Source organism: Xenia sp. Carnegie-2017, unplaced genomic scaffold (genome assembly GCF_021976095.1).
Source record: "Xenia sp. Carnegie-2017 unplaced genomic scaffold, XeniaSp_v1 HiC_scaffold_16, whole genome shotgun sequence".
NCBI classification, from domain to species: Eukaryota; Metazoa; Cnidaria; class Anthozoa; order Malacalcyonacea; family Xeniidae; genus Xenia; species Xenia sp. Carnegie-2017.
In genome coordinates this window covers 4,414,772-4,537,367 of record NW_025813469.1, presented here as the reverse complement: position 1 = coordinate 4,537,367, position 122,596 = coordinate 4,414,772, and the positions used below count along the sequence as shown (strand labels likewise).

The 122,596-nt window shown below is 35.5% G+C and overlaps 6 protein-coding genes, 2 long non-coding RNA genes and 7 other non-coding genes across 17 annotated transcripts; 3 read left to right on the top strand and 12 right to left on the bottom strand.

Annotated features, from left to right (window-relative positions):
- Positions 1-2,426: 2,426 nt before the first annotated feature.
- Positions 2,427-3,752, top strand: LOC124437284. Its single transcript, XM_046987277.1, has one exon. The coding sequence runs from the start codon at positions 2,427-2,429 to the stop codon at positions 3,750-3,752; it is 1,326 nt and encodes a 441-aa protein (XP_046843233.1).
- A 109-nt stretch (positions 3,753-3,861) lies between these two features.
- Positions 3,862-4,920, top strand: LOC124437283. Its single transcript, XM_046987276.1, has one exon. It carries the CDS (start codon positions 3,862-3,864, stop codon positions 4,918-4,920), a length of 1,059 nt encoding a protein of 352 aa, XP_046843232.1.
- Positions 4,921-11,103: 6,183 nt separating this feature from the next.
- On the bottom strand, positions 11,104-11,191 carry Trnay-gua. Its single transcript is given in 2 exon segments — positions 11,104-11,139; positions 11,155-11,191. It is a non-coding gene; the product is annotated as a tRNA-Tyr (tRNA).
- Positions 11,192-12,033: 842 nt separating this feature from the next.
- Positions 12,034-12,121, bottom strand: Trnay-gua. The gene is given in 2 exon segments: positions 12,034-12,069; positions 12,085-12,121. It is a non-coding gene; the product is annotated as a tRNA-Tyr (tRNA).
- An 828-nt stretch (positions 12,122-12,949) lies between these two features.
- On the bottom strand, positions 12,950-13,037 carry Trnay-gua. The gene is given in 2 exon segments: positions 12,950-12,985; positions 13,001-13,037. It is a non-coding gene; the product is annotated as a tRNA-Tyr (tRNA).
- Positions 13,038-13,864: 827 nt separating this feature from the next.
- Trnay-gua lies at positions 13,865-13,952 on the bottom strand. Its single transcript is given in 2 exon segments — positions 13,865-13,900; positions 13,916-13,952. It is a non-coding gene; the product is annotated as a tRNA-Tyr (tRNA).
- An 826-nt stretch (positions 13,953-14,778) lies between these two features.
- On the bottom strand, positions 14,779-14,866 carry Trnay-gua. Its single transcript is given in 2 exon segments — positions 14,779-14,814; positions 14,830-14,866. It is a non-coding gene; the product is annotated as a tRNA-Tyr (tRNA).
- Positions 14,867-15,692: 826 nt separating this feature from the next.
- On the bottom strand, positions 15,693-15,780 carry Trnay-gua. Its single transcript is given in 2 exon segments — positions 15,693-15,728; positions 15,744-15,780. It is a non-coding gene; the product is annotated as a tRNA-Tyr (tRNA).
- An 829-nt stretch (positions 15,781-16,609) lies between these two features.
- On the bottom strand, positions 16,610-16,697 carry Trnay-gua. The gene is given in 2 exon segments: positions 16,610-16,645; positions 16,661-16,697. It is a non-coding gene; the product is annotated as a tRNA-Tyr (tRNA).
- Positions 16,698-22,284: 5,587 nt separating this feature from the next.
- On the bottom strand, positions 22,285-25,052 carry LOC124437127. Of its 3 annotated transcripts, none has more exons than XR_006945587.1 (3): positions 24,741-25,052; positions 23,030-23,106; positions 22,285-22,615 (listed from the first exon to the last, which is right to left on the bottom strand). It is a non-coding gene; the product is annotated as an uncharacterized LOC124437127 (long non-coding RNA). The 3 variants fall into 3 exon arrangements; XR_006945588.1 differs by having other exon boundaries at positions 22,285-22,600; XR_006945589.1 differs by lacking the exon at positions 22,285-22,615 and having other exon boundaries at positions 22,993-23,106; positions 24,741-24,898; positions 24,976-25,043.
- Positions 25,053-27,836: 2,784 nt separating this feature from the next.
- On the bottom strand, positions 27,837-30,572 carry LOC124437129. The gene is made up of 2 exons (XR_006945590.1): positions 30,401-30,572; positions 27,837-28,720 (listed from the first exon to the last, which is right to left on the bottom strand). It is a non-coding gene; the product is annotated as an uncharacterized LOC124437129 (long non-coding RNA).
- An 843-nt stretch (positions 30,573-31,415) lies between these two features.
- On the bottom strand, positions 31,416-34,450 carry LOC124437126 (galaxin-2-like). The gene is made up of 2 exons (XM_046987141.1): positions 34,292-34,450; positions 31,416-31,967 (listed from the first exon to the last, which is right to left on the bottom strand). Exons 1-2 carry the CDS (start codon positions 34,335-34,337, stop codon positions 31,615-31,617), a joined length of 399 nt encoding a protein of 132 aa, XP_046843097.1. The 5' UTR covers positions 34,338-34,450; the 3' UTR covers positions 31,416-31,614.
- Positions 34,451-40,175: 5,725 nt separating this feature from the next.
- LOC124437124 (galaxin-like) lies at positions 40,176-43,092 on the bottom strand. The gene is made up of 2 exons (XM_046987139.1): positions 42,980-43,092; positions 40,176-41,337 (listed from the first exon to the last, which is right to left on the bottom strand). Exons 1-2 carry the CDS (start codon positions 43,035-43,037, stop codon positions 40,448-40,450), a joined length of 948 nt encoding a protein of 315 aa, XP_046843095.1. The 5' UTR covers positions 43,038-43,092; the 3' UTR covers positions 40,176-40,447.
- An 818-nt stretch (positions 43,093-43,910) lies between these two features.
- LOC124437125 (galaxin-like) lies at positions 43,911-46,948 on the bottom strand. The gene is made up of 2 exons (XM_046987140.1): positions 46,891-46,948; positions 43,911-44,892 (listed from the first exon to the last, which is right to left on the bottom strand). The coding sequence occupies exons 1-2, from the start codon at positions 46,931-46,933 to the stop codon at positions 44,078-44,080; spliced, it is 858 nt and encodes a 285-aa protein (XP_046843096.1). The 5' UTR covers positions 46,934-46,948; the 3' UTR covers positions 43,911-44,077.
- Positions 46,949-62,246: 15,298 nt separating this feature from the next.
- LOC124436625 (TBC1 domain family member 10B-like) lies at positions 62,247-96,684 on the top strand. Its single transcript, XM_046986590.1, has 21 exons — positions 62,247-62,315; positions 62,828-62,939; positions 64,693-64,792; positions 66,695-66,802; positions 68,204-68,297; positions 69,485-69,589; positions 71,128-71,253; positions 71,981-72,027; positions 72,234-72,310; positions 72,536-72,605; positions 75,031-75,145; positions 75,289-75,339; positions 75,691-75,757; positions 75,920-76,026; positions 76,175-76,243; positions 76,642-76,821; positions 77,756-77,868; positions 78,135-78,172; positions 78,617-78,680; positions 91,626-91,704; positions 96,516-96,684. The coding sequence occupies exons 1-21, from the start codon at positions 62,288-62,290 to the stop codon at positions 96,548-96,550; spliced, it is 1,785 nt and encodes a 594-aa protein (XP_046842546.1). The 5' UTR covers positions 62,247-62,287; the 3' UTR covers positions 96,551-96,684.
- Positions 96,685-122,596: the final 25,912 nt, after the last annotated feature.

Genomic DNA, 122,596 nt, shown 5'->3' with positions numbered 1-122,596 from the left:
CTATATCATTATTTACTAGATCGAATAAAAAATTATTTACTTATAATCTATACGATTCCGACTCACGCATCTATCGGACTGCTAACCTGAGAATCCACAACATTCGATTTCTGAAGAAAAATTAATCGCGTGGAGAACCTGAACCATGAGTAACGAAGACGAGGCACTGAAGACTGCTAAGCTCAAACGCCGAGCAGCCAAGTCTACATTGACAAGACTGGGAAAGGCCTTGAATCATCTGTGTATAAATAAAAGACCAGCAAACGAGGTAAGCGACTATCTCGTCAAAGTAAAACAAGCGTTCGACAACGTGGTAGAGAAACATGAGCTTTATGCAAATTTGATTATGAACGATGAAGCTTTTGAAGCAGAAGAGCATTGGTTAGATGAGTGCCAAAACGAATTTTAAAACTTGATATTGAGGCAAAATATTATATCGAACAATTGGTTTCAGTGAAAACTTCAGAAACTAGCATTAGTCAAAACGAGCAAAATTCGTCTGGAATGATCGGAATGCAAAATGTTGACAGCGCAAGTAATATGAGCCCCACAGTTATTGAGGAAAACCCGACCAGCGTAGGTGATGAAATGAGCAATGTGGCGGAAAGTTCCCACGCGGTAATTTCCGAGGAATCTGTCAACGCTCCCACCGAAATAAGCCCAACAAATGAGGAAAATTTTCCGAATCAAATTACGTTCCAATCTGAAGTAAAAAATGAATCTGAAAATACACGAAGTCCCTGCGGGTTTCAAATGGAAAACCAAAGCTACCGAAATTTTCGGGCGACGTACGTGAATATGCAATATTTCGTACGGATTTCAAGCATGCAATTGAATCGAGATATACAAAACGAGATTCAATAACACTACTGCGAACTTGTTTGAAAGAGAAACCACTTGAATTAATAAAAGGTATTGGTTCTGATTATGATGCAGCGTGGGAATACTTAGATTCCATTTACGGGGACCCTCGGTACGTATCAGACACCATAACGCAGGACATCGTTAAATTTAAAGCCCTAGAAACAGGAGAAGACGCGCGTTTCTGTGATTTAGTTCATTTGGTTAGGCGGTGTTTCAACACGTTGAAAGAGGTAGGGGTTCCGAGTGACATGGATAACAGCCACATGCTATCCATAATTGAACAAAAGATGTGTCCAGATGATCGAAAAGTGTGGTCGAGAGACTTAGAGAGAGAAAAGCCCGCAACCCTTAAAGCGTTGATGAATTGGATGACAATTGAGATGAAGTCGCGCATGCGTGCAACAGCCCCAGTCAGGAGTGGTACGTCTCTCACTCGACGCAAAGTCAATCATGTCAATGGTACAGTCACGGAAGAAAGTAAAAACCGATTCAAGTGTTGGCTCTGCAAGAACTCAAATCATTGGCCGGACCAGTGTCAAAATTGGCAGCGATGTCTGTTGATGAGCGAATAAAAGTTGCGAAAGATAATCACGTGTGTTTCAGCTGTTTGAAGAAAGCGGGTCGGGGTCATCGTCAAGCAAATTGCAACAGGCGAAAGCAATGCACCAAGTATGAAAATGGAGTCCAGTGCACATCCAGTCACCATCCGCTGCTGCACAAGTCAGGTGCAACCGTTGCATCAGTAACTGGTCTAAACGACTCAATCCTACCAGTGATTTCTGCTAACATTTGCGGATCAAATGGTCTCTACAAGTGCGGCAACGTTCTTCTGGATTCTGGAGCTCAGATAAGTCTAATCCGCAGCGAAACGGCGGAGAGTCTCGGTCTGAAAGGGAAAGACATCTCCGTTAACATCATAAAAATAGGTGGAGAGGAAGAGTCAATCTGCACAAAGAGCTACAAAGTTCAAGTAAGCAGAATCGGAGAATCAAAGAAGTATACAGTCACTGCAGTTGGAATACCATATATCAGCGAGGATGTCAAAGGAATCAATACCAGGAATGCAATCGAAAAACTCGGACTACCAAAGGACAAGGTGAAGCGTGGAAAGGGCCAAGTCGACTTACTTGTTGGAATCGATCATGCATACATGCACACGGGTAAAACAAAGCAAGTCGAACATGTGGTCGCGAGAGAATCGCCACTCGGCTGGGTTCTGTTCGGATCATCAACGGGACAGTCAAACAATGCAACAACAACTGTATTACACGTGAGGTACCCAGAAGCAGTTGATTTATCAGAATTTTGGACAACCGAAGCCATGGGAGTAACAGTAAAGCCGTGCACCTGTGAAGCTGAAAAATTGAGCCAATCCGAAAGAGAAGAAAAGCAAGTGATTGAACAGTCTGCAAAAAAGGTTGGAAAGCAGTGGATGATTCCATATCCATGGAAGAAAACCCCAAGACTTACCAGACAACAGAATCCAGGCATTAAAACGACTAGAGTCAACTGAGCGTCGATTATTGAAAATTCCTACGCAAGCAGCAGCGTACAACAACAAGATGACAGAAATGGAAAACATGGGGTTTTCTCGAAAGTTATCTGAGAAGGAAGTTAAGGAACACAAACAACCAGTCCATTACATCTCCCACCATGCAGTTCTAAGACCTGACAGTACAAGCACCCCGGTTCGCATCGTGTTCAACTCGTCCGCTACGTTCCGAGGACATAAGCTGAACGATTATTGGCAAAAGGGGCCTGATCTTCTGAACTCTCTATTCGGAGTTATTCTCCGTTTTAGGGAAAATAAAGTTGCCCTCACTGCTGACATCTCAAAGATGTACCACCGAGTCCTTATCCCTGTCGAAGACCAGCAGGTACACCGATTCCTATGGAGGAATTTAGAGATTGATAGACCTCCAGACACTTTCGTTATGAACGTACTTACGTTCGGTGACAAACCTGCACCAGCGATGGCTCAAGTTGCCTTGCGGAAAACTGCAGATGAAGGAGCATCAGAGAACCCGAGAGCAGCAAAAGTTATAAAGGACAATTCTTACATGGACGATATTCTGGATTCAGTTGCTACAAATGAAGAAGCAATCGGGTTGACTAAAGCAATCGACAGCATCCTTGATAATGGCGGGTTTCATGTGAAGGGATGGCAATCAAACGGAGAGTTGAACAGGAAAGACGAGCAAGAAGATGGTAATGAAGTTGATGTTCCTCATGGAAAACAAGAGTCAAAAGTGCTCGGCCTGGCCTGGAACAAGAAAGAGGATGTGCTTAAGTATAAAGTAAAAGTAGAAATATGCCACACCCAACAGCCAAAGTTCACAAAGAGGAAGATCCTAAGCCAAGTCGCTAGAATATATGACCCAATAGGCTTTGCAGCACCTTACCTTATAAGGGCAAAGATTGGTTTGCAGGAACTGTGGCAGCAAGGACTCGACTGGGACCATGAACTATCGCAAAGTGATCAAACAAAATGGTTGACGTACTTTAAAGAGATGGATCAGTTAAACGAAATATCGTTGGAAAGATGTCTATGTCCCGTTGTAATGATTGAGCCACCGATCTTATGTGCCTTTGCCGACGCATCGCGAGAAGCATTTGGAACATGTGCATATTTGAGAAGTATAGGACCTAATGGAGTGGTGAACGTACGGTTTGTTGCAGCAAAGTCACGAGTCGCCCCATTGAAAGAGCTAACAATACCCAGATTAGAACTACAAGCAGCCGTGTTAGCCAGCCGTTTATGCAAGACCATCCAAAATGAACTCCGTATACCACTAAAAGAGAGTGTCTTGTTTACCGACAGCGCAATTGTTCTTGCGTGGATCCGCAGCCAGGAAGACGACTCAAACCATTTGTTTCAAGTCGAGTAGGGGAAATACAAAGCAACGTCCAACCTGCTCAATGGAGACACATCCCAACGGATCAGAACGTGGCAGATGATGTATCCCGTGGTCTCCGTGTTGTTGAGCTGTCGGATAGATGGAAAACGGTCCTGAATTCCTGTACTTGCCAAAGGAAGAATGGCCGGTCGAAAACGCAAAACCCGATGCAAAAGAAGTTGAAAGGGAATGTAGAAGTTCAAAATTGGTAGGTGCAGTGACAACGTCAGTAAACGTAATTGACAGTGAAAGGTTTTCAAGTTGGAGAAAGCTCGTACGAGTTACTGCTTGGGTTTTGAGAGCTAAGTCAACATTATTAGCAAAGGTACGGTCGACAGCGAAGGACACAGCAAGAGGAGATTGCTTAACACCGGCAGAACTCGAAAGAAGTAGGACATTCTGGATTAAAAGAGCTCAAACAAAGATTCGTGCACAATTGAAATCTAACGAATTAAGATCTCTGAGCCCTTTTACCGATGAAGAAGGCACTGTTAGAGTTGGCGGAAGAATTGATAACTCATTAGTTTCTTACGAAACCAAGCATCCTGCTCTCCTGCCCTATAATCACCGAATCTCCAAATTGATAGTGGAAGAGTTTCACAAAAGAGGTCACCACGGGGTGGCAACTACGGTAGCAAAAATCAGAAGAATGTATTGGATCATTCGAGCACACGATTTAGCAAAGAGCATCAAGGCAAAGTGTGTCACATGTCGAGCAGCAAACCCAAAAACCGAATCACAGATAATGGCCAACTTACCACCACAGCGACTTCAACCCCATTCCCCACCGTTCCACTACACAGCATGCGACTACTTTGGACCACTGACTGTCAAAGTGGGAAGAAACAAGAGAACGAAACATTACGGAGTAATCTTTACGTGCCTAAATACTCGAGCAGTCCACCTAGAAATCGCCACCGACTGTTCAGCGATGGAATTTATCCAGACTCTGCGAAGATTCTTCTCAATTCGGGGATACCCAGCAGAAATCTTGAGTGATAACGGTACGCAGTTTGTTGGTGCATTGACCGATCTGCGCAAAATGATCCAAGGAGCTGACAAAAGGCTACTTCAAGACTACTGCGCGGAAAAGGAGTACAATGGAAGTTTAGCACCCCAGCGGCACCACATCAAAACGGATGTGCAGAGGCGATGGTGAAAAGCTGCAAACGAGCCCTGAAGAGAGCGATTGGAGAACACATACTTACTCCGTTTGAGCTGTATACTTGTTTACTGGAAGTAGCGAACTTAGTAAATCAACGCCCAATTGGACGACCTCCGAATGATCCCGATGACGGCTCATATTTGTGCCCCAATGATATGCTCCTGGGTAGAGCATCTGTTCAAGTACCACAAGGTCCATTTCAAGAAACCAAAAACCCCAGAAGAAGGGTGGAGTTTGTGCAAAAGATCGTGGACTCGTTTTGGAAACGATGGACAAGAGACACATTTCCATTACTTGTCCCCAGGAAAAAATGGAATCAGGAAAAGAGAAATGTGCGAGTTGATGATGTGGTAATAGTGGCTGACGGAAATGCTGTACGAGGAAAGTGGACAGTAGGACGGATAGTAGAAGTGTACCCGAGAGAGGATGGAAAGGTACGAAACGTAAAGGTCAAAACAAGTTCAGGAGAGTACTCGAGACCAATCACCAAGATTGCTGTGATTCAAGTAGCAGAAGAAATAAACTGATAAGTCATGTTTCCTTATCGGGGGGGGGGATGGATTGCTGACAAACTGCACGGATATAATTGTTTAGCACTGGAGTTTAATTTATGCATGTTTTAACTGACGCGTAATTTGACGCGCAATATTCATTGGGATAAAAAGGATTTGAGTCTATAGTGCAGCTGACAGTTACCACATGCTAACCTGGGCGAAAGCTTCATCATTGTATTACTTTATTATATCGGCTAACCTGTATTGAAATTAATGTAGATCGTGAGGACCCGGCAAAGAAGTGAGTTCATGTATTTTCGTTTGGTATACTGTTAAACTGCACATTTGTTAATTATACTATATCATTATTTACTAGATCGAATAAAAAATTATTTACTTATAATCTATACGATTCCGACTCACGCATCTATCGGACTGCTAACCTGAGAATCCATTCAGATTACTCGGATAAAAAAATTAGCATCATGAAGCAACACTATTACAATGCAACAAAGTTCTCGTTCTCAGCCTACGCGCAAACCAGTCGGATGTTTGATTTTGTGAAAGGGCATTAAAAAAACAGGCACTAATGTGACCAGATATTATGAATCCTTTTTGTTAAGATTTAAAAAAAGTCACAGAAATCATCCTGCCTACATTTTACATACCAAAGAATATAAAAGACACTGCAAAAAACACAAATTATAAATGGCACCCACTTGCACTTAGTTAATTAAACAGACCCAAAATTTTGAATAATACAAATTAAAATAACTAAAACAACCTAAATAATAAAATTGGCAAGTATCAATGATCTTTCACAAAAGTGTGATAATGAAATAAGGCCCTGTTAGGCGAATTTAAACAGAAGTCCCATGCTATTCTTCACAAGCAACCGTTCTCTTGACACGACCACGTCGGCAGGTACCAACAATAACCCTGATAAACAATTATTTTGTATTAGACCAACAATGGCTGAATTGCTATTTAAGAATACAAATTCTGCTCTCATAGGAACACAACTGTTGCTTGCAGTGTTGCAAGAGTTCAAATTCAGTGCTTACAAAATAATACAAAAAAAGTTACTTCCAGTGGGAAAGAAAATCAGCGACCAACAAAAAATAACATACTGTATCCCTGTCACACGCTATACCAACTAAGCTATCAAAGAAACTCTGCATGTGCATAAAATTTTACAACAGTTGTTGCCATAATGTAAAAAACTTTCATCCTTCTCGTCGTAGTGTAACCAACGACCAAGGGATACAAGGATCACTTTCAACATCCACTGACGCACACATAACCATCTGAGCTGTAAATGGAGCAATACTTCGACTTGGAAAGTTACTAGAGTTAACATAAAATATTAAAAAGGTAAACAACTTCTTCGAGTCGGAGTTGCACCAACGACCACGGGATGACCATTTACAAAATATCAAAGAAGTAGTGCAACTGCTTGGAAAAATTACTAGAATTAACATGAAATTTTAAGAAATATGTAACAAACGTTATCCTTTAAGTCAGAGTTGAACCAACGACCAAGAATCACTTTCAACATCTACACGAACACGCTCTACCATGTGACCTATCAAAGGAACACGCCTTCATTATGAATTGTTTCATTAGGTTACAGTAAATTTTTTCCAAAATAAAAAACAAGTTCATCATCCTTCGAGTCGGAGTTGAATCAACGACCATGGGATGACCATTTATGATATCTACAATCCCTTTCTCTACCAATTGAGCTATCAAAGGAGCAATACTTCTGCTTAAAAAGTTACTAGAATCAACATGAAATACTTACAAATAAGTAAAAACCTAATCCTTGGAATCAGAGTTAAACAAATAACCAAGAGATCACTTTCAACATTTACAGTCCCCCGCACTAACATATGAGATATCTAGGGGCGGATCTAGAGTATGTCAAATCCGTCGCGCGACTGACGTTTGAAATTCAAAAATTACCTATTCATATTAATTAAAAATTCATTAATTATTTTTTCTTTATTATCGCATTTACTTCGTGATAAAAATCCAGCTTTATTTATTATTGAAAAGTAATGACTAATCCAATGAATATCTCGTTAGTAACCAGATCAGTTGAATTTTAATTGACCTGGAATAACCGACTGATAAGCGGGGTGGCTTGACTGGTTCGACGGATAAAGGAGTCTATGAACGCCAAAAACGCTTATTTTATTTAGATCAGTGGACAGTCTGGAATGGTCTCGACTGATAATAGGGGTGGCCGGACCTATAAGGGAGTCCACTTGCTATCGTGTAATTGGTTCGTTTAAATTTTTGTCTTACTGTGACTGGTTTGACCTATTTCGACTGATAGCCAACTGAACTAACATAGTCAAGCTCACTGTCTGAATTGAATGTTTGATCGTTTCATAATAATTTTCTAAAGCATGATAGAAACTAAACTACAATCAGATGGAATTTATGGAAATCTTTTACAAATTCATATGTTGACATGAATGCTGCTTTACCAAACTGGGAATTTTTTCAAGAGGGCGAAAAATTTATGGATGAATTGTAAATGCTTGGCAAAGACGATCTCGCGAGCGACATTTCAGTCATTGATATTCAAAAGCAAGCCAACATTGTTTTGAGTTTTATCAGCAGAAATTTACATCCAAAATCGTAAGTAAAGGACAAGTGAAGTGTATGCATGAATGTAATATATCAAAGTCAATTTATGCGAGTGTGTGATGCGATTTATGTTAATATGGCGTATGGTAAGCAGATGGATGCTTCTAAAATTGTTGTTGCCGAAGGACTTTTAGCTATGATTTCTTTAGTGCTTAGGGCATCTTGACCGTATATGGCAGCGAAATCCTACATTCCTGCAAATATATTTCAATGGCCAAAAAATCTGTAGCCATATGGCGCCATAAGGTTATTACTTTATCATAAACAAATGTTTGGGACTTTTCAGTTTATGATCATTGATCATTCAATCATTAGACAGTTATACTACATATTGTTTAAGATTTGAGAAAACTAACATTGATTACATGAGAAGCTGTTTACTATAACCTGTGATTTTGATCCATGAAGCTTTTTATTTTGACAATTTGACTGGAATGGTATTAAACCTGAGTATTTCACATACACGAAATGTTGTCCCATGTCATATATTGTCCCCTTTTCGAACTGAACACCACATGTAGAGATGTAAAGGTGTGTTAATCTAGGGCTCATACCAGATTGTCTGCCATAAATTCCAAAGGGCTATTGATGTATGAAAAGCATTTTCTATAAAGTAAAAATGTCTTCCTATGTATGCAGATAAACCTTGAAATTTGGCAAAACAGCAAAGTATTTTTCATGATCACTAGGTAATTTTTCTGATGATCATTATAATTTCTAAACTATATTATTTCAGCTTTACATTTAAACAAGCTTTGATCTTATGAAAAGATATTTATCATAACCAGTAAGCGTGACACATGAACCAATTTTAACATTCATGTAATTACAAAATTAAAGACATGTTGGTTACATTCTGTTTGTATTTGCAAATACAATGCTACTAGTGATTGCTATATAGCACACCTTGCATATACTTCCAGAGGATAATAGTCTAGTGAAATGCCTAATAAACATTTATGGCTTAAGCTTTCCTTAACTGAATATTTTCACTCAGATACTTTTTGCTTATTCTTTAGCAGAAAAAAATTTTGAGTTTTTTCTCAAAAAGTGAATTTGCTGGCACTGATGTGGAGATGGGTGAAGGGTTGCAATAAACTTACATGGTTTGAAATCTGAGCTTTTCTATATCTATGAACTGTCACTTGTAGTACCAAATTTCTAACTTAACTCATTAGAGGGTTTAAATGGGGGTCTCTAGGGGGGTCTATGCCTGACAACTTGGTAGAAATTTTTAAAGACTATATCTGTTTTTGAATAGCATTATTGTAAAATAAATTTTACGTTCCTAGACATGCTAATGAGCTTAAATATTTGGCACACATTCAAGTATTGTTCACTTTTTTTGAAAACACGTAAGCAAAATGTGTTGTTTTTACGCAAAAACGATGACCAGAAAATACATTTTTGTATTGCTCTAAAACTGAAAATGGCATTTTTAAGGCTCTGAAATTCAAAATTTCTCAGGGGAGAATGCCTCAGACACCCCAACACCGGTGCCTCCGACGTTTTATGACTGATGTTTGAAAAATCCTAGATCCGCCCCTGGAGATATCAAAGGCACACCGCTTTAGTAGGAATTAATTTATTAGGTCACAGTAAATGTTTTGCAAAATATAAACAAATTCGTCATCCTTAGAAACGGAGTTGAACCAGGGACCCGCGAAAAAAACTTACGATATTTACAGTCCCATACTCTACCAACTGAACAATCGAAAGAGTAGCGTATCGCGTGGAAAGTTACTACAATCAACTTGAAATACAAAAATGTAAAAACCGTTAAACTTAAAGTCAGTGTTGAACCAATGACCAAGGGATCTATTTCAACATATACAGTCTAACGATTTACCATCTGATCTATCGAAGGAGCAGTGCAATCGCGTGGAAAGTTACTAGACTTAATTTTAAATAATTAAAAAAATGTAAGACACAGCATCCTTCGAGTAGTAGTGGAATCAATGATCAATACATCACTTACCATCTGAGCTAGTTAGGGAACACACCATCAGTAGGTATTAGCTCATGGGGTGGCAGTAAACTTTTCCAAAATACAAAACAATTTCTTCATCCTTCGAGTCGGAGTTGAACCAACGACAACGGAATGACGTTATCCTTTAGAGCCGGAGTTGAGGCCATTTACGCAATCAACAGACCCATGCTCTACCAAATGAGCCATCCAAGGAAAAATACATCTTCTTTAAAAGTTACTAGAATTAACATGAAATATTTTCAAAATTGTAAAAAACTTTATTCATCGAGTTAAAGTCATACCAACCACCAAAGGATCACTTCAAAATACACAGTCCCATGCTTTACTATCTAAGCTATTGAGAGAACACGTCTTCTGTAGGTATTAGTTCATGAGGTGTCAGTAAACGTTTACAAAATATGAAGAATTTCTTCATCCTTCGAGTCAGAGTCGAACCAAAGACCACGGGATGGCCATGTACGTTATCAACAATCCCATGTACTACCAATTGAGCTTTCGAAGGAGTAGCGAATCTGCTGGGAAAATACCAGACTTAACATAAAACTTTGCATTTATGTAAGAAAACGTTATCTTAAGAGCCAGAGTTGAACCAATGACAAAGGATCCATTCTAACATCTACACTCCCACGCTCTACCATGTGATCTATCAAACGCTCATTTCACCTTTAGGAATTAGTTTATTATGTCACAGTAAATGTTTTTAAAAATGTAAACAAGTTCATCCTCATTCTAATCAGATTTTGATTTTGGCACAAGATGGCCATTTACGCTATCAACAGTCCCATGCTCTTTCAAATGAGTTATCAAAGGAAAAATAAATCTGCATTAAAAGTTACAACTATCAAAATGAAATACTAACAAAATTGTAAAAGATTTTATCCTTTGAGTTGGAGTCTTGGCAACGACCAAACGATTACTTGAAAATCAAAAGTCCCATGCTTTACCATCTAAGCTATTAATAAGAGAACACGTCTTCTCTAAATATTAGTTCATGAGGTGGCAGTTAACGTGTCGAAAATATGAAAAATTTCTTCCTCCTTCCAGTCGGAGTTGAACCAACGACCACGGGATGACCATTTGTAATATCTACAGTCCCATGCTCTACCAACTGAGGTATCGAAGGAGCAATACTTCTGATTAAAAAGTTACTACAATTAACAAGAAATACTATCAAACATGTAAAAACCTAATCCTTCGAATTAGAATTGAGACAATGACTAAGGGATCACTTTTAATAATTACAGTCCGACGCTCTACTATAAGAGCTATCAAAGGCACACGCCTCCTGTAGAAATTATTTCATTAGCTCGCAATAAATTGTTTTCAACATATAAACAAATTCATCCTCTATCATGTCAGATTTGAACCATCGACCACAAAAATGGCCTTTTACGCTATCAACAGTCCCACGCTCTACCAAATGAGCTATCCAAGGAAAAGTAAATCTGCTATAAAAGTTACTAGATTTAACAAGAAATACTTATAACAATGTAAAATATATTATCCTTAGAGATGGATACTTACCAACAACCAAAGGATCACTTTAAATTCCACAGTCGTATGCTTTAATATCAAAGCTACTAAGAGAATACGTCTTCTGTAGGGATTAGTTAATAGGGTGGCAGGTAACGTTTCCAAGCTATGAACAATTTCTTTATCCTTCTAGTCGGAAATGAGTCAACGACAACCTGATGGCCATTTTTATTATCTACACTCCCATGCTCTACCAACTGAGCTATCGAAAGTGTAGCGTTTATGCGTGGGAGGTTAACAGAATTAGCAAGAATCGTTTACAAATATGTAAAGAACGTTATTATTTAAGGCGGGATTAAAAAGGAAAAAGGATCACTTTAAGATGTACAACCCCACGTATTACCACCTGAGCTATCCAAGGAACTGAGCTTTAGTAGAAATTGTTTCATTATGTGACAGTAAATGTTTTTAAAAAAATAAACAAAGGCATTATCCTTCGAGTCGGAATTGAACCAACGACCACGGGATGACCATTTGTAATATCTACAGTCCCATGCTCTACCAACTGAGCTATCGAAGGAGCGATATTTCCACCTAAAAAATTACTACAATTAAAAAGAAATACTTTCAAATAAGTAAAAACCTTGAATAGGACCAATGACCAAGGGATCACTTTTAATAAATACAGTCCCACGCTCTACCATAAGAGCTATCGAAAGAACTCCTCCTTAGTAGGAACTGTTTCTTTTGGTGACAGTAAATTTTTTAAAAATATAAACAAAGTCATCCTACTTCGAGTCAGATTAGAACCAACGACCAAAAGATGGCCATTTGCGCTATCAACAGTCCCATGCTCTACCAAATGAGCTATTCAAGGAAAAATAAATCGGCTTTAAAAGTTACTAGATTTAACAAGAAATACTTATAACAATGTGAAAAATATTATCCTTAGAGATAGATACTTACCAACGACCAAAGGATCACTTCAAATTCCACAGTCGTATGCTTTAATATCAAAGCTACTAAGAGAATACGTCTTCTGTAGGGATTAGTTAATAGGGTGGCAGGTAACGTTTCCAAGCTATGAACAATTTCTTTATCCTTCTAGTCGGAAATAAGTCAACGACAACCTGATGGCCATTTTTATTATCTACACTCCCATTCTCTACCAACTGAGCTATTGAAAGTGCAGCGTTTATGCGTGGGAGGTAACAGAATTAGCAAGAATCGTTTACAAATATGTAAAAAACGTTATCCTTTAAGGCAGGATTAAAAAAAGGAAAAAGGATCACTTTAAGATGTACAACCCCACGTATTACCACCTGAGCTATCCAAGGAACTGCGCTTTAGTAGAAATTGTTTCATTAGGTGACAGTAAACGTTTTTAAAAAAATAAACAAAGGCATTATCCTTCGAGTCAGAATTGAACCAACGACCACGGGATGACCATTTGTAATATCTACAGTCCCATGCTCTACCAACTGAGCTATCGAAGGAGCGATATTTCTACCTAAAAATTACTACAATTAAAAAGAAATACTTTCAAATAAGTAAAAACCTTGAATAGGACCAATGACCAAGGGATCACTTTTAATAAATACAGTCCCACGCTCTACCATAAGAGCTATCGAAGGAACTCCTCCTTAGTAGGAACTGTTTCTTTTGGTGACAGTAAATTTTTTAAAAATATAAACAAAGTCATCCTACTTCGAGTCAGATTAGAACCAACGACCAAAAGATGGCCATTTGCGCTATCAACAGTCCCATGCTCTACCAAATGAGCTATTCAAGGAAAAATAAATCGGCTTTAAAAGTTACTAGATTTAACAAGAAATACTTATAACAATGTGAAATATATTATCCTTAGAGATAGATACTTACCAACGACCAAAGGATCACTTCAAATTCCACAGTCGTATGCTTTAATATCTAAGCTATTTAGAGAATACGTCTTCTGTAGGTATTAGTTCATAGGGTGGCAGGTAACGTTTCCAAGCTATGAACAATTTCTGTATCCTTCGAGTCGGAAATGAGTCAACGACAACCTGATGGCCATTTTTATTATCTACACTCCCATTCTCTACCAACTGAGCTATTGAAAGTGCAGCGTTTATGCGTGGGAGGTAACAGAATTAGCAAGAATCGTTTACAAATATGTAAAAAACGTTATCCTTTAAGGCGGGATTAAAAAAAGGAAAAAGGATCACTTTAAGATGTACAACCCCACGTATTACCACCTGAGCTATCCAAGGAACTGAGCTTTAGTAGAAATTGTTTCATTATGTGACAGTAAATGTTTTTAAAAAAATAAACAAAGGCATTATCCTTCGAGTCGGAATTGAACCAACGACCACGGGATGACCATTTGTAATATCTACAGTCCCATGCTCTACCAACTGAGCTATCGAAGGAGCGATATTTCTACTAAAAAATTACTACAATTAAAAAGAAATACTTTCAAATAAGTAAAAACCTTGAATAGGACCAATGACCAAGGGATCACTTTTAATAAATACAGTCCCACGCTCTACCATAAGAGCTATCGAAGGAACTCCGCTTTAGTAGGAATTGTTTCTTTTGGTGACAGTAAATTTTTTAAAATTTAAACAAATTCATCCTCCTTCTAGTCAGATTTGAACCAACGACCAAAAGATGGCCATTCACGCTATCAACAGTCTCATGCTCTACCAAATGAGCTATTCAAGGAAAAATAAATCTGCTTTAAAAGTTACTAGATTTAACAAGAAATACTTATAACAATGTGAAATATATTATCCTTAGAGATAGATACTTACCAACGACCAAAGGATCACTTCAAATTCCACAGTCGTATGCTTTAATATCTAAGCTATTTTGAGAATACGTCTTCTGTAGGTATTAGTTCATAGGTTGGCAGATAACGTTTCCAAGCTATGAACAATTTCTTTATCCTTCGAGTCGGAAATGAGTCAACGACAACCTGATGGCCATTTTTATTATCTACACTCCCATGCTCTACCAACTGAGCTATCGAAAGTGTAGCGTTTATGCGTGGGAGGTTAACAGAATTAACAAGAATCGTTTACAAATATGTGAAAAACGTTATCGTTTAGAGCGGGATTGAAAAAAGGAAAAAGGATCACTTTAAGATATACAACCCCACGTATTACCACTGAGCTATCCAAGGAACTGCGCTTTAGTAGAAATTGTTTCATTAGGTGACAGTAAACGTTTTTAAAAAAATAAACAAAGGCATTATCTTTCGAGTCGGAATTGAACCAACGACGACGGGATGACCATTTGTAATTTCTACAGTCCCATGCTCTACCAACTGAGCTAACGAAGGAGCGATATTTCTACCTAAAAAATTACTACAATTAAAAAGAAATACTTTCAATTAATTAAAAACCTAGAATAGGAGCAATGACCAAGGGATCACTTTTAATAAATACAGTCCCACGCTCTGCCATAAGAGCTATCGAAGGAACTCCGCTTTAGTAGGAATTGTTTCATTTGGTGACAGTAAATTTTAAAAAATAAAAAAATTCATCCTCCTTCTATTCAGATTTGAACCAACGACCAAAAGATGGCCATTCACGCTATCAACAGTCCCATGCTCTACCAAATGAGCTATCCAAGGAAAAATAAATCTGCTTTAAAAGTTACTAGATTTAACAAGAAATACTTATAACAATGTGAAATATATTATCCTTAGAGATGGATACTTACCAACGACCAAAGGATCACTTCAAATTCCACAGTCGTATGCTTTAATATCTAAGCTATTTAGAGAATACGTCTTCTGTAGGTATTAGTTCATAGGGTGGCAGGTAACGTTTCCAAGCTATGAACAATTTCTTTATCCTTCGAGTCGGAAATGAGTCAACGACAACCTGATGGCCATTTTTATTATCAACACTCCCATGCTCTACCAACTGAGCTATCGAAAGTGTAGCGTTTATGCGTGGGAGGTTAAGAGAATTAGCAAGAATCGTTTACAAATAGGTAAAGAACGTTATTCTTTAGAGCGGGATTGAAAAAAGGAAAAAGGATCACTTTAAAGTATACAACCCCACTTAGTACCACCTGAGCTATCCAAGGAACTGCGCTTTAGTAGAAATTGTTTCATTTGGTGACAGTAAATGTTTTTAAAAAAATAAACAAAGGCATTATCCTTCGAGTCGGAATTGAACCAACGACCACGGGATGACCATTTGTAATATCTACAGTCCCATGCTCTACCAACTGAGCTATCGAAGGAGCGATATTTCTACCTAAAAAATTACTACAATTAAAAAGAAATACTTTCAAATAAGTAAAAACCTTGAATAGGACCAATGACCAAGGGATCACTTTTAATAAATACAGTCCCACGCTCTACCATAAGAGCTATCGAAGGAACTCCGCTTTAGTAGGAATTTTTTCTTTTGGTGACAGTAAATTTTTTAAAAATTTAAACAAATTCATCCTCCTTCTAGTCATGTTTGAACCAACGACCAAAAGATGGCCATTTGCGCTATCAACAGTCCCATGCTCTACCAAATGAGCTATTCAAGGAAAAATAAATCTGCATTAAAAGTTACTAGATTTAACAAGAAATACTTATAACAATGTGAAATATATTATCCTTAGAGATAGATACTTACCAACGACCAAAGGATCACTTCAAATTCCACAGTCGTATGCTTTAATATCTAAGCTATTTTGAGAATACGTCTTCTGTAGGTATTAGTTAATAGGTTGGCAGGTAACGTTTCCAAGCTATGAACAATTTCTTTATCCTTCTAGTCGGAAATGAGTCAACGACAACCTGATGGCCATTTTTATTATCTACACTCCCATTCTCTACCAACTGAGCTATTGAAAGTGCAGCGTTTATGCGTGGGAGGTTAACAGAATTAGCAAGAATCGTTTACAAATATGTAAAGAACGTTATTATTTAAGGCGGGATTAAAAAAAGGAAAAAGGATCACTTTAAGATGTACAACCCCACGTATTACCACCTGAGCTATCCAAGGAACTGAGCTTTAGTAGAAATTGTTTCATTAGGTGACAGTAAATGTTTTTAAAAAAATAAACAAAGGCATTATCCTTCGAGTCGGAATTGAACCAACGACCACGGGATGACCATTTGTAATATCTACAGTCCCATGCTCTACCAACTGAGCTATCGAAGGAGCGATGTTTCTACTTAAAAAATTACTACAATTAAAAAAAATACTTTCAAATATGTAAAAACCTAATCTTTTGAATTAGAATAGGACCAATGACCAAGGGATCACTTTAAATTATTACTGTTCCATGCTCTACCATTAGAGCTATCAAAGGCACAAGCCTCCTTTAGAAATTATTTCATTAGCTCACAATAAATGTTTTTCAAAATATAAACAAATTCATCCTGCTTCAAGTCAGATTTGAACCATCGACCACAAGATGGCCATTGACGCTATCAACAGTCTATGCTCTACCAAATGAGCTATCGAAAGAAAAATACATCTGCGTTAAAAGTTACTAGAATTAGCATGATACACTTACAAAATTTTAAAGAATTTTATCCTTCGAGGTGGAATCATACTAACGAACAAAAGATGGTTTGAAAATCAACATTTCCAGGCTTTACCATCCAAGCTATTTAGAGAAAACGTCTTCTCTAGGTATTTGTTCATGAGGTGGCAGTTAACGTTTCGAAAATATGAACAATTTCTTCCTCCTTCCAGTCAGAGTTGAAACAACGAGTACGGGATGATCGTTTGTAATATCTACATTCCCATGCTCTACCATAAGAGCTATTGAAGGAACTCCGCTTTAGTAGGAATTTTTTCATTTGATGACAGTAAATTTTTTAAAAATATAAACAAATTCATCCTCCTTAGAGTCAGATTTGAACCAACGATCAAAAGATGGCCATTTACGCTATCAACAGTCCCATGCTCTACCAAATGAGCTATCCAAGGAAAAATAAATGTGCTTTAAAAGTTACTAGATTGAACAAGAAATACTTATAGCAATGTGAAATATATTATCCTTAGAAATGGATACTTACCAACGACCAAAGGATCACTTCAAATTCCACAGTCATATGCTTTACTATCTAAGGTATTAAGAGAACACGTCTTCTGTAGGTGTTAGTTCATGAAGTGGTAGGTAATGTTTTCAATCTATGAACAATTTCTTTATCCTTCGAGTCGGAAATGAACCAACGACAACCTGATGGCCATTTTTATTATCTACACTCCCATGCTCTACCAACTGAGCTATCGAAAGTGTAGCGTTTATGCATGGGAGGTTAACAGATTTAACAAGAATCGTTTACAAATATGTAAAAAACGTTATCATTTAGAGCCGGCTTGAAGAAAGGACAAAGGATTACTTTAAAATATATAGCCCCACGTATTACCACCTGAGCTATCCAAGGAACGCTCAGGTAGAGATTTTTTCATTAAATGACAGTAAATGTTTTAAAAAATATAAACAAATGCATCATCATTCGAGTCGGAATTGAACCAACGACAACGGGATGACCATTTTTATTATTTACACTCCCATGCTCTACCAACTGAGCCATCGAAAGTTTAGGGTTTTTATGTGGGAGGTTACCAGAATTAACAAGAATCGTTTACAAATATGTAAAAAACGTTATCCTTTAGAGCGAGATTGAAAATAGGAAAAAGGATCACTTTAAAATATACAGCCCCACGTATTACCACCTGAGCTATCCAAGGAACTGCGCTTTAGTAGAAATTATTACAAAGAAGCAGTCAATAGTTGCTAGGGTATTATAGGTATACTAGTTTACTGCATGCATTGGAAGCATATGGGTTATGGCAAAATATTGGTTGATAAATTTTCCTCAAGTGTTGATGTCTGTAAATTTCAACATTGAAGCTTTAATTACCCGTTTATGGAAAAACCAATCCAAATGCTTGCTGAAGAAATTTTTCAGCAAAATAACAATTCCTTTCTCTTGTTGATTAAGGTAACTAACTGTTTAGTCAGTAAATTTATATAATATTATTTGATTATCAGTAGCAAAAAAAAACAAATTAACTTTGGAACTGTGCCACAATAAATTTCTCTTTAACATGAAATTCATTTGGATACTTTTGATAGTGGGATTTCAAAGACAACAAAAGCAAATTTCTTTGTCAATGGAAAATTGTACAAAGCAATGTTGTAAAAGGAAATATCATCAATAAAGTAATCCCGTTGAGAGCAAGGTAATACTATATTTAGAAATATCATCAATAAGGCAATATTCTATAAGGAAATATCATCGATAATGAAATATTATATAAGAAAATATCATCAATCAAATATGGATAATATTGAAATAAAATATCATCAATAAATTATATAAGGAAATATTATCAATAAGGAAATATTATATTACGTAATATCATCAAAAAGGAAATATCATATTTCAAAATATTATCAATAAAGAATTAGGATTGCGAGATGTCCAAATTGTTACAAATAACATTTATAAGCTATTCTAAGCATAGCAATTAAACATTAACTACTCTTATGTCACTATTTCGACAGTGTTTCCAGGGTAACTAGAAAAAACTTACAAGCAGGGGAATGCATTTCATGGCATTGGTCGAATAGACTTAAGGAGCAAGTAACGTCAAAACTGCTGATAAAATACAAAATTGAAACACCATTATTTCAGCATTAACAAATTTTTTCATCATTATTTTTCGCATCAACATTATGTTAAGATTGTTATGCAACCAGTAGCATAAATATAGTGGAAGAGGATAGAACCCTTTCTAGACATTCTTGGTGTAGTGAGCTAGTGTTAACACACGAAATGGTTTGATTAGAGTTTTGAATACTGACCTTTTTTTTAATTGATTCATATTTTAAGTTTTTGTACTTTCTAACATATTTTCAATAAAATATAAAATTTCCAAAATTCTGGGGCTGTGAGTAGTGGCCAAAGAGTGAACCAAACATTCACAGATTCTTTATTCTTGAACTAACCCAACCTAACGAGAGCGGCACTACTGCATGCAACCTGGTCACTACAGACAGGGTTGGTAAATCCCCACTTATTACATTTCATTTTATCTTTCTATGATAATAAAAGAAAAGTTTTTATTTACTACAAAAAGTTTTTTTGTTATTAAATTCTTCAAAATAAAATTTTTGAATATTTGGAAGCAATCACAAAATCAAACAATTTTAACAACTTTTAAACAAGTGAATATAACCCTTAACGCAAGTCTAGTCCATACGGCAATGGAATACCATAAATCTTTTACTATCTTTCGTCCACTTTTACAGAGGATGTCTTTGAACTACCTAAACAACCATAACATACCTTTACTGCATCTTTGAGGGCCGTAGTCTCTTCTCCGTAATTTGCTTGTTTCGCTTGTAATTTTTTTAATTGTTAATAAATAGTTACCAAGTAGCACCACGAAATTCATGGCTATGACATCTCACATGTGGTAATGACTCGTGCGTGGAACGATGAAAGATCTTCGTATCAGTCACGCATGATATGATTTGTGCAATATGCAATTTCTGAGCACAACAATCAACATCCACAACCCACTATCACACAACATGATATTAAAAAATAATTAATAAAAGAACAGTGATAGGGCGTTTATTAGAAAGGGGGCGTTTAACAGAGAATGGTGTCCCATATAAACTCACGGTGAGTGGCATACGTTCATTTTTTGCGTGTTTAATTAAATAATATTTTATTTACTGTGGAGATCTTGGAATACAGTGTGTTTTCCGGTGAAAAGAGTGAATGAAACATGACAAAGATGATTATATGGCAATAAGACTTCACATTGACTGAACGGAGGCTTATTGTATACGCATAAGCTTTAAAATGTAGTTCATTTCGCTACCATCCCAATCCTTCAGACAGCATGTGCAGCTTTGTCTCATTAGCGTAAGAAATATTTTCACATCGATTTCGTTTAGTGATTAGGATTATGACGGTCTTATTTTAACGTTTCATGTATTTAGTCATTCGAGCTCTAAATGAACTCCCTTGGTTTGTAAAAGTTTATAATAATGTAAAACAGTAATATGGTCACCATATCGGCCATCGGTAGGCTTTCATAAAATAGAAACTTCATTTTGATCAAATGAGGCTTTTCATAGTTCAAGCACAATCTTTTCCAACATATGCACTTAATCTCAAAGACAGAATAAACATATGATATTGCAATTTCTTTCTCATTGTGTGCAAATTTGACCACGTGTTAATTTCATCGATATTTGATAAGCTTTTCTGCGCACGTATACCATATGCATGATAAATAGTGTCTTAGCTACACTTCTATTTTGTCAAATTAAGTTCACTTTGTATTGTTTTTATATTTGTCGTTTCATATATGCGTGTTCTATTGACGTTCGAGAAGGGCAAATAGTTTGTTTTTGACGTAAGAGCTTGCACGTCAGGAAGAGCTTAATACGTATGTAAAACTCCATCAAAACAATCTTGTGATCAAAATTTTGTTGTTTGTGCGTGAGAAGATACAAAAACCTTGTGATGGCCCGGGAGGAATGTTTCGTCTCGCCGACTTTACCAGTTCATATGTTGTGTCATTCAACACAATCACTTAATAGCATCTTAACTTGCACTTCAATGTAAATTTAGAACTTTGCTATGATATGAAAATCTATAAATTTTTTTGACAATTTGTCTTTCCAATTCCGTTACTAATATAATTGGTTCATGGCTGAATAAACTTCACCCAAGCTCCTTATAGCAATGTTACATGTTTTGTATTTACCAATAACCTATAGTTCATGCGCTCATATCCTGTTTATCTGGGCGTGTATAAGCAAATCCTAAACAGATGCTTCTGAAGATTTGCATTAATATTGTTCCAGTCAGTAAGCGCTTCAAAAAACTCGCCATAATAATGGGGCTCCTTAAAAAATACAAAATGTCGGCAAAAGAGGCTAAAGAGAAATCCATTTATTTATTGAAATAAGGTGAAGATTAATGGTCAGGACTAAAGTTGTAAATAAAGCTGCAATGACGTAATTTATGAGCACATGTGGTTGCCACCTTGACAACTCGCCAAATAATTAAATTAGATATATATTTACCCGATTCTCATCAAAAATGACATGTTCACATGAAAAGGGTAAGCGGTAAAAGCTCATGTGGGTGAATTGCTTCGAAAAAGTTCGGATGTTTAACATAGCACAAATTTCCGTTAAATCCAATATTTGTAGGAGAGTTTTTTCTACTAATATGGAGGAATATTAGACTTAAGTCTATCACGCTTCTTGCGTCACACTTGTTTTACATGACCGAAAAAAGCAGTTTCTGGAAACAAAAACACAACAAGGCATTTTGATCACATTTTTGCATTTGGAGAGGCCAGTCCTTTTCTTTAGACGCGTTATAGCTACATACATTTCTTGGCTGAAAATATTACGTACAAAACGAAACCAAATGAATTGACATACAATCGCGTTGTTTGTCAATTTATAATTTAAAAAAAAGTAACTAATACAATTTGCTGAAGATAGGCAAAACATTCTAATGAAACAAATATGGCATTCTCATGGGGAATAGGAAATTTAATTATCTCAGTCTTCCTCGAATCGGCTACGCTTACGTCATATTATTGCACATGCCAGATGATTGAAAAAGCTTGTATTGATAACTACGCATTTGCGTCATAATTCTCTTTTTGAATATGATTATTTTTTTCCTTTATTACACGAAAATCCCGACTCAAAACGACCTTTCTTCAGTCTAAAACATCCGAAGCATTCTTTAGCCGATGAACAGTAATAGACAAACAGCCTATAATTGTTTATTCTTTAACCGATTGTTTCGGTTAACTCTATTCATAAGAAATTTATTTAGCAATTCGATGTAATTAATGTGAGCAGATTATTTAGAAAATATCGAACTTGTTGATGTGAATGCATGCTAGAGTCATTGAGCTGTTATGAATTCTATTTTATCTTGAATTATGTCTTTCCTCTAAGCTGATTGGCTGGATGACCCTTCAGTGCTTTCTACATCGTACCAGTCGGCTACGACCGCAGCATTTGTGTTTCATTTTCATTAGCAGTAGGATATTGTCTATTGAAAAATGACCTTGAAGAAATTCAGAATTGAACTGAGACATTTTTTGAGAAAAGTCTTTATTTCCATGGTAATTGTGTGAAAAGAAAGCTTTTTTTAACTCAACATATTCAGCACGTATAATTTTTTATCGATGAGAATTTGACTGATTTTGTACACATATAGTAACTTGGATATAAAAAATTAGAGGAACAATATTAAAAAAGTTTTCTGGTAAAACGCTCTGAAAAATATACATTTCTTCAATGTCTATCAACCAAGGTTATAATTCACAAGCGAATTTTATACATTTTCGGGAAACGTCCTCTTTGTCCGCAGTAATTATATTATATTATGTTATGCAAATATCCTACCAAGCTAAAACACAATAACAATTGTCCACGCAACAATAACGAGAAATGAAATTTATTTGACGCAATCGCTTACGTTAGCTATGTCAGTCATCTTTTTGTTAATTACTTCGTCTCTCACACTTCTCGGATGTTTGCGTCTGGCCAATTTTCCTAGGTAAATGAAAGTTTTAAATGCTTGAAAACAACTTAACAAGTTTGATATGATTTCAATTTGATGTCGTGTCACACAAGACCAGTGTGCTGAACACTTGTCTCAGTAACTGTCTTTTCTTTTAATGTTCTCGCCTAAACTGTAAACACGATATTGCAGCAGCAACATAGCACATATCTACATTACATTAAGGCGGAAGTCAATTATACATCACAATCAACTTAGGATACTTGGGAAAAGAACGGTGGAAAAGAACATTTACGCATATACATGGTGTTCATTTTAAAGTCCGAGGAGTTGCGTAAAAACTAAAGTCATTAGTATTGTCTTTGTATAAATACGTATTTCCATAGCGTTACTTCACGGTGTTCAATGGGCGCTAAACATGGCACCACAACAACTGAAATTGTCAGCAGTGGCGTAGCAGTCTCGATAATCGAGAGGGGGGCAAGCTTTGCCGTATTAAAATTTCTTTGAAATCAAAAAACGTTTTTAATGGGATTATAACATAGCCCACCCAAAAGGAAAATTATCCAGCTGGCTACCCCACTGATTGCAAATATTCTTATTCAAGGACTACTTTCCGGAGAGAAATCGCTCCAAATGTTTTGTAAAGAATTTAAGAAGTTTAAAGAAAATGTCTGAACCTTACAAAAAGCCATAAGAACCGTTATTGCAATTCAATCTCTCGACGGAAGAGTCAATTATGATAGTGATATGTCAAGCTCAGCAGGACATTCGTCGACTGCATAGAAAAACGTTTACAATATCATAGCAGTTGTTGAGTTTTAAGTGTTGATTGTATGGCTTTTAATTACTGTGCAGTCGCCACATAATTTAAAGCAAGCGTAAACAGGCTGTTGTTTACAGTTGATAAATTTAATTTGCGCTTTTATTTTGAATCACTTTAATGATAATGTCTGTCATCTAGGAGTTTTGAAGCTTTCTGCGTTTGTTCTTTCACGAAAAGCTCTTTGTATGATGCGATTAGTCAATGCAACCAATCAGAAGCAAGTTTGAAAATCAGTAATGAATTATTTGAGCATTGCGAGAGTTAATGTTAAACAATCATTTGAATATAACATGTTTTTAAGTGATCAGGAGCACAGCTATAATAACAAGTGGGCCTTTCTCGCTATCAAAACAAGATTGACAGGCAGTCGTGGACCGTGAGCAAAGCACTGCTGTAGCGGGTGACAGGGTTAAAAAGGGTTAAGATATGTTTTGACCTGTTTATTTATCTGAAATGAAAAACCTCTGCACGTGTCTCGACTCTCAAAGCAACAATACCATTAATTATCCTTTGTGTCTTCGGCCAGCGTTTATTTATTGTATTTACTTCGCAGTCTTTGAACTTTGAAGGTGTTCATTTAAATTTGAATGGCGCTTTGAACACCTGATATATGCATACAACCGCGATTACAGAACGTCAATATTTTTAGCAGAGGAACATTTCGCATCGCTCCCAGGCAGAGTCGTTTAAATTGCCTTTCTGGTGCATCAATGAATGAACATAAAGGATTTTACTGATAGGTATTGTGGCATATAAATCATTGACGTTTGTAAAAAAAACCCGCAAATAACATTCACTTATCACATATAAAAACTGGCGACATTAGTTGTAATGTCTTACTTCTAATGTCATAGCTGCCTTGTTGTCATGCCTACGGGTATGTCGTCGTCTCGAGCAATTCAAGTGTAACTGCATTGTTCTGGTCACGTCCTGAGAAGACGAACTACGTCTTTGCAGCTGTGAACGCGATCTACTTCACAACGAACAGTTGTTTATGTCTATATAAGCAAAATTATGAGAAACAGCAGATTTGATCAATATTATTTAAACAGAAAGCGATATATTGCACACACACCACATTTATAGTCTTGTATATTTCCTTATAAATCAACTACATGGAATATTATAAAGAAACGTAGTGGAGGAACTTTCATTTACATTTTCACAATAATCCATGATTCTTTAAAACATTTTTGAAAATGATGCATATCTTCGATGCATCATAAACGTGCGTAATAGCTTTTGTCTATGACGCACGACGGGTGCTTAAGTCTATAAATGCTGCCACACGGATAATGACAAGAAATGCGTCAATGCATACTTGCCAAGACATTGACGTCAAGCGTTCATCCGGCGGGAGCCCTTGAGACAGTTAAAAGTTCAGTTGACATCACTTACGAAGCTTTTGGCTTAGCAGAGACGAATCCAATGGGAAAGAAATTTTGTCTCTATGTATTATTATTATGATTCGATAGCTCAGCTGGATTTGATCGTATTTTGAATTGACTAACAAGAATATTTCGTACAGTTTGGTGAAGAAAAACTTTATTCTGTAATATAATCTAGTGAAAAACTTACTTGTTTCGACTGAACATTTTGGCAATGGATATGGTAATTTATCCAACGTTTGCGCTGCTTTTTGGTGTTTTAGCGATTGTTACTAATGGCTTGTCGTGTTTTGTACTCTATCGTAACATGGCGTTGACATTTGGCAGCCCAATAATATACTATTTCATCACGCTGAATTCAGTGTACTTCTTCAAAGGAATCGTGGCCGTTTGCTGGAGTTTATCGGCGTTGACTCGTTCCCATGATGAAGAACACTTGTACAAAATTGGCCGCAACGCATTCTGGACGACAGCGTTGTCACTATTCCTCTTGCTGCTTGGAATGGCAGCGGAAAGATATATCAATACATGCTGTCTGAAACGACTACAATGGCTGCAAGCGAGAAAAAAGGTTTATACGTATTTCTGTCTAGCTATTGTCGTTTTCTCGCTTATTTGTGGTCTTCTCGTAGCGTTAGAGAACACCGGTTACTATGTGGAGTTTCTCATATGCGTTATAGCCGAGATTGTTTACATTTCAACATTGTTGATCACAAGCCGTGTCTGGCTGAAACAGAGAGCACAGCGGGAAGATACGACAAACCAGGAAGCCATAACACATATCACTGGAAATTTGAAAACGCAGAAGGACTGTCATCGACGGTTGAACTCGATCCTCTATTGCTACGTCATCGCCACACTCATTACAGTTTTACCATTCTTTGTTGCGTTTCAAACAAAGTTAGTTCGTCATTTGTTTAATAAAGACTCTGAAGGCGACAATCACCTGTCTAAGCTATTGGAAGTTTATCCGATGCTTACTTGCCTAAGTTACGGCTTATCACCCATGGTTTACGTCATCGTTTTACCGAAATTTAGGAAAAATGTGAAGTTGCTACTGACATGTCGATTCTACAGCAGTGAAGCGGGAGCTGACGTACCGCTACATGATTCCGAAGAGACAACGTCTTCTGGAGATTTTGTCTAATTTGAAAAAGATATTGAACAGGGAATGAAACGGGACAAAGGGCAAGTACTGGGATCCACAAGAACAACTGCTGTTAGGTACTTCATAACTAAAGCTGGAACTATTGATGAGGATAACTTATGAAATATCTTTAATCTAGAGACCTCAAATATACTCTACAACATAACTGTCTTACACTCAGGTTTATCGCATCACATGCAAGTAATCGCATTTTGGTTTGCCCTAATCTGACCAACAAGTGTTTAATTTACATGACATCCGTTTATGTGGAAAACGGTATTTTTGAAAACAGGATTTTGAACATGATTAATTTTGCATGTGATATTCTACTTTTTCATGTTTTCTATAGCCTTTCAATGAGTTTAGTTTGGCATTTCAAAAGTCCACCGTCGTGCAAAAACTAACACCAACATTGTGTTTATAGCGTTTGATACAATAACACGAATCATATTTTCTTTTGAGTTAGGACATGAAAAACATTTTCATTACAATGAACCAATGCTGTGCCCCCAACAAATCACACGTGGTTTTATATATACCCTATATCATGGAATCATGCCGGCTCGCAATTCTGTAAAATTGAGCAATATTAACATAAAGTAGTAAAATGTATTTATAGTTGGTATAAATTAAGGAAGGTGGCAAACATGAGTTTGGAAGAATTCTGGACATAAACGGAAGCACATGATGGACCCACGTATTTCTCCAAAATAGTGTTGTAAAGTAGGAATTGAAATTATTTATTTTGTAAATATCAGAGACACTTGAAGTGTGTGACTTTGCTATTGTGCGATAAATTATGTCAATAATAAAATAGAATAAATGATCACATGATAATATTGATTGTTTCGTGCAGCAATGCAACAGTGGCATGTAGTATGATTAGTCTCGAAAGATCCTTCGATGATATTAACGAGATAATGACATTAAAGGGCGCAAATGCTACGGTCGAGTTCATGTAATCGTTTTTTCCTCACTTTTTGAGAAAACCTTATCGTCGTTTTCATTTGAGACAGCCATAGTAGTACCGTTCTGTATACAAATTAGCAACAACTAAGAAGATAGTAAAGCGCCATATTGTTTTTATTGTTGTGAAATTAAAAATTGTCGTCGAATAGCATTCGTGAACTCGATGACTTGTCTGAGTTGGCACTTCATATAATGTTAAAAGGCTTTTGCAAGCTCCCAAGCCTAAATAAGAGCTGCAATGTTTTCAGACCATGGAGAGCTTGAAAAATTGAATTTTAAGCATGGTGTAAAAGAATAAACCTCGTTCATTGTGAGAGCAACCCTCGTATGGTCAAACATGATTGATTGTCACGTCGACGTCATAGTCTTGTATAGCTACAATTATATCAATAGAATATTACAGTATCACAAAATGAAACTTTGGCTACATCATGGTATGCAAATGATTTTATTCGTGTCTGTTTCGCTTCAGTCGACAAGTGTAGTTTCAAAAGTCTTGCTAATCATGCTAGAGCCCCAGGAAGTTTATTAACCAAGAAGTTTTCATAACTTTACGGCCATATGAAGGTATGAAAGAAACTTTTTCGCTTAAATTTATGTTATCTTTCTAAATCTTTCGAGTTCCACCAGCAGTTTTTCACTGCATAGTTTAATGAATTATTGACCACTGTATTAATATAGCTACGTTTGAATTAAAGCTGTTACAGTAGCGTATGCTTGTATATTATATCTCGCTGGAATGTAAAGTCTTCAATCAGCAGAAGAATAACTTTTCTATAATAAAAATCATTGCATTATTTCTTATCACTATTATTTTTTTCGTCATATTCACTTTCGATGTAAAGGGAAATTTTCTTTTTATATAACTTACGAAGTCAATCTTAAGATGTAAATAAGCGTGTTGTATTGGCCCCTTTTAATGTGAGACTTCTCTAGGCGTTTTAATTCCCGATTGACAAAGAATATTCCAAATCAACCATATGTGTAAGAGCAGTGCAAAACTTTTTATTATACAATTGTTTATGTCAATTATAAAAAATGACATACTAGCACAGCCATGTGTATTCATGCGGTGCATGCGTTTGGCGTTTACTGACAGCAGACAGAAAATATTTCTTACTAAGGAGATCACCCTATGATTCTTAAACACACATTACACTTGTCTTGAATTTTCTCTAATAAAATTTGCAGCTGTGAATACTGAATATCATTTGGCAGCAAAACATGATGAACGTCATGAGTCATTTATTGCCAATTGTTTCCAGTCTTTGACGTGCAGAGGAAATTGAAAATCCATAATCCACGTTGACTTATAACTGCAAAAGAAAATCGTAATGACCCTTCAAACGTTAACTGCTTATGCCACTTTTCGCTAAACAAGTAAACGGCAGCAGGCAGGGTTTGATATTTTCTTTTTTTGAAGACTGAAGCTGATCAAGCAAAATCTTTTGGCCACAAAGGAAAAAAATTTACTCCCAATGAATATGTAGTAGAAACAGTCATTTAGTTCGAAAATACTTCAGTGAATCGCTGATTGTGTTGGATTTCCCTACATAGTGCATAAACCCTATTAAAAATCTTTTGTAATTGAGCTCGCCGTGTCTCTCAGTAGTTTATCCCCCTCACAAAGAAACCTTTACTCTGTACATGCAATAAATTTTGTTCGTTTTCATTTGTCCACCCCCCGGAAAGTTTGCTGACGTACATTAGTGATGATTGCTGCTAAGTCCTTATTGATCACCTTAAATTCAAAATGTCTTCTCTAAAATAAACGCTGTCTGACGTATTTGTATAATTTTTGAAACAAGGCTTAACCTTTCTGTCTGACACATTTCAAAAGTTAGGTCATCGGGCTAATGCATAGTGGAACAGCTTTCCTCACAGGGTATTAAATGTAATTCAGAAAGATCTCGACAAAGAAATTCACCACATTGCAAATCGCTGCTCAAACGAGTTTGAGCTCTGATACAAGCTAAAAGAAGTAGAACATAATCGCCATAACTTCACCGAGAAATCTTCTCTTAGTTACCTAAATCTGATCTCTATAAGTCTTGAGTTTTTGGTGTTAAAAATTAGAGATTAATAGGATTGAGACATGTGATAGTGTACAAATATATTATTTAAAATGAGTGGATGACCTTGGCAATGAGACGTACTGTTAGGTTAGCATGTGTTTTTCTAATACGTATAATGCTGTTTGTGTTATCTTTTATCTCACCACAATCTTGTTTTATTCACTTAAGCCAAAAATCATGTTTTATCCAACTAAGCAATAAATATCAACAACGTCAAGAAATGTTGTGAATCTCGTTAACCAAATGGGTAACAAAACATCACTTTCATATTTCACACCATGGCAAAATGAATATAATGACACGTCATATAATACACAAAAAAGCGTTTAATGTTTTTTCAACTGAACTTTACCAAGTGAGATATTTGTAATTTATTTGTGTGGATTTTGTCTTTGTACTTTGTAGACGAAAAGGGAACCAGGTGTCATTGTTTGACTCATTACGATTAATGCTAGGAGTCATCAAGAGTAAACAATCAACCCGGCTATTAAGCTCATAAAGAAAATATGCAGTTCGGTAGTTTGTTTAATCCCCAGTGCCATCATACATGCATCATGCATGAGAGTTTTAAAAGGTTATCAAAACCACTTCTGATTCTTCAAGATTATTGCTGGGATTAATTTTGATTTCTATGAGATAAGTACAAATATTAATAGTAGTTCAAAACACATTTTTTTATTTTGGTAAGGATGTTCAGGACTCCAAAGTATTTTTAACTGAAAAAGGTGTGAGGACTGTTTGGACCATTGTTAAAAATTTGACACCCAAGTCTGTCGTTTTCTGTTTACTCTCTTTAGATATTAAATGTTGGGACCAAAGTGTCAATAGCGTGGCGCAAATTTATTTCCTAAAATACCTTTATACTGAACAATAAATCTTTTAAATGAATCAAATTTCCAAGCAAGACAAAAACATCCTTACCTAGCAATTGTAAGATTGTATACCAGTTTGACATTTTGGCAGATCTGCCACCCCGTACTCTGATACTTTTGTCGCCGTCAGTTCTCAGCTTGCCCTTTTGCTGGTTTACAATGCGCCCATCGTTGCTGATCGATGAATCATTATTATAAACCATAGGAACAAATACGAGAATTTGTACATGCGACCTTCTTTTATGCAAAGACGAAATAATTTAATTGAGTCGCATAGGAATCGATATATGTCCTTATATTCTCAATTGACTTGTGTTTCCGAAAGATAAAAAAAAGAATTAAACTTGCGAAGAAATTAGCGCTTACTTTTGATCGAAGTAATTCATGTTCACTTCACTTAATATAAGCTTCACTGGACCAGAAGTCGGCCATTTTAAAATAAACAACCAAATAATTTGATTCGTTGTTTGATATTATTTTACTTGTTTATTCTTTGCTTCTTGTTTATTCTTGCTTCACTGGACCGGAAGTCAGCCATCTTGAAGTAAAAAACCGAATAATTATATTCGTTGTTTGACATTGTTTTACTTGTTTATTCTTTATTGTAACCTATTCCCACAAACTGTTTTTTCTATAAATCGAATAGTGCTGCTACGAATTGTGGAGAAAGAAATTGCACTCTAGAAGCCATATACCTTAAGTTAAATGAAGTAAGAGAGATCTTACGTTTACAGTGAATAAGTCAGCCGTAGTCATTTGTCGTTGTATTCATTCCGAATGTTTGATCAGGGCGAAAGAGTAGCTTTTAATTTTTCTTGCTTGTGGGCCTCTGTCAAAACTTGTATTTAATTCTTCTATTTAATTTCAAACAAAAGGAGCATCAAAGTGGGAGTGGGGGGACTTTAGAAATTATGAGAACTAATCATTGGTTTCTTAAGGGGGAGAGGAGGGAGCACTCTTAAAGAAAAGTGGAAGGAGCTTAGCCCTCTCTTCTCCCCCCCGCCCCTCCGACGCCCCAGACCCAATTAACAATAAGGCCTGAATTTATTAAGGTCTAAGACTCATTAAAAGAAGCATATACATCACTTTAATTTGCGTAAATTATACAACATACCATTAACTAACTTTCATGCACGGGTTTTTGTTCACGTATAATCCTATACAATTAACACCAATTATATAATTTTATTTGCCATGTAACAGAAAATTTTAAAAGATACTAAAAGATACTCAATTCGAAACAAGGAACAGATCACAGTCAAATCAACCTATATAACCAAAGTTCGTGTTCATTGGGATGATCATTCCTTGTTCGCATTTTTGATGGAGGTTATTGTAATTCTTTTTTCCACAGCAAAACATTCCATCACGTATATGGTTGAGAGTTTTAGCACAGCAAACAAAATGTTGATTATCGTAGGCAACTGGTCCACAGCAAGAATTGCGAACAGATCCAGACACCTTTGGTAAAATGTTTCCATCACAACAGAGTTGATGATCCTCACTGTAGAGTTTGTCTACACAGCATAAGGAACCGACGTCATACGGCTTTCCTCCACATAAAGATCGACGATGTCTTACTCTTGCCGCATCATTTCCTTCAGCTATAATACACACTAAAACAAAAAACAGTTTTGTATAGTTTGTAGCTCTAAAATCAAACCAAGAGAATAAGTACTGAAATGTATGTGTTTAATACTTTACCAGTTCATGTACGAAAACATACAAAAATGGTCTGGACTCTGGATAGTGTTTTCTTACAAAAAAAAACACGCTGTGACTTATGCGGTTGCAGTGCTGTCTTTGTGTTTTGACCGTTGTGGTATTAACGAGTGGTTTTGACCATTGTGTTTTGACATTTGGCTCTAACCGTTATGTTTCGGCCCTTATGTTTTCACAGTTGGTTTCAACCGTTATGTTTTGACAGAAGTCTTAACCCATGTGTTACTTTAACCCTGACGTCATTCTGTCGATCATGCAATACGTGAGGTATAATGCATTCATGTGTAAATGGAGAATGTAGCTTAGTGGCTCGGATATAAAGGCAACCGCGCTTTTCATTTTCAGGATATATTTATATAGTGCATCAGTTTGCATTATGTAAATATATGGTCACCGCTCGGAGTCGAGCTTGGATTCAGCCTTGGACTTAAAGTAAATAGGGACCCATTGCGTGCATGCGGGTAGCCTTTCAAGTGTGTGGTCATTGCACAAAATCAACCAGATTCATCATAGTAATATTGCACCATTTCAACATTACCAGTATAAAACATGAAAAAATATTAGGAGATTTTAAAATGTACTTTGTGCTCATTGTACTCGCTGTCAGTGATTGTCCAACCATTTTTGCACTTGCCGAACGCCCTTGCTAAAATTTCTAGTAACACGACTCTTCTCGAAATATTTAATGTAAGCCCTTTAGATTTCTCACAGGCTTTAACAACAAATCATCATCGTTTTTACAACAAACCATTTTTAGATTATAAGTACTTGATTCTCTCAACTTGATTGTCTTTCAAAAGCGTTTCTGACGTATATGAGAATAGCAAAAAGTCGTTTTGTTTAATCGACCGATGAATTAACAAACAAATACGACTTGAATTGACTTACATAAAATACAGCAGAGTGGTTTGTTGTTTCTTTTGCAATGAAACTTTTAAATGAGAAGCTGGAACTGGTATAATATTTTGACATTTTTAGTTTAGACAACATTTACAAATTTTCAGAGAAGCTATGTAAAGAGAACGGAATTGTTCGCCCAACCGATCAATCGAGCACATGCTATTTCCGTATATTAACATGATAGCAGACATTGGCAATATCATACAAGTGTATGTTTGGGCTGTATTGTTTTGTAGCTCATATTTTTTAAATTCTTGATAAAACATATTCGTAAGATTGAGCTTCAACGATTATGTGTCGAAGGAAGGCAATTCCTCATCATGCAAGTGTTTCATTGTCTTTCCTTATTGCGCAGAGCAATTTTCTATGCAGTAAACTTTCGATCGCAATTAATAATGCTCTAATATGGAAGTTGATTCAGTTCAAGTCCGAGTTAGAGTCCGAAATCAACTCCAAGCTTAAGCCGAACTCGAGTCCTTCGCTCGGTATTTACGTAGTCTCAGATTTTCCCATTAACGGATTTGCATTGCGAGAAGTGGTATTGTGTCTTAACTCGAGAAATAACGCTGAACAGAGAAATCAAAAGTGTGTGTTACATTGACAGCTGTTTGTCCTTACAACCGATAACGTTCATGGTTGCGAGTGAAACAGGTCATTTTTCACGGCGCTTAAAGCATGGCAGTTAAAATTGCTTATAGCAGAAACTATGAAGCAACACGAGAAATATTCGCCAGGAATGTTAGCTGCCGCGAGCAGTAACTATGAGAGTAACGCAGTAACTCTCACAGAGTATGAACGGGGTTCTAATCACGTTTGATTACAGATCTTCTCCATAAAAGGCACTTATGACCAAATGCGGAACACAAAGCTTCCCTTCTGACATTGCATGCATGGATGTTTTTCTCATTTCATCGAACAACTTTGGCAAAAACAGCTCATTGCTAACAACGGAGCAATATTCTTTGTTGAAGCTAGGATAATCACCGTTTGTCGATAATTTTTACAATTTTCTCATTCGAAACATGAGATTATACTTACAGTGCTTTAAACTTGACCGTTTACTCATGACATTGTGTGCAGTCACTGATATTCTATCAACTCGACTGCAGGGTCACGTGACTATGTGAAACGTTCTATTGCCTTTATTGTTATATTTAGAGATGGTAGAAAGTTCATGGTAAAAACATACGACACGACACTGTTTTATCAAGAAAATTAACCTAAACACGTTCTTCAGAAACGAATTTCTTTTGTCATTATGTATTAGGAATCTGTTTTATCTTGTTTTAGCATTTACTAAGAACTACAACTATCTTACCGAATATTGCAATTATGCCAAGTGCGTTCAGCAACAACATCTTCATATTGCTCTCTGTGGAATAGTGCGTCTATTTATTTGAGCTTGATCGTTCTTCTCTGGTACCTTACTTCTTACTGATCAGGACCATCACATTCGTCAGTTTATATTGCAGTTGAATTCCTGCCAAACTCCCAATGCGTCTGGGATAGGTCCAAAAGGTCAAGTGAGGACGCTTGGATTGGATTACTTCGATGATCAATATCACAATGATGATGTGTGACATGAATATTACATTCATTAATATGTGAAAATACCATAGCATCGCTTGGTGTTATTTTACTGCCCTGCCCTCATGTGTCAGCAAAACCATTGACATATCTTCAAATGAGTTGCAGGATATTTTCTTGCTCTTTTTACAATGAATGCTACAAATGAGATTTCTTGTATTCTGCTGATGCTTTTGGAATAAATTTCTACATATGTTGTGTTTGGTATACGAATGTCATTGAGCAATGAACGGTTGAAGCTGATTTTTTCCTCAAACTAATCGTATTTTCTCTTAAACTTTTGGAAGCATTCCAAGTATCAAATGCCACGTTAGATAAACGAAATTTAAAATAGCCATAACATTGCTATCACACGAGGACATGACGCAAATGACGGTTGATTATGACGTTTTATAGTACACAAGTATCTTAATGATTTGCTTTCTTTAGCCATCGGTGCATTAATGAAAACATTGACTGTTTAACTTGTTTGAATTTTACGAGAAAGCTGTTTATGATTGAAACCTATCACATTGTCATTGCGTTACAGCAACATCTCTGTGAATTAAACAGTTAAATCCCAGATGCAATGCAGGCAAAGCAATAATTTGCAATTGCGACATCCTCAGCAACAGACAATCAGTATCGCAATACCTAGAAGCCGAGAAGATAATGCTTACCGTGATTTTCTATCCTGTTTCATGTTTTACCAGCGTTTTCATGCTTGGATATCTTCGACATGCACGATTTGTTTCAAAATGTCATTAGAATAAATAAGTTATATTATTAGAACTTATCGCATTGTTGTCATCTTTCAGCAAAATCACAAACATATATCTTCGAAAATTGTAGCAGGAAATTTTACTGCTCATTTATCATGTGTATGCATGTTTAAATCTCCAATACTTTTTTCTGTAATGAACAATGTTGTTGAAGGCTGAATTGACGTTGACTTCTGTCTTAACCAACTAGCCAAGCGTACTCACTTGAGTGATTTAATATTGAAACAATACCAATATAACAAGATTTAGTTTATATTTTATAATCATTTTCATATTTTGCTTTCTTCTAGCACGAGTCCATATCGCATGATTTGCTTGAATTGCGCTTGTAATTTTTGAATGTTATGTCGCAATAATGTCGTTGAACGTTGAATTTGAGTTGAACTTTGTTCGTAAGATAGTTCAACCAAGCGTGCTCAATAACTCAACCGTGGTCACTTGAACTTTAGGAAGTATCACAAGTGCAGTGTGAGGTGAGACTGTAAGCTATGCGAAAATCATAACCGCACATCCTTCCTCAATCAACTGAGAGATACACTAGCTATCACAAGAAGAGATGATGCTTGGTTATCATGTCTTTTAAAAACATTTCTGACGTTAAAACCGCACATCCTACCCAATCCTCGGTCGTCAGTGTATCTCATGAGGAGAAAACGCAAACAGTCAACTGTTGATTATCATGGCTCATATTTCAAAAGTATTTCCTTTTTACTTTCATTTTGTAAGATTTTTCTGAACTGTACGAGTATACTTATTTTGTGCATGTTATATTATGAACAGTGTCGTTGAACGTTGAATTAGTGTTCATCTTTGTTTGTAAAATAATGCAACCAAGCGAACTCAACCGTGCTCACTTAAACTTTCGGAAGTATCCCAAATGTACTGGTGAAGCTGCTGTGAGCAATGGCCATACGAAAATTAAAACCGCGCATCATTCCCAATTCTCAGTATCAGGCTATTAGCACACTACCAATGTATCATACGAGAAGATGACGCAAACAGTTAACTGTTCATTGTTATGCATCGCCCATATTTTAAAATGAACAGTGTCGTTGAACGTTGAATTAGTGTTCATCTTTGTTTGTAAAATAATGCAACCAAGCGAACTCAACCGTGCTCACTTAAACTTTCGGAAGTATCCCAAATGTACTGGTGAAGCTGCTGTGAGCAATGGCCATACGAAAATTAAAACCGCGCATCATTCCCAATACTCAGTATCAGGCTATTAGCACACTACCAATGTATCATACGAGAAGATGACGCAAACAGTTAACTGTTCATTATTATGCATCGCCCATATTTTAAAAGTATTTTCCTTTTTCACTTTCTTCGACCATCACTTAATTTTATAAGATTTGCTTGAATCGCACGAGTATAATTATTTTGTGCATGTTGTATTATGAATAATGTCGTTGAACGTTGAATCAGAGTTGATCTTTTCTGGTAAAATAATGCCACCAAGCGTGCTTAATCATTCAACCGTGCTCACTTAAACTTTTGTCATCCCAAGTATCCCAAATGCACTGCGAGGCTGTGAGTAATAGCCACGCAAAAATGAAAACTGCGCATCATTATCAATCCTCAGCATTAGGCAATCAGCACAGTATCAGAGTGTACAGTGTATCATAAGAGAAAATGAGGCGAGCAATTAACAATCGATTATCATGCATAGTTAATATTTCAAAAGTATTGAGCTCTTTCACTTTCTTCGTCTGTCAAAATTATCATTTGCATCTGCAAGATTTGTTTGAAGTGCACGAGTATAATTATTTCGCGCAAGTTGAAAGACTGAAAGATTTGCTGTCTACCTGTTTACAAATGATTTAAGGCGAAAACAAAAAGCTCGAAATATACTAGTAATGCAACAATGGAATATTTCGACAGATTATACTTAGTGTTGCAGTTAAAATTTAGAAAATTAAATCTACAAGAGGATACTTGACAAATATATATTAGTGATATCGATATAATTGGATTTCTATGATGCTATTTCGTCTTTGAGTTTTCAACCCATCGTTTATAAGCGAGAGTACAAGCGAGCAATACGCTTGAGTTTGGCTGTTTGTGATATCGTGAAATGCCTCACTTCTGGTAGCCTCTTCATAAATTAATATAAGCAGTCTGTAAGAACTTGTTGATTAGGACAGGCTTAGATTTTCCATATACTATCATAAACGATGCGAAAAAGCTTTGAGAAAATGCGTTGAATTCAATTCCCTTCGGAATTTGGATAAATATCAACAGGCCTAAATATCATTTCCTACCACGCCATTTCATTTAGATATCTATTCGTGCGGGAAATTTGCCAGACGAAAAGCGAATATTACAAGTGAATGTGACAGCCAAAATTAAATTTTTAATATAACATTACCAAAGATGTGGTATAAGTGTTTTTCTGCACAACCGACGAAACGTCTCCTTGGATGATTCGAAACTAGCATGCACCATATATCGCTTAGCCTAATTGATATTTTAATATGTCAGTGCGTACGTCTTCGACTCGACTCGAGGCACCGAAGATCGAGTCACCCGAGGTGTCGTTTGTTATGTCATTTATAAATACCTTGTTATTAATACCTAGACAACTTGCTTGTTGAAGCCATTAATGTAACTAATATAAGAATCTCATTAGTAAAGACTATAGACGTCATTAATAAAAAAAATACTCCGCAATTCGTTGCAATGGCTCTCAATACAAATTTTATGTTTGGACTGTCGCTTATATATGTAAAAATTTTCATTGCTTTGTGAGTCAGTTATCTTCAGCTAATTCAATTGAGGAAGTATTCAGTAAGTTTAGAGTAACTTTTGTCTAATGTGAGCAAAACATCTGTTTGAAGTCAGCTTACATTTGAATAATAAATTTTTGTTTGGGCTTGTGCAGCGGTAATAAGGGTGATTGGGGAAGGGGTTGTGCTGTTATTTATTTTGAGGAGAACGATGAACGCCTTGTAAGGAGAACTAGAGTGAATATATACGAGAATGCTCATTTGCTGCGTATTCATAGTGCAGATTAATAATACATTTGAAAGAGTAAGGTCCACAGTCAAATTAATTAAAGTATCAGATTTTGAGTACACATTGCTGAAGACAGTGTTGTGTTTGTTAATCAGCAAAAACCTTCAATGTAAATGTTTCTGTATTGTTGGAAATACTGACATGTACCTTAAAATTTGTTTGAATGATTTGTAGTTCTACATATAATACATATAAATAATATTATTATTAGGGTTTGCAAAGCAAAGTGTTTATTGTTGTCCGTTGTCGAGTCTTAGTATAAGTGCTTGCGTGCGACAACAGAAAGCGCCCGGAAATAAATGCGATCACGCGCGACACCATATGTCTTCGCTGACAGATAAAAACATTGTAATATTGACAAATATAACAAATATACGTATGAACCAACTGCTTGGCACCAAAAAGCGTTAACAAAATGCAGCATTATTACAAAAGGTTCTGCCAATGAAGTTTCCCCCGCTGATTAGCATTGTCTATTTTAAAGTGCTAAGAATCATAACAAAGCATTGAAACACCTCTTTAATCGAGAAATATGTTTAAAAATTTCACCTTACATTTATAATACAGCACTTCCTGATTTTGAATATTAATATAAAAGTGTAGTTTGCTCAATTCATGCGTTTACGTTTCAAGACATTCGGTAAAGAAATGATTCTGGTTAAATGCTACTGGGAAGGCAGCAGACTGCCCCTCCCCCATTACTTACATGCCTGTGCCTGTTAAAAACAACATCAATGAGCAAGCAAATGGTCTTCTATTAATATTAGTGACTAGTGACAAGTGAGTAAAACCTTTTCTAGAATAACCTAATCAAGTCACACATGATTTTGTTCAGACATCATTCAGCGCGGCCAGATCAAGAGTTGGTAATTTTTTTTTACCAGATCCGCTATGGTGCGCTTAAGCAGCTCCACCAGCTTTACATAAGTCCACCATTTAAAACAGGGGGGAGCAATCAGCGCAGATCAACGCATTTTTGATAATAAATTACTCATATATGCTCACACAGGCAACGTCGTATTTAATACACAAGCAAGCAAAGTAACTGAAATAAAGGTTCATCATTGGGCGGTCCAGATGCATGTTTGTCATATATTTTAACTTTTGCTGTAAACTAATGATAATGAAATCAGGCTACTCGCTGATAAAAGTTTCAATTAAATTTTGAAAATGATTTTAAAGCTAATATAAGGGAGTTTCTTTCAAACTGATAGATACGCAAGACAACGATAATTGAACTTGATGCTTCCACCTCTACTCGTTTTTTTCATTTCGTGATATGTCTATCAAATTTCACTAAGTAACAAAGTGGAAAAGACATTTTCGATTCTGTGCCCTACTGTTTGTTTTTCTCACTACTATTTTGAAAAAGCATAAATTCTGATAATTTTTGTCTTCAAATGCAAATCCTTACGCCCTATATTCTCCCATGATAGCCACTCGGGCTCAATCTTCGAGGAGGAGATCAAGAGATAGTCTGTGTTCTAGCTAACACATTACATCAATTATATCAAGCAAGTAGAATAACCAACTTATTTGGTTAAAAATAACTATTTCTATTGAGAATAGTCATATAACTAAATATAACAAGGCACTTACGTAAGAGAGAAAGAGGAGCGGACCTGTCTCTTATCAGGGTAAGGACGTGAAGACTGCTGCACTAAAAATACTGTTGTCACAAAAATGACGTAAAATCTTTCCTAGTGTCTAATTGAGAAATTTGTAAGTTAATTGACTTGGAAAAATAGCGTAAAGTTTTCCTATAAAAATAAAGGGGCAGCTTGCGAACGAAAGAGCACGTACGATAAACTAATTTACGTCCATTAATCAAGACTGTCACGTGTACGAGTGTTTTTATTGAATGAACGCTTATTTGCAGATATTAAGATTTCTATCATTGATATCAAATCTCATAAATAAATTTTAATTTAAAGCTTTTGTAATTTTTTTTTCACTATAAAAGTCAAAAATTCATTTCATAAATTCAAACGAAAACCATTTATTCTTATACATTGTCATTAACGAATCAATGCTTGTTTTTTTTTCATGAAAATAATAACATCTGTAATGAGTGTAATACATCGGAAGATAAAGTCATTCAAATTAGCTTAACCCCACCAAGGAGCTTTTTTGGGCACGATATTTCCGTTTCTGCAGGTATGGGTTCGCAAGTTGTAGTTTTGTTTTCCACAGCAAAATGTGCCATTTTTTGAGTCAAGGATATTACCAGCGCAGCAGACGTGTGTCAGTTGGTAATTTTTTTTCCCACAGCAGGACCAACCATAATTTATGTCATTGAGATTATTTTCACAACAAACGCTATCAAAAAAATTATATGCACGAGTTCCACAGCATCGATGGAGAAATGAAAACCCGGATGGACGAGTTACAACTTTTCTATTACAGCACATATGTGTGTTATGATTATAAGTTGATGGTCCACAACATCGAGAGTTGGCAGAACGGACTGAAATTACTTCATCACAGCAAATGTGAGTTTTATCGTTGTAATTAAGGCGCCCACAACAAGAAGAGTCTTTAGTACGGCTCAAAATTACTCCATCACAGCAAATATGGGTATTTTTGTTGTAAGTCAAACGTCCACAACAAGAAAAAGCGGCTGTTTGATTTGCCGTCAGGCTATAAATGTTTTCATCACAACAAACTTGAGTTTCGTACTCGTAGACACGACTTCCACAGCAACGCGTGCTAGTCTGATTAGGATGAAGCATTCTGTTACAGCAAACATCTGTAGTTGAATTATAGTTACGATTTCCACAGCAAGAAAGCCCATACTTCCTGTCATTAATGCTTCCAGCGCAGCAAACACTGATGCTAGAGTCATAGTTACGATTTCCACAGCAGGCAGTTCCATCTTCCTTACAATTAATGTTACTATCACAGCAGATTTGGGTACTGGAGTCATATGATCTTCCTCCACATAAAGACCGATGATTTCTTACTTTTCCCACTTCTGTCAATTCAGCTTTGGTACTTACTGAGAACAAAAAATACATAAAAAAAATTCAAAACCGACTGAACCTTGTTTCAGTTAGAAAAAACAAAATAAATTTCTTGTAATGTTAAAGGTTTTCTCACACTTTGAATACTAGTATCTGCTATAAAGTCTCCAAATTTTAGCCATTTTAATTTAAAACAGTCCAACCTTCTCATATTTCTATATGCCCACAATCCATAAAGTCGGGAGCACTCCTTCTCCTAACCTCGACTTAATTTTTCTTTTTTAAAAGTGCATTACAACGTCAGCTATTTTGAAGCATTTATTTTTCATGTCTTGCCAATGGGAATTGGAAATGTGTAGTGCGTAAAAAACGCTTGGTCAAAAGATTTTCTAGAATAAGTTTCCAGCAGAAAATGTAAATAAGGTTTCCGACAAAAAAGACGAATTTATCTCTGTCCGTGTGGAAAGAATTAGCAAATCTTCACATAAGGAATGAGGAATAGTGTGATTGATGACGAAAAGTTTAATTTGAATTTTTAGCTCATTCTAAAATCAATCTCATTGATTGTTCCTGTCGCAAAAATTAGTGTGCTTAATTTCGAAAGAATAACAAAAGATGATCAATCACAACGGTCTATAGATTCGAAGACTTGTGAAGCTGCCAAATTGTTTACAAACTTACAAATTCCTCTGAGAAGAAATAACGTAACATCAAAACTTTATCAACGAATTAACAGTCTTCGCAAAACTATTTGCATTAACTTCATTTTGGATAATATTTGTTGGGAACACTATAGAAGCTAAGTTGATGGCTCGTCCCAGTTCTCTACATTATTACATTATATATTATGCTCCTTGACTGGTAAAATGATTTGTGCCACGAGCTTTGAAATAGTTTTTAAAATTTGAAAAGGTTAATGACGAGTAATGACTCTTTTCAATGTTAGTTTTTTTCGGTTTTTCTTGAACCAAACCAAAGGGCCACAACTTGTATTTATAAGAGGAATGGAGATATTCCTATTATAGATACGGTTAATTCTAAATGGTTGAAACGTACACATACGTATTCATATAATAAGCTATAGCTACAATGTAGCTAACTCTAGGTAGAGCATCCATCTGTTCTCATGATAGGGCCACTTAGCCTAAACCTTGGCAACTTGCACAGTTTTGCTGAAATCGTTGTTGTTTTTAACCGCCGCTGATTGACTGATTAACTGTTTTCATACATATATAGCTACTCTCTTCTGTTTTAGCCATTCACTCTACTTCTGTGTTAAACTATAGACGATTTTCTTCACATACTAGTTTTGTTATTGTGAATGGCTAAAACAGAACAGTTGGTAATATCGCTCTCACGTGAAACTTGAAAATGATACTCACTGTTTTTCACATGACAATTTACATATCTCGGTTTACATTGCCGTCCAGTTTACGTTAAAAGAAATACTTAATAATGTACCCTCTAGTGGAATATTTACGCAAATATTTTGGTCGGACTTACGTGTAAAACATGCAGTTGTGCTTTTCTATGATCAAGCCATTACGTACATCGTTCAATTGGATTTTTACGCAAGTTTCACTTTCGAAATGTGGTAATGACAGTGATGAGTTTCGCCCGAGACATGTAGGATTGAACAACTTAGTACTACAGAATACATTTATGAACAAAACTTACCAAATGCAATAGCATAGACTGAGCACATCAACACCAGTTTCATCTTAAGTTCATGCATGATTTTTATTGCTTCTCAAGCTCAAGTCGATGCAATCACTCACCGCAGTGTTCCTGTAAACGTCAATGGCTGTATATGCATGACTATTTATACCATGAACGGAGGAAATGACGTTAAATTCAACACCACTTTCATACCATTATCATGTTTCAAAAAGAATACGTACAAAACTAGATAGTACATGAGAGGAATATAGGAGACAGCTTAAACTGCTTTGGCAAATGAGAAGTCAACGTTTCATTATTTACAATTAAACATAGGGAGCAAAACGTTAATTTTCACACTACACGGTTTAAACCTGTAGGCTAACATACACAAATTAACGCAGAACGTAAAAGTTATTCCATGAATACAAACTTGGTCTGGTCTGGTCTGGTCTGCCAAACGTAAGCATCGCTGTAGTGGAAGTGCGCAAATAGCAATGTTTGAGGGACTATACTTGTATAAGTATGAGAGGTATCTTATCTGAAGAAATATTGGTATTAAAAACGCAGTGTGACCACTATCTTCCCAATTTATTATCAAAAATGCTTTGATCCGCGCAGAATATCCTCCCCCTCCCCATTGCAAATGTTGCGAATATTTAATCAGGTGGGGCTGTCTAAGCTCTCCAGAGCGGATCTGGTAATAAAAATTAGCAAGTCTGGTCACACTGGATGGATGACAAAACAAACATTGATTCCATAGCAAATGATTCATAAATCTACGAGGAGTCTTAAAACCATGAAGATATTTCAGACTTTCAAAGAGCCACGCCAAATAACCACACACATTTTTTAAAACACGGTGAGTATTAGCATTCTTGAGTGTAAGCCTGGTTGCATGAAGAAACCGCTAGTTATTGTGTCATTGAAATAAACTCTCACTCGATGGTAATTTTCAAAGCTTTTGTAATTTCACTACTAAAATATAACATTTCTTTGTAAACTTGAAGCAAACGTTTTTATTGAAAAAGTGTTTCATGATCGAAGAGATCGATGCTTTTGTCAGTTTTATGAAAATGGCAATGGCCAACTAAAACGAAAGTCGTAGAAATTAGCTTAACCACTCCAAAAATCTCGGGGGGTCACGACACCATTCTTACACTCATGGGTATGAATGTCGAAGTTTATCTTTCCACAACAAGACAAGCCATTATTTATATCAAGTATATTACCAGCGCAGCAGACGTGCTTGCTGAAATGGTAATTCTTTTTTCCACAGCATAAAATCGGACCATTTCTGTCATTTACACTTTTTCCGCAACAAGAACTCAGGAAGAAATTGTATGCACGAGTTCCACAGCATTGATGGTGATACGGCGATCCGCTAGGGCGAGTTGCTATTTTTCCATCACAGCACATATGGGTGACATGGTTAAAGGTGGATGATCCACAACAACGAGAGTCAACAGAACGGATTAAAATATTTCCATCACAGCACATATGGGTTTTATCGTTGTATGTTGAACGCCCGCAACAAGAGGCGCCGGCTGTTTCGTTTGCTGTCAGACCATAAATGTTTCCATCACAACAAACTTCATCTTGGTAATCATACACGCGAGTTCCACAGCAACGCATTTCAGTCTTGTTAGGATGCAGGATACCGTTACAACAAACATGTGTGATTGAGTTATAGTTGCGATTTCCACAGCAATAAAGCCCATGCTTTCTGTCATTAATGCTTCCAGCGCAGCAAACACTGGTGCTAAAATTGTAATTACGATTTCCGCAGCAGGCAGTCCCATCTTCTCTGCAATTGATGTTCCCATCACAGCAAACTTGGCTACTGGAGTCGTATAGCTCTCCTCCACATAAAGACCGACGATTTCTCAATTTTCCCAAAGGCCCAGGAAGCAATTGAGCTTTGGCGCTTGCTAAGAAAAAATGTTCGCAAATAAAAATTCCAAGCAAAATGTTAGACAAAGCAGTTGTAAACTTGAATTCTATTAGTTCATGAAATCATTTAAAACAATATGTTAGTAGTAATATTTAGTCCCGGGCACCTGTTTCTTCTGCAGAACATCCCACCATAAAATATATCTTACTCGATTGCATTCAACTTGGCAATCAAATTACATACTAAATGTGTCATCGCCCCAAAATTTTAGCACTCACACGTCTGCTCATAACTTCACTGAAAGTAACACATACACAACATTCACGTACACCATTATCATCTAATCTAATCTAATCTAATCCAATCTAATCTAATCTAACCTATTGCGTAGAGTAGAATTTTTTAATTTTTCTAAAAGCTAATGAAAATAACAACTAATCACAGGAGTCTACGACGGTAATTTGATAGTTATTTCTGAAATAAAGATTTTTTATATCTTGATTGTGAGAAAGTGTTGCATTAGTCACAAGATTTCCTTGGATATGTTGATTGACATGTTAATATTTTAAACACATTCTGACACATTGCCAAGTAAAATCGTACATGGCCTGCCATACGAAGAAATGGGTTGATTTGAAAAGTCCAATCTAGGATCATAATTCTTTAACTCCTTTTATAATAGAAATAATCAATTAATAAATTTAATTCTTAATATGAGACTAATTCTGATATTTTAGTGGTTGTGGTCTACGAGATGTCATATTTAGGGGCTGATTAGATGAGCCCGGGTAGCCGAGATTCAGCCGAGCGTTAAATGATTTTGGCAAATGAAACGATTCAATACTTATGATCAGATAAATTTTCTTGAGCAATTTTACATTATTCTGGTTTAATAATTATACGCCAAACATTTAAAATAAAAACCAATTCGGCCTAATTTGAGAATTACAACGGGAATGACTTGTGGCGTTTAACAAACATTTTAAGCTTGAAGTTTTTCCCCCTTTTAATGCCTCGAAATCATTTCGCGCTTCATTGAATTTCAGTAAGCCTAAATCGTGTAAACAGCCCCTTAGAAGGTACAGAGCTAGCACCCATTAAAATGTCTAAACGTGCGTAAGTGCATGTCAAAGACATTAGGTACTGCATCATCTGCCAATTCAGAAGATTGGATTGTGTCCAGAATGGTAAACTTAAACTAAGCCTTGACTCATACGTTGTATAAATATGATTTATTACTGTTGATAAAGACGACTGACGATTGGGTCATTTCTCGTTATTCCATAATATTTTTCTCTTACTATGAATCGTCAATCATTATTTTATAGTTGAAAACTCAACGATTTTCTTTTTGTCTAATGAGACGCTAATCCGCATTTAGCGAAATCGTTTCATGTTGCTACAACTACAAACCGACAATCATACCACCCATACTATGATTTAGCAACGGTTTAGTTGCTTTTCAATTTCGTTGGGAAAAATACTTGATAATCAATCTTCATCCAGAAAATTTACGTTTTTTTATCATCTGAATAAAGAGAAAAACATACAACTCCATCGAGTTTTCTTCGATCAAGCAAAAAACCTCTAGCAATCGGATTTTCGGTCTGTTCTACTTTATGAAGAACTTGTGATGACAGACAGCAACAGTTTATAAAGCAAAAATGTAAGTCTTCGAATCAGATAGTTGCACAAATTTTTGAGCCCCTAAAAGGAATGTCGACATGCAATTGATAAGTTCGTCTTTGAACACATGGTTGAACATTACAAACCTGCATTTCGGTTTCAAATGAGTTGGCGTCAATCAACCGTTATTTTGGAGGAGGGGCATATTAATATAATTTTACTTTCAAAAGAAATCAATCTGGCATAGCACAAAATATGAATATAGCCCCTTTGTTTAACATTCCATTGACAACCGTGTTCAAATGATAGTGAAGTGGAAAAGTTGGCCCCAGACGTACGATATGTAAACTAATGAACAACCTAAGCAAAAATACAAGAAGTACAGCATACATACATAAACAAATCTTACCGAATGCAGTGACAAGGACGGCGCACATAAGGATCAGTTTCATCTTCAGTGAATGATATTGCTATCTATTGTCTCTTGAGCTCACGCCGAATCCAACGCTCTTGGTCTGCAGTTTTGCAGCGAATGTCAACGACCTGTACAGGCAAAGTTTTTGAGCAATTATAGCCGGATATAACGTCAAATTCAATATCAGTTACATACAACAGTCTTCTTTTAAAATTCCTACCAATTAACCAGGGAGGGCACGCATGGATTACAAGGACATATCGCACTCGTACACAAGCAGAACCGTCAATGCTTCATGCTTCATAATGTACAAATTACACGATGAACAATGCTAATGAAAATTTGCATTCTACTTGCGCCTACAGGTTGTTTATTGATAAAGACTAATGAACGCAGAACTTGCGGCTAAACGCATTTTTTTAATTTGCAAACTTTGAGGCTAAACGCATTTTTTTAATTTGCAAACTTTGAGGCTAAACGCATTTATAGTTTGCTTATGACGTAAATACAGCACGCATCTTTTTATATCAACTGCGCAACTACCGACGTGCTTTCGACTATCTTTGAAGATATGAAGATATGCAGGTATTAGTAAAATGTTTGCTTGCTCAGTATTGCCCTGCGATTTTTATAAATGTTGGGATGTATACCAGTATAGTTGTTGGTTTGGCATGCGTAGTCTTGTTCAGGGGCGGATCCAACTTCGTATATGAACTTAGGCACAATGTCGCACCGTTAGCGGGACTTTTCTAGGGGGGTCCAGGAGCATGTTCCCCCCGGTAAAATTTTAAAATTGGATTGCAGAAAACGCTATTTCCTGCGTTTTTGCAGTTGATTTTCTAAAATATTTATAACTGGAATGAGCTACAATTCTTGCTCATAAATCATCGATTTTTGACTGTTTCGCTCAATATCAGAGCTCATCAGCATGCCTAGGAAACTCGCAGAAAAATATGCTTTGAGGGCTTCTGACATGGACGGCCTGGTTCATTACAAACTTAGCCTAAACAAATTTTTTTACGCTTCATCAACTTTTATAAGGAATTTCATTTTATAATGGTCTAGTCATACCTATATGCTGATTATTATGCAAACGATTTTATGTCAACTTATAAAATGAAGTTTTTAACAAAAAAAGCAAAAAATGTTTACAGATGTCGATCGTCCAGGTAAGTAAAGTCCTGAGAACGATTGTTTGTGTTTATATTGACTGAGGTTAGCAGCAGTCATCTTTACAGTCAAGAGTTTAAAAAGGCATCAAAAACTTTCACTCCTTACTAGAAAGCTAGTTCAATTTTTCTTTTGTCTTTTGCAAAAAGATCTATAATCTTTTCTATATCTGGATTAATGTCCTGATGAATATACAATAAAGCAAGACCATTTAACCTGTCAGCAGCCATAGTACTTCTTGTATAGTTCTTTAATCTTCGCAAAGCAGAGAACAATCTCTCACACTCACAAGAAGTGACTGGAATAGTACTTAAGATCTTTAACAATACTTTTATGCTCTCAAAACCTGGGAAATTTACCTGTGAGATATACTATATGGATGAGCCTTAGTTGTCATGGTTGTCTTAGTAGGACCAGAAGGTGTAAACCTCAACTTTGTTTGTATACTGGGCTTTTTAGCTTGTGACAAGTGACTACTTCCCTTTCTTTTAGTTCCCTTCCCACCAAGTATCAAAGGCACATAATGATTTTGTTTGAATGCAGTTGCTTGAGGAGCTAAACCTTCAAAGCAAAACAAAACTCGCAAATAATTACTAGTGGAAGCACAAGCCCTAGATAGAATTCGAGGTTCAATTCTTTGGTTAAATAATAAATTCCCTTTACAAGCACAAGAGTATATGTCAGGATAATAAGAAAAAATGCTACAGGATGTAACTGAAGAGAGTGCCAACGAACAAACAAACACAGTCCATGACATATCTTTTGCATTTAACACAGCTTCTGCCCTGACCAGTTTAGCAACAGAGCAACCACTTCCAGCACTATCAATAGCTTCAGAAGAGACTGACATGGCCACCATGCTTGAGATAGAATCAAAGGATTTGTTATGCTGAGTTTCAAAAAGATTTGAAAAACATGGATGTTTTGCATAATAATCAGCAAATAAAAATAATTCTATAGAGGTCATCAGCTTCAAAATAGTCACCACAAAGTTGTCACCAACAAGCAGAATTGACAATGAACTATAGAGGCAGTTGCCATTTGTAGCAGATCTGAAATAATGTTATGTAAATTTCAAATATCATGCTTCAGTTTATTTTTGTATATCTTATCTTAAGTACACTATTGAACACATCAAGAAATAAATCAATAGAAACGTTTTAAGTATTATCGAAATTCGAAAATTTGTTTTGTCTTGAATCACATAAATAAACCACAAATGACAAATCCATCGGGCATCACATCAAGTCAATTTATATTTGCTTATATAGTCTTGTGTAAGCATGCATGCATAACATGTCATAAGTTTTCTAACCTTAAGGCAGCCAATTTGTGTTCTTTGTCTTGGCACTCTGCGGTATGTAAAATTCGACATTGATATTTCGGAAAATATCAACACCGAGATGATCCAACAAATTATCGTTGGTAACAATGCTGTTGACTTTCAGGCAATCCAACATCTCTCCGTAGAGTTGAGCCATAAAAGTCTCATCTTTCCTCGTAAAGGCATCTTCAACTCGATCAGTGAAAGATGCCATGCTTCTCATTAATATTGTTGGTTTTGAAGCTCAAAGATATGACCTCGGCTATCAGACGAATCAGCTATTACATCAACAGGGACAGTCGGGGACAGTCGGGGACAGTCTTAATCCGATGCTTAATCCAAGTCTTGGAAACAATAACATTGCTCAGTGAATGCACGTTGTTGCACAAATTTCTCATAATACTGTCCCTAGCCCGGACAATAGTTTATTTTTCTAATGCTTTCGTTGTGAGGACACAAAAAGTTTAATTAATTTTAGGATAAAGAATTCATGATCATTATCCACACATCGAAACAAACTACACCCTACCGAGACGAGATTCGAACCTGTAAACGACGCATAGAAAAAACCTCTAGGTCCTTTCGACCAAACGAGCTTCATTTCGCACCACTAAAATTGTTAGTTATTTTAACAAAGAGCATTTAAAATTTAATTTATTTTTTCACTTATGTGCAGAATTTAACTACGTCGCGTGCTTAATGTGACATAGTTTCGATCCGCCCCTGGTCTTGTTGTCTTAGCGCTTCCATATTTCAAATATTGGGCTGGATAGGAAAAAACGTTGGAAAACTTTGTCATGTCAACTTTTGGTACTTGTCAAAATTGGAGCATTAGTGTGTGAGTTTTGTTGAAATTGCTATATAATGGTCGTGGTAAGCGAGACATCAATAGGTGGAGTGCAGACAGTTGTTTATATTGCCTAGAAAAGCGCAATTGCCATGGTGTATTTTCAAAGAAGAACCCAAAGATTCCATTAAACAAAACACTCCCCCCCTAGTTCTTCGGTAAAATATAATGAAATTTCAACGTAGTGATCACCTAGGAAATTTGATTCACCTTATTCTCTTTTGAAAGCCATAAAATTTACACATGATCCTAGGCAACCCAGAAAATAACCCTCTGGCTTGCACAGACTTTTCGACATTTTTCATAAATATTAGCACAGTAAATCCACACAGGCTCCTTGTTTCACGACTTTCGGTTTTAAAAGGGCGGAGAAATTATTCAAAAAGGAGATTCAAGACTTATTTTTCACACATTGCAAGGAGGTTGGAGAATAACATTTTATTTTTCATTATTTAATGTTTTTAAATATACTTCTCGCTGAGAGCGGAAATACAACATGGATTTGTGGTGGTGTAATTTTAAAGATTATTCCGCGATTAACCAAATTTTAAGTGCCTTCTCGTTCTGCCGGCTTAAAATATCCAAAGTCCTAGTACCCTGTTTTATTCAACTTATGCTGTACATGTTGTCCATTTGTGTAACTGCCAATCACAACATGCTTTGTTCATGTGGAGTAAGCATTGAACTAAAATACATGGAACGCTAACTGTAATAGAAAAGACGAATAATTTTTTAAAGCCAAATTTTACAACCAGATACGCGTGGATAGTAAATCAATTATTACTCCGCGAGAGAATCTCGAAACACCAAATACGCGTGTCAGGGTGTAATCTCACGTGCCTGGGTGTAAGATTTGGCTTCAATTAATTGCTTTAGTTGGCGTTCCATGTAATTTAGTTCAAAGGGTGTAAGACTATATCACTGTCTTGGAAACACCTATTGAAAAAACACTTATTATTGTAATTTTGCTCATTATTGTGCCATTGAAATCAACTCTCACTCGTTAGTAATTTTCAAAGCTTTTGTAATTTCACTACTAAAATATAACATTTCTTTGTAAACTTGAAGCAAAAGTTTTTATAGAAAAAGTGCTTCATGATGGGAGAAATCGATGCTTTTGTCAGTTTTATGAAAATGGCAATGGCCAACTAAAACGAACGTTGTAGAAATTAGCTTAACTACTCCAAAAATCTCGGGGGGTCACGACACCATTCTTACACTCATGGGTGTGAATGTCGAAGTTTATCTTTCCACAACAAGACAAGCCATTATTTATATCAAAAATATTTCCAGCGCAGCAGACGTGTTTGCTGAAATGGTAATTCTTTTTTCCACAGCATAAAATCGGACCATTTCTGTCATTTACACTTTTTCCGCAACAAGAACTCAGGAAGAAATTGTATGCACGAGTTCCACAGCATTGATGGTGATACGGCGATCCGCTAGGACGAGTTGCTATTTTTCCATCACAGCACATATGGGTGACATGGTTAAAGGTGGATGATCCACAACAACGAGAGTTAACGGAACGGATTAAAATATTTCCATCACAGCACATATGGGTTTTATCGTTGTATGTTGAACGCCCGCAACAAGAGGCGCCCGCTGTTTCGTTTGCTGTCAGACCATAAATGTTTCCATTACAACAAACTTCATCTTGGTAATCATACACGCGAGTTCCACAGCAACGCATTTCAGTCTTGTTAGGACGCAGGATACCGTTACAACAAACGTGTGTGATTGAGTTATAGTTGCGATTTCCACAGCAATAAAGCCCATGCTTTCTGTCATTAATGCTTCCAGCGCAGCAAACACTGGTGCTAAATTGTAATTACGATTTCCGCAGCAGGCAGTCCCATCTTCTCTGCAATTGATGTTCCCATCACAGCAAACTTGACTACTGGAGTCGTATAGCTCTCCTCCACATAAAGACCGACGATTTCTCAATTTTCCCAAAGGCCCAGGAAGCAATTGAGCTTTGGCGCTTGCTAAGAAAAAAATGTTCGCAAATAAAAATTCCAAGCAAAATGTTAGACAAAGCAGTTGTAAACTTGAATTCTATTAGTTCATGAAATCATTTAAAACAATATGTTAGTAGTAATATTTAGTCCCGGGCACCTTTTCCTTCTGCAGAACATCCCACCATAAAATATATCTTACTTGATTGCATTCAACTTGGCAATCAAATTACGTACTAAATGTGTCATCACCCCAAAATTTTAGCTCTCACACGTCTGCTCAAAGCTTCACTGAAAGTAACACATACACAACATTCACGTACACCATTATCACCTAATGTAATGTAATCTAATCTTATCTAATCTAACCTATTATGTAGAATAGAATTTTTTAATTTTTCCAAAAGCTAAAAAAAAAGATAACTAATCACAGGAGTCTCCGACGATAATTTGACAGTTATTTTTGAAATAAAGATTTTTCATATCTTGATTGTGGGAAAGTGTTGCATTAGTCACAAGATTTTCTTGGATCTGTTGATTGACATGTTAATATTTTAAACATATTCTGACACATTCCCAAGTGAAATCATGCATGTCCTGCGGATAAGAAATGGTTTGATTTGAAAAGTCCAATCCAGAATCATAATTCTTTAGCTTCTTTTACAATGAAAATAATCGATCAATAAATCAATTACTTAATATGAGGCTAATTCCGAAATATTATTGGTTACAGTCAATTTAGATGCTGATTACATGAGCCCGGGTAACCGGGATTCAGCCGAGCGTTCAATCTTTTGACAAATGGAAACGAGTCAATACCTATCTTCAGGTAAATCTTCTTTAGCAATTTCACAATATTCTGATTTAAGAACTACGCAAAACATATAAAATCAAAACAAACAATTTGGCCTAATTCGAGAATCAAAACAGAAATGACTTGTGGCGCTTAACAACAGTTCTAATTTCAAAACAGTTTAAATGTTGCCCCCTTTCAATGCCTCAAACTACTCCACGCCTCACTGAACCCGATCAGCCGGGATCATGTAAACAGCGCCTTAGAAGGTACAGAGCTAGCACCCATTAAAATGTCTAAACGTGCGTAAGTGCATGTCAAAGACATTAGGTACTGCATCATCTGCCAATTCAGAAGATTGGATTGTGTCCAGAATGGTAAACTTAAACTAAGCCTTGACTCATACGTTGTATAAATATGATTTATTGCTGTTGATAAAGACGACTGACGATTGGGTCATTTCTCGTTATTCCATAATATTTTTCTCTTACTATGAATCGTCAATCATTATTTTATAGTTGAAAACTCAACGATTTTCTTTCGTCTAATGAGACGCTAATCCGCATTTAGCGACATCGTTTCATGTTGCTACAACTACCAACCGACAATCATACCACCCATACTATGATTTAGCAACGGTTTAGTTGCTTTTCAATTTCGTTGGGAAAAATACTTGATAATCAATCTTCATCCAGAAAATTTACGTTTTTTTATCATCTGAATAAAGAGAAAAATATACAACTCCATCTAGTTTTCTACGATCAAGGAAAAACCTCTAGAAATCGGATTTTCGGTCTTTTTTTACTTTATGAAGAACTTGTGACGACAGACAGCAACAGTTTATAAAGCAAAAATGTAAGTCTTCAAATCAGATAGTTGCATAAATTTTTTGAGCCCCTAAAGGAATGTCGACAAGTAATTGATAAGTTCGTCTTTGAACACATGGTTGAACATTACGAGTCTGCACTTCGGTTTCAAATGAGTTGGCGTCAACCAACCGTTAATTTGGGTGGTGGGGCGTATTGTAATGACAAACAGCAACAGCTTAAAGAACGGAATGTAAGTCTTTAAATGACAAAGTTAAATAAATTTTCGAGTTCCTGAAGGGAATGTTGACATGTAGTTGGTAAGTTCGTTTTTGAACACATGGTTTAACAAATCTGGATTTCGGGTTCAAATGAGTTGGCGTCAATCCACCGTTAATTTGGGAAGGGGGAGGGGCATGTTCACATGTTTTGCTGTGCTTTTCTAGAAAGTTTCTTTCGAAAACGATTTCATCAAACGAAATCAGCCTGGCATAGCACAACACATGCATACAGTCGCACTCATTTAACATTATATTCACACCCGTATTGAAATGTTAGTGAAGTGGTAAAGTTCGCCAAGCCTTACGAAATGTTAAGTAATTGAACAACCTGAGCAACAATACATGAACTATAAGGATACATATTTAAACAAATCTTACCAAATGCAATGGCAAGGATTGCGCACATCAGCATCAGTTTCATCTTCAATGAATTGATATTGTAATCTATTGTCTCTCGAGTTCACGTCGACTCCGACACTCTTCGTCTATAGTTTTGCTTCAAATGTCAACGACCTGTGCATCCACAGCTGTTTGTACGATTACAGCCGGATATGACGTCAACTTCAATGTCAGTTACATACAGCAATCTTCTTTTAAAGTTCTTACAACTAATCAGGTAGGGCACGCAAGGATTACAAGGACATATTGCAAACGAAAAATTGCATTCTACATGCGCCTACAGGCTGTTAATTGACAAAGACTGATGAACGCAGAATTTGCGGCCAAACCCATTTTTTTAATTTGGAAACTTTGAGGCTAAACCCATTTATAGTTTGCTTATGAGGCAAATACAGCACGTATCTTTTTACAGCTACAGCGAAACTACAGACGTGCTTTGGTTTGGACAATCTTTGAAGATTTGGAGACATGTATGAGTAAAAACGTTGGTTTGCTCAGTCTTGCCCGGCGATCTTTATAAATGTTGGGATGTATACAAGTTTTTCATTTGGCATGCATAGTCTTGTCGTCATCCTTAAAATATTGGGCTGGATACGAACAAACGTGGGAAAACTCTGCTTTGCGGCCTTGTGCTACTTGTCAAAATTAAGTAGTATTGTGTGAAAACGAGTCTTGTTGGAATTACTATAATGGTCGTGATAATAAGTAAGACATCGAGAAGTTCAGACAGACAGTTGTATATATTACCTTGAAAAGTGCGACAATTGCCAAGGTAAATAACCAAAGAATAAACACAATAAACCAAAGACGTTTTAAAAGAACTGACTTCTCAAATAAAAGGTTTACAAAATACCCCCATTCCCGAGTTCTTGGGTGGAATAAAATGAAATTTTATCGTAGTGATCACCTAGAAAATTGGGTTCCCTTTATTTGCATTTAAAACCACGAAGTGTACCCAAGATTCAAGGACAGCCAGAAACTAACCCTGTGTTTTTCAATTTTAAAAGGGCGGAGAAAATTATTCAAAAAGGAGAATAAAGCCTTATTTTTCAAAGATTGCAAGGAGATGGGATGAAAACATTTTATTTTCCATTATTTATTGTGTTTCTAAATACTTCTCACCGAGAGCATAACTACAACATTATTAATTTGTGGTGGTGAAAATTTAAAGTTTATTTCCGTGATTAACCGAATTTTAAGTACCTTCCCGTTCTGCCTACTTATAATATCCATAGCCCCTGTCCCTCGTTTTATTAAACTTATGGTGTACAACTCAATTTGTTGAACTGCCAATTACAACATGATTTGCTCATGTGGTGTAAGACACATATCTTTGTCTTGGATAGGCGTAGTCAAAAAAAACACTGATTATTGTGATTTTGCTCATCATGATAATTTTGCCAAAAGCTGAAGATGGCATCACACCCACGAGATGACCAACATTTTAAAATTCTTGTACAAGTGGCTGTCGAATTCGCAAGGTTTCTTCAGGAACTGAAATTCTATTGCGTCTCAAGACAATCACGTGTGTGAACGAATCGTCAACAGCTCGTTACTTCCTCATTTCTGCCAACGGTATATCAAAATTTGGCCTCACATAATTATATACGAAAACAGTTTGCATCTCATTTTTTTTCTTTAATGGCTTCATTGTGCTAAGAGTCCTTTAAACGTTTAAGCAGCATCAAAGCAGCAGAGTCAAATCTTCAGAAAATGGTGATCTTGTCCACACTTCTTCCAAAGAAACGGACAACCCATTGTTGAAAAGAAAATTGACAATTCTTGCAGTTGACAAAATGAGAAACGTTTTTTGTCGCTCGTTATCATTCATTAACGGATAACACGTGGTCAAAAAATTTTTTTTCAAAAGTGAACACCACTCCAAAACCATTTACACTTTTGTGATGTCAATCACTTCCATGCACCACAAAAAAACATCAAGCTAAATAGCGCGGCAAAAATTATTCCATAACATAAAGCAAGTGCAAAATATACAGTTATTAAGTTGAAAAACTGCATATATCAATCACTTGGATGCTGTGTGATAGCAGATACAACTTGATTGACTCCTCGACTTGTGCTGACATAGTAAAAATTGTGCAATTTCGTGTGGAAACAACATTACCTTATGATATCGATACAACAATACGCTTATATGATCATTTCGTAAATTTGCAAATCGCTGCTTCCGCACAGATACATCACTTGAAATCATAACAAAAAATTTTAATTTTCTTCAATACATGCATAATGTGACTCGGTTTGCTTTATTCGATTCTTTAAGATCGTATCGCATCTTTCACCTTCCAATTTCAAAGACATTCCAGATTCATTTGGCACCAAAGTAACATAAGTGCCGTTTTCTGGGCGATTGTCGGCACTTTGATACAAGATTTCATCGTATCCTTCAGCCTCCGATATCTTGTTGTACACTTCATAATTACTTAGCGTCCGCATGTTTTCATGCTCCACGCCAGGTCCCCGCACGGCTAAATGTCTATCACAATTAAAATTTTCTGTACGATTGACAGCATGTTTAGAACCGAAAATCACAGAATTCTTCCCCCTCTCATTAGGATTATAATTCGAGTTTTTAAGGCGATGACGCTCGTGGTTCTGCGACAATTCAGAGGAAACGGGAGAGCTCGCTCCATACAATATTTCATCGGAATAATCAGCAGGTAGCAAAGAGAGAGAAAACGGATCCTTAACAATCATCTTATCAAAATCCTTACATGCCAATGTGCAAGGGAGAGAAAAACAATTTTGGTCACAAATCTGATGTGAGTGTTTTGAGCCTGCAATGCTTTCGTCGAAACGTTCAGGTTTTCCCTCAAATTGTTTACCTGTGTTTAGATCGCGATTATTGCCAGTAGCTAAAACGGCATCATTTGACACATCTGGCTCTGCCTTCAACGTTTTATCAAGCCATGTCAATATTTCATTTATACTAGCATTAGTGTTGATCCATCCCTCAATGATATTCTTAGTGGAAAATATTGAAGTCAGTTGCTCGTTCTGACTAAAAGAATCTACCTGAGTGTGAGCGAGGTATAGTTCAAAACCCACACACAGCACTTGACTTTTGTCGACTTTACCTAGCTTTAAAATGCCTGCCGAGGAGGATTTATCATATCCAATTAGTTTAAATACATAGTAAATCACGCTGCTAGATAACCATTGTCCTATGTTGTACTTGAAAAATCCCGTGTACTCCTTAATAATCGAGAAAAAAACATATTGAAACAGACAAAAAGCAATAATTGGATGCCCAAGGAAACTCGGCTTGCCAACGCCAGAAAAATACATAATGTAGTTATAATCATGTAGCACGCCCTTAAACAGTTTAAATGGTTAAATGCCACGTAATCGTGATGCAAAAAAGGCTCATTCCGACAATAAACAGTCGACTTTGGCCCCATCTACATGAGAAGTAAAACCGGTACAAGCTCGTGTCGGTTATAATAAGAAACTATTGGATGAGGTTGAGCACGATATCAAGAATTATTCAGACCGATGTCATTGTTATCTGCCGAAGCGAACACGAGGCGTATAACATTGACAGAGAATTATCTGCAGGTAGTTGACCAATCACAGCCGAGAATGTTCACATAGTGAATAAAAAATTCTTGATATCTGTAGGTTATGACGTCATAACCTACAGATAATAGTTTCAACAAATATGGCCGCCATTAAAAGCCGGTTTTGAAAACAAATCAAACAACAGCGATGTTTGCCACAGCTTCTAAAAAGGATGTGAAAGCTTTTAAAAGAAAAGGCTACGGAAAACACTAAAAAAGTGGCGAAGCTAGCTTTGAACACATTTACAACATATTTAAACGGGGAGGAAAATACCTCAGAGCCTTTTAAACTCAAATGAAAGTTCCGATCGGTTTGAAATGAACACAACGCGGGCGCAAAAAAGCTAAGGACAAAAACCAAACGGCAGACAAGCGTAAAAATAGCGTGCGAAGGAGGCGCTATGCAGACGAGGATTTTTCATTATTTCGTGTCAATCGCATGTAAAAATTCAAAAAATTATGATTTTCAACCCGGTTTGACTTCCCTGCCTTATGCAAAACATGACGTTTAGCGAAAAAACAAAAGCCACTCAGATAGCACGAGTTATTAACATGATCACGTGAAATACACGAATCTTGCATTTCCGCATTCCACAGATGTCGAGAAACGAAAACTACGTATTACAAGAGTAAAAAATGACATGCTTTCTCTCGATTTGTTTTAAATCAATATGAAACGAATTTTCTAGATAAAGCACAATTATTTTTAATCGGCTTCATTTAATGACTTGAAAAACGTGCTTTCAAAGATCGTCACGAATTCCAACTGTTCAAAGTTCGAAGTTTGAAGGTCACGATCACAGATGCACATGTGCTACATTAAATAAAGTAATTCATTTTGGAAATTACTAATTTTGCATAAAAATAGCTAATGTATGTTTTAAAGTGCATACGAAAGAAAAATTTGTTTTCAAGAATGAAAAATTTGTTTTCAAGAACAAAGACCTGTCAAAATTGCAAAGTGAATTTTTTCAAAAAACTACTGATTCAGTGCATGATTTTCGATTTCATATGGAAGATACTTGAATTGGTTGTAATTGGTTGGATTTCAACTTAAAATATAAAATTTATCGCATCGTTAAAATGAGAATGCGTTCACTTTTTTGTGAACAGTAAAAATCATACGTACTTTGATTGTGTGAAACTCCTTACACCAAGGTCTTTTCAATATCCCAACAGCGTACTTTTCAAAAATGCGCAGTATTTTGGCGATAAGCTGCAAACCCTTCACACTATTTTTTTCCACCCTTTCCAATATATCTGATAGAATCGCGTGGATTGGAAGAATACAGAAGCATTCCATTATGCTATGCTGCTCCAAAAATTGGAAACTACTTTCTTTTACTGGCTTCTCTGAATCCTCGTTCAGAGTGAAATTTTTGTAATCCTCTTTCAGCTGATCCTTCATCTAAATGCAACAAAAAGACGACATAAGCTTTTAACGGCGCACTACTTCAATATTTTTCTACGCTACGTCAATAAAGACGTCCCAACAAATGTCAGAGAGAAATGCATATGGTCAGCTTCTGCTAATTGGTCCAAAGACTTTTAGACGTGAAAAGCCACAAGCCAAATGAGATTTCTATTTTTGTCAATGAAAACTGCCACATGTATGTGCTGAATTGTGCCAGCAAATGTTGCTGACATCCAAGGTTTTAACTTACCACACGGTCACTGTTATGAAGACTGGGCATTTCTGTTTTTAAAGATCCCCAACTTTGGATAACTGCTTTTGTTTTATTTTGAAGGTCTGGAAAAAAAGTGAACATATTTGTGAGCCAGTTCACAGGGATTACAGCTCAGAACAAACCAAACTAACATTGGCTACAGTTTTCATGACGTGAAAACTCAGGAAAAAATCAGACAATTCACGCTCCAACCCAGTTCTGAGAATGTGAAAATGCCAACAACAAGTGAATACTGATGGAAAATTATTGGTCAACCTTAATTGCTAGGAAGTAATAAGCCTAAATTACTTCGATATGATTAAAGTGAGCAATGTTAACAAGGTGCATGTAAGTATGAGCAAAATTAGTGCAGCAGCATGGCAGTAGACAAATACTTGGAGAGGGGGGGGGCTATACTAATATATGCATGTTCCACTTTATTAAGTTCTATTGAAATTAACAGTTATTACCGATTACAACTTATGAATATATGAAGTTAGCCCAACAATTATCAATTTGCCACATTCCGTGTGTAGTGACAAATTCAGACAGATACTTTACTACAGCATATCAAAAGTGTTTAGTGTTCATTTAATTGAAAAACAATGAAAAAAATTAATCAAAATGAATAAATAGTTTAGCTATAACATTTTTGCATAGCTGGTGCTAAAATTTTGGGTGGTTTTGCCAATGATTAAATACATAACTCTCATATAACTTTGCCATGTTTTGCTACTATAGCAAATTCAAAGAAAATTGAGCTGCTCTAGTTTATAATACAGGACACAGCGTTTTCTGAGCATGTATATTGTACTTCTCTGTATGTCTAAATTATTAAAGCTCGAAATGAATTTACTCAACATACCATTAGTCAGCAAGATGAAAGTGAAGATAAAAGAACAGTATCAATAACCATTTGTGTTTCATATTTCATTAATACAAATCAAAAGCAACCAAAATTTCATTTCAAACAAGCATAGGCAATGAATTCTTGCTTTCAGCAGTATGATTTAAAAGAAGCTAATGCAGTCAACATTCTTTTTGATTGCTAAAGTGACTTAGTTTCAGAACGCACAGAGACGTCTGCAGAAGCCAATATAGTTGCACAACAAGTCAAATTTCAATTTCTCAGAGACCATATAGTGCAAAGCAGCTGAAATGCTGAATATGGTGATAATCTAGCATTTCCTTAAACGCATTGCTTTAAAATTACCTCATGTTTTCATTAATTATCAGCACAAAAATTCTTCCGATGTGAATCTTTTAGCAGCACTAAATACTAACTCAAATTCAAGAATTCTGTAACTAAGAATTAAAGAACATGCCATGCTCTCAAGTTTCACTTTCAGCTGTTGCAAACATGAAATATCTTGGAATTGATGAATTTCTACTCTAACCATACTAGGAATTGAACTACACATTCACCCATTTTCACGCTTTCAATAAACCTTAACTCCTATTTCATAACAAAATTTTATAAAATCGTTGAAGCAAATATGTTGTTTACTTACTTTGCTGTGGCCATTTTGAAGGATTTCGTATAAAGAACGTGTTCACATTAGACAACTAACACATGTTTACTTTTATAGCACAGCTTAACAAAACTTTGTAATGATGAATACGCATTTTTTGCCAAATAAAAGATTTGGGAAAAATCCAACGCAATACGTTGTTCAACACGAAGAGAAATAAATAAGTAATTATTAATCATCCATATCAAAAACGGATATTACAAAGACGCAAATATGGCTCGGCGGGTCATATCCGGTCTTTTTCTTTCCACAAACAAAAGAGTCTTCAGAATTTTGAATCTCTTTAATGCGTGGCGGTAATTTATTTTATCTTATAAAATTTCAGTTATATTACGAAATCTGACATTGGGTTTCGCGAATGAGCGATGCTGTATAAAAATAAGTCGTTTCACGAGTTAAAATTTGACAAGGTAAAATATCAAATCACACATTGCGAAGGAGAATAATTTTAAATAGCTGTAATTTCTTAGCCACGTCATTATGCTAAACGCAGGTGAGATGAATAATACGAAATGCACATGACGTTTTGCCCTACATGACTGTCAAAAATTGTCGGAGTATTCTCAAACAGAAATTTATCAAACATTGAACCTCACACCGGAACTCCGTTCGTTCAAATATTAGCTGTCGCACGAATATATATTTTTCCATCACATAAATATTTCAAAGCGTGTGCAGTCAAGCAACTGGAAATTTGCTTTTAAAAGATCGATCGAAAACATTCTATTTGTGCTCGAAAATATTATCGTTTTTCTTAAATGTAAAACCGATTTTCGCAAAAATTCGAATCGATTTCTGCAATTTGCAATGTCATTGTCCTAAATTTATATATTATATATATTTATCTCTGATATTTGATTGCATAAGTGAATGCGGTTAGCCCGATCAGTGTTCCTATTGGTCAACAAATGCAGCGGCTTGGCTGCCTTCTGATTAAAGAGCCAATGACAGCCAACATGACTTATCCACTGTGGAATCCATATTTGCATTTTCCGAACGTGATAGAATTATCCGGAGAACTATTTTGTCAGTTATGGACTTAAAAGCTAGAAAATTGATGGGTAGAGTGTTTTAATGTTGCTGTTCCTGCGAAGCGAATTGATATATTTGAATAATAATGCCAAAGTAAAAGTACACATCTAAACATTGTCAGAAGTTGGCATTTGATCAAAGCATCTGCCAATTGTTTTCGAATGACCGGAACTTTTTCGAACAATCCTCAGTAAAATCTTTCAAATGTTAGACTTGGACAATGTTAAAATCACACTCCAAGATTTATTAATACAAGCATACGTCTTTTCTCTGGTATTCTGTGGCACCTACGGGCCACAGAATTCGCAAAACCCACTCATGAGTCGTGATGACTATGCCAAGAACTAACAATTTGAACGATTGAAATTAGGGAAACTTTATATTGACACCTCAATGGCGGTTAATTTGAATTTATGATTTGAAAATTTGAATCAAGTTTAGTTGTAAAAGGACTGCGTTTTTTTCCAATTGTCTAATAAATTCGCGTATCTTGTGTGTCCTGCAAAAACTCAAATGTTTATATAGTAAGCATTTCTCTTAGAAAAGATGATTCCTGGACGTCCTGAAGTTGTGAATTTCGATGAATATGGTTTCGCCATTTTCGCCGAAGGAAGTCTTTTTGCTGCCGATGACAACAAATGCCATTGCTACAGGTTATATGAGAAGACTTTTAGTTGATCTTAACTTATAATTTTCTAGTAGTTTCAAATCTATGTATGAAGATATTTTAGCATGCCTGACTGAAAATGAAAATCATTCATCAAGTGAGCTACTAAGATTTACATGTTTTTGAGTATAATCGTTTACGGTTTTAATACATCGTATTTTCTTAAGCCAGTTTTGCCACAGAATATTCACATAAGGCATATTTGTCACTCAGCTATTGCAGTAAAAAGAAGAAATACACCTTGACATGAACTGGTTGAATGACAAACCAATGGTGTACTTATAGCACTTACGTACACAAAATCATTGGATTCTAATTCAGCTTGTTGATGTTTTCTCAATTGCGAAGACTTCCATTTTTGTTGGTCACACACAATCACTTGACATAAAAAATTTGCCTTTTGTACCTCTTAGAAGGATATTGAAAAACTATTACAGCATATGTTTTCAAATAAATGACCTTAAGAGTTTCGACATAGTTTAAATATCCATACTTTGTAAGGTCTTAAATATTGTCTATGCTTTGAGTCAAGAATAACAACAGAAAACAAAATTGTCACACATATGATTGGACTCAAGTGAGATCTGCTCTAATTCATATCTGCACAGAAAATATTAAGTTGATTATAAAGCATAGCCTTATGTCAAAAAACCATGACCAGCCGACAATTAAAAGAAGTATAATATAAAACAAATAATATTCTGTCAGAGGATGACTTTGAAATAAAGTCGAAAATTTACAGTTTACTTCTTGTCTTGTTTTGATTCATATTTTGCAATCTCAAGATGTCTTGCTTCTTCGGAATTTGTTTTATATTATAGCCTTATGTGATAGGTAATAACTTCTGAAAACATGGTCTGGTCATCAGTGATGTAACAACATTACCTTGAAAAAAGTTATTATTGGAGAAGGTGGAAATGGATGTTTAAATTTATTTTATGGACATTGAATTTATATTTGAACAGTTTTTTGACAAAACAATCGAAAAGTTTACAAAGAGATTTTGTTTGTTCATTAAAGTAATTAGTACATATTATGAAATAGAAACAATAAAACATGTGCACTGCTTGGTCTGTAGTCAAGCTTGCATTAGCATGTGTAAACCATTCAGAGCTATATCATTTAAATCAATTAAAGCAAATTTGCAAAATCAATCATGAATATATGTTATAGGACAAAAATTTATCTGTTTTGCATTGTTATAGTTTTGTAAAAAAAAATCAAAGATGTTTCTGGGTTTGCAGTAGCTTATGAAAACTTTGGAGACATTTGGAAGAACTCTTGAGTATGTGAAAACATTACAATCTCTGGCTAGCATCGACTTGCTCTCATGTTCTTCCAAAAGGTCTGTTCAGTTTGCATAAACTTGTGCAAACACAGTAAATGTCTTTTATTTCTCAATTCCAAACACTTTGCCCTTTTTGTTTATTGTTTGTATTGAAAATCATTGATAATTTATAAAAACGTTTGATGTGATTGTTTTTTAATGAAAGCAGTTATATTGCCCTGTCACAAGTTTAGTAATGTAATGCAACATCCCAAATATTACAATTTTTCATGTCTTTACAAATCCACCCCATCCCATGCCTGATGATGAATCTGATACTTATCCAAAATAACCCATAGGTGCTTTTTTAGCAATTCACCTCCTTCATGACTCATCTATATCACATTTACCTCTTTGATCCTTAATAGAATCTCAAATTTTAACAGCAATGCAATTTCTTCATTTCATGCAGCCTCCATAAAGAATCGGTTTGTGATGAGGATGGTTTTCAAGGATTGTGGAATAATGTAAAAAAAAGCCTGGATCCAAATACTTCTTGTTCACCCCAAAAGGTTTGTTCATTATGTTAGGGATTACCTCACAGGTTTCTCTCGTTATTTCACACACCACCATTTCACACACCAACATTTTACACACCGCCATTTCACACACCCCCATTTCACACACCAACATTTTACACACCACCATTTCACACACCACCATTTCACACACCAACATTTTACACACCGCCATTTCACACACTTGTAATGAACTTATATTGCCGTTTTTCAACCACTGATGTTGCGAAGTTTTTGTGGTTACGGATCGACGGGGGGTGGGGTGGTGGGAGATACCAAATGGGAAATGACCAGCCTGCATTGCCCTTATTGTTTGGCTGAAAACGGGCATTTCAGACCTAATTATGCTTGTTTTAACGAACTTATAGCAAAATGGATATATGTACATGTGATAATTAAAAGCCGGAAAAGTCTAATTTTCATCTGTCCCACTTTCGTACTCTTTGGCGATACAAATGCTTTACAGGTCTTCCTTTTCATTTGATAGTTGAGTTTTCGCAGTGACGACACACGGGATTGTCGACTTTGGCCTTTTCGAAGTGCTCCCAAACTACGCTTGGCATGATTTGCTATTAGTTAGACTTTTTTCACATATACGAGAACTGTTGCTATGTCTATCAATTTTTCAATTTAATGTGGCGTATTTATAGTGTTGCTGGCGATGACTCATAGCTAGATCAAATTAAAACTTAGCCAACAATTGCCGCGTGCTGGTTATGACTCATACATCAAATTGCTGAAAGTTAGCCAACAATTGCTGCACACGTGTGATTGGTTCTTTGGATTAATAATAGTATACAAAACCATTTAAAAACCGCTCTAAAGACATTAAAAAACCGGCATATTTTTCGATATTTTCGGTATATCGATATTTCGATATACCGAAAAAACCAATATCGATATAAACCGATATAAAAAAACGATATATATCGATATTTTGATGTACCGCAACAGCCTAGATAGTACTTCAGTAGCTGTATAAGTGTTATGTGTTAAAGAAGGAGAAAACCCCACAAAAATTGTAACTTGGTTGTGCGAAAATGTAGTGAAATGGGACCGATAAAATGTATACGATTGAGCCAATATCCGGTTTCACTTTTTGTACTTATTGCATACGTCAATGCGTTATCCAATATATCCTTATTAGGCAATATCATATCTGTCTTTAGCTTATTTTAACTTTGTATCCCATGTACATTCAAGCTCTTCTCAAATCTTACAATAACTTTACTAAAAAATGTCTCTCTAAAGCTACATTTGGCCAAACCAAACATCAAAAATGGGAAATTTTGCCTTTATTATCAAGTGAATTAGCATTTGGTCCGTTTTAAATGGTTCGAACTGCTCTGTACCTTTTTCATCTCATCCTTGAGTGAGCTTTGTTGGCCTTTGATTAAATATATTCTCGCCCTTTACATTCCCAGACAGATTCCCAATACGGAAGTTTAAAAAATGCTATCTCGTGAGAAAATTTACATATCGCAGTTTCTCACTCAATATTGTCACAATGCCAATACCATTTTAGTCGAATTATGACTTTCCAATTTCTGGCAAAAAGTTGGCTCGCTTTTCATTTCCAGTGTGTCAAGTCATCTAACGAGCATTCATTTGAACAGCAAGATGAGAGAATAGAGCAATGGGTTTTGGGGAGGGGGCACCGACCATTTATGACTTACTTTTTTGCTCAGTTTGAGATTAAATGAATCATCTCAGGCTTATTAAATTTCAGTGTGTATACGACGATTAATTCGTGCAGTAAGACCTTCCGTGAAACTTACTTTACATTACTTTATTCTTAAACTGCTTAATTAGTACAGGAAGAATTCCTCAAAATGCTGTCGAAGTTTGACACACGCTAGGCACTATTGTTTTCGTTGCCAATTTCTTGTGGTTTAGTTAAGGAGTTTTATCAAGAAAGGAATACCCTCGTCACTGAGAGGAGAATTCTGGCAACTTGTTGCTGGAAGCAAGCTCCTGGCAAAACAAGCTGACTTTGTTTATCAGGTATTTAACATGTGTGTTTCATGAAGTTTTTAGTTATCCATATGATCTACCCACCTGGTGATCTCAAAATAGACGCATTGATTATCTGACGTCGTTTTTAACGATGGTTTGTGTCCATTTAAGTAAAACTTTTCTTGTGCTTGAGATAACTTTTTGTTCTATCCCAAGGACCGGTTGCACGGGAGGCGGGTGTATTGCTGTCCAACCGATAACTCGCTTTCAACTTCAACGGATACGTTTCATCCAATGTTTAATTTGCTTTGAGCGATGCTTTAACAACTTTAATCCATTGGATAAAAATCGCTATCCACTGGGTATATTTATTTATAGCTTAGAGGAAGTTTAATTTCACTTTCCAATGGAAAAAAGTGGTCACATGAAGCACCTTCAAGTCATGTTCTTAGCAGGATCTGCCAAGCGCTTCCACGAAAGCTCGATCACTGTGTGAATTTCCAAAAACCTGAAAGGATAAGAACTAATGAAGGAAAGGTTATCTGAATATTTTGCATATCAGTAGCTGAAGACCTTCAAGGAACAAACCTGGACAATGGTGATCTTTTGTAAGACAGTGGCTATGCCTGCCTTCATTTCATGTCTTATCCAAATCCTCAAACATTGCTCGAACGTGTGTTTTCAATAAGTGGCTGAGCCGCTGAAGAGCACTCGCTCTACAACAAAAAGAAATTTTGGTATTTTTAGAAGGCTGTTGAATGTTTTACATACCAAATCCGAATGAGACATGAAAGAGCGTGGATCAGAGCTGTGTTTGTTTTACTCGACAAAGCAATAGATTTTAATGAACCATAGAATGAACCTGACAGTGAAGATAATGAAGATTTAGTTGTTGTCACTGAATATTAAAATCATTAGACAGAACATACTGTTTGAAATCAATAAAAGGATCGTTACCTAAAATTGTTTCATCTCCTACCAAATGGAACGAACATTGTTTGCCATTTCATACGAAAACCGCTCAACATATTGATAGCTAGATGTGTATGATAATTTATCCAATTTTGCAAATATAGAATCACATATATTTGCATTATTCACTGCAAAAGCTACTTTTTGTGCCAAGCATTTTCATCCCCTTATTCATTGGATAGCGGATGGAACTAACCAATGGGTAAGATGGATAGCGGATGGAACTAACCAATGAATAAGAGTTATCGACGGGATCAGCTCTCCTCCCTTCGTGCAATCGACCCCTGGGCATGAACAAAAATATACATATCTATACTATCATTTCCTTTCGGAGACTTTTGTCATAATGTGTTGATGAACCAATATGTTGATCCCTTTTTTGGGTATTTGATTGAAATGTGATAGTCATCTGCCACAGAATTTGAGCACTGAGCATGCGCACAATCATCGAGTGTGATGTTATGCCAAATTTTTCAGGAGAAATTGCTGGAAGTTCGTGAAATGCTCGTGGATCTTGGCGTGACGGAATACAATAGCAAGACTACGGCAAGGGTCATTGGGAGAATGATAGGTACACCAAGGATTGTCTAGAATATGTATTACATTCTCGAAAGTGCGAGGATAATTGTGAGCAAGCCAATATGAACTACTATTTGAAACTGCGCTTGTGCCTTTTTACAAAAACATTGCGTTCTAAGCAGTGGCGTCTCCAGCTCGATAATTAGGGGGGATTTTATTCATATATTCATGTTTTTCCGTATTACAGCTATTTGCAATTGACCGTGGGGCGTGCATAAATTAACTTTTGTTATAGTTCAAAACTTAACGTTACTAACGGCGAAAGGCTGATTTCTATTCAGTGCAAATTGCCATGCGATCGACTTTTTGCAAACACTTTCTTTTGAATTGTGTACAGCAGTGTGAAACTGTTCCGGTCGACAGCTTACAACTGAAAAGAAAGTGATCAGAAAATGTCGACCGCGAGACAATTTGCACTGAATGGAAATCAGCCTTTACTAATTGTTGCTAAGGCGTACGCGTTTGGTTATGGAAGATGTTGTTTTTATTTGAAAAAAAGAGTCACATGTTGAAATATAGCAAGTTTGAAATCAAACGACGTTTGGAAACGTAAAATTCTATCGCTGGGTATAAGACTTTAAATTAGTATTGGTGAGACATATTGTGTCTCTGTCGTAGACTTGGAGAGCAGCACTTTGTTATTAACCAATGCTATCTCAGGGTTACGCTTTCGCAACAATCAGATAGCTGTTTAGCAACGTCAAGTTTTGAAACCATAACTAAAGTTAAATTTATGCACGTCGCACGGGCAATTTTGAAATCAGTTGTTTCTCAGGGATTAAAACATGAATATACGAATGTTGCCCCCTCACTTATTGAGCTGGTGACGCCACCACAGTACAGTGAATATACGGTAGAGCCACTCCATTGAATATTTTCGTGCCACACATATCGTATTACACATGTGATCAAAGTGGCAGCCAGTCAATTGCTTTTTTGACCAATAGGAATGATAAAATAGCTAACGGCAGCCAGTAATCTAATCAAGTAAACAGCAGCCAGCTGCACACGAAGTGGACCTACTGTATGTTCCCTATACTGTGATGCCACTGATCCTAAGATAAGGCCTTTTCCGAAGGGAGATTTTACGAGATCCAAAACATTCTTTCGCTTTTGTTACAGTGCACTTTTTACCGTTGTAACCATGTATTGAGAACGTGGACATCATTTCAAATTTAGATTCCTTTGAGAATGAAGATGACGATCTCCAGAAAACCGACAAAAAATTGAATACAGATGAACGTAGCAAGCTGAATGCTTTCAGACAAGCTCTTCTCGATGCAGGTAACGGATGAGTCCAGTAAGGTTGAGAAAAAGGTCGCGGCTTCTCTCCATTTTTTTCATTCATCACGTATTGATATCCAGAAGGAAAAACGGGGAAGTGATGATCCAGGAACGATTTATTGATTTCAGTAAATATGAAATCATCTTTTGCAGAGCGATGACGTATGCTTCGAATGTAGAGAATTTTTGGAAAAAATCTGTTATTGTTTGCATATAAATAGGTGAATTCCCTGCAGAAATTTCGAAATACAATAAGGTACAGAAATTTCGAGTGTTAATGAAAAATTAGGGAAACGTTTGCAAGCTTTCCAGCTAGGTCAACCAAAACAACGACATGTGATGCTCTCAATTTCTCTGATTTTCTCTCTCGCTTTCTTTCAGAAAGAGAAATTAGTTGTTGAATAAAATTGCCTTGATACTAAGTGCAACTTATGTTTACGAAACAGATGTGATGTGAAAGTTAGTGCGCTTCAAACAAAAGTATTTTGAAAATGGATTTCAAAAGCCAACCTAAAACAACGATGTGTTGTCACCAATACAACTGCATCGCCAACAGAAGTTTTCTGTAATTTATTAAGAAACAATGGCCATGTAGCTATTTTTGTGGGACTAAGAACTAAGAGGCTGTTTTCATGAATCCGGCTAACCGAGATTCAACGAGGCGTGAAAGGATTTTGAGGCATTAAAAGTAGTAAAAACTTTAAGCAAAAAAATTACAAAAACTACAATCGTTCAGTCCCACAAGTCATTCCTGTTGTAATTATCAAATTAGGCATCAATAGTAATTGTCATGTTAAATGCTTCGCGTATTTATAAAGTCAGAATATTGTAAAAATGATCAAGAAGATTTATCTGATGATAAGTGTTGAATCGTTCCCATTTGTCAAAATCATTTATCGCTTTGTTGAATCCCGGTTACTTGGGGTCATGTATAAGAGCTCAGGCATAACAGCCTGACAGTTTTATCAATGGGTTGAAACTCGTGGTCTATGAGCAGAGCACGTCTTGCAAACTATGAGCTCAGCTGGAAGTACAATAGAACAGCTCCCACAGACTCGGGTATTTTATCTATTTTGTGTTAAGTTTTTTATTCATCAACTTAGAACTTGCGAATTAAAAATTTGTCCACCCTTATGAACAGGGGTGGAAACACCCTAATGAACAGAGGTGGATCCAGCGTTCGTCAAAATAAATTATAACTGCTCAATTTTAGATTCTAAGTACTTTCAGACAAACGCTATTGATTTTGAATTTCTAAAGAATATAATTTTACTAATGGCCTTGCCTCTAACGTGCTTAGAAATGTAAATCTATGTCAAAATGTGCTACAGTAATTTATTTTGACGTACCCTGGATCTGCGACTGCTAATGAGTGTATGCTTTGATCAAATCATTAAGTGCTTTACTCGAATGTTACTTTATTAAAGGTGGAAAAAATTAAGGGTGATAGACTTCTGACGCTTAGCCATTTAGTCAAATCAATTTTAACGCAGAAACATTAAAAAAAGTTCGTTTACACTAATTTATACTCCATTCAGAAAGAACATTTCCGACCCACAAAATGTTCATGGAAGGAACGACCTTGGGCAAAGAAGGACGCGCTGCACTTTTTCGCATCCTGTCCGTTTATATCCTTTACAATCCTCAAGTTTCCTACTGTCAAGGTGAGAAGATTCGAACATGACTTAAAATTTTTTTGTATTTTCCTTATTCTTGTAATACGTGAGCTGGATGTGAAGCTTAAAAAGCCTCTCTTCAGCGGTGTATTTGGGGTGCGTGGGGCTGTGAAACATTTATTTAAATGATTCACCTGCAATGAGCTTATGATTTTGTGATTTTACACGCTTGATCATTATACAATACGTGCCAGTAAATGAAAGCCATTAGATTCCTATAACATTAAGTAGTTCGTGGCAGTTTATTTTATCCGCTTATACAAACAGTACGACGATTTCTGTTCGTACTCTCCTTCCTCTTCTTGAATGTTTCAGTTTTTGAGCATCAGATGCGTCAAGAACAATATGCCTCAAAACCTACATGTAATTTGATTAATGATGGTCATTTTCATTGTTATTTTTGAAAAAATTAATTCGTTCATATATATGTTAAATTATTCTTTTTTTTCTATTCTGTTTCAATGTTTATATATCCACATTTTCATTTACGAGTGCTGCTTCATGATCTTTTTTTATTGTTATTCTATAAGAGACCCACTTTATAACATTTGCTCCAAGGAAAGATTGACTTTCGTCCTTTATTTATTGTTTTATTTCACGAGTTATCTGTGAGTCATTCAACTCTGATAAACTTATTTCACCAGTAAACACCTTCGTTTCCTTAAGTTAAGTATGCTGGACGCCATTGTTGATACATTTTCGTATACGTACTTAGGGATGTCTTACATCGGTGGAATGCTGCTCATACAGATGTCTGAAGAGGTATTACGTTAATTTCAACTTTACGTTCGGATTAATATGACTGCATTGTCGTTAGTGTATCGCATTCGGGCTTTTGGACCGCTAGCTTTCCATGCAGCCCAGATCGGTTAAACTCGCATGTAAAAGCAATATGAAAGAAGGAGTAGACAACACATGTGTTTGGACACCTAAAGATAAACGCTAAAAAACGATTTTTATTATTTTAGGATGCGTTTTGGATGTTTGTATCTTTGATAGAGAGACCAAAATACCTGTCGGGTTATTTTGATGCTACACTTTCAAAGTAAGCTTGTTCTTTCAAACGTAGTTCATGAAACGGGCGAATTCGGCTGGAAGATAGCATATAGCATCAATATGAGCTAAAATGCGTGACTTTATCTCTAGACTCGCGTCTGTCGAGTTCTTCCATTTCCCATTTGTTCAAAGCGATGGTCATCCCTTACTGGAAGGCAGTCGTATATGTCTTTCAACAATTATTTGTCACATGGCTCTTTTTTATTTAATTTAGAATACAACGGCACTCCCAAGTATTTGAAGCTTTGTTGTGTCAAAAAATGCCAGCACTTTCGAAACATTTGGTGAGATGAAAATTTGTCGTACATTTTATTTTTCTATTACATAATTCTATAATCTTGTTTTTGACCTTGTTTTATATTTTCTGTCAGTGTGCTTGCTAGGTACTGAGTCTGGTGTTGAGATTATGTTTCACAATCTCGTCTTGAGCTCTAGGTTTTTAGGTCTTTGGTTTGCACTAAGTTGTTGGTTCTTGACTTACGTCAAGGTTTTAAAGGGGTAGTCTGACCTTAACACAACTTTCGTTCATATGAAAGTGTATATTGTTCTTACCTCTCTCACGAAATCCTAGGTTTCCAATTCAAATTTAACTCGAGAAATAATGCCTTAAATGTGTGTATTTTTGCCTCTTGTTCGATCGCCATTGTGTACGTGCAAGCGAAGCCGCAGTCCAGCAGCGGTTTTTGGTCGTGACGTCACTGCGCGGTGATCGTTGTCAACATTAGACAAAATATACTAGCAAAAGTAGAAATTACGCATTTTATTTTCTAAGTTTTTAAATTATTTTGCGCAATGGATACGGATTACTCAAACGATTCCTCTAGTAATTATTCTGGAAGCAGTGCTTCAAACTACGAAGAAATGATTAACGATCAAAACATGATTCAACCATATGCTTATGAGCCGATTGAAACAGACTCGAGCGACGAGCCTATGGACGACTCCGACGAAGTTCAGCTGTTGTAACAATGAATGAAGACTCAGCACAATTTGAGGGAATAGATACTCCGGACTGTATTACAGATAATCCTGTTTTTCGAAATCTTTGTTTAAATTATTGGGTATTACGACTGGCATGGAGTGAGTACAAACAACACTATGGTTCAAGAGCTGAAGAAGGACCTGAACACAAAAGACAAAGACATGTGGCTTACAGGCAACTGGTTCGATGGTGTTGGAATGTATTGGGCAAGGAAATTAGAGTACCACTACCATCTTTTGCTGTTAGCTACATTCAAGCACATTTCCAACCACCAGGTCTAGAAGAGGACTTTGTCTTTGAGGGTTTTAAATTCGCTGATGAATAATAATGGTAATGTAAACTATTATAGCCATATTTATAAGTATCGTTAATGATGAATTACTAATAAATAAAAATATAAATTGGATTTAAAATTAAATCGTGTTCCCAAAAGGGCGAGAAAATTGGGTAGCCAAGCCAATTATGGCGAGTAAGTCATATTCTTTTGTGCAAGGTATGATGGAAGATGTCTGCTGTTTTAATGTAAAAAATGTACATAACAAGATTTCTTTATCAGCAAACATTTCAAGAAAATATTGCATATATAGAAAAGCCAAACAAAGAAAGTATTATAAAAGCACAATAATAAGAGAATCTCTAATAGTAAAGTAGCACAATTTTTGGTTTTGCTATGCAAATTCATTAGCAAAGGCACTTTTTAATTATGTACACCAAAATCCTTGCATAGCACAAATAAAGAATTGGTTTGGCTTGGCCATTATAATTTGTATTTATTGTTCATTTACTAAATCCAATTTATATTTTTATTTATTAGTAATTCATCATTAACGATACTTATAAATATGGCTATAATAGTTTACATTACCATTATTATTCATCAGCGAATTTAAAACCCTCAAAGACAAAGTCCTCTTCTAGACCTGGTGGTTGGAAATGTGCTTGAATGTAGCTAACAGCAAAAGATGGTAGTGGTACTCTAATTTCCTTGCCCAATACATTCCAACACCATCGAACCAGTTGCCTGTAAGCCACATGTCTTTGTCTTTTGTGTTCAGGTCCTTCTTCAGCTCTTGAACCATAGTGTTGTTTGTACTCACTCCATGCCAGTCGTAATACCCAATAATTTAAACAAAGATTTCGAAAAACAGGATTATCTGTAATACAGTCCGGAGTATCTATTCCCTCAAATTGTGCTGAGTCTTCATTCATTGTTACTACAGCTGAACTTCGTCGGAGTCGTCCATAGGCTCGTCGCTCGAGTCTGTTTCAATCGGCTCATAAGCATATGGTTGAATCATGTTTTGATCGTTAATCATTTCTTCGTAGTTTGAAACACTGCTTCCAGAATAATTACTAGAGGAATCGTTTGAGTAATCCGTATCCATTGCGCAAAATAATTTAAAAACTTAGAAAATAAAATGCGTAATTTCTACTTTTGCTAGTATATTTTGTCTAATGTTGACAACGATCACCGCGCAGTGACGTCACGACGAAAAACCGCTGCTGGACTGCGGCTTCGCTTGCATGTACACAATGGCGATCGAAAAATACACACATTTAAGGCATTATTTCTCGAGTTAAATTTGAATTGGAAACCTAGGATTTCGCGAGAGAGGTAAGAACAATATATACTTTCATATGAGCGAAAGTTGTGTTAAGGTCAGACTACCCCTTTAAGTCGTGTCCCTTGAGCCACAATTCTACATTACTTCTTGTTCATATTATAGAAAGATGTTGCTGTTGACCCACTATTGTACATTACTCCTTGGTTTATGACCCTGTATACAAGTCTTCCGTGTTGGGATACCGTCCTTTTTATATGGGATCTATTCCTGTTGGAAGGTGAATAGACACTTGTTAGCCAGCATTTTTAAAGTATATATTAATGTATTTGTACACGTGTTGCCAGTTGATAGGCATGTACCTAAAGTTATTGACAGAGCCATGTTTCTATAGCATACATCTAATTTTCTCTCAATTCATAGGATTCTCAATTATCTTCCAAGCATCCCTTGCTATTCTTCGAACTATTTCGGGTATGTATGAGATGCGTGGACTTGACTTGCAAATTTTTAAAAATTATGGATCTAATTCAAAATTCATGGCCGGCAAACTTCATAATATAAGCAACCTTGACCAACGGCAACTTTTGGAAGAGAAGTTTTCACAATGCCTTTGCGCACTTATTTGATGAAAACTGATTTGGATACAACACGATGGCTAAATTATTTTCAACATGCAAGTTCACACCCACGTGACTTTGACGTGTACTCTACTGCGATTGGTAAAACAGCATTTGCGAGCACAAATAGTACAAGATTGCCTTTGTATTAATTAGTTTGTTAAAGCAAATTGCTAAACATAAGCGTTGTTTTTTCTCCTTTTAGACGAGTTATTGCATCTCACAGATATTGCTCAAGTTCTTCCCATCTTGCTTCACTTACCGCAAGACAGGTCAGTTCAAGCCTACGACCAGCTACCTTGCCTAAAATTATGTTGTTTATCTTTTTTCCTTTGAGTATTATATTACAAATCTGGATGCCTTGGTCTCCTATAGATAGTGGCCCAATATGACGAAAAATGCACTTTTAATAAAATTATGTTTTTCATTTCCAGAATAAACCGGTCGCGTTTTGTTTCCGTCATTTCGCGGTGGACGATACAGAAGTGGGAAGTCGACGCCATTACGGCTATCATTGCTGAGACAAAAAATACCAACCAAGGCAAGTTAGCAAATACAAATTATATACTACATGCCAGATGCTGTTGTCAAGCGTAATAAAACGCCCTTTGCCAGGTGTTATATTCTACGTGTTGTATATGGGTAATTGAAGTATTTTTCTGAAATATTTTTCTCCAAAAAAATTTTAGAATTGAAAAGGAAAAGCTCCCTCGAAGAAAATCGTCCACGGAAAGTGCGAAAGCTTGACTTAAATGCACGTATGTTGTACAAGAAAATATTTCAATGCTTATAGTTTTTAGCGAATGGAAACAGAAATTCTGCTCATTAAATAAATTCATTTTGCCGCCAAAATGGAAAGTGTTCCAAACAACTGTAAAGTCTTCACGGGATTGCTAACTTTTTTGCCGAATTTGAAAAGTTTATGGAAGTTTTAGGTTCTTTTAAGTTATGCACAGAAGTAGTCTGCTAAATAAACTTCAAATTCATTATTTTCATTTGTAATTGATTCCTGGCTTGCATTGATTATGAAAAGCTCTCGAGTCAAACCTGTATTTTAACAGTCTTACATGTTTGTACTATTCTGCTAAAATTTGTTTTTAATTTAAGCAAATCACAAAAAGTACATTTGTGCATGTTTCCTTGTTTTCAATTGCAGGTAGTGAGAACGGAAATCCGCATTCCATTCTTAAAAAAGTGACCAAATTCGTCGGAAGTTTATGGTCGTTTTCGCAAAAGGAAAACTGCCAATTACACACAATCACGAACGAAGCTCACGATGCTTCACCAGTTTCAACACCTCAGTTTAGTGCTAAAGTATTGCCTCCTGAAGCAAAACGTAAGCTTTTCTGCATTATCAATTTATGATGTGAAGTAGCTCGAGAGTGGAAGCCATGGAATGGAGGACAGAACAAAGTACGAGATAGTGGAGAAAAAGAGGTGTTATGGAATGGTTGTGGAGAGGGAAAAACTTTGGAAATAAGAATGAAGAAAATTTGAAGTAATGACAAAAAAAATGGAAAGGAAAGCAGAAAATTTGAAGCTCGGAACAACCAAGAATATTAGTTTGAGAAAGAGTGTTCAGAAATCATACTATGTTGGAAAATATAAAAGAAACAGGGAACTGAATCTATGCTATTTAATAAAATCAAAAAATATATTCTAGAAAACGTAGACTATGTAGTAAATAGTCTGTGGTGAAAAATGACTATACAGAATACAGACTATAGACTATGCATAACATAGACTACAGAGAAAATAGACTATAAAGAAGATAAACTATATAAAAACATATAGACTATAGAAAACATAGAGTACATATAGTACACAGACTATAAAAGTACATTGACTTATAGAGAAAATTGATTAAATCGAACATGGATGATAGGCAACATAGAGATCATAGACTATAGAAAGAGCATAGACTATAGAAAAAGCATAGACTTTATAGAGAATATGTTGTATACAGAACATAGGCTATACTGACTACAGACTTTAGAGTAAATTGGTTATAGAGAACACAGACTTTAGAGAACATAAACAATAGAGAACACACACTATGAAGTAAATCGACTCTAAAGAACATAGTGTATGGAAAACATAGAATATAGAGAGCAAAGACTTTAGAGAAAATAGGGCATGGAGAACATAGGCTGTAGAGAACATGTAGTATATATTTGGTGATTAATCTATGGGAATAGATAGAATTTAGATACAGGAGCACGGCTTGCTACTAATTTTGCTCTTGATAATTATTTTTTGGACATGTTTAGGAAACATCCGTTCCAGTTATAGCCGTCGTATGCATTCAAAGCGCAAAATTGCTTCTTCGTCTGTTCGAAGCAGTCCCAGGATCGCGAAAAAATACAATTTGCAAAATATAAAGGTATAGTTGGGTGTAGTTGCTCTGGAAATCATGTTCTTCCTGTGTTCATGAAAAGACCATCTGCCTATAGGCAAAAGACTGATTTTTATCTATGCTTTGTGTTCGTGCACTAAAAACCAATAGCAATGGATGAGATTGTTTTTTATGCAGAAGTAAATAACATGTTTGCTAAATGAATTAATTAACAAGTGTAAAAATTGAGCTGTATTTTGTCAACGATCACATGGTGAAAAGTTGTGTTCATGACTGTTTAAATTTATTTCTAGAGAGCCGAAAAGTCTTCTGGGAATGAATGGGTCAACGAGTAAGTGTCGACACTGGCTGCACTTTATCTTTTTACGACTAAGCTGTATCTTTTGTTTTTGTACCGATGTGCTCTCGAGTGCTTACAAACTTTTTCTCGGTTTTTATGTGCGTATGATAAATGGTGCGACTGTTTTGTTTTCTTTCAATTTTTGATGCATCCTTGTGAAATTGCATGCATTTTGTATTGTTTTTCTAACAATGACTTATAAGACACAAAGCTGCTTTCTTGCAAATAGTTGGTCTTCGTCTGAAGCCTTTTGTATTGAGACATATGGCGACATCAACAAACATGTTTGCAATGCATTTTGGTTGGCTATGTTTCGTTAAGAGGAATTCATAGTGAGCATATTAGTCAATACAAAAAGATTAAATTTACCCTCTCGTGTTAATACTGACAGGTTTTTCCTTCGGTTCGAGTTAACGGCAGTTCTTTTTGTTTTAGGTCCCCAAACACAAGGCAGGCTTTCAAAAGTTTCAACACACCAACTCCTCTTAGATTAACGAAGGTTAGTATGATGGATATTTTAAGGGTTTTTTAGGGCGATATAGAGTCTTCCTTATGAAATAAAGTTGCTTGTAGTTTATGGGGAGATTGATTAAACGTGCGTCAGAAAAGTGCTTAAATTGTTACTTTTGCATATTTGAAATCCATCTTACACTTGCACAATAATATCGTTTCCGTGGTGAGGGAGTGAGATTACATGGCATTGTAAATGTCATTCATCAGAAGATGCATATTTCATATACACTAGCACGATCGTTCATCAGATGATGCATATTTCATATACACTAGCACTATCGTTGATCATAAGATGAATATTTCATTTACACTAGCCCTATCATTGATCAGATGGAGCATATTTCATTTACATTAGCCATATCATTGATCAGATGGAGCATATTTTATATACACCAGCACTATCGTTGATCATAAGATGCATGTTTCATTTACACTAGCCCTATCATTGATCAGATGGAGCATATTTTATATACACCAGCACTATCGTTGATCACAAGATGCATGTTTCATTTACACTAGCACTATCGTTGATCACAAGATGCATATTTCATTTACATTAGCACTATCGTTGATCAGATGGAGCATCTTTTATATACACTAGCACTATCGTTGATCATAAGATGCATGTTTCATTTACACTATCCCTATCATTGATCAGATGGAGCTTGTTTCATATACACTAGCACTATCATAGATCAGATGGAGCATATTTCATAAACACTAGCGCTATCGTTGATCATAAGATGCATGTTTCATTTACACTAGCCCTATCATTGATCAGATGGAGCATATTTCATTTACATTAGCCCTATCATTGATCAGATGGAGCATATTTCATATAAACTAGCACTATCGTTGATCAAAAGATGCATGTTTCATTTACACTAGCACTATCATTGATCAGATGGAGCATATTTCATTTACATTAGCCCTATCATTGATCAGATGTAGCTTATTTCATATACACTAGCATTATCGTTAGTCAGATGGAGCATATTTCATAAACACTAGCGCTATCGTTGATCATAAGATGCATGTTTCATTTACACTAGCCCTATCGTTGATCAGATGGAGCATATTTCAGTTACATTAGCCCTATCATTGATCAGATGGAGCATATTTCATATACACTAGCACTATCGTTGATCATAAGATGCATGTTTCATTTACACCAGCACTATCATTGATCAGATGGAGCATATTTCATATACACTAGCACTATCGTTGATCAAAAGATGCATGTTTCATTTACACTAGCACTATCATTGATCAGATGGAGCATATTTCATTTACATTAGCCCTATCATTGATCAGATGTAGCATATTTCATATACACTAGCATTATCGTTAGTCAGATGGAGCATATTTCATAAACACTAGCGCTATCGTTGATCATAAGATGCATGTTTCATTTACACTAGCCCTATCATTGATCAGATGGAGCATATTTCAGTTACATTAGCCCTATCATTGATCAGATGGAGCATATTTCATATACACTAGCACTATCGTTGATCATAAGATGCATGTTTCATTTACACTAGCCCTATCATTGATCAGATGGAGCATATTTTATATACACCAGCACTATCGTTGATCACAAGATGCATTGTTTCATTTACACTAGCACTATCGTTGATCACAACATGCATATTTCATTTACATTAGCACTATCGTTGATCAGATGGAGCATCTTTTATATACACTAGCACTATCGTTGATCACAAGATGCATGTTTCGTTTACACTAGCCCTATCATTGATCAGATGGAGCATATTTCATAAACACTAGCGCTATCGTTGATCATAAGATGCATGTTTCATTTACACTGGCCCTATCATTGATCAGATGGAGCTTATTTCATTTACACTAGCACTATCGTTGATCATAAGATGCCTGTTTCGTTTACACTAGCCTTGTCATTCATCAGATGGAGCTTATTTCATATACACTAGCGCTATCATAGATCAGATGGAGCATATTTCATAAACACTAGCGCTATCGTTGATCAAAAGATGCATGTTTCATTTAAACTAGCCTTATCATTGATCAGATGGAGCATATTTCATAAACACTAGCGCTATCGTTGATCATAAGATGCATGTTTCATTTACACTAGCACTATCATTGATCAGATGGAGCATATTTCATTTACATTAGCCCTATCATTGATCAGATGTAGCTTATTTCATATACACTAGCATTATCGTTAGTCAGATGGAGCATATTTCATAAACACTAGCGCTATCGTTGATCATAAGATGCATGTTTCATTTACACTAGCCCTATCATTGATCAGATGGAGCATATTTCAGTTACATTAGCCCTATCATTGATCAGATGGAGCATATTTCATATACACTAGCACTATCGTTGATCATAAGAGGCATGTTTCATTTACACCAGCACTATCATTGATCAGATGGAGCATATTTCATATACACTAGCACTATCGTTGATCAAAAGATGCATGTTTCATTTACACTAGCACTATCATTGATCAGATGGAGCATATTTCATTTACATTAGCCCTATCATTGATCAGATGTAGCATATTTCATATACACTAGCATTATCGTTAGTCAGATGGAGCATATTTCATAAACACTAGCGCTATCGTTGATCATAAGATGCATGTTTCATTTACACTAGCCCTATCATTGATCAGATGGAGCATATTTTATATACACCAGCACTATCGTTGATCACAAGATGCATTGTTTCATTTACACTAGCACTATCGTTGATCATAAGATGCATGTTTCATTTACACTAGCCCTATCATTGATCAGATGGAGCATATTTTATATACACCAGCACTATCGTTGATCACAAGATGCATGTTTCATTTACACTAGCACTATCGTTGATCACAAGATGCATATTTCATTTACATTAGCACTATCGTTGATCAGATGGAGCATCTTTTATATACACTAGCACTATCGTTGATCATAAGATGCATGTTTCATTTACACTATCCCTATCATTGATCAGATGGAGCTTGTTTCATATACACTAGCACTATCATAGATCAGATGGAGCATATTTCATAAACACTAGCGCTATCGTTGATCATAAGATGCATGTTTCATTTACACTAGCCCTATCATTGATCAGATGGAGCATATTTCATTTACATTAGCCCTATCATTGATCAGATGGAGCATATTTCATATACACTAGCACTATCGTTGATCATAAGATGCATGTTTCATTTACACTAGCCCTATCATTGATCAGATGGAGCATATTTTATATACACCAGCACTATCGTTGATCACAAGATGCATTGTTTCATTTACACTAGCACTATCGTTGATCACAACATGCATATTTCATTTACATTAGCACTATCGTTGATCAGATGGAGCATCTTTTATATACACTAGCACTATCGTTGATCACAAGATGCATGTTTCGTTTACACTAGCCCTATCATTGATCAGATGGAGCATATTTCATAAACACTAGCGCTATCGTTGATCATAAGATGCATGTTTCATTTACACTAGCACTATCATTGATCAGATGGAGCATATTTCATTTACATTAGCCCTATCATTGATCAGATGTAGCATATTTCATATACACTAGCATTATCGTTAGTCAGATGGAGCATATTTCATAAACACTAGCGCTATCGTTGATCATAAGATGCATGTTTCATTTACACTAGCCCTATCATTGATCAGATGGAGCATATTTCAGTTACATTAGCCCTATCATTGATCAGATGGAGCATATTTCATATACACTAGCACTATCGTTGATCATAAGATGCATGTTTCATTTACACTAGCCCTATCATTGATCAGATGGAGCATATTTTATATACACCAGCACTATCGTTGATCACAAGATGCATTGTTTCATTTACACTAGCACTATCGTTGATCACAACATGCATATTTCATTTACATTAGCACTATCGTTGATCAGATGGAGCATCTTTTATATACACTAGCACTATCGTTGATCACAAGATGCATGTTTCGTTTACACTAGCCCTATCATTGATCAGATGGAGCATATTTCATAAACACTAGCGCTATCGTTGATCATAAGATGCATGTTTCATTTACACTGGCCCTATCATTGATCAGATGGAGCATATTTCATTTACACTAGCACTATCGTTGATCATAAGATGCATGTTTCATTTACACTAGCCTTGTCATTCATCAGATGGAGCTTATTTCATATACACTAGCGCTATCATAGATCAGATGGAGCATATTTCATAAACACTAGCGCTATCGTTGATCAAAAGATGCATGTTTCATTTAAACTAGCCTTATCATTGATCAGATGGAGCATATTTCATAAACACTAGCGCTATCGTTGATCATAAGATGCATGTTTCATTTACACTAGCACTATCATTGATCAGATGGAGCATATTTCATTTACATTAGCCCTATCATTGATCAGATGTAGCTTATTTCATATACACTAGCATTATCGTTAGTCAGATGGAGCATATTTCATAAACACTAGCGCTATCGTTGATCATAAGATGCATGTTTCATTTACACTAGCCCTATCATTGATCAGATGGAGCATATTTCAGTTACATTAGCCCTATCATTGATCAGATGGAGCATATTTCATATACACTAGCACTATCGTTGATCATAAGAGGCATGTTTCATTTACACCAGCACTATCATTGATCAGATGGAGCATATTTCATATACACTAGCACTATCGTTGATCAAAGATGCATGTTTCATTTACACTAGCACTATCATTGATCAGATGGAGCATATTTCATTTACATTAGCCCTATCATTGATCAGATGTAGCATATTTCATATACACTAGCATTATCGTTAGTCAGATGGAGCATATTTCATAAACACTAGCGCTATCGTTGATCATAAGATGCATGTTTCATTTACACTAGCCCTATCATTGATCAGATGGAGCATATTTCAGTTACATTAGCCCTATCATTGATCAGATGGAGCATATTTCATATACACTAGCACTATCGTTGATCATAAGATGCATGTTTCATTTACACTAGCCCTATCATTGATCAGATGGAGCATATTTTATATACACCAGCACTATCGTTGATCACAAGATGCATGTTTCATTTACACTAGCACTATCGTTGATCACAAGATGCATATTTCATTTACATTAGCACTATCGTTGATCAGATGGAGCATCTTTTATATACACTAGCACTATCGTTGATCATAAGATGCATGTTTCATTTACACTATCCCTATCATTGATCAGATGGAGCTTGTTTCATATACACTAGCACTATCATAGATCAGATGGAGCATATTTCATAAACACTAGCGCTATCGTTGATCATAAGATGCATGTTTCATTTACACTAGCCCTATCATTGATCAGATGGAGCATATTTCAGTTACATTAGCCCTATCATTGATCAGATGGAGCATATTTCATATACACTAGCACTATCGTTGATCATAAGATGCATGTTTCATATACACTAGCACTATCGTTGATCACAAGATGCATATTTTATATACACGAGCACTATCGTTGATCACAATATGCATGTTTCATTTACATTAGCCCTATCGTTGATCAGAAGATGCATATTTTATTTACACTAGCACTTTCGTTAGTCAGATGGAGCATATTTGATATACACTAGCACTATCGTTGATCATAAGATGCTTGTTTCATTTACACTAGCACTATCGATGATCAGATGGAGCATATTTTATATACACGAGCACTATCGTTGATCACAAGATGCATGTTTCATTTACACCAGCACTATCATTGATCAGATGGAGCATATTTCATAAACACTAGCGCTATCGTTGATCATAAGATGCATGTTTCATTTACACTAGCACTATCATTGATCAGATGGAGCATATTTCATTTACATTAGCCCTATCATTGATCAGATGTAGCTTATTTCATATACACTAGCATTATCGTTAGTCATATGGAGCATGTTTCATTTACACTAGCACTATCGATGATCAGATGGAGCATAGTTTATATACACGAGCACTATCGTTGATCACAAGATGCATGTTTCATATACACTAGCACTATCGTTGATCACAAGATGCATATTTTATATACACGAGCACTATCGTTGATCACAAGATGCATATTTCATTTACACTAGCACTCGTTGATCAGAAGATGCATATTTTATTTACACTAGCACTATCGTTGATCAAATGGAGCATATTTTATATACACTAGCACTATCGTTGATCAGAGAATGCATATTTCATATACACTAACACTATCGTTGATCATAAGATGCATATTTTGTTTACACTAGCACTATCGTTGATCAGAAGATGCGTGGTTCATATACACTAGCCCTATCATTGATCAGATGGAGCTTATGTCATATACACTAGCCTTATCCTTAATCACAAGATTCATGTTTTATTTAAACTAGCCCTATCATTGATCAGATGGAGTATATTTCATATACACTAGCCCTGTCATTGATCATAAGATGCATGTTTCATTTACACTAGCCCTATCATTGATCAGATGTAGCATATTTCATATACACTAGCATTATCGTTAGTCAGATGGAGCATATTTCATAAACACTAGCGCTATCGTTGATCATAAGATGCATGTTTCATTTACACTAGCACTATCATTGATCAGATGGAGCATATTTCATTTACATTAGCCCTATCATTGATCAGATGTAGCTTATTTCATATACACTAGCATTATCGTTAGTCAGATGGAGCATATTTCATAAACACTAGCGCTATCGTTGATCATAAGATGCATGTTTCATTTACACTAGCCCTATCATTGATCAGATGGAGCATATTTCAGTTACATTAGCCCTATCATTGATCAGATGGAGCATATTTCATATACACTAGCACTATCGTTGATCATAAGAGGCATGTTTCATTTACACCAGCACTATCATTGATCAGATGGAGCATATTTCATATACACTAGCACTATCGTTGATCAAAAGATGCATGTTTCATTTACACTAGCACTATCATTGATCAGATGGAGCATATTTCATTTACATTAGCCCTATCATTGATCAGATGTAGCATATTTCATATACACTAGCATTATCGTTAGTCAGATGGAGCATATTTCATAAACACTAGCGCTATCGTTGATCATAAGATGCATGTTTCATTTACACTAGCCCTATCATTGATCAGATGGAGCATATTTTATATACACCAGCACTATCGTTGATCACAAGATGCATTGTTTCATTTACACTAGCACTATCGTTGATCATAAGATGCATGTTTCATTTACACTAGCCCTATCATTGATCAGATGGAGCATATTTTATATACACCAGCACTATCGTTGATCACAAGATGCATGTTTCATTTACACTAGCACTATCGTTGATCACAAGATGCATATTTCATTTACATTAGCACTATCGTTGATCAGATGGAGCATCTTTATATACACTAGCACTATCGTTGATCATAAGATGCATGTTTCATTTACACTATCCCTATCATTGATCAGATGGAGCTTGTTTCATATACACTAGCACTATCATAGATCAGATGGAGCATATTTCATAAACACTAGCGCTATCGTTGATCATAAGATGCATGTTTCATTTACACTAGCCCTATCATTGATCAGATGGAGCATATTTCATTTACATTAGCCCTATCATTGATCAGATGGAGCATATTTCATATACACTAGCACTATCGTTGATCATAAGATGCATGTTTCATTTACACTAGCCCTATCATTGATCAGATGGAGCATATTTTATATACACCAGCACTATCGTTGATCACAAGATGCATTGTTTCATTTACACTAGCACTATCGTTGATCACAACATGCATATTTCATTTACATTAGCACTATCGTTGATCAGATGGAGCATATTTATATACACTAGCACTATCGTTGATCACAAGATGCATGTTTCGTTTACACTAGCCCTATCATTGATCAGATGGAGCATATTTCATAAACACTAGCACTATCGTTGATCATAAGATGCATGTTTCATTTACACTAGCACTATCATTGATCAGATGGAGCATATTTCATTTACATTAGCCCTATCATTGATCAGATGTAGCATATTTCATATACACTAGCATTATCGTTAGTCAGATGGAGCATATTTCATAAACACTAGCGCTATCGTTGATCATAAGATGCATGTTTCATTTACACTAGCCCTATCATTGATCAGATGGAGCATATTTCAGTTACATTAGCCCTATCATTGATCAGATGGAGCATATTTCATATACACTAGCACTATCGTTGATCATAAGATGCATGTTTCATTTACACTAGCCCTATCATTGATCAGATGGAGCATATTTTATATACACCAGCACTATCGTTGATCACAAGATGCATTGTTTCATTTACACTAGCACTATCGTTGATCACAACATGCATATTTCATTTACATTAGCACTATCGTTGATCAGATGGAGCATCTTTTATATACACTAGCACTATCGTTGATCACAAGATGCATGTTTCGTTTACACTAGCCCTATCATTGATCAGATGGAGCATATTTCATAAACACTAGCGCTATCGTTGATCATAAGATGCATGTTTCATTTACACTGGCCCTATCATTGATCAGATGGAGCTTATTTCATTTACACTAGCACTATCGTTGATCATAAGATGCCTGTTTCGTTTACACTAGCCTTGTCATTCATCAGATGGAGCTTATTTCATATACACTAGCGCTATCATAGATCAGATGGAGCATATTTCATAAACACTAGCGCTATCGTTGATCAAAAGATGCATGTTTCATTTAAACTAGCCTTATCATTGATCAGATGGAGCATATTTCATAAACACTAGCGCTATCGTTGATCATAAGATGCATGTTTCATTTACACTAGCACTATCATTGATCAGATGGAGCATATTTCATTTACATTAGCCCTATCATTGATCAGATGTAGCTTATTTCATATACACTAGCATTATCGTTAGTCAGATGGAGCATATTTCATAAACACTAGCGCTATCGTTGATCATAAGATGCATGTTTCATTTACACTAGCCCTATCATTGATCAGATGGAGCATATTTCAGTTACATTAGCCCTATCATTGATCAGATGGAGCATATTTCATATACACTAGCACTATCGTTGATCATAAGAGGCATGTTTCATTTACACCAGCACTATCATTGATCAGATGGAGCATATTTCATATACACTAGCACTATCGTTGATCAAAGATGCATGTTTCATTTACACTAGCACTATCATTGATCAGATGGAGCATATTTCATTTACATTAGCCCTATCATTGATCAGATGTAGCATATTTCATATACACTAGCATTATCGTTAGTCAGATGGAGCATATTTCATAAACACTAGCGCTATCGTTGATCATAAGATGCATGTTTCATTTACACTAGCCCTATCATTGATCAGATGGAGCATATTTCATTACATTAGCACTATCATTGATCAGATGGAGCATATTTCATATACACTAGCACTATCGTTGATCATAAGATGCATGTTTCATTTACACTAGCCCTATCATTGATCAGATGGAGCATATTTTATATACACCAGCACTATCGTTGATCACAAGATGCATGTTTCATTTACACTAGCACTATCGTTGATCACAAGATGCATATTTCATTTACATTAGCACTATCGTTGATCAGATGGAGCATCTTTTATATACACTAGCACTATCGTTGATCATAAGATGCATGTTTCATTTACACTATCCCTATCATTGATCAGATGGAGCTTGTTTCATATACACTAGCACTATCATAGATCAGATGGAGCATATTTCATAAACACTAGCGCTATCGTTGATCATAAGATGCATGTTTCATTTACACTAGCCCTATCATTGATCAGATGGAGCATATTTCATTTACATTAGCCCTATCATTGATCAGATGGAGCATATTTCATATACACTAGCACTATCGTTGATCATAAGATGCATGTTTCATTTACACTAGCCCTATCATTGATCAGATGGAGCATATTTTATATACACCAGCACTATCGTTGATCACAAGATGCATTGTTTCATTTACACTAGCACTATCGTTGATCACAACATGCATATTTCATTTACATTAGCACTATCGTTGATCAGATGGAGCATCTTTTATATACACTAGCACTATCGTTGATCACAAGATGCATGTTTCGTTTACACTAGCCCTATCATTGATCAGATGGAGCATATTTCATAAACACTAGCGCTATCGTTGATCATAAGATGCATGTTTCATTTACACTGGCCCTATCATTGATCAGATGGAGCTTATTTCATTTACACTAGCACTATCGTTGATCATAAGATGCCTGTTTCGTTTACACTAGCCTTGTCATTCATCAGATGGAGCTTATTTCATATACACTAGCGCTATCATAGATCAGATGGAGCATATTTCATAAACACTAGCGCTATCGTTGATCAAAAGATGCATGTTTCATTTAAACTAGCCTTATCATTGATCAGATGGAGCATATTTCATAAACACTAGCGCTATCGTTGATCATAAGATGCATGTTTCATTTACACTAGCACTATCATTGATCAGATGGAGCATATTTCATTTACATTAGCCCTATCATTGATCAGATGTAGCTTATTTCATATACACTAGCATTATCGTTAGTCAGATGGAGCATATTTCATAAACACTAGCGCTATCGTTGATCATAAGATGCATGTTTCATTTACACTAGCCCTATCATTGATCAGATGGAGCATATTTCAGTTACATTAGCCCTATCATTGATCAGATGGACCATATTTCATATACACTAGCACTATCGTTGATCATAAGAGGCATGTTTCATTTACACCAGCACTATCATTGATCAGATGGAGCATATTTCATATACACTAGCACTATCGTTGATCAAAAGATGCATGTTTCATTTACACTAGCACTATCATTGATCAGATGGAGCATATTTCATTTACATTAGCCCTATCATTGATCAGATGTAGCATATTTCATATACACTAGCATTATCGTTAGTCAGATGGAGCATATTTCATAAACACTAGCGCTATCGTTGATCATAAGATGCATGTTTCATTTACACTAGCCCTATCATTGATCAGATGGAGCATATTTCAGTTACATTAGCCCTATCATTGATCAGATGGAGCATATTTCATATACACTAGCACTATCGTTGATCATAAGATGCATGTTTCATTTACACTAGCCCTATCATTGATCAGATGGAGCATATTTTATATACACCAGCACTATCGTTGATCACAAGATGCATTGTTTCATTTACACTAGCACTATCGTTGATCACAACATGCATATTTCATTTACATTAGCACTATCGTTGATCAGATGGAGCATCTTTTATATACACTAGCACTATCGTTGATCACAAGATGCATGTTTCATATACACTAGCACTATCGTTGATCACAAGATGCATATTTTATATACACGAGCACTATCGTTGATCACAATATGCATGTTTCATTTACATTAGCCCTATCGTTGATCAGAAGATGCATATTTTATTTACACTAGCACTTTCGTTAGTCAGATGGAGCATATTTGATATACACTAGCACTATCGTTGATCATAAGATGCTTGTTTTATCTACACTAGCACTATCGATGATCAGATGGAGCATATTTTATATACACGAGCACTATCGTTGATCACAAGATGCATGTTTCATTTACACCAGCACTATCATTGATCAGATGGAGCATATTTCATAAACACTAGCGCTATCGTTGATCATAAGATGCATGTTTCATTTACACTAGCACTATCATTGATCAGATGGAGCATATTTCATTTACATTAGCCCTATCATTGATCAGATGTAGCTTATTTCATATACACTAGCATTATCGTTAGTCATATGGAGCATGTTTCATTTACACTAGCACTATCGATGATCAGATGGAGCATAGTTTATATACACGAGCACTATCGTTGATCACAAGATGCATGTTTCATATACACTAGCACTATCGTTGATCACAAGATGCATATTTTATATACACGAGCACTATCGTTGATCACAAGATGCATATTTCATTTACACTAGCACTCTCGTTGATCAGAAGATGCATATTTTATTTACACTAGCACTATCGTTGATCAAATGGAGCATATTTTATATACACTAGCACTATCGTTGATCAGAGAATGCATATTTCATATACACTAACACTATCGTTGATCATAAGATGCATATTTTGTTTACACTAGCACTATCGTTGATCAGAAGATGCGTGGTTCATATACACTAGCCCTATCATTGATCAGATGGAGCTTATGTCATATACACTAGCCTTATCCTTAATCACAAGATTCATGTTTTATTTAAACTAGCCCTATCATTGATCAGATGGAGTATATTTCATATACACTAGCCCTGTCATTGATCATAAGATGCATGTTTCATTTACACTAGCCCTATCATTGATCAGATGGAGAATATTTCATATACACTAGCACTCTCGTTGATCAGAAGATGTATATTTCATTTAAAATAGCACTATCTTTGATCAGAATATGCATGGTTCATATACACTAGCACTATCGTTGATCAGGAGATGCGTGTTTAATATACACTAGCACTATCGTTGATCAGATGGAGAATATTTCATATGCAGTAGAACTGTCATTGATCAGAAGATACATGTTTGAATTTTTTCCGATGTTATTAATATGCACCCGTTCGAAAATAAAGTAAGTAATGAAGAAACAAGCCCATAACTTTCCTAAATAATTCATTTTGCTCAAACTGGCAGTGATGGTAACGCTGCTGACATCTGTTAGTCACTCGTTTGAAGAACAGCTAACTTGTATTTTAGATTTTTGCGATTGCAAATATTCTAGCATGCTTAATAACTTCTACTTAACGGAAGGGGGTTTTCATCTTTTATATAGGTACAATCTAGGACCACACAAAGTGTGGAAAACATGAATGTCCCGAAATTCTCGTTTTCTCCCGATGTTGAACTAAAAGGTATTTGAATGTACTGGTGTTTATTATGAACTCTGAAAAATGTATTTCTTGTATTTCTTTTCAATCTTTACGACAAGGAACTTTGAGTTTGAAGTCCTTCTGTTAAAACACCTTTTGTTTCCCTGGTAGAAATCTTCTTGCTAATATCTTGTGAAGATCTTAGAAACTATATTACGCTTAATCCCATTCTGGATCCTATTAGGATTTTACACAAAATTTACCGTAAGATCCCGGAAGATCCTATACGATCCTATCGATACTTAATTTATATCTTATGGGGTCTTTGAATCTTATTTTAGATGCTTTACGATCTTTAGGATCTTAAATAAGATCCCGCTTTGATATTAATAAGATCTTACAGAAATCTTATAAAGGATCCTATCAGGATCTTTCGTAAGATTCTACAATAGAATCCTGCAAAATGTTATAGGATCTTACTTGAGATCTTATAGGATTTTATATAACATCCTTTAAAATCTTATTTGATCTTAAGAATCTTTAATAAAATCCTATGATGATCTTAAATAAGAGCCTACAAGTATATATCAATAAGATCTAGCACAAGATCTTACAGGGGATCCTATGGGGATCTAACGTATGATCTAACCTTAGGATCCTACAAGATCCTATAAGATTTTCTGGGGATTATTTTGCATTACGTGGATTTCATCCGCCCTTGATCAAGTTTGCAGGAAGGTTTTTATGAAACTGCTAGATTGCATTTTATTGTTTGTCGAGCTGCTATAATGGAAGCAAACGAAGAAGGCTAAGGATATTGAACATTAAAAGAAATAATATGAGAATTTGTCAGTAATTATGGTCTCAGTCAATAACATGGATAAATCTATTTATTGAATGGTTGCATTCTCGAGTTTTAAGTGGAAAGAAAATAATAATTTATATTTGTTTAGTAATTTCGCAGTAGTATCCAAAATTGATCCCCATAATCCAATCTCTTTTCATGATGTCCGCCATAACCTAGAACTATAGGATTAAAGAATGTGTGTCACGGTAATGCTTTGCGCGCTTCTGTTTACATCTGTCGATGAAATTCCGCTATAGAATACAGAGTGGTATAATTAATTAACTACAATATTGCACAAAAATGCTGGAATTTAAATAAGACCCAGACTTGACGGGATTGCTTTAGGAAGATGAAGACAATTTAAACTATTACGGATCACCAGTTCAACAACCTGATCATGAAGAACAGGCTGTAGTGCAAACCGCTACAAACTTACGTAATGTAAGGCTACCCCTAAAATGGCTGCCAGTGCATGGTTAAGCGTGCAAAGCATTACCATGACACTCACTCTTTAAGTGTTTGGGGTGGGGTTCGATTTCATGTGTTTGTAGAACTTCAGAATTTGTCCCTTAATAAGAAAATGGCTGCCAGTGCATGGCTAAGCGCGCAAAGCATTACCATGACACTCACTCTTTAAGTGTTTGGTGTGGGGTTCGATTTTGTGTGTTTGTAGAACTACAGAAATTGTCCTTTAATAAGAAAATGGCTCCCAGTGCATGGCTAAGCGCGCAAACCATTACCATGAACTACAGAAATTGTTGGGGATTGTTGACATCTAAAATGATGACGACTACTGCACTGTCAGATGTGATTTGATGAGAAATTTCGCATTCTTCTCATTTTTATTAAACTGGCGAAAGAAATTTCCAGTTAGAGCTTGAGGTTTTTTCTATATTAACGAGTTTATGGCTCCTATATATATAGGCTGCAAGGCAAACTAACTTCATCAAAGAGAAATAATCTCGGATTATGACATATCTTCATTATTCGAAAGGAATACTGTAAAATCGATCTTGTAGCTATGTTTGAAACATGACGGGGTCTATTTAAGAACAGTTACACAGAGGGAAATAAGAACACAAGTTGGACAATAAGATATATTGGTGGGCAATATAGAAAACGTTACTTTAACAACATTAGCGGCTTTGTATATATAATTTTTATAATGTGCAAATTGATCACCTGCCTTTGCTATTGAGAAGTACTAATTATAGAACACTATGCTCAAATTGCATGGCAACTACTCCCCAGGTATAAAAAAGATTACGAGGTTTCAAGCAATTCGTTTTCTTCTCACATAACAGCGCACATGGAGAAATCTTAAGATGTCGGTGAGTATAAGTAGCTGTCCACATGAGAACCGGGATCTTTATGAAACGAGAAAAATTCACAGCCATTTTTAACGAAAGCCTCTGTAAATTGCTCTCAGCTTTGCATCTATAATTGGCGATTGACATGTTTAACTTATAGCTGCATCTCACGAGTTGAAGATGTACTTGACGTATAAATGATAGAGTGCGTGCAGCTTCATCCTAGTAAGTTTCCTTTGACAGTCTGGAAATCTTGAAATTTAGAAGTAGAAAGTTTCAATTTTGCTCAATCACAAAGATTATCCGATTCACTAAAGTTACACGATAACTTTAGTTCATCTTCCCGTAAATGGCAAGTCCACCAATTCTTTAGGCTGCAGTACAGAATATTTTGAAACGCTTGTTGATTTTCACTGGAACAGAAAGTACGACATTTACCTTCTTTTTCGGCAATTTTTCCAAAATTTCATCAGTTTTCTGTCCAAAAATCCATAGATAAAGGGATTGATAGCATGAGTTGTAACAATTCTAAGAAAGCGGCTTATGTCAAAAAACAAAGGCGATGCGTCCTTTCTTGTTGAAAATACGAGGCAATGGCGATAGGAGCATTTCCAATTGCGTAGAAGATCACTGTCATGATACAAACAACGAATATCTTACGATTTCGGCGATATCTTTGTCTGCTGAACGAAGTGGCCAATGCATTCTGATCATAGGATTCTGGGAAAATGTTTTTTTCGTGGAAAAGAATTCGAGCTATTTTGCAATAAATGACCGCCATCATAAACGTAGCGAAGAAGGAAAAACCAAAGATAAATACGCCCATAAGTATGTTCAGCCAAATTTGGTCCTCGATACCCAAACAGTAAGGTAGGACTGTCGCGTAGTTTATAATGAACGATACAATGTACATCAAGGCACAAAGAACTTTCAACGTCCTTCGACTGACGGGGTTTTTAAATGGTTGTGCTGTTGCACGATAGCGTAAAACTGAAATGGTAACCATCGCTAGACATCCGGCTTCGGAAAACGAGACAGATATTGCGAAAATGGGACAGTATACGGGATCATGCACAACTTCTATTTTATGTTGTAACTGGATCAAATGCACAAAGTGTAGAAACAGCCAAAAATCGTTGCAAATGGCAAGATGTAGAACAACGAAGTAGTAGTTGCTCGTCGATCGGTTTCGTCGTCGTAATATCGAGATGATAACAATTGAATTGCCAATGATACCCAATATGGCGATAGGCATCGTAAGTTTAATGACGATTGGATGGATATTCTGTTCCATGTTTTGAACGTTGTGGTCTGTCCCCTGTAAAAGAAGTACTGATTGTAATATTAGCTGTTTGGCATGCATTTGAATATGTGAAGCGCCGCTCGAATGACCTTCCACTGGCTGTATTGTCTAGCTCGTTGTAGCATTGGATAATGACTTCCCCTGAATTAAGAATTGATTACCGATTTTGAGATGCTATGCGGTCAGTCTTTGGTTTTGTATGTTTGAAGTAAAATAGAGATCGATAAAGAACAGTTACCAGCAAAACCAATCAGGGAGATAATAGGAAATGTTACTTTAACAATATTAATGGCTGTGAACACGTAATCTTTATATTGTGCAAATTTACCACCTGTCTTCGCTGTTGAAAAGCACTAATTATAGGGTCAATGTGCTGAAATTGCATGGCAAATTCAGCGCAGGTATTATAGGTAAATAGGTTATCAAGGTTTTTGACCAGTTGAATCATTTTCATCACCGTTACATCGACAAGATATTTTTGTCAAAAGTGTAGGTATCTCTGAAAATAAATGGGTATTTTATGTAATTTAACGAGGAGTAGTCACAACTGCCTTTATTAATGGTGCCCAATTCTAACGTTTCAAAAATTAAATGAATATTTTCAATTAAGGGTTCCAGCATGATCACGTTTGCTATACAATTATATATTGGCATTTATGCAGTGGATTGTTTTATTTTGGGTTTCAATAATGGCAAGACGCTGCTGCTCTCAAGTGAAAATGCGCAAACAATGTGTTTTTTCAGAGGATGTCGGATTCCTTGATAGTGTGTTCTAGAAGAGCGAAATAAAAAGACCTCTTCTAACTGTAAGGCAGTAGAAGTAACTTTTAAACATAGTGAAAGTGTACTAAAATTTTAAAATTGTTTAAGTAATAAAGGATGTGTACTGTGTTTGCACAGGCTTGTGCGAACCAAGGAGACCTTTGATGAGAGTAGATCAGTGCAATTCTGAGACTGAAGGTTGAAAGTTACACCTGCTCAAGAGTTCTCACAGAGTTATTCATGATTGATTTGCAAATTCTCTTTGATTGATTGATGGATTGATTTATGGATTAATTTAATTGGTTGAGCTCAGGCTTACGCAAACACAGCTATAAACTAACTAGCGCACGCATTATATTGCGTATGTTTTATAATATTTAATGCCGGATGGATTTTAAATGTCTGTAGAGTGTAGCTTAATTTATAGTTAAATGCAGTTTTGCCTTTGCTGTGCTTTCATGACTGTCTCATATTCTGTCTGTTTTGTTTCTGCCACGATTTACGTATAAGCTCAATCAAGCTCACTGAGCAGGTCTTCAAAAAACATCTCATAACTATTCAAAAATAATATTTTCAATCCACTCACTGCTTAATGGTCTGAATGTTTGTCTGTAACTGACTGTATTTTTAGTTACAGATTATCTTGCAACGACAGTTCTCGAATAAAGTGTTCCCCCCCCCTGCAACAGAAACACACACATTTGAATTGTGGTATAGCTTCATAGCAAGTCCATCGAAAGATTTCTGTGGAAGTGTTTTCATTGAAGATATACATTCTATAGGTTAGAAAACTAGATACATAGAGCAATTCACATGACGTTAGTTGCTTGATTTGTACTGATCGTACATCAACCGAAACAGTCTTTCATTGCAATTTTGTTGTTAAAATTCCAAGCAATTGAGCAATGTTGAGATTACGTTGAATTGCGATTATCAACATTACTAGAACTCCTGCGGCCGCAAGCAAGTATCCTGTTTTCACAAAAACACGATGTTTCATCATGGGCAACGTCTTTCACAAAATGTTTTTTCGTTAATTGCACAGAGTTGATAACAAGCCACATAAGATCACAAATGGCAAGATGTAGAACAACAAAGTAGTAGCTGCGCGTCAACTAACTACGTCTTACATTGAAATGATAACAAGAAAGTTGCAATTATGCCAAATATGGCAATTGGAAAAGTAAGTGTCACAATGATTGGATGTATTTCATACGCCATGTTTCACTGTCAGTCGCCTGTTAGAGTACAAATTAGTGAATTAATATTGGTCGTCAAATGACCAGAAGCACCCTTATATAAAGAAAAACGTTGGTTATAATACAAATCAGAAGGCTGCAGGTTGGCTATTAATAGTTTATAATAGTTTATTAATAGTTAATAGTTTATAGTTCATATTTTATTATAAGGCTGCTACGTGATATTTAATTACTTGCGTTCTCGCCTCAAAGAAAGGTAATTTAATATAAGAGTGTAATTGCTTAGATATATAATTTAAAATGTCACTATTGTACTTTACTCATATTAAAACAAAATTCTGAACTAAAACATTTATTAAATAAAATAAACCAAAGTTTCATATGATAACTTTTGATGATAAAGATTCCCCAACAGTCGCCTCCCTTGTTCATTACCGAGCCCTTGGTCTTTGCAAAAAAAACGATATTTCTCCGTAAAGACCTCGAGAGCTCGGTTAATAAGGGCTTAATATTGTGAAAACAGAGTGATGTTGTAAAATACTATCGATGAAAATGATCTGTTCATTCAAACATAAGTGAAAAAAACATTTAATGTTTAGGCTTCATTTGTTTGATCATTAATCTAATGTTTACTAAATTTGCTACAGTCCTACATCAACCAAAACAACACTCTTTACATTCAAGAGATTTACTGTACGTAGTAAGTCCAGTGTATAAGAAAATCTTTCGTTCCTTTCAATGATAGCATTCAGAATAATATTGCTTTCTTTTTTCAGCAATTTCTGCCAAGATCAGAAGTTTTTTATCAAGCCGTCCATAGATAACGGGATTAACGACGTGTATTGTTAAAATTCTAACATCTGTATATTTTATTAAGGCTACAAAAAAGTATATGAAAGTTTTACTGCATAAACACTTTAAGTTTTTATCATTTTCGCTGAAGGAACTTAACGACACAAACTGAAGCTAATAATGACTCATTTCGCAATAGTTTTTCAAATTGGATAAATATGAATTAAAAATCTTTAAATAAAAACGACGATTTTTTTAAAAGCAAACATGTTTCGAGTTTGTTACTGCTACTCAAAAATTATAAAATATGAATTATCTATGAATAAAGTAGTATGAGTTTATGGAACAGCTCAAATGAATGTGACGTATTCGAGGGCAACCTTTTCTTCAACATTTGTTATAATGTTGCATAGACCCTTATGAGAAGTAAAAGCTCGTTAATTCTTTATAGTAAGTGTTTATTACAAATGAAGCATTAAAGTCATAGTATATATAAACATTCATCAACAACGTCAAGTGATTATACAAAACTTCTATTAAATGAGCTACAGGATAATGGTAAAGGCACGAGTCAATACGTGAATGAAAACAGAGATAGGTAAAAATGTTTGATAACTTGTCTTCAGTTGGTTCATAAAAATACTTACTTATTTACTACAGTCGTACATCTATTAAAAACAGAATTCAGTTTCACTTTAAGGAAATACACAGCACGTAAGGTCACCATAAAAATATCAAACGTTTTTTTCAATTTTGGTATCCTGACAAACATTTGCTTTCTTTCTTCGGCAATTTCTCAAAAAGATTAGAAGTTTTCTGTCCCCCAGTCCATAGATAAGAGGATTAATCGCATGTAAGCCGAAAATCCTTAGCAGTCGGGCGATGTAAAAAGTTGATGAGGGATATGTATGATATCTGATCATGTAAAGAAGGAATGCGATGGCCATTGGGGTATGCCCAATCGTGTAAAAGATAAATGTCATGCAACAAACACAGAATATCTTACGATTTCGACGATATCTTTGTTTGATGAAGGAAGAGGTGACTGCATTCTGATCTTGTGAAATATTAAATTTATTTCTTTGGTTATGAAGTACTCGTGCGATTCTATAATAGCTTACGGCAATTGCTATATTGCAAAGGAAAGAACCGAAGATGAGTAAAAAACGTTGTATTTTCAAAATCACATTACGCTCATTATTGTCCGTGCAATATGGAACATGCAATACATAGCCCAGTATGAACGATGCAATGTAAACTATAACACAAATCATTTTTAATTTTCCTTTGCTGATAGGAATCTTTAAAGGATATGCAGAGGCACGATAACGTAGAATGGATATAATCAACATCATAAGAGCTCCTGCTTCTGCAAGAATGTATCTTGTTGCAATAACAAGACAAAATGTTTTGGTAGCTCTGAAGCTTTTAATATGAAGTTGGGTTATCAATGCCATAAAATCTAGAACCAACAGAGTGCCATCACAGAAGGCAAGATTTAAAACAAGAAAGTAGTAGTTGCTCGTCAACAAACTTCGTCGTCGTAATATTGAGATGATCACGAGAGAGTTGCCAATGATACCAAATAGTGCAATAGGAACGGTAATTTTAGTAAGAACTCGATTCAATTCATACGCCATGTTTAACGTTTCAATGCCTGTTCCTTTTAACGATTATTAGGTATGGAGTTATTGTTTTTAGGTTTTATATACTGATGATGCAAACAGCATGCCATAAAAATTCATTAAAATATCTGTGATAAAAAAAAACATTTATATGATATTAAGAAATTGTTTGATATCGGCAAATGCACCTTGAATGATTAATATTTTTAATATAATTTTGCATTTTTAAGAGACGTTTATTAAGGCTTTTAAGCCCGATTTCCATAAATTCGTCTCGATCGTCTGTCTTCTGAAAGAGTGCAGGGACGATATCGCACGCAATCTCTTCGATCAGAGTTCTGTCCAGATGATTGTAATTGTGATTGCACTGAATACAATTGTTAACAGTGATTGCACTGAATACAAATCTATAAACAAAATTTTATTTTTTCATACCGGCGCTACAACCCAGCGACGCTACACTGCAACCCAGCACTCTCCAGAGTAATTAATCAAGCTAAGGTTTTATCTCGCAGCGAGCGAAATAACTATATTACAAATTTACATCCTCAATTTGAACAGAATACGACACATCTGCTGAATCTTTATTTTATAAAGTAAGCAAAATTAAAGATGAACACACAATAATCAACTTATATAATGAAAACGAGACGCCTGTGAGGCGTTTACTCGGTCTGTTTGGGATGGCACGGTATTGATGTTCTGTCTGGCGGCCATGTTGTATGTTTTAGGAAAGTGAGTACGTTATTAATCTTTTTTGGGGCACCATCGGGGGTGTTAATCCAAGGGATTGCTTGCAAACAAAGAGTAATAAATAAATAGTTGCACCTCCTCACTGGGCAATTCCAAGCTGTATATTAATTTAGTTATAGATTTCTTGTTGTGTTTTGCCATTTCAGTGTTACCTTTGGTCAATTCAACTGACTGGACACGGTAACAGCAATCACATGCGTAATAAGATACGAGCTCCACATAACAATTTATTAAAGTGGCCCAATGTTTCCCGTACTGCGATGTAGGTCAACCTATTTAAGAAGAATGGAGTTTCCTGTTTGATGAATGAAACAATAGGGACACAGTATAGTGAATATACAATAGAGCCACTCTATTGAAATTTTTAGCGCCATGCATATCTTATTACACATGTGATTACCATTGTGGCAGCCAGTCAATTAGGTTTTTTTTATCAATAGGAATGATGGGATGGTTAACGGCAGCCAGTAATCTAATCAAACATACAGTAACCAGTTCCGCACGAAGTGGACCTACTGTATGTTCCCTATACTGTGATAGGGACGAGCACAACAATGATTAGGTCCATACAGTTTTCATTTCTACACATGCTGTTTATCATAACATAGTTCTTTGAATCAATCATAAACATTTACTTACACAACCATCGCATAATTGGTTCATTCCTTTTTCTTGTCATAGCTACTTTGCATATTAAATAACCATGAGAGTAACTTTTTACGGCACTAATTGCATCCCTGAGAATTGGCATGAACCAATCAGAATAAAATCTTTAACGAAAACGTACTTGCCTTAACGTATTTAAGTTCGTCCATCTTCCTCTATGAATTTCTAGGCGTTACAGAATAAGAGAAACTATTTAGCCGAAAATTCATCCCGTCCGCAAGGGAAATAAATGCGAAGTACAAGAGATGATAAACTTGCGGAGTAGCAATCTTCATAAGCAGAAAGTCTTCTCTTGGAACATAAATTCATTTATAATTGAGGTAGGCTTTAATTCATTTACAAATGCCTGCCTCTCTGCCTATGAATTTTTTCCGATAAAAATACTTGTTCAGCATATGTAGTTGACAGCTAAGTTGTTTTGATGTTTCTCGATGGCAACTCTCTGAGCGATGAGAATGTAAGATAAATTTCATACTATGCGTGGCAAAAGAGGCACATAAATGCAGATGCATTAATCCGTTCAAACGAAATATCTTCTTTGCTTTGTGTGAAAAGAAAATCATGGTGATTGTGCGACACATCTAACTTTTTTAGTTGTGTAAGTAAATAGGATTTTCCAGTTGTATTATGTATTATGCATGGTCGCGCATCATAAAATCAAGTTGAAGCCAACAAAGACAGTAGACCGCTATATTGAGCACTCTCCACTTTATACGTTTGGCGGAATGTATATAAATTGATTCTCGTGGATCAAGGTGCATGTTACGCTTTCACAAATCTGTCTTGTTTTGACTGCTCCAAGTGTAGGAAACATTTGTAAGTTGTTTAACATGTGCTTCTCTTAAACTGTGCTGTTTTTATTATTATCTGTCAAGATCAAGATAAATTGTTCGTGTTTAAGATTTAGTAGTAAGCTTCTTCTAATGCACTTCGAAAATCCTGTCTACAGTTTTTAAAAATATTTTATTACGTGTAAGACTGATCAAAATATAATTTCTGAAAGTCAGTATTTTCTGCAAAAAATGTCTTTTTGCATTTGTACCATTTGCTCATTGTCAACACTTTTTAAAATTGTTTGTCATTTTGAAGATCTTACTATAGCGAAAATCCTTACCACCCGTACCATGCATTTAATCACTCTCACTAGTTGGTCGTCACTCATGTGTTATGGTGACTCATGACCAACAACGTTTGACTGTAGTTTAGATTCTTTGTGGATGTCAGTTGTTTGTGCATATAATGATGATGGGCCCCATTGTTATATGAGCCCACCTTCGAGTGATCAACTAACATTAATTGAAGATAGACTCTATAACAAGCACTGTTTGATTGATGACTTAACTGGAGTGTTGAAATGTTCCTTCTTTCCATTAATGCACACAAATGGTAGCGTAATTACTGTTGCTGGAAGGCTACATTGGCCATTGTTACGTTGTATTGGGCAAACTAAAAACTGAAGTTTGACTGTGTCCTGCCCATGGGTAAAATAAATGGTATGACGTTCTTCGAAATAGATTGCAAGTGTATTAAAAAGCGATTTCCACGGATTCGACAAACGCACTCGTCTGGTGTGGTGACTCACTGTGTGATATGGTGAAAGTATTTGGAAGTTTGAAATAGTGAAAGATTGTACGAAGAAGGATAACGGTGATCAAAATAAAATGGCAATTCAGGTTTAAAATTGTTAAGTTGTATTGTAAACTAGATCCCGATGATATGCTTTTATAATTTCGTGTTTAGGCATTAAACTCAGCATCCCTTTGAAGTAGTGAATAGGGTAGTTGGCTGCTAGTTGTTTTTAAGTTTAGTGATCATTAAATATTTACCTAGAATGACAAACCGTGCTTACTGCGTGGTTTTAAAGTAAGGAGTAAGAATCTCGACACCATGCCTCCCCCAAATTTTTAAAATTTTTATTTAAATTTTCTCACCACTTCCGCTTTGAGAAAAATTTTAAAACGTACTTTGTGTCAGCTAGCAAATAGCTGGCTTTCACTTGCAACTTTTTTTAAAAATGTATTAATGAAATAATGTAGCAGAGAGCATGCTGCTTGACGATTTTTTTTATGCTGCGCTTGCAAAAAATGTTTTAATGACGTGCAAGAAACTTACGTGTTTCCGAAAAGGAAAAATGTTGTGTGGACGATCTACGACTGAGTCAAAATACCGTTTGTGATGATAGATTTGTCGAAAAAATTTAGTCTTGTCCATGTGAAATATCAATTTTTCATTTCGTTCATTCTGTATGCTGACTTTCTATTTGTCATTTGATTAGAGAAGAAGATTACTTGCCTGTTTTACATCTTGGACACTTGACAAGCACAAAGCTCAGAAGCTAAAGAATTAATGAGCAACAAAGTCTTACTGCTTGAATATTATTATTTGATTTTCAAGTGTGTTCGATGAAAATGGCGGTGAAATATACGTATGTCAAGTACTTTCTGGAAAATTTACATTCGTAAGTAACTTTCATGTGAAAGCCAGCTATGACCGATGATTTCAATAAACAAAGATATAAAAACTTTGTAAAAACTCCAAAGTTAAAAAATCTCAAACAATGACAGGCTGCTGTATAATTTAGGTTGTCCATGAAGTCACCGGATGGTTTTATTGCTTATTCAAGCGGTTAAGGCATTATATCTCCAAAGATTGTTTGCATTTAATAATTTATCTGAATTCGAAGCATCTTTATATAGTACAGCAGATCATCTGGATTATCAAAGCAGATTGAAAAAAAATTTATGTAAAACTGTTGGAACTTTAAAATGTGCTTAAATGTTGATCAAGTTTTTTAAGTTTCCAATCTGTTTTCGTTTTAAGGTTTTTTACTGGATCCGCTGGTTTTCCCTCAGAAAAAAAAACGTTGCCCGTATTTGGGGCCAAACGATGTGTCGATGGTATTATACATTCAATGTGTTTCAGTCAGCTTTCGGTCTAACACCCGAATACTGTTAATTCAAAATGATAAAACAGCTTAATAATCGGGAATAACAAATTAGTTTATTTTTTCCTAATCATCATCACTATGTCAACTGCCATTAACGTTTTGCTTCATTGCAATTCACTAAATTTTTTTCGACGTGTTTGCTGACGATAAAATCACAATTGGTAATCTGATTTATCGTATTAATGCATAATATAAATCCTAACACGGTTTTTATATGCACATGAAAAAAAAATGTGATTTGGACAAGATTTATATTATGTATAATCTCTGATGATGGCTGTGGAATAAAGTCGAAATACGGTGCCTACCAATAACTGCTATCGTGGCGAGAATCTCTCGTCCATATGGGCTTGGTAGCTCAACAGGTAGAGCGGCGGACTTGTATCCCTAAGGTGCAAGTTAAGTCACATGTTTTTCACCTGCATATAAAAACCGTGTTATGATATATATTATGTATAACCTCTGATGATGGCTTTGGAATAAAGTATTAATGCATGCACACCAAATGATTGTACTATACTGAACGTTGCCTTAATCTTTCCCAATGGTAATGAACATGGTTTATATTCTTCGTTTTGACGATTGTGTTTTATGGTCTCTAGTTATTTTTTGTGGTGAACATCGCGAAGGATAAATGTATATTACGTCACTACGATTTCCGAATCGTCATAAGTAACTTCATTTATAGCTGAATATTACTTCTTTTTGGGGGTTGTGGTGTTTGTTGAAAAATAGACTTATGGTCTTGTTTGCGTAATTCTCCCATGCAGATTTGGTCTAGTGCTGTGAAAACAATGCCCAATCTCCTTTAAAGACTAATCTCCATGCCTGCAAGTTGTAGACAATGAAAATCATCTGCAGGGTGTATGAAAAAAGAAGTCCTTTATATATTGCCATAATTTCAATAACCATCACTTCAAAATTATTGGTGCATTAAATTATTTCAAGCTACATGCATGTATGTTACATATCTTATTATTAGACCAAAAGCTTTTGCTGAATATCTTTATTATATCTTTTGTTATGCTACAAAGATATGTTGTGCCGCACATATCGGCTGCCATCATTCCACAAAGATATTTAAGTCTTTTCTTTTTCGCTCAACTATTAGAATAACCCGACGTCATTTCTTATATTGAAATATTTTCTGTTTCATTGCGAAGAAGTAACGTCCTGTTATTGCATTGGATGGAAACAAGTGTAAAGGCCTAAGTATCTTCCTGGAATAATGGCAGCCGTGAGGACGCAGTGCACAACGCACTCTACTATATCTATGAAGCGAGAATCGCCATATTGGAAGGTCTCTCTTAATACGAAAAAGTAATAATAATATTAATCAAACTCATATTTCCACAAAATCTGCTATGTTTACGTACGGCTTTGAGTTCTAAAATAACAGAAATACATCGTCATTGAAACTTTGATAAACTAAAGCTTGTTTTCGCTCTAGTGGAACGTTGCAATCGGGTGTTAACAATATGGGCACCCGATTACTTTAGCTTCAACTTTTGCTTTGGCGTTATACTGCAATGCGCTATCTAGTTTAGAATACATATCTATGTATGTACACTGGAGCGATCCTTCTGTACAATTGTTATTCTGTTTCGTTTTTAGTTGTATTTTAATAGGATTTGCCACGTTTGTTGCAGTCTTTTATCAATCGAAGTAACATTTTTTGCTTTAGTATCATCCAACTTGACTTTTGTCCTCTTTTTTCCACAATTTCTTCAAAATATCACAGTTGTTTTGTCCAACAAGCCATATATGAGGCGATTAACTACGTGGGTAATGAAAATTCTAAACAGTAGAGAAACGTCGTAAAATACTGACGATGAATAATAATTGCTCGTTTCTACAAAGAATGCGATAGAGAAAGGAATGTGTCCAACAGCGTAGAAGACGACTGTCGTGATGCAAACAAAAAATAATTTACGATTTCGACGATGTCTTTGTTTGCTGAATGAAGATGTGACTTCATTCAGATAATGTGAAATCTGGAAATTGTTTTCTTGGTTAAAAAGTATTCGTGCCATTTTAAAAAAAAATTTTATCATTGCTGCAGTTGCGAGAAAGGAACCTAACATAATTATATAATGTTGAATTTTAACGATCACAAAATGGTCATCGTTCTCAAGACAATTTGGAACAAACAATACATAACCTAGTATGAACGATACAATATAAATCATCGCACAAAAATTTTTTAATTTTTGCTTACAGACACGAGACTTTAAAGGACTGCAGTTGCACGATAACGTAGAATTGTAATAGTGAACATCATAAAGGATACTGCTACGGCGAAAAAGTATCCCGTTTTAGCAAAAAGACAAGATGTTTCATCATACGCAACATCTCTCTTTTAAAAAGCTTTGGCGTTAGGTTTACGAAATATACAATCAGCCAAAGATTATCACAAATTGCAGGATGTAGAACAGCAAAGTAGCAGTTGCTTGTCAATAAACTTCTCCGTTGTAATATAAAGGTGATAACATGAGAATTGCCCGGAATACCAAATATGGCAATTAGAAAAGTAAGTTTAACAATTATTGGATGTATTTCATACGCCATGTTGAACCTTTCACTGTCAGTTACTGATTAGAATACGATTTAGTGAATTGGTCTTTGGTTCTCGAATTAAGAGAGGCGCCCATTCAAAAAAACCTTAATTGTGGTGCAAACGAGAAAGCTACTAGTGGGCTATTAATAGTTTATTAACATCGCTTTTTATTATGCTAATACAAAGTCCGTTACACGAACTTTGCTTACAGCAAACAAAAGTAGCTAAATCCAAGCTTTTCCTATAGTTGCAGGAAAAGGATGTTTGACTTAATTTTGGGATAACCTTAGCACAACGTTCTTCATGTTGTTCACAATAGACAAATGCTGCTTTCTCCAAACACTGCTTCAACATTCGAAAAGAACGTCAAAAACTCGAGTTCTGCAATGTTGTATCTGTGGTAACAATGTTTAAATTATGCGTTAATTAGCAACATTTAAACAGCGTTATTTTAATGTCCCATCATAACGTGCAATGGTTGTTTTCAATGATGCAAATAGTCACGTTACATTTAGCTACGTTGGTTTATAACGTTGGAAAATATCAGCCTCTGGTTAACTAAGGCCCTTTTGACACTATACCGGATTCGTCTTGTAACGGATTCGATGAGCAATCCGATACGAAAAATGCACTCTGTTCACACGATGCCGGATTCGTAAGACGATACATAAGTTTTTATATCGCCCCAGTACTTGTAAATGCAAGCAATAATAGCGATGGTTGCTAAATCAAATATTTCGTAAGTAAATGAGAAGTTTTTTTTACAAATAACAAAGTAGAGCTTTTTCTTGAGTGTATTAAAGTTTTTCCATCATTTGTACGAATAGCCGCAAGGACTGAAAGAGTGTAAAGTCCAAATACAACCGAATATATGTTGCCATTACATTGATACTAGACAGAAGCTTTTCACACTACGATAATACATTGTTAAAAGCTAGAGAATGCTATGCTGAAGATATATTATATTTGCTGGCGGATTATTCATTTAAAACATAGTTTGTATCTCTATGTTTGCTTTCATTTTTGAAAAATCGCACGAACTTTTTAGTTGCCAAACTGGAACGTATCGGATTCGAGCGTATACATGACAACGGAACGTATCGGATTGGTGTTTATACCACTTTCACAGCGGAGCCGTATGAACGCATGACCTATCCGGTACGAAAGTTAATCCGGGATCAAACCAATCCGGTATCGTGTAAACAGGGCCTTAATAGAACGTTATTTTCGATAACCTTTGTCAAAGACCTATACTTATCGTATGTGGGCCTATAAAATAATGAAGAAAAGCTTCCTCCTGCGTACGTCACATCTTTTAAATAAAGCAGGTAGTCGCATAAATTATACTGCTTTATTTATGCTCACAGAACAACACCCAACTCCGTTCTGATACCATCTTTCATTAAAGTGCTTATGCAATGTGGGATATTGCATTCTTTGAGCTTAGCAATAAAATTGTCGTAACCATGTTGGTTTCCCTTTTACATTTCTTTGTTTTAAGTACATAATATAAATCCTTAGGATTTCTATTATGTATAATCTCTCTGATGATGGCTTTGTTTTAAGAACGTTTTGTAAGTTCTTTGTTTGTTTAGTAAGTTCTTTTTTTGTTGCAACGCGTGAGAAGTTGAAACGCAATGAAAGAGTGAGTACTGCTAATGACGTAAAGGAAAGGTCGACTTATGTATTTACCGATATTATAAATAACATGTAAATAATGAACTCTAATAGATAGCGTAAAAATACCCCAGCGATGTACTTGTCTAGCTTGTTTAGCTTGTAAAATAAAAGGTTTAAAACGAAGAGTGTTAGTAAACCAGCTGAGGAGCGGATTCCTCGACATGCAATGAAATTTTCATACATTGTTTTTTTAACTTTTTCAAAAGTACTTGCTCTCAACATCGTTTTTTTGGAAACAGAGTTAAATTTTCTCTTTTCAGATTGATTTTATAAACGTCCAAAGTGGCAGTTTGGTTCTTTTTGTGCGAATTTTATTAGCTGCCATGTTTGCTAATTCGACGTACAAATTTTCAACATGGCAATAGAAATTACTATTAATTGGGCGACTTCCGTACTACTTATGACGTCAAATGAGGAAACATGGCGGTCAACAAAATTCTCACAAGAGGGCAACTTTTGGAGTTGAAATTAGTCTACTTCCACTTAACGTAAAATGGGCATAAATATATTAAATCACTTGCAAACATCTGAATATTTAATTAAGGCTATAAAAAAGTGCATGAAAATTTCACTGTATTTCACTGTGTAAGTTTTTATCATTTTGGTTGAAGGAACTTAACGACACAAAATAAAGCTAATAATAACTCATTTCGCAATAGTTTTTCAAATTGGATAAATATGAATTAAAAATCTTTGAATAAAACGACGATTTTTTAAAAAGCAAAAATGTTTCGACTTTTTTACTGCTACTCAGAGATTATAAAATATGAATTGTCTAAGAATAAAGTAGTATGAATTTATGGCACAGCTCAAACAAATGTCACGTATTCAAGGGCAAGCGTTTCTTCAACGCTTGTTATAATGTTGCATAGACCCTTAAGACAAGTAAAAGCTCGTTAATTCTTTATAGTAAGTGTTTATTACAAATGAAGCATTAAAGTTTATAGTATATATAGACATTCATCAACAACGTCAAGTGATTATACAAAACTTCTGTTAAATGAGCTACAGGATAATGGTAAAGGCACGAGTCAATACGTGAATGAAAACAGAGATAGGTAAAAATGTTTGATAACTTTTCTTCAGTTGGTTCACAAAAATGCTTACTTATTTACTACAGTCGTACATCTATTAAAAACAGAATTCAGTTTCACTTTAAGCAAATACACAGCACGTAAGGTCACCATAAAAATATCAAACGTTTTTTTCAATTTTGGTATCCTGACAAACATTTGCTTTCTTTCTTCGACAATTTCTCCAAAAGATTAGTAGTTTTCTGTCCCCCAGTCCATAGATAAGAGGATTAATCGCATGTAAGCCGAAAATCCTTAGCAGTCGGGCGATGTAAAAAGTTGATGAGGGATATGTATGATATCTGATCATGTAAAGAAGGTATGCGATGGCCATTGGGGTATGCCCAATCGTGTAGAAGATAAATGTCATGAAACAAACACAAAATATCTTACGATTTCGACGATATCTTTGTTTGATGAAGGAAGACGTGACTGCATTCTGATCTTGTGAAATATTAAATTTATTTCTTTGGTTATGAAGTACTCGTGCGATTCTATAATAGCTTACGGCAATCGCTATATTGCAAAAGAAGGAAACGAAGATGAGTACAAAACGTTGTATTTTCACAATCACATTACGCTTATTATTATCCGTGCAGTATGGAACATTCAATACATAGCCCAGTATGAACGATGCAATGTAAACTATAACACAAATCATTTTTAATCTTCGTTTGCTCATAGGAATTTTTAAAGGATATGCAGAGGCACGATAACGTAGAATGGATATAATCAACATCATAAGAGCTCCTGCTTCTGCAAGAAAGTATCTTGTTGCAATAACAAGACAAAATGTTTTGTTATCTGTGAAGCTTTTAATATGAAGTTGGGTTATCAAGTCCATAATATCTAGAACCAACAGAGTGCAATCACAAATGGCAAGATCTAAAACAAGAAAGTAGTAGTTGCTCGTCAACAAACTTCGTCGTCGTAATATTGTGATAATCACGAGAGAGTTGCCAATGATACCAAATAGTGCTATAGGAACGGTAATTTTAGTAAGAATTCGATTCAATTCATACGCCATGTTTAACGTTTCAATGCCTGTTCCTTTTAACGATTATTAGCTATGGAGCTAGTTTTTTTTTTGGTTTTATATACTGATAAGGCAAACAGAGATAAAGATAATTGCATAGTTTAAATTTACGAATGGAGTAAAAATTAGAAGAGTGCGCGCCCTGTGCACATTTTGTAGAAATATACTAAGTTTACTCAATTGAAAAACAATGAAACTGAACTGCTTTTATGTTCCCCGTGCTGTATCAACACGACTCCTGAATAGTTATAGCTCTGCATATTTTTTAACGTATACGTTTATAAAATATGTCAAACGGCATCTATAGCTACTAAATCCAGATGGTGAGCTGTATGCATGTGAATTTGCTTTCAGCCATTATTCGTGGATATATAATGGAAGAACTTAATTGACTATTTTTCTAATCGGTCTTAATTTTCACGCTTTTATGTATGTTTACATTTTGACTCACGAATGCTGTAAAGAAAACGACTTTTAGTTGTGTGTCCCATGTCAGAAGCATTCAAATGAAAAACTAATGTCGTAGTTTAATGAAAAGTACTACAAAAAAGATCAAAATAAAAACTTGGAGGAATGGAAGGCTTGTTTGTTCTTCAGAAGACAAAAAATAGACACTTGGCGCGTATATGTTGCTTTCAAAAATGAATGCAAAGCAGTAATATGAAGTGCACTTTTGATTTAAGTTCCTGCAATATTATGCATTTGTTATAGCATCCACGTTTTAAAATATATCCAAATTAAAAAAAAAAATTTTAATAAATTTATTTTTTTATTGAAAAAATTCATCCATACGGAAAGATGTTATTGCAAAAGGATCCTAGGGTCTCCTACAAGGCAATCCACCCATAAAAAAAATTGCTAGAAACTACAAACTGAAATAGAATTGATCTTCATACATTTACGACAGATTATCTCTTAAGTGCGCTCATTGTTCGGTGCAAAAACATTATTCAATGTAGTTATATAAAATGAATATAGCTTAAATGGAGAACTCTTGATATTTTTTGGTATAGCGTTCTACGGGTGAACAATCCTTACAAAGAATGTATTTATAAGAGCCTGTGAAAACACAAAAACATCTATTATCCTTTTAGAAATTAACAATAATGCGAAATGGAAAAATTTAAAAAAAGTTTACTTTTTCTCTAAATGCATTTATGATTGATTGATTTGCAAATTCTCATCGATAGATTGATTGATTTGATATGTTGAGCTCCAACAAGTTTGCACAGGCTAATGCAAACACAGCTTTAGACTAAGCCGCAAATGCGTTTTATTTTTTGTCTTTTAAACATTTATAATGCGCGATAGCTTCAGTCTCGCAAAAATCTCGCAGATTGTGCGATTTGCACGAGGAGTCTTAAAGGCAAAAATATAAAAATAGTGGCATTGAAATCAATAAATTTATGTTTTAATTATTGTTTTTAAATGTCTACTAGAAAAAACATGAAAAACATATTTATTGTTTCTATTGAGTTAATATTTAGAAACTAATGAAGCTTAACATTCATTAATTTCACCTTTATCAGTTTGTATATTGACTTGCTCTTCTTCATATCGTTTGTCCCTTGTCATAATCGCAAAAACAGATTGTTTGAATAGCAAACTAATTTGGTTGTCTAATGATCTGTAATGCCACAGACATATCAGAAAGACTAAAGCTAGAAAGAACGAGAAGGCTTGTTGATGTTCAAGTTGAAAAAAATAGAGACATCATGACGCGTACATCTTTTTTCTTTCACAAGTGAATATAAAAAGATTAGATATACTGGATTCTTGAATTAATAACAAAGCTCTGGCAATATCATGCACTTTATATAATAAACATCATGCTTTACAAGCAAAATAAAGATAATGATGTTATTAAAAACGTAAAATCTTAATGTTAAATTATTTCTTTTTAAATTTACTCTTTTTCTGTCATGAAAATATGGATGGGCACGGTTAATGTAAAGCACTTGTTCACTAACTATAATTAATTTAATTTCTATGTCATGTTTTGGATTTATGTTACTTCCATAGCTTGGACAATTTTAAACACTTTTCTAATAGATTTTATGTATAAAAAATTTGAGCTTTGTTGTTTTTTGTCCCTATAAGTTGGTGATTTTAAATATTTTTAACATTTGACCATCAGTATGAAAAAACCGGTAGCTAATATTTTTTTGTGACGTCATATTGGGAACTCGTTTGTGGAGACTGCACTATATTTTGTATAGAATCGTGTGAGAAACGGTTTATGTAAACAGATATTTTTTTAATTTAATGTTTTATAATATATAAGCGAATGAAAACAAAATACGATATGAATGAGACAAAACAACTATGCTGTTATTGTGTTTTCTAAACGCGTGTTCCCCATTCGACGTCAGATCGGGATTCGTCCTAGTTTTTTTTGTCATCCCGGCCATGCAAAAATATATCAACTTTCAGCGAGAAAAAATCAGTACCAATATCAAATTTTTGACATATAAATTATATTTCAAAAATGTTCAAAATCATTTGAACTATTTAAAAAGCCCGACTTCAAAAACATGACACAGGCACTTTAATACCGGGAGCTTTTTGCCACTATAGACAGTGGTCTTCTACAGGCCGTGATGTAGTTGGTCTGAGTCTATTTGCTCAGTGCAACAGCAGATACCCTCGTCGATCACTACTAAATTCCTCTTTGTACAAAGTAGTTATGGTGCAGGTATGCTCCCGGAAGTAAACGGAGCTGTTACCCGTGTCAATTAGTTTCCAGTCCTAGGAAGTAAACAGGGCGCGCTCGTGTGAACCGGAAACGATATAAAATGAACGAAGGTTGCTATTGGATGACATGATTAATTGAAACACGATAAAACTTGATTAAAAATTGTCAATTGTTTTCTATTCTTAAAGCAATATTAGATCCGTTTTCTTGTTTCTTTTGCAAATATAAAAAAGGAGAACACGTTACAATTTTATTGAGTTAAAGTTATTTGGTAATTTTTGTCTAACTAAAAACGAAAATGGCTTTAAAAGTAGACATTGAGCAAGCAAAGAAAGTGAAGGAATCGTCCTTCGAATTTGAAGATGAGAGCCATGTTTTAGATGAACGCCAAAGCAATATACAGAATAAATTGTTAAAGTGCTATGCTACTGAAATTGGTTTTAAAATATATGATCTTGTGGCAAAAGACTGTGACGGTTGTCGCGTTGACCACCCCTCACAAAAACGCCACGAATGCTTGATGATGCCTAATGATGAAAGGGTAGCGATATACTTTGAAGATGCAGTATCAAAAATTGATGAGGAAGAAGTCATGAAATCCTTCTTTGATAGTTTACAAGACATGACTCCGATAGTAAATGGGCTAGAACTTATCAAGTACACTTGCAATGATTGGAGAAAAATATTTTTGACAGAAAAAAAGAACAAATTAGAAAATGAGACGTTGATATTCTTAAATAAATTTTATTGAAATAAAACATTTTTATTTTATTGGAAAAAACTAGTAACGATCACTCTGAAATAAAAAGAAATCAATCTTACTGACTGTTCTACTGTATCAATTTTCAAAAGATAAAGAATTATAAAAATACATACTCAAAAAAATCTTCGAGAAATCTGTCGACTTCTTCGTCAAAACATCTAGAGTATAACGCAATGAACATTACATAAAAAAAAACACGCCTACAACATTCAGCAAGCATATTAATTATTTGACTTATAAGCATATGGGACATTGAAATGGCAAGCATTCCACAAGCCTCTCTTCTACCAAAGATAAATGTACTTTATGCCCGCAGCTCGGTGGACAGATCAGCCATAGTTTGCAGTGTTCATATTGGCCTAAAACAATGAACAAAATCACAACTTAAATTTTCTAAAGTCATATCTAACATTGAAATTGTATTCCAATTCAACTTACTCAAAAATGGGTCTAATTGTTTGAGATGTAGCCATTCCTCTATCTGTTGTTTCTCTTTGCTCTCTTTGCCTTCGCCGTTGACTGATGATTTTTGCCTTTGGCGTGAGTCCTTTTACATGCACATTATTGACATAGGCTCTTTTGTTAGCAGTAATTTTCCAATGGATCGATTACTTCCTTGGCAAGCGTGCGTTTCAGATTGAATGAAGGCATTAAAGTATTAAAACAGTAAATTAACTCGTATGTATGCAGGCCTAATGTATTTCAAACACCTCCAATTAAGATTGTGAAATAACGTGCAAAGTCATTGTTAGTTTTGGTTTGGAAAAAATATTATGTATCATAACTGTCTTAAAAATTATAGCTATGAGTCTTAACAATTATTATCTCTGCAATTTTTAACTTGTCATTATACTTTGTCATTATAATTATAATCGGCTAGCACAGCTAGAGTCCACATATTTATGAAACTGTATGTTTACTATTTTGGTATTTTTCATGGGAAAAAATTTTGCTTTTCCAATGGATCGATTATTTCCTTGGCAAGCGTGCGTTTCAGATTGAATGAAGGCATTAAAGTATTAAAACAGTAAATTAACTCGTATGTATGCAGGCCTAATGTATTTCAAACACCTCCAATTAAGATTGTGAAATAACGTGCAAGGTCATTGTTAGTTTTGGTTTGGAAAAAATATTATGTATCATTGCTGTCTTAAAAATTATAGCTATGAGTCTTAACAATTATTATCTCTGCAATTTTTAACTTGTCATTATACTATGAAAACAAGCAATAAGAAATTTTTCATCATTCGTGTGGAGAAAGAATTTTGATGGAAATATGATTAAAAGAAACCTTAGTCAAACAATTAAAAAAAATGTAGACAAAACTTAATCCTTGAGGTAATTATAATCGTTATGTATGGACGGGAGGACAAAACAGAGAAAAATACCTCGTTTTTTGAAAAATACCCGGCTACGTGTGGACAAAATCTTAAACATAGCCAGAACCTGCGCATTGCAAAGTTAAATAATTCCTATTTTCGTATCGTTAATATGGAGAAAGGATTTTGATGGAAATATGATTAAAAGAAGCCTTAATCAAACAATTAAAAAAAATGTAGACAAAACTTAATCCTTGAGGTAATTATAACCGGCTAGCACAGCTAGAGTCCACATATTTATGAAACTGTAGGATTACTATTTTGGTATTTTCATGGGAAAAATTTTTGACGGAAATATGATTAAAAGAAGCCTTAGTCAAACAATTAAAAAAAATGTAGACAAAACTTAATCCTTGACGTAATTATAACCGGCTAGCACAGCTAGAGTCCACATATTTATGAAACTGTAGGATTACTATTTTGGTATTTTTCATGGGAAAAAAATTTGACGGAAATATGATTAAAAGAAGCCTTAATCAAATAATTGAAAAAATGCCGAAAAAATGGAGTCATTGGGACATTATAAAAACTCAAGCACTGCAGATCATATGCATTAATTCGACAAACGTTTTGCAGCCAGAGATAGAAAAAAAAGAACTAAGGAAGAAAATAGTTTCTATTGAGAAGCACAGATGCTTTTGCAAAAACGGCGGTCTGAAACGTTTTACTTCCAACGAGGGCCGCGTCTTCCTAAAGTGCGCCAAAGAAAAATGTAATTTATTCACGCCCGAAGAAAAGTACTTGCAGCTTATAGACGTGTACGATAAGAATGTGCTGAAGGAATTCAAGCCGAACCGTTTTCCACTCTGCGAGTGCCAAGTGTTTGCATGTCTGTGGGTATCGAACTCGGCCAACAATCCTGGCCGACCCTACTTTCGTTGCAAGTATATGGCAAGTGAAAAGAAATGTTCATTCTTTCATTGGGCTGACGAATCGATGAAAGGCATTGGAAAAATTAAAAAACCATCAGCGCCTAAAAGAGAGTCGAGCACTAAGGTACCAAAAGCTGAAGAATCAAAGCGCTCCAAAATAATTGTGGAAAATTCATCCGATGATGAAGAAAACTGATGTCCAAAGACATAATTTACAAAACTTTAAAACTTTAAATTCCATATAATCTTGATGTGTTTACAATATAATCTATGTATGAATTTAAATTTCAAAACTATTTTTTGCTTATTACATCATGACATGCGCAATGACGATCTCTGTAGGGGGTAAAGTACTATAAGAAAAGGGCTAGGTTGGATCTATTTTATATCAGGTCAGCTTTAACAAGAGTGATCAATAGTAGTTTCTTAATTTGTTTTGATATGGATTCATATGACCTGCGTTTGAAGAAACGTGCTGAGCGTAAAAATGCGAAAGCAAAACGTCTTATAAGAAAAATCCAGAAAGAATTGGCTAAGCCAAAATCGGACTTACGCAAAGTCTTACGTTGGCAAGAAAAAACTGTCAAGCTATTAGAACAAAAGTTCAAGCTGCTGAAAAAAATAGATGACCGTTTGGCTGATCTCTCCAAAGACACAATACACTTCAATATGGAGAAGATATCCGAAAAACACGTGAAAAAGTTTGGTGCATCAGCGTGTGTTTTCAGGGCTACGATGGAAAGACCTAGAGATGATAAAGTGTACAAGATTAAAGATATTGTTAATGAATTACACGAACTTTTTGCCAATACAATTGATCAGGTAAAAAATACTTTCTATTTTCATGCTTTTCCCTCACATAGCTTAAATCAAGAAAATGTTTTTTTTGCACGCAGGTAAAGAAGGCGTGTGATTTAGTCACACCTCTAGAAGACAGAATGCGAATCATGATCCGCTCGAGTGAACTCAAGTCCCCCATAAGCACGCAACTGTTGCCTGCAATTCAAATGACTTCAAACCGGGTGATGTCCGAAATAACGAAAGTTTTGCAGAGTAATGAAAACATCCCTTTGGATCAGTCGTTTACTGTTGATGTTGTTGCTGTAAGACAGCCGACAGGGTCCGGTAAAAAACATTCTACTTCATTAAAAGTCTTAGATTATAGCAAAGACAGCCTAGTTAAAAAGTCAATTATTACTATACGAAATAAGGATAATTTCTGCTGTGCTCGCGCTCTTGTTGTTGCAAAGGCCATAGCGGACAAGAATCCAAAACTCAAACAATTTAAGCAGGGTAAAGCTATTCAGAAGCGAGAAGCTTTGAAATTATACAAGAAGGCCAATATTTCCTATGGACCTTGTGGACTACGGAGTTGTCGAAGTTTCAAGGGTTCTATTAGATTATCAAATTCAGGTTATTGATTTTAATGCTCGAAATACAGTCATTTTGAGGGACCCCCAAAAATAAAAGCTTATTTTATACAAACAAGGTGATCATTACAATGTTATTAACCCTGCGAAACTTCCGGCTTTCCACGGTGAACGTTTCTACTGTGACAAATGCTTTCAGTTCTTCAAAAATGGTTTAAATCACCCTTGTTATAATGTCTGTAAAACGTGCAGACAAAAAGACTGCGTTGAGATTTCAGATGAAAAACATATGTGTTCGGATTGTTTCAAGATTTGTCGCTCTACTGCATGTTTTAATCGTCATAAAAAATCGCGTCGGTCCAAAGGGTTGACTTGCCATCAATGTGTGACAAGTCGTTTCGATGTCAAATGTGTTCATCTATAGTTGACAAAGACAGACAAAACGAACATCGCTGTGGGGAAACTGTATGTCATATATGCAATAAGTTTGTACTTGATGATCATTTATGTTTCATGCAAACGGAAAACCCAAAACCCAAGAATGATAGTCTAATATTTTACGATTTTGAGACAGATTTTTCAACCGGAGAACATGTGGTTAATTTTGCTGTTGCACAATATTTAGACGGTACAGAATTTGTTTTCAAGGGTTACAACGCATTGAACGAGTTTTGTTCCTTCTTATTTTCAAGAGAACATAAAGGTTTTACAGCAATTGCCCATAATGCTAAGTCATTTGACGGTGTTTTCATTCAGAGATGGTTAATTGAATACAGACCGACTGCTGATTTACATGTTATTGATTCGGGAAAGAAAATTATGCAACTGACAGTGAAAGATTATCAAATCCGTTTAATTGACTCGCTAAACTTTTTACAAATGCCTTTAGCTAAATTTCCTAACATTTGGACTCGATGAAACAAAATTTTCCAAAGGTGACTTTCCGTTTTTGTTTAATACAATAGAAAATCAAAATTATGTTGGCCCGATACCTGATATTAAATATTACAGTCCTGATTCAAAGTTGGAAAAAGATCGCACTAAATTGATTGCGTGGCATGAAGAACGAAAGAAAAATAACTTTGTCTTTGATTTCCAAAAGGAAATGGCTAAGTACTGCTCTCAAGACGTTACCATACTGCGTTTATGTTGTTTGCAGTTTAGGGATTTATTTCTCGCAGAGACTAAAGTTGATCCATTCTGTTATTGTACCATTGCAGCAGCCGTAATGGCTATTTATCGGTCAAAATATATTCAACCGAACACAATCGGAATCGTACCGAAAAATATGTATCGAAATTCAAATAAACCCTTCTCTCAAAGCGCAATCGTGTGGCTTGAATTTGTATCTGCGCAAACTAACTGCAAAATACAACACGCTCTCAATGGCGGAGAAAAAAAAGTTGAAGATCCGGAATTAGGTAAAGTGTACTATGTCGACGGCTTTTGTGAAGAAACAAACACTATATTTTCTTTTTATGGTTGTCTTTATCATGCATGCCCATCTTGTTACGATTTAAGAAACGATCATCCCTTTTTTAATGAGAAACAGATGGCTGACGTATTTGATGAAACAATTAGGCGACAAAATAGACTTTTACAATTGGGTTACGAGGTTAAGACGATTTGGGAACATGACTATTGCAAACAGAGTCAATGGGTTTAAGCTATTTAGGGACGCCCAAAGAGATGAAACAATTGAATATATTGATTTTACATCGTTGTATCCTTACGTTAACAAAACAAAAGTTTATCCTATAGGTCATCCAACAATTATTCGCGAGAATTTTGAAACAATTTCGAATTATTTCGGACTAATAAAATGCAAAGTTTTAGCACCCAGAAATTTGTATCTTCCAATCTTACCTGCACGAATAAAGGATAAACTCTTTTTTCCTTTATGTAAACAGTGTGTTGTACAAAACTCTTCAGTGTGTACTCATTCGGAAAATGAGCGTGCTTTTTGGGGTACTTTTACCACAGTTGAAGTGTTGAAAGCTATCGAAAAAGGATATAAGGTTATTGAAATTTTTGAAATTTGGCACTTTGAAAACACAAGCTCGGATTTGTTTTCGGATTATGTGAATTACTTTCTCCGTATAAAGCAAGAGAGTTCAGGATTTCTGAGTCGTATACAAACTCCTGAGGACAGACAGAAATACGTGGCCGACTATTATGAAAACGAGGGAATACTGTTAAGGCATGATAAAATAGATTACAATCCAGGCTTAAGAGCATTGGCTAAGCTATGCCTTAACAGCTTGTGGGGTAAATTTTGTCAAAAAGACAATCGACTAAATACAGAATTCATTAATGATCCTCTACATTTCTACAGACGTTTGAACGGGGCCGACATTGAAATGCACGATCTTTGCATCTTGAATGATGATTTAGTCGAAATTGTCTTTAAGAGAAAGCATGAGTATGAAGTAGAAAACAAACTAACAAATATCTTCATAGGAATTTTTACAACTGCATTGGCTAGATTAGAACTTTACAATGTGATGGATCTGTTACAAGGAAACCTTTTATATTGCGATACAGATAGTTGTATTTATGTAAATAAGCCGGGGGGACCAAGGCCACTCTTAGGGGATTACCTGGGTAATTTAACAAACGAAATCACTCAAGAACATGGGGAAGGTAGTTACATTACAAGATTTGCATGTGGGGGTCCAAAAAATTACGCGTACGTTGTAAATAATGGGAAAAAAACATTGTAAGATACGAGGTTTTACTTTGAATTTTAAAAATAGCCAAATTCTTAATTTTGATTCTATGTATGAAATGATATGTAACTATGTACGTTCAGATGACGAAAATAAGAAAAATAAAATAGATGTTGTAAATAACAGAAAAATAACACGAGAAAAACGGACCCGTCGGCTTGTCAACAAGAAAGAAGTAAAGCAATATCAGATCGTCTACGACAAAAGAATAATTGTCAACTCTGGTGAAGACCTTACGGATATTATTGGTCACCAACGTCTAACTCTGCTAGTCCGTCTGTAAAGCACATTATACGTCTTCCAGATTCAATGCTTTATACAATGGTACAGCCCACGGCACTAGGGTGTAGAGTAAATCATAGCTGTGTTGATGACAAAGCTAACGTTGGGACATGTAGTGATGAAGAAATGGAAGACGTTTTGGTGTATAAAGATGTTGTTAAGGATGCTGATGACGGTGATATGATTTTTGAGAATGAAGAAAACGCAAACGATATTAGTTTATTGGAAACTGATGACGAGGAAGATATGGATTTTGAATCAGAGAACGAATATGATAAAACATTTATAAATGACATTGAAATGTCTGAAGATGAAAATAACGTTTCTTTTTATCGAAGGTTTAATAGTAATTATCAATTTAATGCTTATTGACATCGTATTAATATTTTCAAAGATACATTTAAAAAGTAGTTAATCCATGTCCATCATATTTTCAATGTTCAATTTATAATAATGATGAATATTTACACCCTCATCATTCTCCAATTGTTTGATATTTTTCGCAATTCTATCTTGAAGGTCGTGGACCATTACTTTTGCATTTGCACGATAAACGAAGTATGTTGGATGTTGCATTGCTTTTGGTACGGAGACACGATCCAAGGTTTCTAACATTATTTGTGCCAATAGAATAATGTGAAGGCTTTGACTGTTCATAATTCTTGTTGGAATAATATTGGCATATGCCAAATGCCTTATCAAGTCTGTTATACAATGTTGACTATTGCTTCCTTGAGTTGAAGAAACCCAACTTTTCACAACGTCTTGCCATGTGAACGACATGATTAACTAATCAATTGATGAAAGAAAATGTTTGCGATTGCTTATGTGCTCAGTGTTTTAGAGTCGAACATCCAATCATCTTCTTGTTGATTAGGTATTTAACTTGTTTATAGAGTATATTTAATTGATATATGCATGATGGTATATAGTCTGTTGTAAAACATTTCTGTTTTCATTTGCAAGACAATGGACGTGCGTTTTAAAACACCAGCTAACTTTTACATTTGCGGGCAAAGCCAATCTGGCAAGAGTCATCTCGTTAGGTCGATGCTTTATAATTTGAATGAGCTGTTTCACCCAGCTCCAAGTAAAATCATTTACTGCTATGGCGAACCTCAGATGGAATTTGACGAAATGGTTAAAAGGATACCGAATGTAATTTTTGTTGAAGGGTTCCCTGACAACTTGACCAATATTTTGGAAGGATGTCAAAACTCTTTAGTCATTGTAGACGATCTTATGTCAGAATGTTCTAATGATCCACGAATGTCTGATTTATTCACCCGTGGGTCACATCATCGAGGGATATCTGTCATGTATTTAACGCAAAATTTATTCCCTCCGGGTAAACAATCAAGAACGATAAGCCTTAACTCTCATTATATGATTATTTTTAAAAACCCGAGAGATTCTCTAGGTATTTCAACTTTGGCCCGTCAAATGTACCCTAAAAATGTCAACTACATTTTGGAGTCGTTTCAAGACGCTACGAGTCGTGCATACGGTTATCTCATGCTCGATTTACATCAATTAACACCTGACAATATGCGTGTCAGAACAAATATCCTGCCTGATGAAAAGCACATTGTGTATGTACAAAAGCGATAATCATCGACATGAACAATCATTTAAGCACTATGTCTAAGCGAATTAGGAACAATCTTGCGTATTTGCAAGTACTCGCAAAATCTAAACCAAAAGTTCGAAAGGTGATAATTGAGCATGGACCGTCCGACATTATTGTGTGCATATGTGAATGTGCTATCAATGTTTTAAAAGGAACTGTTCCAGTATCTGCCAGTCAAAAGCGAGTGTTGTCAAGGTACAAGAAACACCTGAGAGCACTAGCTAACAAAAAAATCTCACGAGCAAAGAAGAAAAAACTTTTAAATCAAAAAGGAGGAAATCTGCTGACTGCGTTACTACCTCCGGTTTTGACAGTGCTAGGTAGTTTGTTGACAAAATGAAGCATGCCAAGCGTATGATTCTTGTACCTGAAGATGTATTTAACAGATACGAAAAACAACAAAAACTTGAAACTAGTCCGATCATGATGAATATGATGAATAAAGACTCGCAGCTCTCGCATATTCTTCAACAAGACGACATGAGTGACGATCAAAGACAAAAACTTTTTAACGCAAACTTTGAACAATTCCTTAAATTGAAGCAACAGAAAGATAATCAGATACCCATGGTACGTGTGGTAGACACTGTTGATGGGAATGAAAAAAACATAATAAGTGACAACGAAAATCAGACATTAGCTGACTCTGTCATTGTACAAAGTG

Excerpts from the sequence above, each read along its gene's own strand:
- LOC124437124 (XM_046987139.1), bottom strand. The coding sequence starts at position 43,037 with ATGCATGAACTTAAGATGAAACTGGTGTTGATGTGCTCAGTCTATGCT. Across the intron at positions 41,338-42,979 it reads AGTCTATGCTATTGCATTTG|TAAGTACCAAAGCTGAATTG; the intron begins GTAAGTTTTGTT and ends TTTTGTTCTCAG.
- LOC124437125 (XM_046987140.1), bottom strand. The coding sequence starts at position 46,933 with ATGAAACTGATCCTTATGTGCGCCGTCCTTGTCACTGCATTCG. Across the intron at positions 44,893-46,890 it reads CGTCCTTGTCACTGCATTCG|CAAGCGCCAAAGCTCAATTG; the intron begins GTAAGATTTGTT and ends ATTTTTTCTTAG.
- LOC124437283 (XM_046987276.1), top strand. The coding sequence starts at position 3,862 with ATGGAAAACGGTCCTGAATTCCTGTACTTGCCAAAGGAAGAATGGCCG.
- LOC124437126 (XM_046987141.1), bottom strand. The coding sequence starts at position 34,337 with ATGAAGATGTTGTTGCTGAACGCACTTGGCATAATTGCAATATTCG. Across the intron at positions 31,968-34,291 it reads TGGCATAATTGCAATATTCG|TGTGTATTATAGCTGAAGGA; the intron begins GTAAGATAGTTG and ends TTTTTGTTTTAG.
- LOC124436625 (XM_046986590.1), top strand. The coding sequence starts at position 62,288 with ATGGACTTAAAAGCTAGAAAATTGATGG. Across the intron at positions 71,254-71,980 it reads TCAAGTTTCCTACTGTCAAG|GGATGTCTTACATCGGTGGA; the intron begins GTGAGAAGATTC and ends ATACGTACTTAG. Across the intron at positions 91,705-96,515 it reads TCCCGATGTTGAACTAAAAG|TTACAGATTATCTTGCAACG; the intron begins GTATTTGAATGT and ends CTGTATTTTTAG.
- LOC124437284 (XM_046987277.1), top strand. The coding sequence starts at position 2,427 with ATGACAGAAATGGAAAACATGGGGTTTTCTCGAAAGTTATCTGAGAAG.